Source organism: Haliotis asinina, chromosome 3, assembly GCF_037392515.1.
Source record: "Haliotis asinina isolate JCU_RB_2024 chromosome 3, JCU_Hal_asi_v2, whole genome shotgun sequence".
NCBI classification, from domain to species: Eukaryota; Metazoa; Mollusca; class Gastropoda; order Lepetellida; family Haliotidae; genus Haliotis; species Haliotis asinina.
The window spans coordinates 2728868-2873046 of record NC_090282.1 but is presented as its reverse complement, the minus strand read 5'-3'; the positions used below and the strand labels follow the sequence as shown (position 1 = coordinate 2873046).

Below are 144179 nucleotides of genomic sequence, written 5' to 3'. Positions count from 1 at the left end.
GTTATTAAGAAGCCTGGCACTTATCAGGAGCATCTGTGCGTTGGTTTGTTCTCATGCCACCCATCAGCTGTTTATATGAATTCAAAGAGTATTCACCGAAATACAAAATGTGGTTATGTTCAGAGAAATATGAGGTGTTAAAATAATTCTGAGGGAATATAGATAACACGATACAAATCAGAAGTATGCAACAGTGACAACCACAACGCATAACACGTATCGCACGTCCACAATAAGAAGTTTCGACTAACTGCTCAACCAGAAAATAGTGTGAATGTATAATTTACACTATGTGAAGCCATATACATATACACACCACACCACACCACACCACACCACACCACACCACACCACACCACACCACACCACACCACACCACACCACACCACACCACACCACACCACACCACACCACACCACAGGAAGAACTAGAAACCACAGGGTATATTCCTCAACAAACACAGCGTTAAAACACATCCCTACCAACCGCCAGGATACTCAGCACAACGATATATTCCACAACAAACACATACTTACAACACAGGCCTATAAAACACCAGGATGCTCAGCTCAACGATATATTCCACAACAAACACATACTTACAACACAGGCCTATAAAACACCAGGATGCTCAACACAACGATATATTCCACAACAAACACATACTTACAACACAGGCCTATAAAACACCAGGATACTCAACACAACGATATATTCCACAACAAACACATACTTACAACACAGGCCTATAAAACACCAGGATGCTCAGCACAAGGATATATTCCACAACAAACACATACTTACAACACAGGCCTATAAAACACCAGGATGCTCAACACACCGATATGTTCCACAACAAACACATACTTACAACACAGGCCTATAAAACACCAGGATACTCAGCACAAGGATATATTCCACAACAAACACATACTTACAACACAGGCCTATAAAACACCAGGATGCTCAACACAACGATATGTTCCACAACAAACACATACTTACAACACAGGCCTATAAAACACCAGGATGCTCAACACAACGATATATTCCACAACAAACACATACTTACAACACAGGCCTATAAAACACCAGGATGCTCAGCACAACGATATATTCCACAACAAACACATACTTACAACACAGGCCTATAAAACACCAGGATGCTCAACACAACGATATATTCCACAACAAACACATACTTACAACACAGGCCTATAAAACACCAGGATGCTCAGCACAACGATATATTCCACAACAAACACATACTTACAACACAGGCCTATAAAACACCAGGATGCTCAGCTCAACGATATATTCCACAACAAACACATACTTACAACACAGGCCTATAAAACACCAGGATGCTCAGCTCAACGATATATTCCACAACAAACACATACTTACAACACAGGCCTATAAAACACCAGGATGCTCAGCACAACGATATATACTCTTCAAAATAGAAACGTAAAACCCAAATATCAGTGAAAAGTGAAAATGTTATTTATGTAGATCAACGGAAAACAAAGATACATGAATTAAACATGGCGTTGTCCCGCTTGAAGAGCTGCCGTTGACGGCCAACAAGGTAAAGGACGCGCGGACTGAGAATCTGGGCGATGTATCGATTGGCCGTCAGATTGCCTTGGACAAGCACAAGTTCCGATCTGCGGGTGTATGGAATCGTTCCCCACACCATAACACTCCCCTCGCCGAATCTGTCCACCTGTCACATGCAGTAAGGAGGAAAACATTCATGACGTCATTTGTAGACACGGTCTCTACCATCACGTAGCCTAAGGATATAACGGGATTCATCGCTAAAACATATGCGCCTCCAGTTTGCCAGGTCCCATGGCAGCACCTAGTTACACCATCTCACTCGTCGACGTCGATGTAGTCGTGTCAAGGAGGGGGCAGCTTTTGGACGTTTGGCACGTATTCCTACTTCTCGGAGACGGTTCCTGATTGTCTGATCGGACACTCTTCGGGCTCCAAACTGTTCTTGTGATGTGTCCCGGGTGGTACGATGGTGGTCACGTAGGTGGGTTACCCGGATGTACCGATTTGGGGCAGGTGTGGTGACTCTAGCTCTTCCTGATCTCGGACGCTCTCTTGTCGAAATTGTTTGACGAAATCGATTTCACAATCGGCAGAGTTGATACGTCCCATTTTTCATTTTCTTTTATAGTCACATGTTTTACTCATGTTTTGCACGCGAGAAACAATCATTGTGCCTGATATTCGTGCTTCATGGCATTCACGCAAATCATGACAATCCTGATTGATAAAACCGTTCAAAATCATTTTTGGTTGTGTTTGGTCAAGCATGATATTCTGCAACACAGTGTTACAACACAGGTCTGCAAAACACCAGGTACTCAACACAACGATATATTCCACAAGTAACACATAGTTACAACTCGGGCCCGCAAAATAACAGGATACTTTAAAAAACCGAATATATTCCACATCAAACAGGTAGTTACAACTCAGGCCCACAAAATACTAAGATACTCAACACAACGATATATTCCACAACAAACACATAGTTACAACTCAGGCCCACAAAATACTAAGATACTCAACACAACGATATATTCCACAACAAACACATAGTTACAACTCAGGCCAACAAAATATCAGGATACTTTAAAAATCCGATATATTCCACATCAAACAGACAGTTACAACTCAGGCCCACAAAATACTAAGATACTCAACACAACGATATATTCCACAACAAACACAGTGTTACAACTCAGGCCTACAAAACACCAGGGTACTAAACACAACCACACATTCCACAACACACACAGTGTTACAACTCAGGCCTACAAAACACCAGGGTACTAAACACAACCACACATTCCACAACAAAGACAGTGTTACAACTCAGGCCTACAAAATATCAGGATACTCAACACAACGATATATTCCACAACAAACACAGTGTTACAACTCAGCCCTACAAAACACCAGAATGCTCAACACAAAGACTGATTCCTACAACATAAAACCACTCTTCACTCAACCGCGCATCAGAAAGCCATACGCAAATACGGAACACAAGTGTTTAGTGAGTCAGTCAGCACAAAGTGAGGCAACACAACGTGATATTCAACGGCAAACAGAATTTTATATTCCACAGCGTTGAATATCTGCATATCCAGCTGTGCAGTAGTGCAACGTCACACAGCACAAACAATACATTCTCCAACACAACACTGTACATAACTGTACCGCACAATGCAATACAACACTATACTCACCAACAAAGCACACTGGTATGGTATTTTCAGCAAGACGAAACCACTCTTTCTGGCAACTATTCAAAACCACGCTCTACTCCACACGGAAATACATCTCCAATTCCTCAACAGAGCCAGTCTCCACTCAACGGCACAACACTTATTCTACAGAGCTACACAACGCAATCACTACTCAACACAATAAAATCAAATACTCAACCGTATATTCAACAACACAATGCAACACAAAAATATGTTGTAATGCCTGACTATACATCCCACAGTACCCTACAGCTGCAGGCCCTCCCTCCCCTAACCTCGGCGAGCTGTGCTGCTGCCATCAGCTGCTTAGAGAATGATAGATTGGAGATTGGGACGGGGTACTTTGTAATACACGACAAGCGATTTACTTCCACAAATGACGGTAACGGCGCAACACAGGATCCGTTATAAACGCTATTAGATAACAGATATATCTTGACAAATCAGCATGAAAAAGAAACTAGATATTTCCTATAATCCTCTCAACAATACTCCCATCCTTGTTCGATGCCATTATCTGGTTGTACGGTAAACTCTAAGCTGACACGAGCATTGGCAATCTATTAAACGTCCGCATTTTCTGCATCAGCTGAGCATATACTGTTTCAGCATCCTTTTATTGAACAAAAAATACGACAGCGCCTTAACAAATTGCGATAACACACGAACCCAGTGTGTGGAGAATAATACTGACTAATAGCGTGTGAAACATTGTTCAGCAGCTAAAGCGCAGATCGAGTTCAATACACGGATATACCCTTTGCGCACTCTAGGTCATGCTGATCATATATGTGGAACCTAACGTATTAAGGTCAATCAGGCTTTACATGTGATACCCGGCTTGCCCCTGACGTCGGTCAAACGAAACTCTTGCGTATGATACCCGCCTGCCTGTGACACACTCCATATCATGTCAAGTTTTACATGTGATCCCCATCTGCCCTTGACACACTTCAGATCATGTCAAGTTTTACATGTGATCCTCATCTGCCCTTGACACACTTCAGATCATGTCAAGTTTTACATGTGATTCCCTTACAATACAGCTCAGATATGTGATACCGGTTCTTCAGGCACTGACGAACCAAGAAAAGCTTTAGACTGGGACATTTTAGCGTCAAGATCAATTCAAGCTTCACATGCGTTACACTGGCGTTTGTCATTTTAGGTCAGATGAGAGCTCAAGAGTGATGATTCCTGCCCTCAATGTGACATCGGTCATCTTACATCTGCAGGTAAAATTAGGCTTCATGTGTCGTACCATCTTCTCAGGACGCACTCAAAGTCAAATGACGCTTCGCGAAGCACTCAAGGCCATATGAAGGATCGGTCTTGTGTGTGACATGTGTGACATGTGTGACATGTGAACCCTCACAGCGTTTAAGGCATGTCAAACTCCGCTGATCGATGACATGTCTCATTTGTGAAGTTATACCTTTTTAAAGTCAAGGAATTGCTGAAAAAAGTGTTGATAAAGTTGTTGAGGTCGCAAGATAGCATGTGTCATGGTCATATCAACACCACGACCATGACTTCACATCAATCTTCACCATAGATCTAGAAAAAAGACGTTGCCTAACACGTCCGACAACGATTACGGAAGAAGTTTCGTCCTTCTAGTCTCACCCTTCCTACAGACAGGATTGTTCCTTTTGCTTTTCTAAAAGAACATTGATATGACGTATATAGTGTTTCAAAATGGTCAATGTCCAGTCCAATTAATACGTCACTGAGAAACGGTCTACAGAGCTACAGCTATCGGAAGTACGCTACATCGTTAGTATTAATGAAACCCAGGTTCTGTGACTCCTCCTCCCCTACCACGCTACCTCAACGGTGCGGATCACCATCATCGACATACTCCCCAAGATATCGGCCCTGATAATTGCGGTCGTATATTCCACACCACGCTCCAAACCCATCCATAAGAAAAACGTGTCACAATGATTGGACAATGCTCTGATTTTCAAGACCAATTGCTTGACCCTAAACAACTGATCCTGGGAGGTTGCCCCAAACGGTCATCTCTTGGACACTGGCCAGAGGCTTACTATCAAGATACTAATTACCAAAGCTCTCATCAGCAGTTACGAGGGTAGGTTACATTGACAGAAATCGACTTATTATAAACCCAAGCAGAGTAGCAATAGTGGAGAAGTTTTTCTCCCTCGCACAAAATTGATTTCAGATTGATTACAAACAAGGATTGTTAATGGCGGAGCACCATCATGGGGTCCTAGGGATGAGCAGATCGACAACTGTTGGAGGAACAGATGATCCCATACAATGGATATCATGGTTGGCTATATTGACGGGAAATATTCAGTTTGTGAGAGATGTGATTATCAATAATCACATGGCCACAAAACCACTTGAACTTAATAGAATATTGCATGTGAAAGGTCAAACAGCAAACCGCTTTCATTCACCTCGATGCCGATCAGCACACGAGATAAAGAATGAGAAGAGCTTGACGGTGTGGTTTTACTTAAAGTTTAATATTATAAGGTTAAGCGCCATCTCCATTTAACCAACGCATGCACACTATAATTAAACATCAGCTGAGGAAACCTAATCCACAGATGCCTTTTACAGGGAAGGCACCATGCAGTGCTGTAGTCACATGCTGACAACACCTGAAGCACCGGGAAGGGAACGTTTGAAACGAAAGATGATTGCAAGTACACAGGTGGGCAATATATTAGCTGTGTCACAATGGTATATAGTACACAGGTGGACAATATATTGACTGTGTGACAGTGGTATAAAGTACACAGGTGGACAATATATTGACTGTGTCACAGTGATATAAAGTACACAGGTGAGCAATATACTGACTGTGTCACAGTGATATAAAGTACACAGGTGAGCAATATATTGACTGTGTGACAGTGGTATAAAATACACAGGTGGACAATATATTGACTGTGTGACAGTAGTATAAAGTACACAGGTGGACAATATATTGTCTGTGTGACGGTAGTATAAAGTACGCAGGTGGACAATATATTGTCTGTGTGACGGTAGTATAAAGTACGCAGGTGGACAATATATTGACTGTGTCACAGTGGTATAAAGTACACAGGTGGACAATATATTGACTGTGTGACGGTGGTATAAAGTACACAGGTGGGTAATATATTGACTTTGTGACAGTGGTATAAAGTACACAGGTGGGCAATCTATTGACTGTGTGACAGTGGTATAAAGTACACAGGTGAACAATCTATTGACTGTGTGACAGTGGTATAAAGTACACAGGTGAGCAATATATTGACTGTGTGACAGTGGTATAAAGTACACAGGTGGACAATATATTGACTGTGTCACGGTGGTATAAAGTACACAGGTGGACAATATATTGACTGTGTCACGGTGGTATATAGTACACAGGTGGGCAATATATTGACTGTGTGACGGTTGTATAAAGTACACAGGTGGACAATCTATTGACTGTGTCACAGTGGTATAATGTACACAGGGGGACAGTATATTGATATATCGTATGAAGTACACAGGTTCATGTTCCTATATCTATTTGTTTGTGTATGCAATTACTATGTCTTAATGTGTGTTTTATCTGAAAAGAACTTTACAACATTAACAACAATCTGGTAGTTGTTATGTCTCAATAACAATACAGCATTATTGTAGTACATGACATACACGCAATGTTAATCGTGCACAGTATAACGCTAATGTAATGACTGAATGATGTGCCTGTGTACAGGTAGATACATGTATATCGATAATCTAACCTTAGTATGGTATTTTAGTGTATTGTGACAATTGCCACTATATCTGTGTCGGGTCGGTTGGTGTATATGGATTTGAATATACTGAGAGAAATAAATAGAGGGTCACAGGGAAATTCAAGCGTTCCTTTAATATTTTCCAGTTTTCATCACCGACTTTAAATGACGCTGTAGTGGTGAAGCATATATCAGCTTATACTATGTGTTATCAGGCGTGCACACATTACAAGTTTACTACCTCAGAAGCTCAAAGGCCATAACTCGCATCTGTGATCCCCACCATTATGTGTAACATATGCCGCACTACATTATGTCCATATAAATATGTATTGTTGTCACATGACACATGTAGTTTACTACTATTTCTCTTTTGCGCTGCAGAAAACATCTCTATTGTCTAACATCTAATCTATTTTCTTCGTCGGCTCATAGACGAATGTACTGCTGTATTTTTCTGCTTCCTACCGCAGTCGCTGTATCATTACAATGTTTTGCACGTTATTTAGTTTTTGTATCATGCTTTGCTTCGTACTTTGATATTACAGAGGTTCCTTTCTTTCTTGAATATTTCAAGACGTAAGGTGTAATACCTTTAGGCAAGACTGAAGATGAACTGAGAGAATGGATACTGCTGTGTTTGCTATTCAGGCAGCTTCTGCGAGTTCTCTGTGACATTGAACTCCACCCTACCACCCAGAGTTTGGCAGGTTTACTCAGTGTCAGACAATGTCCGTGGTTTTCTGTTTTCTCTGGTGATCTTAATGCTAGAGGCGAGACACATTCCGATATCTGACTTAACGAAGTTGACAGTTTATCAACTGATTTATCCTTCTCTGCGAATACTATTAAGCAGTCTCTCTTGAGGGTTCTGAGATGAGATGCTGCACGCAGTATTATGTCACTGCCATTCTTACCAGATGTGTCCATGTGTTCATTGCTCAAGCTCTCAAAGTTCACTTCTATACGCCACAAAGTGGGTTTACATGACAGAAAGTGGACCTACATGCCACAAAGTGGCTCTGTAGACCTGAGGACATGCTCAATGGGTTCATTACTCATGGTCAGAGAGACAGGTTGGTCTCTGTGCTCTGTTTACACGTGTGCGCTATGCGCATTAATTAGTGAAATGACTTGAAAACACGTTGGTTACGTTTCGTGACCTCAGTGGTTTAGCCACAACACTTTGTAGTTCGATAAATTTAGCGGAATTTCATATACTGCTGTTGCACTGAAGATGAAATGTTGAAGTTTGGTTGTTAAATTATTAGACAGTAAATGCGCATCATGCGTAACACCAAGGGGCTGCAAGCGTTGTTCGTGGGGGGATGTCTTAATGTCAGGTGACTGCCTATTCTCGTTACTAGAACAGTACTGAAGTTGCTGATTGCCCACTAACTGGAGGTCCTTTGTCCCTTGTCCCCTGACAAGATAGACGATTGGTTGCTGTGAGACGGATTCAGTACGAACTGGAACAGAGGAACTGGACACCCACACATATCCTGATGTGAGAAGTGAGTCTGTTGTTCTTTAAGCGAAAGGAACTGGACACCCACACATATCCAGGGGCGGGAGGTGAGTCTGTTGTTCTTTAAGCGAAAGGAACTGGACACCCACACATATCCAGGGGCGGGAGGTGAGTCTGTTGTTCTTTAAGCGAAAGGAACTGGACACCCACACATATCCAGGGGCGGGAGGCGAGTCTGCCTTTATTTGGATACCAATGGTGATGGTATGGACAACTTTGATACATACATTATCCAGATATCATCCACTCACTCACTCTCCACAGTGTCGCAACTGAAGCAAATACTGACAATGCCACTACCAAACCACGGAACCAAGAATACGTCCATAGATCAACATAACCTCCTCAAGACGTCGTGTTGCAGTCAAGCCAAAGTCAGAAGATGTTTATTGTACAAAGGACCTCCGGCGCGTACTCATTGCATTTATGCATATACATTATACATCGGGTGCAATAAGTAGTAATTAGTCATACAAACAGCAAATCATGATACAGGCACTAAATCGTGTAGTTAAGTGGTGAAATGCGATGGATCTACAAAACTTCTTATTATATACGATTTATTACAGAATAATTGATATGGCACGACAGCTATCTTATTGCATGCTGGTCAGTTGATGAAAGCTATGTTAGTAGATAATGGGGGTAGATTACATAGATAGTATTCAGCTGTATATTTCGTACGTATATTTCGTACGTAAATTTTCCATATCTAAATTACACAGAGGGCATGTTCTCTAGCACCGTTCAATAAAGAACATCTTCCTTCCTTTACCATTATGCTGATCAAACCTAACCTAAAACGTAAAAATCCATATGTTAATTTCTTTGATGTTAAAACGACAGATCAGATATTTCTCCGGCTGGAGTAGTGATTTGTATATTCTATGAGTCATACCGTGAAATATTATCTATTATGAATGCCATTCTTGATAAAACATATTACGACTACTTTCTCGAAATTGAGTTAAAAACAAACATGCATCACCAACTCACTGACATGGCCATACACAATCATAACCATGTGTATACAGCGATGCACGTGTGGTCAGTCTGACCATATATCTCATGACTGTGGAAAGGCCTTGCATCATCTTGACTTGAAATAACGATAGCTTTAGTGAAATATCAACACCAAAGACTGGGGACCTAGATATTGGGCATTTTATGGAAGTGAAACTGATCTTACAGAAAATCTGCCATTCAAACAACGATATACACGTGTGTCAACTGCAGTGTTCCAGCTGGTGAAGCAACTTTAACAATGTCTCCATGTGCTATCAGCTCTTAGGCTTCTGATTTTGTTATTGTCCTCAAGACAGCCAGCTCCTTGAGGAAGTGGATTATTGAGGAAAGTGAAGGATGCATAATTATGCTTTGTCAAGAATGGGAAATATTTCTGTCGTGTTGGGAGATTCAAAATCTTTACGGTCTTGCATATAAAGTAAGAATATCATAAGACTGGGAAAGATAAAGAGTTACCTTGTTGTAAGTGTCGTACTGTCTCAGGACCAAACTATCTCTATGGACACAACCGATGCTCATCCCGTAACGAATGTGTTGACCTGAGCAACGTTTGATGTCACGGGACACAGACTAGCCTCACTGAACAGATACTAACTGCCGGACCATGGTGGGGACTGTTCCGATGGGGAACATACCATTTGCAGGAACGAATGAAGACAATAATTAATGAATATTAAGGAATCGTTTGGGCCTTGGACTCTGTTTCGGTAAGTGGTCGAGACTGGATGCTGTCTGGCTTTGGCGTTTCATACCGACTAATAGAATAATCGGAATACTCATTGAAGTTGGTCTTAGGCAGGAATTCACCGACAATTCATCATAGTGCAGTTCTAGTGCTAAATAGATTCCGCTGAAATAGTATGTTAACATGTACACTTGGTAACATAAAAAGAACATTCAGAAAAATACAAATCTCTGTATTAAGGACATGACAATACAAACTGTGTCACGGTCTACACGAAAGGTAAAAGCCTCTGAAAGTTCCAGCATTCATTTTACCTTGCTTTGCTTTGTGTTACAGTCGTTGTACTTGCTGCATCAGCATTGACGAGTCGTCCACGTCATCACGTGAGATCCATCCAATGAACGGGCGGATGTCTGAATGAGGAAAGAATGCCAGAAGGACGTCTCAAGTATTCCTCCTCCATAGTTAAAATATAAATGTCACGGAACTATACACTTTCTTCAGCAATTCGTGTGCGTTTGTATGAAGAGTACAGATCATTAGTTATCAGCTGGATGTATCAACTCTCAATCACATATTACCATGGCAACAGAGTCTACAACAGTCGCGATGTCTTATTGCTTTAAGATTTGGTATTTAGATGTCCACAATAATCAATGACATCGACGCCCATCTGTTCCATTCACGACACCTAGTCGACATCTACATCACTTATGACTGCCATTCACTGTACTGATAAACCAAGTAATTTACTTTGGTAGACCTTCGATCTGTTGATAGGTAATAAACGGATATTAATTAAGCATTCCCTGTGTGATGGTTTACCTACATCCCTAGTGCCAACAGATATCAGTCATCTGTCAGTAAATTCTTGTCATCAACTACATGTCCAACAACAAAGGCTAAAACATACACAAAAAAATGGTTGATTTACAGAAACGAACTCGCCTGTTAAATTTTTCATTCACGTCCTAATTAAACCTGCTCAGAAGCTATATGATGATTCGGAGTTCAAAGCAAGCATTCTGTTATAACCCCCATGAATAATGGAGCACGGAGATTTGAAAAGGAAACGTATTGCTACAATAGACGAGAGACTGATGAGTACTTCCAGACCCCAGCGGGAAGTTCCAAAGGCTTTGTGTGAGGGTCGGTGTGTGCGTGTGCGTGTGCGTGTGCGTGTGCGTGTGCGTGTATGTGGAGTCTGATTATGTGTCTGTCGAGGGTTACTACATGTGAGTGGATTTGTATGTGTCTGCCGACTGTCCATGCGCGCGTGCGTGTGTGTGTGTGTGTGTTGAATGTCTGCACATGTTTGTTGGACTATAGAGTATCTGTCGAGTGTCTAGGTATATGTGTATGTATGCTAGTGATTGTCTGCCTTTGACATAAAACAATTCTAACACTCAGATATTATGTGACTGGGCTTGAGGGTTCTTGGCAGGTTCACAACAGTAGCTGGTAACCATGGTAACTGTACGCAACAGGACCACAAGACAACAGACAATTCATCCTTTCATATATGAAACTGCTGCTGTGTTGAGAAAATGTATTTAAAGGTCTGTTTATTATTCTAAAGATTCTGACAAATCTTGTAAATATACACAGCGATGAAATGACGTGTAATAATTTCTTTCCCCGGCTTGAATGCACAACAGTGCAAATTTTCAGATGAGAGGTATCATGAATCTCCACTCTGACGTCAGTTCACACAGGACAGAATGACGTCATATCTTTTCTTGAGGACCACGCAGCTGGATATTGGGGATCGCATTTCGCTGGACCAAGGCGTGGGATGAATAGTCTATTCATGCCGCTGTGTCAGATAACAGTCAAGGTGAATGTACAGCTCTGTGTAATCTAGTGACGGGCGTTGGTTCAAATCGTGACAAAACACCTATCGAGGCGATCTGTGTCTGCGGCTTTGGATCATCAGCTGTGATCCAATGCAAACCTCTAAAGTCTAATAAGTCATAAGTAGGAGATACTATGTCCTAATTAGGAGATATTAAGTCCTAAATAGGAGATACTATGTACTAATTAGGAGATACTAAGCTCTAATTAGTAGATATTAAGTCCTAATTAGGAGTCCTAATTCAGGCTGTGGCACTAGGACGTTTCCGTAAGAAATAGCTGAACCATCGATCATTATTTCTGGCACGCCATTTGTGTCTCCATTAACGTGACGGATGTGAAGTCCATTTCTGGTCTCCCTGTTACTGGATTATTGCTCAAAACGGCTTTAAACCATACTCACTCACTAACTCAATAAGGTCTGGGATGGGTTCCGTCAACTCTATAGCGCATACTCTTACCAACGGGCACATCTTTCTTAACTGGGATACCCATGCTGTGTGGGGCAATGCTTCTAGATGTCACAGCTGTATGTTCGGGAATGACAATCTGGGTGGTTTGGTGTACAGATGACATCAACACTTGGCATCAAACCGCACGCTGTCCATTGTCATGAGTGTTGTACATTGTGTAGAGGAATCTCTAATCGCTCCGAACCAGTAAACCCCCATCCCCCCATCCCTCACTCACACACAAAACACACAAACACACCCAGCCTATTATAGGAAACATACGGGTATTTAAGGGTCGGTTCACTGAAAGGATTAGGAATAGCATATCTGTGTCACTAACAGGTGTCCGTGTGAGGTCCCATCAGTGTAACACATAAACCGCCTTCCACGTATGAAGACAGAATACCAGAAAATCTTCTGCCCACTAGTCTCTTCTCTTTGTAATGGCATGGATCGCATCTATTCTCATTGGTCTGAATAGTCACGTGACATACATGTAGACTTTTACTGAAGATAATCGATATAGGTTTGAATGAACACCATCTGTTACTCCTGGCCTTCGTCTAAAACACAATATCTTTGTTCGACGTGTTACGCCATCCAAACACACTGATTAGGTTGGGTCTAACGTTTGCTTTTAATAGGTTCATGCTTAAACCAGTGTTTGTTGCATAACTACCTGGTGCTCTGTCGTCAACCAGTGGTCGAGAGTATGACGCTTCAAGAGAGATCAGTTTTGGCGACGTAATGTAGACCGTGTACAACTGCGTTCTGTTCAGGGCGTAAATTCGATCTGGCACACACTTAGAGTCAAACTTGTGGTTTATGTATATTGAGGGTACGATTTCACTCGAGATACAACAGATCGGTTTATTACCGCGAGATCGACCTCTGTCATGTTTGATGAAAACAGGAAAGCCTATACAGATTGTATAGTCGACTGCCTCATTAATACAACTGCCGTTAAGTGGTGCTATTACATGCCCTTGGCTGAGCTTACAATAGTAAATAGTGGAAAATGATGGTTTTAGACCTTATCGATGTCTCGTGACATCTGGTTATACATGTATTCATTGTTCCATTAGAGATGCAGTGTAATAGTTAATTTCTGCATAAACAGTCTGTATTCAATACATAGGCATAATTCACACAACGGGACATTCGCAACACATGCTCTGGAGTCGGAGTATATGTCCCAGCCGTAGCATAGTCCCAGATTTCCCTTTTTCCGCCGAATACACATACCCTCGACAGTACTTCATTTATTATCAGGCGACGACCGACGCTGTGCGAAACGAGTCGAATTGCCTTAAAATTGTATAGACAGTAGCTGACTCATACCCCGGCGTGACATCGTCATAAATCAGGAAGGAAGGATAGTTATGTGTTGTTAATGTTTACAACTTCGTCGATACTACCGAGGGTGGTAATCTGGGATCGAACATGATGATGGCATCGTTTCAACACAAACGCACTGGACCTCCTTGAATAGACTGTATCACCCTGATCCTACGCCCCAAGACCACTCTCATCCTACATCCACTGGACCACCCTGAACCTCCATCCACAGGGCCACAGTGATTCTCCATCCACAGGGCCACCTTCATCCTCCATCCACAGGGCCACCTTCATCCTCCATCCACAGGGCCACAGTGATCCTCCATCCACAGGGCCACCTTCATCCTACATCCACAGGGCCACAGTGATCCTCCATCCACAGGGCCACCTTCATCCTCCATCCACAGGGCCACCTTCATCCTCCATCCACAGGGCCAGAGTGATCCTCCATCCACAGGGCCAGAGTGATCCTCCATCCACAGGGCCACAGTGATTCTCCATCCACTGCACCATCCTGTATATGTGGGTTTGTGGATCTGTGGCGATGTGAGTGTGATTGTGAAGGTTTGAAGATGATGGTGTGTGTGGATGAGGATAAGAATGTGTAGCTGCGTGCTAGAGTGTGTACTAGTGTGTGTTTGTGTGTGAGGGAGCATGTGTGCGTGAGTATGTTGGAATAGAGAAGCGTGAACGTGTGAACTAGGGTGTGATAGTGTGGAGGTGTTAGTATGTGGGTGTGACAGTGTGAACGCGTGTTGGTGTGGAATTGTGAGGGTGTCGAGGTGTGAGGGTGTGGAGGTGTGAGTATGTGGGTGTGAAATTGTGAGGGTGTGGAAGGGTGAGTATGTGGGTGTGGAATTGTGAGGTGTGGAGGTGTTAGGGTGTGGATGTGTGAGTTAGTGGGTGTGGAAGGGTGAGTATGTGGGTGTGGAGGTGTGAGTATGTGGGTGTGTGTATGTGTGAGAATATGTGGGTGTGTGAGTATGTGGGTGTGGAGGTGTGAGTATGTGGGTGTGTGTATGTGTGAGAGTATGTGGGTGTGTGTATGTGTGAGAGTATGTGTGTGTGTATGTGTGAGAGTATGTGGGTGTGTGTATGTGTGAGAGTATGTGGGTGTGTGTATGTGTGAGAGTATGTGGGTGTGTGTATGTGTGAGAGTATGTGGGTGTGGAGGTGTGAGTATGTGGGTGTGTGTATGTGTGAGAGTATGTGGGTGTGTGATTAGGTGAGAGTATGTGTGTGTGTATGTGTGAGAGTATGTGGGTGTGTGTATGTGTGAGAGTATGTGGGTGTGGAGGTGTGAGTATGTGGGTGTGTGTATGTGTGAGAGTATGTGGGTGTGTGTATGTGTGAGAGTATGTGGGTGTGTGTATGTGTGAGAGTATGTGGGTGTGTGTATGTGTGAGAGTATGTAGGTGTGTGTATGTGTGAGAGTATGTGGGTGTGTGAGTATGTGGGTGTGGAAGGGTGAGTATGTGGGTGTGTGTATGTGTGAGAGTATGTGGGTGTGTGAGTATGTGGATGTATGGGTATGAAGGTGTGAAGACACTCACCATCCTGCGTAACTTCAGTCTTGTCTGGAGAAACATCGGGCTCATGCTGTTGCGATTGGCTACGCCTCCTACATCTACGTTAAAGAAAGGTATCGGTTGTCTTGCGACACAGTACCATTTCCTGAACACATTTCCCAACATCAGAGACATTTCCCACTACCTAGAGAGAGGTGGCGGTTTGGAGGGTCACTGCGTAGTAATCAACCACACTCGCGGGGGAAATATCTCAGTCGTTTACACATTTTACTGGAATAAGTGATCGTATGTAAGAAACGAAAATCATAGCGGAACTGAAAGGGTTACCGTAGCAACTAGATGAAATGTTGTGAATCCATGTTATAGCAAGTGGTGGTGCGTAAAGACATTAACACGTGAAGAGCCCGAAGTATCTGGCGCAGTGAGAGTGGCTGCTGAAGGTGTTGCCATTTGTTGAAAATTCCAACAATGGTGTCATATTTACCGGGTTACTTGCAACTAATAAACGATCTGACTGAACAGAATGTTGAAGACTTTTTTCCAGCATGGAGCCCGGTTGCTGTATCTAATGAAATGTGCATGCATGCCGGTCTTCTCCTCTGACTAATATATTGTCCGTGCTTGTACTGATTACCCTAAATGTCAGTTTTTTTCACATGCACGTCAAATACTGATAATCGTGTTTGGCCCACGATAGAAATGAAAACCCAGGCGAATTATCTGTTGTTTCCACTCAACATTTGTTAGTGATTCGATCAATTCATTGCAGAGTAGAAATCCTCTCCCTGACCAACTGTCACGCTGGGATATGATAACACAACTTACTGTATAACGGTCAGTGTCAGATTGTGAAGACCGACTTACCTTGTCATTGTCATTCTGCTTCCAACGGAATTATTAACATATATGTCATTAAAGACAATATGTCATGTTCTTGTTTAACGCAGAGGTCAATGGGTGCATTATAGGTCATGGGGTGGGTGGGTTATTTTTAACAGTCCAAAATGTATGTTTCATTTGTATTGAAAAAATATTTTAGAAATCGGAGACCTTGTCAGGGGTTCACTTGAATATATATTCCGGTCTATATTTTGCTAATTTCGCTGTACGCAGTCATATTTAACGAAAGAAAAAAAACCCAAACAGCATTCATGACAAAATGCCACGTCAAAAGTCGGATTCAATTCGAGTCAAGGACGTGAAGTCTGGCAGTGACCCATCTCTTATATCAATACCAACATTACGCTTTGAAATGATACGAAGTAGGTTAATAGTGAAGTGCATATATTAGGTTCATGCTGCACTCAGTGTTCAAGGCCACCGAGCCCAGTTGATCATATCAATAGATTGTGTGTGTGTGTGTGTGAATGTCTCTCTCTCACCGAGGTCATACAGCGTGACCATCGCTGAGCGCGGCGTAAGACTAAACTCATTCACACATTCTCTCTCTGTCTCTCTTTGTCTGCCTCTATCTCAACCTTCTGCCTACATGAGAATATTTTACTTTAACTATCTATTGATTTTAATGTACAAAGTGTCTCGTAGACCTATAGGCAGGATGGAACTTCTGCCACACTTATATATTTGTAAATATTTTAACTGATACACATGACACTGTGATAAAATACATTTCTTCTCTAAAACTGTCCAGTTAAATACATACTAGTGTTCAGGTTTACGTTTGCTTGATTTGCTTGGTGTTCTTGGTGTTCAGTTGATGGCTGCTTACTCTGTACACATGCATGTGTGAACTCTTAAAAACGATAAAGTGAACAAATTAAAGTACAAGTGTTCATATATTCTTTTCCATGTGTCTGTATGTATTGCACTGTGAATGTAATTCTGGAACTGAATAAATGAACACATGTGGCTTAATGTGTACCCTTATTCATTTCCATGAGTTATTAAAGAAAAGCCAACAAACACAATGCACCTGGCAAAAAAGGCCAAGCAAAATATTTTTCACTTCGATAAAGTCCACCAGACCTGGTGTTTTGTCGCTAAGGTCCAATAGGTTCATCATATGCATAATGTAGAAACTAAAACTGAGTGTTCGTTCTTTTAGTGTATATATATCCTAGGATGATTGAATTTCCATAAACTTTTAAGGTGGAGTTTTACATGTTTCGCAGGTGATAACAATTCTGGGGAATTCAATTTAACAATTCTAATGCTATATGTGATATTTTATTGTCCCCAGTTTGAAAACGGTGGAATGAATGATCCTTGATAAAATACCCGTTTCTCGTTTGTATCACATTGCCTTCGTACTCCCACAACTCCCCGATCTGTGTCCTCTGTGACACATGTGCCCTCCTTGTTTTCATGACACATTTCAGTACTTCAGGTTCTTCTCGGCAGGCTATGACTATACCAGTGTCTAAAATATTCAAATATGAGTCAGCCTATCTAATTGGGTGACGATCATTGTTCAGCTTATATTGTGTACTGTCCATATATAATTGCTCCATTGTAACGAAAAGAAGACCTAATCGATAAAATAATGATTTTAGCACTTTTTCTTTATTTCGCAGGAGTCATTGTGTCGTCCAGAGAAACTACCATTAATTATTTATTGAATATATTAATTCCTTACCGCTAATGAAATGATCAGTATTGGGCGGATGGGCCGAAATGACCAGTTTTGGAAAAGAAGATATCCTGTGGGGGTAATCACACCGACATCACTTATTGTCCGTGTTATATGTTTGATCCAGGTACTTTATGTCTGGGCGGCTCCCCTGCACCGGGCTGGACCATCTGTCGGTCTCTCTACACAGACGGTCTTGTGTTTGACTAAGAGATAGTGTCAACACACGGTTATGATAATCTGAATATCGCGTGGGGGAGGCAGAGAGGGGGGTGCGGCGAGGAGGGAGCGGCGATGGGGGAGCGGCGAGGGGGGTCGGGTGAGAGTGTGGAGGGTAATGTGTGCGGGGGTGGGTGGGATCGGGTCTAAACGATAATGTCAACACCCTGAAGGCAGTGGAAAGGGGCGGGGAAAGAAAGGGGTGGGGGGGGGAGCAGAAATGCGTTGGGTGTTTGAAATATAACGTATAACTTCAGGTTTGATAAAGTGATATTGCTATTGTGCTAATGTAAAGTATTTTTGTGTCAGCACATTATGTGATTTCATTATGAACGGTTCCCTACAACCGAAAATATTTTAACTAATCTTTAAACAAAGAGTGTTATATACCATCCGTCAAAATCTCTTGGAATGTTTGTTTTTGTTGCACAGAAAGCACATTCACTCCTTGTTGTCACTGGAGGAAATATAACAGTATATATATGTAGATATATACATACATGCGTACAATACAGCCAGCTGGTTCTTCGAATATAAAGGGTGAATTATCAATAAAACACGTGACATTGAACGAACTGTCAAATAGAAAATGTTTCCCCAAAAGTGTAATGACATTGATTTATATCAATCCCTTTCAATAACAAGTTCAATTATTCCTCAGACAGTTAGTCAGTTAGTTAGTCTGTCCTTGAATCCGTGGAAAGGAATAACAGTAACTTAAGACAAACCCGTAAGTCCAGATCAGATGGGGGGTCATCGCCTGTCAGTGGTATTGACACATTAACTATTTGGGTAAGACTAATTACATAGGGACCGTTGATTACCAATTTGGTATGCTTTAACCTTTAACTCATTTAATGCAGGTCCATTTGAATTATACATAACGGGCTGCGGAGAGGTCGGACGATCATTGATTAACAATTATGAGACGAGCATGAGTCTGGGATTAAGTAATAAACAAGACAAGGGAACCACAGTCTCCCCCTTTCTTCCCCGAGGATCCCACTTCAACGCATGAAAACATCTGAGGAGCTGATCTGTTGTTATACATGGAATATCCCCAAGAGAAATAAAATGTAGCATGGTTATAATGAAAATAATTCTATGGATTTATAAGAAAAACCCAAACAAACTAAACAACGCGAGGGTTTATAAACTTTCCTATTCCTGCCTTGTGGCCCAACGACTCCAGCCACTACTGCAGGTCATGGCGACATCTTAGACACAAACCACTTGACGGGCTATCACGGTGGACGTCACAATGACAATAGTCGTGCTCTTTATTCATTTAAGCACTAAGCCACCTGTTTCATACCCAATATCCGTGTAACTGAAAATGGAAGCAAGTTCTGAAAATACTCCCAATATTGAAAATATGGGGGACAAGGTGTTGAGGTGAGTCTTTGACGTCAGAGACGGGCTAAAGAGTAGTTTCGCAATTGGGTAAAACTAGTCAGGTTGATTTTTTTCTGTTTATATTTTCTGTACAGTATTGATGTGTCATCACTAAATTGTTCATGCATCTTCTGAAGAGCAAATGCATGACATGTTTTCTTTCGGTTCTTGTACAATCACATACGGTCCTGCCGCTACCTCGAATTGTTTTGTCACGTGACCATTGTGAGACCCATTAGCAACAACTGACCCAGCCCAGGGCTACCCGACATAGTCCTGGTCACCCCCAGGCTACCCGACAAAGCCCCGGTGATTCCCTGGGGACGGTGATGTATAGTGCTGACTGTCCCGTGTTTACAATGCTTACTCATACATGGTAGGCCGCCTGCGATGACGCGTCCCAGCGTGCATGCACGTGAGTTGGATACACGCTGCTCACAATGACTAAGCCTGTGTTAATTATATGCGAGTGTCAGACAAAGGACGTGGCGCACGCCGGTCGGGACAGGTAGAATGACAGTAGAACAAAGGCCACGGTCCAGTGAACACATGACTCACCCGGGGTGGGGAGTCTGGGTCGGTAGGGGGAGGTGTGTGTGTGTGGAGTTAGGGAGAGGGATGGGGGTAGTTAGAGGGAGGTGTGGGGTGTGAAGTTAGGGAGAGGGGTGTAGGGAGTAAGAATGAAGGGTGGGTTAACGAGTACGCCTGATGTGGAGTTCATGAGTTGCCGACGTCATGTTTGATCGTAGTGCTAAGAGCGGACACAATTTTTGGGAAAAAGTCCGCGCACGTATAACATGCTCCCAGCACGAGGGATGGAAGTAATTTCGGAATTATTCAGTTTTGGAAACATGTAATCAAATACGTTAACTATATGTTTTGACTTATTTGCTTGGTGGGAGTTGCGCAGGCAAATCATAGATACTAATTTCTGCTTTTATATACGAGTACAGCCTGCGCATTGCACGTGTATTTTGTGAATGGTTGTACAGACACAGTGTATGTCTTTGCTGTACGTGTATTTTGTGAATGGTTGTACAGACACAGTGTATGTCTTTGTTGTACGTGTATTTTGTGAATGGCTGTACAGACAAGTATACATAGTATACCAAGTGACTGTATTGGATGAAGGGTTGTGGATGACATTGAACTTTCAGCTGAGAAGAACAAGAATTTAGCGCTCTGTAATGGTCGGAGTAAAGCGCATCAGGTTTTGTCCCTGCATCTTCCCATTCACCTGTTTTTGTAGGGGCGGTGGGGTAGCCTTGTAGTTAAAGTGTTTGCTCGTCACACCGAACCGCCTGGTTCGATTCCCCTCGTGGATACAATGTGTTAAGCCCCCTGCCATGATACTGCTGGAATATAACCTCGAAACCACTGAGTTTATTATTTTCTACTCACATCGTATTTACACTGAGTTTATTATTTTCTACTCACATCGTATTTACACTGAGTTTAGTATTTTCTACTCACATCGTATTTACACTGACGCCGTGTCTCCTGGAGATGATATTTTGTGTTTGTATACAGTTCCAGGGTTATTTCAAGTGTTGTTTATCCGCTGTACTATGTTCTTATTTACACGTAGTCATGCCAAACACTGTGAGTATATTGCTACTGACCCGGTCCACTCTTGTAATGCATGTGTAGGGATGTGTATCAACGAGGTTTTCATTACAGAATCGATTTTCACTCTGTGCAAGTTGATTGGATTATGAAACGCTTGTGAGTGTGAACGTCGCCGCTTGTGGTACATATAACGTTACAGTGAACAATTGGATGATGGAAACCATCGCCCATCAACAATATTTAATACTGGAATCTCACAGAAACAGTGTGTACCGACATGGCTTGGTGTGAAATCAGCATGGATAGTTGAGTTGGTTTGAGTATAGAAATAAAAGCCGAGCCGAGCTGTACAATAGAATGCTTATTGACATGCCAAAAACATTGTTAGTCTCTAATCATTCGCGTATATGTAATTACACCTCTTTACATTTATGCCCCATTGGGTGGAATACACGTAACATTAGAACAGCTTTCATTTTGTTGTCATTTTGACAATTTACAAACTTCCTCAAATGGTATAGTGATGTGAATACTCTAGCAAACATCACGGCTGTTATCCGACGAGCGCACGAATCGTGCCAGCAGTCGTATGAGCTGCTGAAGCTGCACATGGAGCAGGACGTCGCTGTAGAAGTAAGGAAGCCTATGGGATTAAGGGACAGGTACAGCCGGCTATGGCTCTCGCTTCATCCTCCCATGATGTCATGAACATATACCATATCCCTCTTATTGCCCACCTCAGTACCATGTACCAGGTGTCACCCCCATCACCTGATGCTCCTCGTTCTCATAAGGGTAATATTTAATGCAATCCCGACTCATTTTCCAGTCAAATGAATTTGGAACTTTTCCCATTTAGGAAAAACTCCAACTCTTTTCGAACTTAAAAGAAAAAGCGTTATCCCGGACCAGCATGATTGACTTGATAAAAAAGCTGGTTTAAAATGCTACGGCTAATGCGATACTTCAAAGAAGCATTTATATACTTTATTTAATTGTATATTCTAGATCTCGCTTTCATGTTTTCCCCCAATCGACTCACATAGATGAACTCTAGGTTATCGTGCCATAAGAGGGTAGTGTGTTCCAAAGCAATCGTGTGTCTGTGGGTGATTAAAGTACAGTGTAGTACAACTTAAGGTTACCACAATAAAATGTACCCCTTAGAATCTGTTGCTTATTTGTTTTATTGATTGTTCACGAAAGAAATTTCTTCTACAGCCTCCAGTTCGCACTGAGACAGCTAGATATACTTTGATGGTATGTGTTAACGATAGTCCTCGAAGGGCTTGAAGAAAGAAAGCCCTTTTGTCATTAAGTGGCAAATCAGTCACAATCGCGGGAAGGTATATATTCAGGAGGTTAAATCATGTAAGGTCGGGTTTAACACAGAAATATTTCTCTAAACGTAAAGGAAATATTTCTCACTTAACCGCAGCAAAGTTCCATACGTCGAACGCTCGAGGTAAGCCAGATGAATGTTTTAGTCTCCACCAAGTGCGTGATCATTTACTTCATTTATATGCGTGGTTATTAATGACAGATTGCTCTCTGTTGGTTTATATTATTGCCAACAGTCTACACGTAGTACTCCTGAGAACGGAAAAACTCCAAGTAATGCGACACCATTTCCATTTTTCCTTATTTACGTAACGGGAATAAGTTGAAAGAGGCCGACTCTTCAGGGTGGCACCACACACAGCAGATGTTGCACGCCTCAGTGGATGTAACCTCATACAGACACGTCAAATGAAATTAGCATGAAGCTGAAGCTATACGGGATGTAATCCCTGGTAATGCTTTATATCTGGCTAGTGACACGCGCCATGATGGCGTAATGATTGCTTGGCAGCTTTAGCCAGAATAATTCCTTGTGTCAACGACGGTGTAATGAGCATATACCTAGAACGTGGATGTGTTGCTGTCGCTGAAGACCACTTCGTGATGTTGTAATGCAATACTACACTGATGATTGCAAAGATACACATTTACTGATGGAGGAGTGTCAAACCATCGTTCGTTTTCTTCTCATTATCGATAGCCTTCTTATCAGTATTGTTGATTCTTCTGCTATTTCTTTCTTTACCATGTCTTTTCCCGGTAACTGTTCACGGGTCCCAACTGCAATGGAAATGATAAAGTGAGCATGGATAAGAGTGATGAGAAAACAGTGGTCGACCCACCTTCACTGTGGGTACGTCAGCGTGTCTCAACTACGTGCTTAGGGTGGTGTGACCATTGTAACGGGTGGGAAATCAACCTGCAGCAATAGTGACGACACCCACAAGTCACGTCGTGTCGCCCTACGTCAACGGCTCCTTGTTCAATCATTGTCGTATCAGATTTTCCCTCGGAGAATATCGCATTGCCCTGAAAAGTTTATCATGACATACACTGTTTTGACATTCTGACAATAAAAAAATCGTAAATATTTCAACAGATTTTTACATGCCATGAGAAAGATTGATGACTTCATTCATTATCGATAAGGGATTTTCCATAACTACAGTGTCATATTGCACACAGGTCATGCTTTATTTAACAGATCTCCACGAAGACTAAAGTAAAGACACCGATATATATATATATATAGGCATTCCTTCGTATGTAAAAGAGACAGCGAAGGTATTCACAGGTCATTTCATACACGATAAGTGGAACATTTTAACTGTGGTCTTTAATCTCCAGGTGAACACAGCTCAAATTATTCATTATTAATATTCGATTCACTTAGTTCATTCTCGGAGATCTACAGAACCAGCCGGCAACTTCAGTAAGTTATTCGTGGTATGTCAACTGTGTAGAGCTAGGACAACACTCCTGTCAGCTGTTACGCTCAATCTGATCAGCCTACTTAGGTGGGGCTTACGATCACAAAGTAAACACTCTGAAACTTGTTGAGAAAACAATACGGCATTAGAAGTTGTATTGATCAGCTGTGTCGGTTGTACGGTTTGAAACGTATTGGAGGACTTGCATGTTGACCTTGAGGATCTAAATAGAGTACAAACGAGGTACGTGTATGTCTGTGGTAGCTGGTTAGGCTGATCAATATATTGCTGAACAATAAAAGACAAAAGCTCAAAGGAACTGAAGTATCTACAGAATGAAGAAGAAAACTTATATTATGGGATGCTCATAGGAAAAATGTTGTTGAGAAACACATCTAGTGATACTGGCAGGCATGCTTCATAACATGCTTACTGTTTAAGAACACTACTAAATCCCACACCATTTTTGAGAAAACTGTTAAATCCCGCAGTACTTTGGCTGGGGCAAAGTAATTCTTAAAGATGACAGCTAAATCCCTCAATGCTTTTGCTGGGGCAAGGTGACTGTTTAAGAATACTGCTAAATATCAAAGTTCTTTGACTGGGGTTAGGATATTGTTTAACCCATATCATACCACTACTAGATCTCATTGTCAGAACATTTCACATTTACAGGAGAGTCCCATAGTGACGTGACTAATGAAAACCCAAAATTTCTTAGTGATACCACGAACAGTTCCAGAGATACAGGTATAATATTGGCAAATCATCGTGAAAAATGAAACCAAACCATATTCTTGTAATACATGTTAGATTTGTCTTATTTTAGTGAACAATACCGCCTTTCACACATGAATCGATGATGCAGGAATGTTCCGTGAAAAGCTAGGTTATGCAATTTTTGTTAAAAAGTCACATGCATTACGATGATGAGGTGGTACATTACTTACAGTAGATTGGTGTTGATTGTTACCTCTACTAAAGCAAAATTTCAGCGACCAAAATCATGTGTTCCTAAATGTTAGTCCATCCCTGTCAAAGCTGAACTTGAACCAGGTCATCTGCTTCTAAAGGGGGATTTCAGTATCCATGTTGATTCTGTGTACGACTCCTTTGCTGAATCCTTCTGTGGTATCTTTCAGTTTCCTACAGCTCGTGTCCAACTCATCGATCAGGTCAGACCATATAACTAGTCATAGCCTGGGACACTTGTGATATTCTGGACGTTAGTGACAAACCGACATCTGATCATTCACTTGTTCATTGAAATGTCAAACTCAGTAAAACCTAAGCAAGTGCATCCACTCTCTGATTCTTACATAATTGGTGATAAGCCTGGCTTGTTAACACTTGCTTATCACGAATAGTGGATATGCATGTTTCTTTGTAGTCTAATTCCGTGTTCATTCGTTCTCACCGTGACCGGTATAACGATGACATCCGCAAGCAGAAACAGATATACCGTGCAGCTGAGAAAATGGCGTCGTTCATACTAGGAAATTCATCGCCAACTCTTCAAACTGCCAGGATTAAATTGTTGTCTAGCCAAGAGATTGGCAGATTCTTTCCACGCCAAGATATGGAATATAGAGCTTCCCATTAGATATATTCTGCAGTATCAGGTTTTCAGGGAGTAATTCTGTGGTACCTATTTTTCTGAACTCTCCTGTTAACCTATCCGGAAGAACTTTCAGCCCGGAAGCCATACCTACATGGCGGTTTACAGAAAGCTTTGATTCTCAGGCCATTATCCTATGTGTCCAGCAGCTCTTTGAGGAAAGCAGTGGCTCAAAAAGTTTTCAAACAGGCAGTCGTCTCCCCTCACATTAAAAATGCCAATTTAAATCCGGATGGGTTACAAAACTACCGGCCAGTATCTCTCATTTCATTGTCTTTCATTTAAAAATGTTTGGAGAAAATTAAGTGACGAAAGTGTGAAGAACGCCCTTCCATGAACATCCTGCTTGAACCCTTCTCGAGTTGTTACAACTACAAACATTACACAAACAACGTGCTTGTTCATGTCCATGACATTGTCAGCCGCCATCAAGACCCTACAGCACGTCATATAGGTTGATCGCATGGAGGAAATACTCGGTGTTACAGGAGAGACTCTTTCTTGGATCAAATCATGCCTGTCCACCAGAACTCGGGTTGTCAAGGTTGGGGATGTTTCCTCACTTCTGACAACAGTTGGCGTTCCGTAGGGTTCAGTCCAGGGACTCTTGTATTTCACCATATATATCCTTCTAAAAGATGATATAATCAGCAAACATGGTTTGATGTTTCACGTCTATGCTGACAAGAATCAGATCTGCATATCTGTAAATCCATCCGAATCCGCTACTGGAATGAGTCAAATTGAAGCGAGGGCGAGGTTAGATCCTGGGTGACTGGTAATGTTCTAAAATTAAATGGCAGTAAAACAGAATTTCTCCTACTTGTTTCTAAACAACAACTTTAGATATCTTGGAATCATATTGCAATCAAGCATGTCCCTTGAAAAACATGTCAAGAACTCCCTTTTCTTCCATATTCCTTCATCTCTGATCACAAAGTTACAGCGAATTCAGAATGCAGCAACAGGTGTTGTAACGCGTCGCGAACTGAGCATATAACACCTATCCTAAAGACCCTCCACTGGCTGCCATTGAATTTCAGGATTCAGTACAAGACACACACTTTTCCTAGTCCAAAACTGAGTCTACGATGAATCATTGTGTCACGTTCCTTGAGGCCTTGCCAGCATATACAAACCAACCTTTCCTCTCCGTCCTGTTGACCCTCTTCGTCTGTCAGTCCCAATCACGAAATCAACAATGGCTGACCGACCCTTCTTACGATCTGCCTCAGCTCCTCTACTGTGGAACAATCTACTTCTTCCTGTAAGGACTGTATCTGACAAACCTCATTTTAAGACTCTTAAAGACACACCTCTTCAAGCAAACCTTTAATGGAGGAGCTATTCTGAATGACGTTTTCTCGCGTACACACCGTCACTGATTCAAAGGCGAGGTCCGCATATGTATCATGTTTTTTTTCTGAATCTTGCTAGTCACATTGTCGCCAGGGGGACAGAAAATTCAGTAACATTGGATTCGTCAAAAAGGACAAGATATACCATTCGAAATAAAGAACTGAACAGAACATTCGTTGATTTTCTTCTTTACAACGCAATTTATGTGAATATTTTGATTTTACCGATGATCCTGCAAATGTATCCACGAGGGAACATTTAACTTCAATTATAAACTTTGACATTGATTCCTGTGCCATGCTGAAATATATTTTGTCATTTCATACTTGCATCATTTGTTTATATGGACATGTGAACGCAGTTTTAAAATATTGCAATTATATTTGCCAATTTTTTCAATAAAACATTTACGGTTGAAAACACGTTTTGGGGGCATTTGTGGACCTTCAGCAACTCTTTAAAAAATCAAACTATGATTTTGAATGTTATTACATTGGCAATTATCGTAAGATCAAAATGGCCCAAAACATTAATTTATATGGAAACGATGGCATGAAAAAGGTTAAGAAGTATTTAGAAAATGTAACTGGGGTGGGTCAGCCAGTACTTTGGTGGTGTGGCGTGGTGTGGTGTGGTTAGGAGTGACTGTGATTTCTGTGGCGTGGCGTGGCGTGGCGTGGCGTGGCGTGACGTGGCGTGGCGTGGCGTGGCGCAATGGTGCTATGTGATGATCTGGACTTTATATGGTGGAGGTATGAATACAGGACCAGTTCAGTGAAACCACACATTAAGCGTGGGGAGGCGGGGAAGCATGTACACTTCTACCCATAATCGGGCTATAAATGTTCCTGTTAATACAACGTTATGAGAAAGCAATGTAGGCCTTGGAAAACCTGCACAGTAGTAGGAATATTGATATATGGTAGTTCCTGGCAGGCTTTGTCACTATCAGTTTCCAAAGTTGAAAACTTTGTAGTGATAACGCCAGCGAAGCTGACGTAGAAACTATCACCATTCTTTGAATGACAATATGCTACTATGTAATCAACATCCTACTGGGAATATTCCTTTGTGGAACGCACTCTTTGTCGGATGATGACGTACGATAATCTACATATGAGTAGGTACGACCAGATGTGGCCCTATACAATACAAATGATGCTATCAGCAGCAACAGCCAGCATTGAAAATATGTTTGTTTAAAATCAACATTGTAATAGAATTATATGTTAATACACTAGCTTAAATTTAATATGACTCAGCTTCAATTTAATATCAAACTGAAGCCAGTGTAATATTAACGGGCTTGATTTGACAGAGACAGCACTTCCGTTACTGCGTACTCACCAACTGACTGAGTGAGTGAGTGAGTATGGTTTTACGCTACAGTCCAGCAATATCAAGGCTCGGGACGACACAGCAACTGAGATAAATGTTGCGGGTTCAGAGTTTGGTAACAAACAAGTCAATGATATGAATGAAAATGGCCACAATGTCGCTTTTCTGCTAAAGAACAAGTGTCATGTTTCAACCGTGGACTAGACGGTGATTTCCATTTTTCTGCTTGAAACAGCGAGAAGTCACCGAGTGCATACACTAATTAAAGTGATCACAGACCGTGAATCACGTCCGCATTAACCTGTTCACATTTGTCGTACACTGAACTGTATAAAATAAGTTAGAGACACTTCTTCATCAAATGTTCTAATAACTTGTTTTCTTGTCTTATATACTGAGTCAGAAAAAAACTTCATATTCTTTCTTCAGGGCACTATAAAAGAACAAGAGATGGTAAGATGGTTAAATTGTTATTATTTCATTGCTGAGATCTGTGGGATGTACTCGATACACTGCCAGTGCCACAATGAGTTCCATTAGGCCACACCGCCGTTCCAAAATATGGGTATGCGGAATGTCAAGTCACAAGAATAAAAATTCGAATGGAGATTGGCAGCCTGCAACCGATTTCGAATGGTCTGTGAGGACAGTCGACCTCTCAGCCCTGGTTCGTGTAGCCGGCAGAAATCTGTCACGTAGGTGACGTAGGACGATTTGGCGGTCTTCTGCTCGTGATGTCGGCTGCAGTATTCGTACGTTACAAATTGAAAGGTTACTTCACTGTTTATTATATACTCGTGTAAACGTGGGGTAGTAGCATAGTGCTACAGCTCCTCGAATTCGTTTCCCTGCTCCCATGACTCCCGTATAAAACATCCAAAATGCCCTGGTATGATATTCTATAGGTGTGGCTCGCTCCTCTTAGCGTATTATCTGGAGGCAACAAAACGCTTTCTATATTCTTAAGAAATTCCCACAAGAAGCAGTTGTGTAATCCCGACCATAATCATAGAATTTGCGATAATACTAAATGCGCCAGAACACCGCATCAAGCGCCACCGGTACCACTCGTCACAAATACACGCAAGGCAAGGCAGGTATGGAAAACTAGGAAAGACGAACATACAGTACAGGCAGAAATACTTTGAATTTTCGGTGAAATTCCTAGTCGACTGTGGCTCAGTCTAAATAATATGTACAGACCGGCAGCAGAAGGTGCTGTAATATTGCTTGACATGAAGGCGATGGTGACTACTGGACTCACTATGCCATATATATCGTGAAAGGGGCTTGGGCTCTCCCAGTCCTTATGCAGAGATCTAAATAAGAAACATATAAGGTCGTGTCACTTGGGTCCTTTACTTCAACTTCAGATGGGTAAATCAATGGAAGATATTGAGGTGATCAGGTCATCGGTATGTCATAAACCTGTGAAGATAGATATCTAACGGTCATCAATAAATGAAGGTTTTTCCTTATGTGAGATGGTAGTGTTCCAAGTTCGGAAAAACATGTAGGATGTTATTCTGATCCAAACATGTTTATATAGTTGTGGCGAAAAGAAGATGGTTTACCCCTGAGTTATCAGTTTTCAGATATGTATACGCATGGGACGGGAAGTGTTTTCTCCCCCATATAGTCATTTATATTCGAATCATAATTATGCTTGCTTGTGTGGCTAATTACTTTTGGCGAGTCATCAAATTCAGATATACACGTGTTAAGATCAAAGGTGAGCTCCATGTGCAAAACGTTTCAGTAAACCTAGAATCAGTTTCCTTGTACGGGGCCTCATCTGACAACTCTTAAAAAAGATAAGTTTATTGGTAGAGCTATGACACCTTTCATCCATTTCATTGACTTGCAGTCAGGACAAATCCGTACCTGTGGAGAGGAGAACTTTCATTAGCGTATTATATCTACCTACGCCTTCAGGTTTGTTCAAATATATTTTGAGCGTTAAGTTTTACTGTAAATGTTAATTCTGTTCCACAGTGAATTAGGAATGTTAATTATGTTTTACTGTGAATGTTAATTATGATGATTGTGATGTGTTGAACGTGCTTCCACTGTCTTATACATGGGCAATATATCTATATCCCCGGTCTGCGACTCAACACGACTGAGAAACACAACATCTGACAACACGGAACTGGCCCGGCTTCTGCAAACACTATAGAGAGAAAGCAAGAAAGCAGTCTGTGTAATTATCACCAACAAACGGAGCCACGTTAATAAGGAAGTGTGAGTATTCAGTTTTATGTATATGGCTTGTTGCTTGAAGTATTGTGCGTTTTCAAAAGGAAAATGATAATAGACTTGATTGAGTATACATGATTGTGTTATATTATTTACAATGGCTTCAGGCATCATCTGGCACGGTAATGGAACCATCAACAAGAAGGACTTTCAAGTGCTTCCAGACGACCACCGCTGACACCTTCTGCTAAAGGTATACGGCTTGCTCCGCGTCATTGACTGTATTATACGTATGTAACGTCTCACTCAGGTGAAACCAGTAACTCAAATAATTTATCTGCATGCAGTTATTGGTTCGGCTCATACAGGCAGGAGAGTGCGGTGAATAGATGAAGGGAACCGGTGCATTGTGTTTTGTGAGAAAATGAACTTCAAGGTGCAGCAAAAGAACACATGACTAACTACCCATTGCACGAATTATGCTAACAGCACAGTAAATGTAGCAAAGTATGACAAACCAAAGCATGAACATACTTACACAGACGCAGACAAACGTCGTGTACCGATTTGTTTCCGAGATGACGGCAGAGTAACAATATGTTGCCTGTAGACAGATTTGACCAGGACATCGTTATATTAATCTCTCTCTCTCTCTCTCCTCTCTCTCTCTCTCTCTCTCAGAACAGACAAGTTTTAATATATATACGATTTGCATGCTGGCAGCCTGCATCCTGTTGTTTTCCTTTCTTTTTTTTTATCTCGCATTACATACATACCATGAGCAAATTTCTTTTTGCATTAATGTCTTATGCGGGGATTATAAAGTGGTTATAGTCAAACCGAATCCCTGACTGACCACAATTTTTCTTTTCTTATGTCTTGTTTGAGTGAATCATGTACTCCTGCTCTTTACGTCGACCAAGCTTCGCGTGTTTTTGAAGAGCACCACCTTCAGAATAAACTTAACGTTGTTACTAGTGTTGAAGCCTTCAATTACGCCAGGTAAGTCAGTAAGAACAACATTCAGTTCAAATACACCACAATACTCCACACAACGGAGTGTGCAAAACCTGAGCAAATCAATCAACCTTGGACCTCTCGAACTTTATGGAAATGTGTATGTGTGATGTGACTTTCATGTAAATGACAGTGATCGTTTTGCGGTTGACAGGGATCAGATCAATATGGTAAAATATGGTGAATATCTGTAACATGATTTAATTCTGATAAGAAATTCTACTTCAGAAATCGTATGCATGTGTTCAAAAACCTCCAGCTTCCAATTAAAGCCACTGCTCAGAATGTTTGAATAATTAATAGAGGCGCACTATGCATCCTTGGGGTCGTTAGGTTCTGAATACGAACTGATGGCTAGTGATAAAACATGCCGTATAAAAAGAGGACATGAATATATATATATAATATAAAGTGAGTGAGTCAGTTGATTGGTGTGGTCAGTGAGTGGACCAGCTAGTGACCGGACGGGCGAGTATATGACTATATAGTCGTCACCGGATCAGATATCGGTCTCCTATGTTCCAAATAAAACTCAGGTCTCGGTGTGTCGAGCGAACGCTTTTACCACTAGCCCACCCCACCACCAAATGCTTCAGTGATAGGGCGAACAGTAAAACAACCCGATATGCGCGCGCACCTGTCCAACAGCATTCGGCCAGGATCTGAGAAATGTTGGCTGTAATCTGATTAGAAACAGCCGGACGTGCACAGTAGCATGAGTTTCTGTTCCAGCCATTCCACTGTAACTGTTACAGAGCATGTGTTCCTGTTGTGTTTATGTGATAATTTATCAAACTTCAAAGTCGCCTTTGCATCACAACAGAAACATAAAACCAGAAGACACAAAACCTCCAACCAATGAACGTTGAACATGGCGTTCTCATTGTCGACGCTGTTTCAGCATCATCTTGTCCGGGTGCTCATTAAAACATAATCTGAAACTATTTGCCGGCCTATTACCCAGGATGCACTAGATGTATGTAATGTGGCGATACAGCAACCTCATGGGACTGTTTAACCCAACACACTCAGACACAAGGTTGATCTGGGAGGTGAAGACTGTCCTGAAGATCCGACACGCGTGAAGAATACAAAATGTAAGACTGAGATATCACCTTCACCGAAACCTTAGCTACTTGAGTAATTTATACTTAACTAAAAAATTCAAATCCATAAATAATATTTGACAATATGATAACTTTCCAAAAGCATTGTGTATTCACCTACACTAGGGAAGGTCTGGTGTAAATGCTCACCTACCATCGACTTAGCTGCTGCAGCAGTGGTAGTGCCATGGCCTTGTATCCACATCTTCAAATAACCACCATCCACTCTCCTACATGTTCCGGCGGACGGGTGGGCGATACCCTGGGTATCTGCTAGAGGTGGAGATGAAGCAATGGGATCAGGACAGAGCTGTTCTTTGTATACAGAGATGACGGTACATTTCTCAAGCAGGTGTAACATTATCAAGCACCATTATTGATAAAAATACTAGAACCTGTACCGAAACAAACCCACAGTGTCAGCATTTTACACTTCATCTTGACCTTCGTATCAAAAGTGACGAGTGGCCTCCTAGACTCCTAAACTGTGGCGTTCAGTGTTTTATTGGCAGATGAAGGGCGTGCACTACTTGTCAGTGTAGAGAACAGATAAAGGTTATGCGCCTCTGCAGTTTCTTCAGGGCCACTTTGAGATTAATTATTTGTACTGACAAGGGATACCATAAAATGAGCAGTTAAGAGATGTGAAGTATTGACTTGAAAGGCAATATGGATCTTGTTTGTCTCTTCGCCAGACAACTTGAGGAGTTTTTCCACTTAGTAACTTGTTTTCACGGCCGTCGTCATCAGGTATCTGTAGATAGCACTCAGGCCGACATGGAAATAATTACCTTCATTTGTACTGGCTTGAAGAGTGGAAGATGACTCACACAGGGATGGGTACAGGTGACGGGAGTCTGGGTGTTTATTAAACAGATACTTACATAATACACTTATACCGAAGTAAGTTGTACTGGTAGGAGTACGGTATGAACCTTTCGAGGCCAGAGAAGTTTAAAATGTACGTATTGATAGCAATAACCAGAGTTAACCAGATAACTAATAACATTCAACTGGCAGACAAGAAACCTTTCATAGATAACATTTTTGTATATCCTTCCATCGTCCCCTACAGCGAATATCGGTTGGGAAGTCTAAAGGTTTAAATGCTTGTTCGTGGGTTGCACACTAGGATTCAATGGGTTCAATGAATGAGGCTAATTATTTGGCTCCTAATGTAATATTTGTTCCAGCGCCGTTGACAGCGACATAGAACAATAGTCATGTCTCAGTGTTCCCCAGCTTCTCAGCGGATATGGATCCAACACCACCTCGGACGTTACGGCGGGTCGCTGTTGCAGACAGTAATCAAGAAGGCTGTTGCGGAGCCTGGACTCGTTTGGATGTTGCAGGTGGTCAGTGTGCAGAGGGAGGACAACAGCACAAGTATAAACCATTCTTTAGGGAAACCTACGAGAATGTGTATGACATACTGATAACCCGACAATCATAGTCAAGGCGAATCTGGAATTTATACTCATGACTAGTAGGTTTCTGCCATATCTATGATACGTCCCAGAGAATTCACAACTACTCGACACCATCATTGTCCCTTACATAGAAAAGTCTCAGTGCGAACCCTGCAGCGCATGAATGGTAAAATCTTGATTGTGCCAAAGTCCTACTGAAACCACAGTAGATGCTCTACGATGTCGACCATGCAGCACAACATAGCCATTGAGCCGCAGGCTTTGAAGCAGCCCCTTTTGGAAGATACCTCTTAATGTTACCTGAGAGCACGCTTGTTTTAATTAGGACAAACAGGATATGTCCTCCGGGTGATTTGCGGTTCAGTGTATGGAGCAACGCTTTTAGTTGTCACGCGTACTAGTGATTCATGTGCAGTGATAATCCGGGCAGTTTGGTATACAGATGACATCAAAGTTGGAGATAATGACGAGAGTGGCATGGGAATCTCTCGTCACCACTTGCCATGTAATTTGTGTTTTACTCTGGTAATAATAATCTTCGGCACCAGATCGCTTATGGTACTCCTTCTGTGTGCAATCTTCTTTTCGCATTACAACTCTCAGACAGCTCTCTGTGATGTTGTTTATGTACAAAGTGTCATTTTTCCTCTAATTTTAGTGCGTGCACAGGTGAGTCAGTCATGTCACGGGTCCCGGATGTAAGAAGTCCTTTTGAATAAAATATACCTACAGATGAGGCCATTGATACATGCAGTTCATCCAAGTAGAATCCAATGACTGTGGAAATGATCAGAATCAAATATACCTCTGAATGAGATGAGATGTACGGTAGATGGGACAATTAAAAGATATTTTGTAGGTCATTCAGGACAGAATTTATGGTCACGTGGGGATGATTAGGCATCGGCAGACGATATGATCTATTTATATCCTGAGTATACTCAGCAGGAGGACAATGAAGGAAGTACGTGTTTCAAGAAACATATTGGGGACGGTATTCTAAAAAAGTCTAAAGTATTGTCTTAAGCTTTCAAAAATTAGCTTACCCAAGTCAACCTAATTTCGAATTCATAAAGTGACTTTGTCAAAAACATACCATAGTCGGAGGTTACGTCGATCAGAAACTGAAGTTAACAGCCGATGTGCATGCTGGGAAAATACCTGCAACTGACAACTTCCAGTGGAACCCTTCTTTAATGCAAGAAAATAAAAGGTGAGGTAAAGCGATGATTCCCCTCTGACGGCAATAAAGCGATCAAAATATAAAAAACTGCCACCACTAATTCAAAGAAAAGAAAACCGAAATGGAATAAAGAAGAATGTTTGCAGTTATTGGAACTTGTGAAGCAAAGGGGAACTTTGATAGAGGTACAATTCAGACAGCAGGCACGTATGGGAGTTCGGGGCAAGGCGCTGCTGGTCGCATGACCTTGGTGAAATTTGCCCAAAACGTACCCTTGACACGAGTTGCGTGACAGCGTGCTGGTATGTGCCAGAGTCGGATGCCTTTGCTACGTGTCAGTGTACAGGTATATGCCAGAGTCGGATGATTTTGCTACGTGTCAATGTACAGGTATATGCCAGAGTCGGATGATTTTGCTACATGTCAGTGTACAGGTATATGCCAGAGTCGGATGATTTTGCTACGTGTCAATGTACAGGTATATGCAAGTGTCGGATGATTTTGCTACATGTCAGTGTACAGGTATATGCCAGAGTCGGATGATTTTGCTACATGTCAGTGTACAGGTATATGCCAGAGTCGGATGCCTTTGCTACGTGTCAATGTACAGGTATATGCAAGTGTCGGATGATTTTGCTACATGTCAGTGTACAGGTATATGCCAGAGTCGGATGCCTTTGCTACGTGTCAATGTACAGGTATATGCCAGAGTCGGATGATTTTGCTACATGTCAGTGTACAGGTATATGCCAGAGTCGGATGATTTTGCTACATGTCAGTGTACAGGTATATGCCAGAGTCGGATGCCTTTGCTACGTGTCAATGTACAGGTATATGCAAGTGTCGGATGATTTTGCTACATGTCAGTGTACAGGTATATGCCAGAGTCGGATGCCTTTGCTACGTGTCAATGTACAGGTATATGCCAGAGTCGGATGATTTTGCTACATGTCAGTGTACAGGTATATGCCAGAGTCGGATGCCTTTGCTACGTGTCAATGTACAGGTATATGCAAGTGTCGGATGATTTTGCTACATGTCAGTGTACAGGTATATGCCAGAGTCGGATGATTTTGCTACATGTCAGTGTACAGGTATATGCCAGAGTCGGATGATTTTGCTACGTGTCAATGTACAGGTATATGCCAGAGTCGGATGATTTTGCTACATGTCAGTGTACAGGTATATGCCAGAGTCGGATGATTTTGCTACGTGTCAGTGTACAGGTATATGCAAGTGTCGGATGATTTTGCTACATGTCAGTGTACAGGTATATGCCAGAGTCGGATGATTTTGCTACATGTCAGTGTACAGGTATATGCCAGAGTCGGATGCCTTTGCTACGTGTCAATGTACAGGTATATGCAAGTGTCGGATGATTGTGCTACGTGTCAGTGTACAGGTATATGCCAGAGTCGGATGATTTTGCTACATGTCAGTGTACAGGTATATGCCAGAGTCGGATGCCTTTGCTACGTGTCAATGTACAGGTATATGCAAGTGTCGGATGATTTTGCTACATGTCAGTGTACAGGTATATGCCAGAGTCGGATGCCTTTGCTACGTGTCAGTGTACAGGTATATGCCAGAGTCGGATGATTTTGCTACATGTCAGTGTACAGGTATATGCTAGAGTCGGATGATTTTGCTACATGTCAGTGTACAGGTATATGCCAGAGTCGGATGCCTTTGCTACGTGTCAATGTACAGGTATATGCAAGTGTCGGATGATTTTGCTACATGTCAGTGTACAGGTATATGCCAGAGTCGGATGCATTTGCTACGTGTCAATGTACAGGTATATGCAAGTGTCGGATGCCTTTGCTACGTGTCAATGTACAGGTATATGCCAGAGTCGGATGCCTTTGCTACGTGTCAGTGTACAGGTATATGCCAGAGTCGGATGATTTTGCTACGTGTCAATGTACAGGTATATGCCAGAGTCGGATGCCTTTGCTACGTGTCAGTGTACAGGTATATGCCAGAGTCGGATGATTTTGCTACATGTCAGTGTACAGGTATATGCCAGAGTCGGATGATTTTGCTACGTGTCAGTGTACAGGTATATGCCAGAGTCGGATGCCTTTTGCTACATGTCAATGTACAGGTATATGCCAGAGTCGGATGATTTTGCTACATGTCAATGTACAGGTATATGCAAGTGTCGGATGATTTTGCTACGTGTCAGTGTACAGGTGTACACAATTGTCGGGCGATACACTTATAACCTCCTCGCGCTTGTCAGTGCTGGCGTCGCCAGCAGGAAGTATGAACAGATGAGGAGGTACATCACCCACCCGCCAGATCGTCACAGTTGTTCAATACTTCCAGGGATTGATGCCAACGTACATCGGTGCTCTATGGAGCTCTTCCTAATCTCCTCAAATCTGTAGATGTAGCGTTATGGTGTGTACGTGAGGTGTACTGTAAATGAATCTTATTAAACAATAGCAAACCTGAGTACAGAAAGAAGCGTTGTACCTCGACACCAGCTGCTGTCCTGTTTCTTTCACTCATTTGTTCTGAATGTGATTTACCTGTCCTTTTGGACATGCGCCCAGTAGTAAGAATTACGTTCAAGACCAGTTATCCAATTATACTATTGATCTGTAGGCATAACCTCAATCCAAGACAATGTGTACTGGCTTATGGGTTATGTATCATGCATGTCTATTTGTAAAAGTCTGATCTTGTGATCACAAGCAGCAGTGTAACGATGTAACGTCTCAGTATCAAACGATATGCCATATATTCCATCAGCTTTGGAAACAACAATATCTTGGAAACATTGACCTGGTGGTGCTTGTGTTTGATGGATCCTTCAACAAATAGTTTGCCTTGAAGTATTCTTGAATATCAGGCTCAGCTGGTATAGGTTTGTTTGTTTCAATTTGTCAACCGTCATTTATTGTTTTGAACCACGGTACTTCCTAAAGATCCGTCCTGCCATTTGTATATTCACCTCATCACCCACGTACCGGCCTGTCTCTTCTGGTTGAGTGTTTCATTCTGTAGGAGTTCAACACTACGGTCCTCCTACTGAATATGTGTAGGGAGCTGCAACACCACGGATGGTGACTGGGCTCAAAGTTCTTTTTAATATTTGCAAGGCGCAGACCTCCATCGGAATAATCTGCCCTTGATTTCCATAGCAACAAAACTTACTCTAAAAGTGCCAAATATACTGTTTGTTTCATGTAACATTTTACAATTGGCAGTATCTTTATAAATGGTTCCAAAAGTCCCAAATATTGTGAAAATGCTGTAGGTTTTGTAGCTTCGAATGGTTTCATAAGTTACGTTTTGGATTAATTAAGTGGCCTCAAATTAATCAATCTTTTATTTGGACGTGTCACTAGGGTCTCTGGTCCCGAGCGACCATACCACAAGTCACATTATTTTGGTTTTTTTTAGTTTGTTCCATAATGGGACATATCCTATCAATTTATCACAGAGGCCTAAGCCTCATAAAGTGTGTAGGACTGTATGATATTCTTGCACTGAAGTGCACTCTGTTGAAGCAAACAACACTGACCATGAAATTCATATTGTACTATTACCTTTATTATGGTATCAAAACTTTGTTGCAATACTTCCATTAAACTGTTCACATTAAGGTTCTATGCCACTTTACCTTTCTGTAACCACTGGCATATCCCCTACACAGTGGGGACGGGGAGCCTGAAAATACGGTGCTACAAGGATGTCGTACATAGAGAACTGTAATGAATTTATGATGTACGTACATGGGCAGAAACCTTCCATTCAGTATATCACAATATGTATTGCAACATCTCTTAGGTAATTGCAATATATCGCAATATGAGAACCAAGGCAATATCCAACCTTTGTAATGCAGCTGTGTCACTGGAGTGTATAAATTAATTATATTTTATTCATAGTAACTCCACACAAAACGATACTCACTGAACGTGTGTATCATGATCAGCTGTTGTGATTTTCGTCTGTCATTTCACGTAAAGCTGACACTTCTGAGTAATGTAAAGATAAACGTTTCATTTGTTCTGACTAACCAGTATCCTGTTTGGAACATCACATGCTTCCTGTCAAGCATACAAGTCACACAAGAGAGACAGCTAGCACGACGCACCGAGTCCTCCACGGGCCATCACAGCCGTAAACTGTCCAGCAAAACAAAATATACACTTGGAAATTTCATTTGACCAAAACATTACAAACGTAATCAAAATTTATTAGAGTGAAAACAGTCCCCGAGGCATATGTACGGTTCCCTATCAAATACATCACAATTTAATATCCTTGTCCTGCTTCACAACCACCATCATACAAAAGTGTATCTTTTCTTTTGTCCGACAGTTTCTCTTATCTGGCGCAATTGTAGCTTCCGGAATTTCCTGAAATCTTATTAACACAACCACATTCTTTTCCCCGAAGTATGAATCATGAGCATCGCCGCTTTTGTTTAGAAGCTTGAAAGGTGTGTGAAAGATACTACTTCGGTCAGGTTTTGTGAGAATATATCTTTGGTTGTCGTTCTTCCTGTCCTTACCAAGTAGAAATAACGCTCTCATAAAATAGGTGTCAGTCATTAGTGTGAGACATTGTCACAAGTATGACAGCACTTGACTTTCTCTGACTATGTGTCGATACAATCTGTATGCAGCAGGGCGTGAATTCATCGCACTGATGACATTCTTACCTTGTCAGCTTGTTGACGGGGATAACCTCTTTGGGTATGTGGACAAGGTGTCCGACTTCGGATCAGAAGATCCGTTGTTCGAATCCCAGCACAGGACTCGGAAATGTTGTGGCCGCCACATATATCTCGAAGTGTAATATGGTGGTGTCATATAGGAAGACATAACTGTTTTTGCCAGCCTGATTGGCTTATACCATAGTGGCGACAAGGTTCGGGGCCATGTTCTACTGTTTGTGCAAATGCAGTGACGTCATGTAGAAACAGGGCAAAGCTGACCTAGGTATTGCGGGCATTGTAACAGACTCAGGCAGCACAACACCGACTCTATTTGTTTCTATATCTGGGATGAGATGGGGGGACATATGCAACAGGATCAAAACCACTCAGTAACGCCAGCACGTGTGGACCAATCCAAGGGTGACATTTGAAACAACGTTTCCCATCATGTTTCCAATCAGCATTCTGAAGATTAAATTAACAGTAAACATTTTCCAAAGGTCAGCCTCATATCTGTTGGACAATTCAAGTATCATGTAACCATGTAGTGTTGGATATGAATATTATCGAAGATAAGTTTTCTAATCGCAACTTCTGATTCTGTTATTCACGTAATGCTATTTCAACTCACAAAATATTTTGCATTTATTTATTTTTAACTGCTTCATTGTTGTTTCATGCAACAACTTAGATACATTAGTCTCAAGGAGGGGGCGCAAAAATATGGTACAGATCTGAAAACTCCTGCTTGAGAAGTTCCAACGTTTGATTTAGACGATAAATTATGCGCTAACATCTGCTCGCTGCTAATATTAAATTTTGGGGAGAGTAAGTTTAGGTCACAGTTCAAATACAGTAGTCAGTAACTTGATTTCGGGAGAAGCCGAGGACAAATAAGTGCCATCTCTAATTTACGAGATTTCGGGCCACCCATGTTTAACGTCAAAGCTACTTCAAGACGTCTGGTCTCGGCATTTCTGGAAAAATGTCGTAAAGTTTGTGGAGCAAGTTTACGTCATTAGAAATATATTGCATATAATTAATAAAGCAGCAAAGCAAAGATGTTTGTTTTTGTTTCCATAAACCCAAAATGTGGGCCACTGCATCAAACGAACTACTGTGCCCTCGGCCCTGTCAGTGATTTCGCACTGTTATGGAAGAAGCATTTTTGTGTTAATAAAAAAGGAGACTGTAGCGTTATTATTCCTGGGGTATTTATTTACCTATAAGAATTGGCTTCCATCTGTTTTTGCGTTTATGAAGTTATAAGCGTAGAAACCGTTGTGCACACTCTGCGTAAATGTGTAGAGCGGGTTTTACGTCAGTACCGCCAAAACATATGGAAGTGAGTTCCTAAACGTCTTCGTGAGATTTAGAAGAAACCCTTGCACAGCTCTTTCTATTTTCCACTTGTTGTTCGCATACAGACTATATAGCACAATCTACTGAAGGGGAGTTTCAGATTTCACGTTTCTTTATGCAAGAAAAACTGCTTGCTTTTCTCCTCCTTCTGGAGCTGCTATTGTTTCCTTTCTCGCAAAATTGTTCATCGCGAAGTATATATCCACCGCTAATATACCTCCAAATAGAAATAAGCTTTTTGAAAACAACCCAAGAGAAATAAACAAATTAGGTTGGTATTGATTCGCGAGGAGATTTCTCGCTATGTCGCAGGTTATTTGATGAATTAAACGGGAGCGTGTTTCCCCAGCATCCAGGACTCGCCGATAGGTTACATTGCGGATTGGGTCACCACAAACATCATTGGAGAACAGTTGTCAATTTAGCCTCAAAAACAGTGAACAACTGGAAAAAGATCATAAGACACAAAAGCTACAAGTAGGCAGAGCTAATCTCAACATAGAAACATTTATCTAAGTTTGGAAATAATGAGCATCACAAAAGAATCTACATAAACTAAATTTCGTCTCATTTGACAAGATGGCATGATGTTTCATCCGACAACAAACTGGAATTATTTATTTGTCATCGCAAAATACGTGTATTCATAATTGTCCCAAATATCCAGGCAAACCAAATATTCCACAACTTGAAAAACACTCTTTGTCCTCTATATCGGCAGACATAGCTTGATATTCCTGCCTGAACTACGTTTTTTGTCCTGCCAATCCTTCCGGGTCTGACCCGGGCAGCGACAAGTAGCTTGTTAGCGATACACTGGTAGCTGCCGCTCTCCTGGACAGTGGGCGTGCTGGCTCCAAGGCTCCTCGTACTCAGGTATTTCAGTGGGTTCACCTTCTGAGGCTGGTCATGTTTGGCTATTGGCAGTGCTAAGACGGAAATTGTAAGAAAACGCAAGTTTTAACACTGGCAGCAAATTGTAAAACTCGACGTAAATTGTAACGAAAACATTAATTGTAATAACCATTGCTTGTTATTTTTTTTTTGTAATGTGCAAATTGTAATAAAATGACGTAAATGGTAATATTAATCGTACGCATGTATTTTTAAGGCGGTTAGAAATTATGGATTTGGTTGAAATTTGGTTCGAAAGTGTCATGGCGACATTTGGCGACATTAATTATGATTAAGTGGCACAGTTTTGCATAACAGTAGCAGCTAGTTGCTCTGGGAGGATATGCGGACACCAGCTGGACTGGGAAACCTTCAGATTGACAAATACTTCTGGAAAATATAATAACTGTCGCATCAAGGGTGCTCTTTACTAAATGATAAAATATATATTCGTCCTGATTTATAATCGATATAAAATGTATGTCCACCCGTGTAATCTCCACCTGCGTTCTGTACCATGTTTTTGGCGAATTTCCGTTGAGTAGTTGATACGTAAACTTACAGTGGGGGTGGGGTGTGTGGATTCTGACGGCACTGGTTGTCTATTAACCTTGGTACTCCCCAGCATATTATCACATGTAAAATACTAAATCATAATCAAAACTGCACAATATAAAATGGGACAATAGATCGCCGGTACATTACATGGTCAGGTCTGTTCAATATCTTGGATTGACGTGGATTAAATGCAAGCTTTTTTTTTTTTAATAAAATCTTTTGTTCGTTAATATTGCGCACTATGTCTTCAGTCACAGGGTCTAGGGTAAGCTATATATGTAATGTCATTGACCTGGGTTCCTTATTTTATTTATCAAAGGTTGTTGGAATCATGTGTATTTAGGTCTATCATTCTGGTGCTGACCGACTTTCAGATAGGCTTCCCACAATCCTTGTGACATTATAACTAGGGTATACTGTACCGTGATGTACCTTCCAAATCAGCAAACATTTTCTAGAGGGGGCAACCCTCCCCCCCCCCCCCCCCCCCCCCCTTCTCTTGTCTTCTCTCTCTTATTACTCTGGGCCAAGTTTGTAGCGTGTTCCACGGCTGGGTTACCTCGGCTGCTGAACATAGACTGAAGTTAAATTCACCAAATGTTGAGAGGTAATCCAAGGCTGTTTAATATAATTTAGTGATTCTGTAGGTATGTTTACGATACATTTCATGTTGACCTAGCCAGTGGTTAGGTCAACCAAATGAACAGTGGTGTTTCCAAGAAGTCGTCTTCAGACACCATAAAGGACGCGTAGACTGTACCTCTATTCCAAACTGTTGTGCCGATCCATTACGGTTCAACCTCATGAGCAACAAGAAAGGCGACACAGACATTGCCCAAATTTTATGTCTCTAATGTCTGACTTTTACGGTTACATAAACTTGCACACATTTTTATAAGCTAGGATAATGTTTAAATTAAGTAGTTTTTTTCTATTCGCCGTCCTCGATGATTAACTAGGAGTGAATGAGTGAGTTAATATTTAAAGTCACATCGGCAGTATTTCACCAATATCTTGACTAAGAAAGTTGTACATTTATAAATGAATACTAAAACAAATTTAGAGGAAATACTTAAGTATCTGCAAAGGATAGAGAAGCAATTAGATTACCACAGAAATAAATTTAAAACTAGTAATTAGATATAAAATATTTTAAGTATAAACGACAATACAATATAACAACAAGCTGTGGGTCGCCAAAAGCTGAAGGTCGATCACGGGACCAGGGAAATGTACAGTACGCAGTAGTACAATGCGCAACAAATTGTCAACACGATTATTGTTTGTGGTAGTTGGATTAACGAGACATGAGTGTACAGTTGCTTCCTTCATGGATCCTAGCTGGATCTACATTCCTTCAGATGTTGGCAATTTGGGTCAGTCTTGGCATAGTTGATAGTGAAGTCCATTTCATGGTGTCCGTGATATTGCTGGAATACTACTGAAAGCGGCGTAAAACTAAACTCACTCTTTTATTTACACAAATGTGGTTGATTTACTACTATCTTTTTATTGCCATTGGCGTTCACGTTCTGCTCCAAACAGCGACGCCTCTGCATGTAAGGGCTGTAGTGGGATGTAGCATGCACTGTAATAGAACAATAACCCTTTTCAAAGCGAAATGACTGTGTGAAGCTGTGCATTGATTTCTCGCCATTATAAACTGGTGCTACGTATATATGTAGACCAAAGGAAGGCGACCCGTCAACTATGTCTGTAAATGAATGTCTACATTTCAAGGTCCGAAAACAAAAACCTCATTGCTGTTGTGTTGTCCATGTCTCCACTTTCATCAAAGTACTAACCAACAGTACACATGTCGTGATACATACACCACGAAAGGCAATTATAGTCCAGTCACTTGGCCACCACTAGTGCCTGTCACTGCTGCTAGTACGTACAAAGAATTGCATCGATCGTTTCAGTTGAATGTAATGTAAAAAGTAATCCTGTTAACAAACCACATATATGGGTCTCGTGGTTCTCTGAATAATGTGTTTTAACATGCTCCCTTGTACGCCATCACACCAGCAACCCCATCACACTATGTACCATACTCCCAAAAATGACGCGTTCTTGTGAACTTGCCAAACAGGATGTTAAAATCCTCACAAAACTGTATTTCTGACCTTGGTCTGTTGCAATATTTATAGTCAGACATTTCCCCTGTCTGAGAGAAAATTCCATTTCATGGTAGAGTTGCAGAGAGACTTTAGTAAGCCGCGGCAGCCCTGTATTGCAGATTGGGTCACTTAGGCATGCCACATGCTCACTGGTTCGAATCCCTGGAGTATGTTTGTATATCTGTAAGCACAATACACTCAGATTAACATTCTTTACTGTTCAAAAGTCAGTTCTTTGTCGCTGGAACCATATTACTCATAACCGTGTTCTTCTATAACTGCGCAAGTCACAGACAATTAAAGAGTGTCGACGGCAAGGTAAACGCGAACAGATAACGTCAATGTCGGTGAAGTTGTATTGCGCTAGCGTCATCTCCACTGATGGTATCATGGAAGAGAATCTAACAACAGGTCAGTGACTACCTCTGAGAAAAGCCATTCACACACTCAGAACAGGCAATTACACACTCAGAACAGGCATTCACACACTCAGAACAGGCATTCACACACTCAGAACAGGCATTCACAGAGAGCACAGGTACTTTTATACGGAATAATAGGCATGAGAATAACCCCTGCTACTTAAATCTTATGACAGTGTGACCTCATTTGTCACTGAACGGACTTCGTCAGAACCGAGGTGTGTTTGCGAAAGTCTAAAAATGGATAGTACCCTCATTAGCATAATCTGACCATTTCATGTGAGTGCGCGGGTTCCTCGCCGGCTAAAACGTAATATCATCCATATGAGGATGCTCGGATGTAACAATGACCTTTAGCATACTTCTTATTTGTGGAATCCCTATTCTGATGCGTGACTCGTGCTTCATCAAATCATGTGAAGAATTAAACAACAGCAATAAAGCACGGCTAATAATTGTACCCTGAGTTCGTGCCTGAAGTATTACCGATGTGCCTATGAATCTTAACTCACTCACTCACTCACGGAGTTCGTGACAACTGTTCACCCGTGACGTCAGAGAGTGACCAGATGACCAATATGCACACGTGACATTGCTGCTGATAATGTGTGATCGCTGCTGATAATGTGTGATCGCTGCTGATAATGTGTGATCGCTGCTGATAATGTATGGTCGCTGCTGATAATGTAAGATCGCTACTGATAATGTATGATCGCTGCTGATAATGTGTGATCGCTGCTGATAATGTAAGATCGCTGCTGATAATGTATGATCGCTGCTGATAATGTATGATCGCTGCTGATAATGTAAGATCGCTGCTGATAATGTATGATCGCTGCTGATAATGTGTGATCGCTACTGATAATGTATGATCGCTGCTGATAATGTGTGATCGCTGCTGATAATGTAAGATCGCTACTGATAATGTATGATCGCTGCTGATAATGTATGATCGCTGCTGATAATGTAAGATCGCTGCTGATAATGTGTGATCGCTGCTGATAATGTAAGATCGCTGTTGATAATGTGTGATCGCTGCTGATAATGTAAGATCGCTGCTGATAATGTGTGATCGCTGCTGATAATGTGTGATCGCTGCTGATAATGTATGATCGCTGTTGATAATGTGTGATCGCTGCTGATAATGTGTGATCGCTGCTGATAATGTGTGATCGCTGCTGATAATGTATGATCGCTGCTGATAATGTATGATCGCTGCTGATCGTATCCGAATTGCGTAAATCGACGTTGATGCTGTTGATCACTGGATTGTTTGGTCCAGACCCGATTATTTACAGACCGCCGCAACATATCTGGAATATTGCTGAGTGCAGTGTAAAACTAAACATTTCACCCACACCACTGATGATCACTGGACATGGTCCAGTACCTGGACCTCGACCAACAATGGCGGGAATCCATTTTTGAATCAGATTCGTGTACGTCACAATCACATGACGCAGCACTGTGCGTCATCTGTCATGAACCTAATATCACTGTTCAAATTGTGTTTGCCTTAAACTTCAGACTAAGGAAACGTCAGCACAATCCCCATTATGCAATAAATAAAATCTTCTACAAACGTGCTATACGACCCCTATGCAGTGGGGCTTCCTAACTCATGCAGTAAAGCTCAAAACAGTCCAAAGTAAAGTCCAAAATTTGGCTTACTTTAAAACTGAAAGTGGAACATGGAATGACGTCATCAGGCAGTGTAGAGGCAGACTTTCTCCTACTCGTCATATGTTTCCTTGACAGATACGTCACAAGAGCAGTCTGGCCGTTCTCGTTCAGAGGCTTGGGTGCCTCCTACATCGTTGTCTTTGTGTCTCTTATCTTTTACCTTTAATTTTACTTTTGCTTGTTACATCGTGAGCGATCGATTTAAATTGAGGGATGCATTACACTTTAGGCTATCATCCAAGATGACATACCTTAGTCAACATGCACCTGAATATACAGTGAGAACACAGATCCTATAACAACTCAGTCCAAGTAACCTTCGCCTCAGAAATCTCCGTCATACACCACTACTGAGTCTAACAAAACCTTATGGCAGGTCGCCCCAGAACTTTCCGTCATACACCACTACTGAGTCTAACAAAACCTTATGGCAGGTCGCCCCAGAACTTTCCGTCATACACCACTACTGAGTCTAACAAAACCTTATGGCAGGTCGTCCCAGAACTTTCCGTCATACACCACTACTGAGTCTAACAAAACCTTATGGCAGGTCGCCTCAGAACTTTCCGTCATACACCACTACTGAGTCTAACAAAACCTTATGGCAGGTCGCCCCAGAACTTTCCGTCATACACCACTACTGAGTCTAACAAAACCTTATGGCAGGTCGCCCCAGGTAACCTTTGAGACTGACCAATCAGAACACAGCTTACCAAATCGCGAAAGTAGACATTCGCACATACCTTTTGAAATTTTTATCTCGAAAAGGTTCGTACTCGAACGATTTTGAATGCTGTTTCGCGCATGTTCGCTTCCGGGTGATGCACACGGCTTATGTTACAGCCATGACAACGGTGAGTAAAAACAGTCGTTGAAAATAGTGTTTCTTGCAATATTCAAGGATGTCACCCTGTGGAAATATTAGCTGATGGTAACCATGTCAACAGAAAACCAAAAGCGTATATACTGCAGGTAATATAACTATGTTATATGCGGAATTTTGTTTGTGGAGAAATCTGTGTCAGTGACCTGAATATTTTATAAGTCCCCCCGATCCCCAAATAGTAGCCGTTGTCTGACTGAATAAATCTCTTTAACCGTCTCGCGTTCGATTGGACGGTCATAGGTTGCTTAAGGGTTGCCTGACGCGACTTTCTACTAGTGTTTGTTAGACTCAGTGGTGGAGTGTAACGAATAACACTGAGACTAAGTTTACTTAGTTTACTCAGTTTACTGTAATAACTCTACTAGAAATGATAGCTGTTTTGCTGGAATCATGATTACACAATGCCATTCCCCTACATAGCCTCTACCCATTGTGCTCCGCTCACAAACCATTGCTTCTCTTGAAGTGTTCATTTGGCGACGAACAACTCTGACTGGTCAAATGTAACATATGCTATATTTGGCATTACGCTTTCGCCGTACTAGTATTTTTTTTAGTTGAATCCCATGTGGGATTCGAACCCACTCCCTCAGAGTCGGGTACCTAATTGCCAGCACACAAAGTCAGCCGCCGCGACTCAGTTCAAAAAAGTACTAGAATGTCTACTTTGTTAAGAAAGTGTAATCCCAGATCCTTAGGTTACGCGTTTGATTTTGACCATTCACGATCCTTATAGCTGACTCTGGCAAATAAGCGTCATTAGAAACTAGTTTTTATCCAATAAGTTTGCTTCTTACAGGAAACCTCTTGGTAAGGTTGATGGTCAAGAGCTTTCGAGCGATAGCCGTTTCAAACGAATCGGCTCACACGTTATTTGTGCGGAGCTTCGAAAACGGAGGTATTTGCCCCTGTTGTATCCCGTTACCGAGAGGAAGGCCATTGATACTGGGGAAAAGACGACCATAGATATTATTTGAGAAATCTTTTAATAATAATTTTCCGATTACGCGAAAATGAAAATATTTAATTGAAAGGGGAAGGGAAATCTGGCGAGATCACATCGTGTCTCTCCGCTGGGGATAAAACGACATGTTACAAATGAATGTCCCTACTCCAATAGTCGCCCATTTCTTGAAAGAGCTTGTGCAAACAACAAAACAATACCAATCGGGCCCACTATTAACAGTACCTGTGTACAGCTTGCATGGCATTACAAAACAACAGGAAGCAATCACTGTATGTGAAGTTTCCTGGTTTACAGGAAACATATATATGTTTCACTGAAACCATGTTTACACAACTCACAAACCCTAACCTCTCTTAAAGTGTTCATTTGGCGACGAACCAGAAAGCGATCCATGACACTTACCAAGGCATGCTATGATATTGCGTATAGTACGATAGTGCGTCAAATTCTGGCCTTGCTATAATAGATTACATGTAGGGTGTATGTGTTTATGTGTCCATTGGAGCGTGCATGTGTATGTGTCCATGTGTCCATTGGTACGTGCATATGAATGTGTCCATGTGTCCATTGGTACGTGCATGTGTATGTGTCCATGTGTCCATTGGTACGTGCATATGAATGTGTCCATGTGTCCATTGGTACGTGCATATGTATGTGTCCATGTGTCCATTGGTAAGTGCATAGCCTATAGCCATTGTGTTATTCTACAGACAACATATCCACTGTGTTCCTCTATATAACCGGGGATAATCTACAACCTTATACCCATTGCGTTCCTTTACATAGCCTATACCCATTGCGTTCCTTTACATAGCCTATACCCATTGCGTTCCTTTACATAGCCTATACCCATTGCGTTCCTTTACATAGCCTATACCCATTGCGTTCCTTTACATAGCCTATACCCATTGCGTTCCTTTACATAGCCTATACCCATTGCGTTCCTTTACATAGCCTATACCCATTGCGTTCCTTTACATAGCCTATACCCATTGCGTTCCTTTACATAGCCTATACCCATTGCGTTCCTTTACATAGCCTATACCCATTGCGTTCTTATACATGGCATATACCGACTGTGTACCCCTACATAGCCCATACCCTTCGTGTTATTCTGCATAGAACATATCCACTGTGAGCCTCTATATCACCTGCAACCACTGTGTTCCCGCATATACCCCATACCCATTGTGTTCCTATGTGTTACTATATGCTATAGATGACGACTAACTGATGGACGGTAGATGCCTCCCCTCCATACGATCCAGGTCGAGGATCCTTTGTCCACACAACACAAACAATCAGTTGACACAGTTAGTTAGCTGTCAGTGCATCCCGACAAGACGCTTGCGAGTATAATTAGAGCTATGCTTGTATTTCTGTACGTGTAGCTGTATTTCTGTACGTGTAGCTGTAGCACTATGTATCATATGATTTCGGATCTTTCCGTAGTATGTCCCTCCAGCTTCAGTTTCGGCTAACGCCGCAATTTGTGTTTCCGTTATCTTCGGATATTATCTTGATCAATTTCGTAAATTTCCAATGGAGGACTGACATTAATTACAACATCTTTTGTTGGTTAATTACTGTGGCAATAGATGTTCAGTGTGAGATAAATGTATATGAAGTGTTGTGGGTAGAACCACAACATCACGACCTACCCGTTCTGCATATACATGTCTCAAATTATTCTGATTATATAGTAATGAGAGTCGCCGTACAGGGATGAATCATTGTCACGCGTGGAACATACTTTCTTCAAAAAAATATTTATCAATATATCGATATCCTTTTGAGTAATTGCCTTTTATCCCTACATGGTAACTGATTATCTTGAATGGCATGGGGATTAATCTGGACCTAGATACGGGACAGCCTTTGTTATCGCCATAGCTGGATCGTACAACTGTCTTAGTCATAATGACCGAACGACAACCTGCCAAACAAAGACACGCAAAATGTATTGCCAGTGATGTTTTCTAGGTACGTTTAGCTAATTTCAACATCTGACCCTCACTCTCTTTTCATCAGATACTAATTACATATTTCAACACAGCTCGTGGGTCAGAATATTTTATTGACAGATGTTAATTTCATAGTAATGTTGTTTTCTTCCAACAAAGCACTAGGTGTATTGACCGGTTGTGTATAATGAAGCGACGCGACGGCATCGCTACCATGTTGGCTTTAAAGTGTTCAACTCCATTTTAGGACATTTCAGCTAAATTGATTCATTTATGAAAATTAACTTACTTTGAAAGTTTGGGGATTTCTCCTGACGTTGGGCTTAGAGCGGTTGTTTCCCATTCATCTTGCGGGACAATGACAGCGAATTGCGAATGCTGCTTTCTGATTGGTCAGAGGCGTGTCAATTTCATCTGACTCATCAATAACACAGCCACGTGCTTGAGCTCGGCAGAACGGCTCAGAGAGAGAGAGTGTATTCGCTACGGGCGCCGTGCAAAGTCGGCGCTACAACAGGGATCGTGAGCGAAAGCTGGGATTTGAGATATGCGCCGGATTATCGTCCCCGCATTGTGTCAGCGCGGACAAACTGACCAGTCAACCTGGGACTAAACTTACGAGAGGCGATAAATACCTTGTTAGAGTCGCCGACAACGCTGTGTACATGGCTTGCTGAAAAAGAGAAGTATTGTCCCTACACCCCTTTCACAGGAGTAGACTCGCCTGCCCGACGGTTGGAGCGATTATACTTCGCCGCATGTGGTACAATCCCATTCGAGTTTTTCGCCGATGCGAGGAATACTGTTTTAGCGAGCGTGGAACTAACTGTAAGCCAGTATCGCACCGTTAACTGACTGGGCCCAGGGCTGGGAACACAGATTCAAAGGAAAAAAGGTGGAATATTTCATTTTATCTGTTTGACGAGATTTCGGTCTGTGGCGAGCTTGGATGTTCTCCAGCAGTTCCCGATATGTAACCGACGTTGTGTCATTCTATGGAGCGCTTGGAAAGCGACGTTTTAACCAAAATGCTGGAACTAAGCTGGGAGAGATTCCTGGCTTATTGAGAAGGCAATAAGCTCTACCGGAGCAATCAATAGTCACAGCGCTCTCTACCACCGGATTAACATAGTCCCAGTAATTGGAAGTTTTAATATACCAGTGCCATTTCTAGGAACATGTTGGAGGAACTAAGGCTGTTGTTTCATCTCTTCTTGCTTGTGGTCGTCACAGGTAGGTATTGCATGTTTTAGGGGACTGCCACTGGTGCATGTGCGGTGGGAGATTGTTAGACACACTTCATCCTGGGTGAGTTGTATACACTCCTGGGAACACAGACATATATGTATAGATACATAACACTTGCCAACTATTGTGTCGCCTCTCTTCTGGGGATATCAAATTGTTGCTTTTTTGGTATGAAACATACATCCATAAACGCTGACGGATCGCATGTAGTATGTCGCGACGTAGGAATGTGTAAATATCAACGAAAACATCACGCGAGGGCTGTCACTAAAGTGAAGGTAAAAAACCCACCTACCTTGAGTTGTGACAGGCATGCAGATACCGGAACCGATGTGATAGTGCCTGACAAACATTACTAGCACCATCTGTATCAGCGGGTGCATATTATCACATACTTTACCACGTCCCAACACCCCTCTACTTCCTCTACAGTTAGCACCGTCAGGGCCGTACTAAATACGTATAATACTATCTGGATATCGGACCTGGAGTAGACACAGATGACATCGGTGGATTGGCTATGTATACCACCCTCACGGATGCAAGCTGCCTTTTGGAAGTTGGGTTGGCCTGTGACAGTGGGTATAACGGGTGGGATTAGGTGCGTAGTTGAATCTCACGGGGCTCGGTAGTTCTGTTGGTTAGAACTTTGTAGAGAACGGGTGGAATGGTTGCGTTTATTTGCGAGGTGGATGTCAGGTGGATTTGTTATGTAGTTCAGTACTGTTGAGAACGGGTGGATTGGTTGCGTTTATTTGCGAGGTGGATGTCAGGTGGATTTGTTATGTAGTTCAGTACTGTTGAGAACGGGTGGATTGGTTGCGTTTGATAGTAGCGTGGATAACAGGTACATTGGTTGTGCATGTTAGTACTGAGGAGAACATCGGCATATTGGTTGCGTTCGTTTGTAAGGTGGATAACTGATCTATTCGTCATGTACGTTAGTAAGGTGTAACACGGGTAGACTGGGAATGCACCGTGGACGGGTAGATTCGTTACGTTCAGTGCAGTAATTGTGGATGGGTTGTGTTCGATGTGTTACGTCGGCTGGTACTATGCAGTACGGGATGTGTTGGTCATGTAGTTCAGTACTTCAGTAAACGGCTACGTTGGGTAGCGGGTAGATTAGTTACGTCGGGTAGTAGCGGAGGACAGGTGAAATGTGGGTGTGTGGACACAGAAAGGGACAAAACAGACAGCCGACTACCATGTGCTCCAGATACACAGGATCGGTCGTTTTTTTTCTCTGATATTGTCTGCCAGGTTATTTTCCAGTTATCTTTAAAGGTGCGCAATACATGAATATGAGAAAACAGATCGTTTTACTTATACACGTTTGCAGATACATTTAAACCAGATGTAGCTATACATTCGTTGTATTACTAGAAAACATTTTCACTCAATGTAGATATTTATTGCAGCGAGTTTTTTGCGTGTATGATTCAGGTTAATGGGGGAACTTCAGTAATGACGTAATGTTTTCACACTGGGTAATTGATGGAATGACTTTAGATGTTAAGATAAGGAGAAAATATGAAGTATTTTAATTATTATTTTTACTTTAACTAGATGCATCTGTATTTTAGTCATGTCTAAAATATCGGTTGCTCTAAGTAGTAAATTCCTTATGGCGAACGCCGTGGGTACCCCCCCGTACACACAACAAGCCACGCTCGTGTGTTAAACTCCGCACACTGTATATCCACTCTCCATCTCTTAAGATACGTGGCAGCTTGTTGTCTGCATCTGGGGATGACAAATAAATTGATTTAACCCGACTCACGGTGGGACAATTTACAGGATCCAACACCAAGGCAATAAACATCACTCGTGTTACGAGACATATTCGTGCGATGGTTTGTATATAATATACACGATCGTGAGCTCTGGATCAGCACGGAACAGCCGAGACGGAATGCAGTCCCAAGTAAAAGCACAATTGTATTATTTACCGATCAATTGTGAAGCAATGCTGAATGCATCAGAAGTCAGGGCATGAAATATACATTTATACAACCATGTAGATTTCGGTAATTGACAGATTTATTTTCAATCGATAACAGATAAAAGCTTTTCCACACAGAGAATTCATGACAATTGACAGTCGTGTTACGATTCCATGCTGTCCGCCATAAAACCGTTAAAACTAGAGATAAAAAGGCAAAGGTTGCGTTTATAACGTTTAACTTCTTGCTACGGGTTTACGACATGTAAAGGCTGTGTGCCAACAATCTTGTTAATTGTTTGAATTCTGGAGGTGTTGATCTCCACATTCGGCGATCTTGAGTAATGGCAGGGTTTTGTGTCTGAGTGCCAGCTAACAATATTCGGAGACAGATGATCCCCGTGTCCCCACTCCCAACGTCAGCAGTGTCTGTTTCCAGCAATCATACCTACCCGTCTCAGCATCGGAGATTGGCCCTAAACTTAATTTTCAGACCAGCGGTGTATTTTACGCACTCGCCCTAATCAAAGTTTGGTCACCAGTTGTGATTCTATTAGGCTGTCGCCGCTGTTTAATCAGATGTCTCAAGTTGGCAGGGGGCGTCCACCGCGGACTTTTTCACAATCATTGAACGCGGTCACTGGTATACATACTCAGCTTCTGGAATTTATCATCAAACATAACATAATAAATACACACCCCTATGGTGGTTTAACCCTAAAACACACGCGCACATATGCATGCACGCCGCACGCTCTCTCTCGCGCGCGTGTTGTTGTTTATTCGCCTCCACGATTTAACGTCAGGTTGACTATTATTTTTATGATAGATGGAGCACATTTATTTCAGGTTGATATAGAATGTGATGTATGGGTCGGGCGACGAACATTTGGGGAAGAAGTAGTGGGGAGGGGAAAGAGAGGGAGACACTTCAACTTAAACCCTACCCCTAATCCTTCCACAAACACCACCATTCTTCCAAATGTTCATTCTTTGAAGAAGTGGTTCCGACATCTGAACCACTGCTCATTACTGGATTAGAAGTGGCCAGATCATTTGAGGTATGATTGATGTTCTGTTTACAGGATTCATTTGGACTTTATCGTTGTTTAAGCTTTATTAGTTTTATTTTCACGTGCGTTATTAAAAGTGGATATATACGATCAATAGATAGTCCAACCTTCTAAAAGAGCAAACTTATGGATTACGTGTGAGGTAATTGGTGTTTGGAGATGATTTAGGCAGCACAATCGCCGGTTTTAAATCAAATTGAATAGTTTTTAATTAAGTTGAGGTCTGCTGTGTATTGATTGTAGCGAGGAGGTTTCTCAGTTGAGGGAATCTAATTATACGAAGGAAAGAACAAATACCGAACTACATACGAGCATCTAAGTATGGTTTACGACTCGCATGTATCACGAACATTTAAATCAGCACGGAATGTATTTTCCCCAGTAATGTTTTCAAGGAGCAGTAAATGTATCCATCTACAGCTGGTGTGTAAAACTGAAATTTTATTATAGTGTATTGTTTGTTTCGAAAAGGTGTTCTGGACCGATTGAAGTTTGCCAAGATGACTCGACTACAAGTGTCTCGTTCATAGCCCGCGTGAAGGGCGGCGGGTATCCGCACAACAGCTGTCCCGAATTTGCGATCCTCGATAACGTTAACCCGAGATATGGTTACTGTTCCGGAAATCTATGTAATAGGTTAAGGACGCAAGGGTTTTACAGCGTGTAGTGAACATGCCCGTGTTACCACGAATCGCTCTACCCAGACCGACTGTGTATCGTGCAAACTGGTCGTCCCCGCCAGCCTTCAACAATTGAATCAACTTGAACGGTTGTAAATACATAAATCAGTTACATTTGAAAGGTCAATTAAACGTTGCAGAGCGTTGCATCAAAAAGGACCTGATGTTATATTATGTCATATGTTATTATTATTCATTAACAGCTGAACTCAGCATTCACATACCACAGGTGTTATTCACTTTTAGCTTATTGTTTTCAATTAATTAGGATAACTTGGTTGAAGTTCATCTTCTTTATTGTTTGTTGACATGAGTACGTCCATACTGCACAATGCAGGCATTCATGCGAGTGTTTTGTTCCAACATCGTCCCATCATGGAGTACCTGCGACAGACAGCTGTATATATACGACACACTTTTGAAAATGCATCCACTTGAGTTGAGAAATTCAGCCATCCCACTTGCCATCCAGGAAAGCTTATTGGCATATTCGAAGCCCATGTTTGACATATTTCATGGCAGTAAACCTTTTTTTGAAAAATTCAATTTCGTTGAAAAATAATTTAAACAGCTAAGTTGTTCACACTTGACTAATTGTATGTGTGGTATAGTCATCAGACACTAGCGTCTTCTGTTCACGAGGTGAAGAATTTAGACCGCCTGGGAAATATAGAATAGGCTGTTGTTTTATCAACGTTTTTTCTGTGAGCTGAAGTGAAAGATGGTGAGATGGTTGTATGTTTGGTGATGTACAGGAGGGTTGTCACTGATGGTTGTATGTTTGGTGATGTAAAGGAGGGTTGTGACTGATGGTTGTATGTTTGGTGATGTGCAGAAGGGTTGTCAGTGATGAGTTATACAAGATGATGGTCCCATGACGGAACGGTATTGTTGCGGCGTTGAGCCACAGATGAAGAGAGCAGACTTTAAGCAGCATCGTCTTGGAGTCGATAGTTTGTTTCACAGTTCTTGAATTATATCACTTTCAGTTTCGCTCAGCCATTTCCTAAATATTTGTGTCAAATCCTACACACTCACACACCGACTCACATGCGGTTTATGTGTGATGTTAAGTTTTCGTTGACTCTTGTGACACGGATGTGAACCGCTCGTCCATGTCCCTGTACCCTCTACGCGGTTATGCTTTTTAAGCAAACAGTCTGTTGCAGATAGTTTTACACATGGAAGAGCCTCAAGCCAGGTATATCAGGCCAAGTACGTCTTGGGTTAACAACGTTACGCCATCATCACCATCATCGATCGCTGCAAGGTCGACAATAATTGGATACTTGCGAAAATACTAATTTAACCCTTCTGCCTTTAACATCATCAGGCGTGGCCTGGCCGTCTTGCCTTGCACTATCGTGTTCCTAACGTGGCGAAGTAAATCACTTTGTGTTGACTCAGGCTTTAGGTGCCACGAGCATATCACATTTGCTCTTACGTCGAGTTTAATTGAGCTATTTCATGCATAAATCAAACAGTTTGACTGTTATTGATTTCTTGGCCTGGGATTAAGAGCTTTAGTTTGAAATAAAAAAACTATTTCTCACCATACGTCAAATCCAACTTTATGTACTAAGTGACAACGTGTTTTAGTTTTGCTGTTACCCCTCCCGATACACAGCGGTCATTTGGCCTTGTTTCTGTATTGCGTGCAGGCGAATTTGTGGTCTTGAGAGCTAGTACTGTGTTTAAATTTGTTTGGTAATGACATCGTTTAAAAGCACTCCTAAAACTTTCCTTGCCTGCAGATTTCTAAAACTGACACACCTGCCACGTGATAGGTAATAATAAGGGAATTTTACAAGTCTCATGAACATGTCAGTGTCACCACATAGCGTGTCGTTACAGATCACGTGTAAACACAAAGCATTGTTACACAAACTGTTTACGATCTTATCTGTGTCAAGTGCAAACATATTGTATAGGTTAACGGTGTCAAGTGTCTACACATTGGGTGGGTTATCAGTGCCATGGGTGTACACAGTGGATGGGTTACCAGTGTCAAGGCTGTATAGAGTGGGTGGGTTACCAGTGTCAAGGGTGTACACATTGGGTGGGTTACCAGTGTCAAGGCTCTACACATTGGGTGGGTTACCAGTGTCATGAGTGTACACTGTGGGTGGGTTAACAGTGTCAAGGCTGTGTACAGTGGGTGGGTTACCGCTGTCCAGGGTGAACACAATGAGTGGGTTACCAGTGTCAAGGCTGTACACACGTTGGATGGGTTACCAGAGTCAAGGCTGTACACGTTGGTTAGGTTGACTGGATTGGAGGTAGTAAAAATACCTGTTCAGTTTAGGATACACTTAAAATGTATATCATGTTAATGATGTATACGGATATACATCCCTGTGCCCAAGTATGTTAATATGAAGAAGAATGTTAAGTGACGTGTTAGTGGCGAGTATAAGGCACAAATCGTATCAGCCAGTTAACAGCCTTAATCGTCTTATCGCATATCTTTCAGTACTTTATGTTCTCTTGACAATGTAGCGAGTTGTGTAATCGCTTGGTATATTACGTAATCAAATCTATATTATAATATTATGCTATTGGCACGTAATTATTTACACGTTCACTAATCTCCGTTCACACAGTTAGACATAACAACACACACGGGAGGGTTTGCGTGGGGGAGGGGTGGGGGGAAGAAGAATTTCGGGGTAGAGTTACTTAATCCCGAGCAACCCCTAGCCGCCGTTCGCCCAATCTGGTTATAACTGTAGGCTTGCCAGCGTAATCACACCCTGTGAAGCTCATGTAAGTCTAGAATATGTGGCAAGTCTGCATTACTGGCTATAACTGTAGGCTTGCCAGCGTAATCACACCCAAAGAAGCTCATGTAAATCTAGAATATGTGGCAAGTCTGCATTACTGAATACATTCCCTGGCTCCTTTGTATTACATCTGATAGATATAATTTAGGAAACTGTCCTTCCTGCATTCTCTTCCCACAGAGGTCACTCGTGTCATATCTTCCTACGTAACCTCTGTTCTAGTACGGCTATATTTCCAGGTCATCAAGAAATCCCCTTGCGGCAAACAATCGCAACAGGAATTATCTCCCTTGTTACAATCCAATCAGAACACGCGTTAAATAGACTTAGCTCCAATATGGCGGCACCCATGGAGTTGGTTCATCAACGTGCGAAGGAAAGATTCGGTATTTGATGTTTAGCTGAACATCAGAAACTGGCAATAGAGACTGTAGGGATCAATTGTCGGTATGTGTTTGTAGAAACAAAAACTGGTAGTGGCAACGTTTCCCGATGGATTCGGAAATTACCGATATCTTGCGAATGATCACTCTTGAAACAACGTCTCTGATTGCACAACTAAATCTGAACGCCTCCAATCGCGAGTCTTCAACACTCGCACCACGTAAGGGCCGTATTAGAACAGAGGTTACGTAGGAAGATATGACAGGAGTAACCCCTGTAGGAAGAGAATGTCGTTTTTGCAGAATTTATTTTTTCAGAATATGGTTGTTAGGCTCGTGTCCGACTCTTTACTGGACTAGTTTACATGCAGCGAAACGACTTCATACCGCTGGTTTGTTGCAGATCACTTCATGAAACAATAAACATCGACTCGCTCCCATATGACACCTTCATGCACGATAAAACCTGCAACAAACACATGTTGACGACAGTCTAGTGACCACCGATCGCGACAGCCAACAGCTGAATAATACTGGTGATTCGTTAATGAGACGACACATGCAGTGACGGTCACATGTGCAGCTCACTAACTCATGTTTCGAACAGCGGTGAACATCGTTATGCGTATCAGTGGCGACACACGATCTCACTAATGAATATCAATGCAGCTGAATACAACTATGGTGTTGTGCATCCTGTTACAGCGTCGTTAATATTTCCATAATGTCACTCTCTGACTTTTTAACATTTTTACAATGGAATTCAAATGTCATTAAAACATTCTTGCTGTACTCGATATTTCTGCATGCGTGCAGTACCATTGTGAATCATTTAGTTACATCGCATCATTGCGCTAAAAAATCTAACATTGTACGATGATTGCAACGGGTTGATAGTATTCGTGAGTTGCTGTTGCCATGGTGGCCATACATGTGACGTGCGTGATGTAGCCGAGAGCAGTCTAAGTAAACTAAGTTTCTTAGTGTATTTCGTTACACTCGTTACACAAAACGTAGTAGAAGGTCGCGTCAGGTAACCTCTGAGCGATCAATGACCGTCCAATCAAACCCGAGATGTAACCAATCAGAAAACGGCTACTATTTATGAATGGCGGGGACTTTCAAAATATTCAGGTCACTGACACAGATTTCTCCACAAACAAAAATCCGCAGTTATTTTACTTGCAGTATATACGCTTTTGGGTTTCTGTTGACATGGTTACCATTAGCTAATAGTTCCGCAAGATAACATCCTTGAATATTGTCAAAACACTATTTTCAGCGACTGTTTACTTGCCGTTGTCATGGTTGTAACGTACGCCGTGTGCATCACCCGGACGCGAGCGTACGCTAAATAGCATTCGGAATCGTTCGGGTACGAATCTTTTCGAGATAATAAGTTCAAAAGGTATGTGCAAATGTCCACTTTCGCGATTTGGTAAGCTGCGAGATTGGTCGATCTGAAAGGTTACCTGACGCGACCTCCTATAAGGTTTTGTTAGACTCAGTAGTGGAGTGTAACGAAAAGTACTGAGGCTAAGTTTACTTAGACTGTAGCCGAGAGATGGGGGAATGACAGGTCGCTGAACAACGTACATCTGGTTACTGGCGCATTACACAGGTGGAATAATGAATACATTCTACACATTCATCATTGTTAATTCACATTTGATTTGTAATAATCGGGCTTAGGGTTGTTATTAATGGGTGTTATTAATGATTTTGCTTCAGAGGTTTTATACCAGGTCTGAAGATCGAAAATACTTTCGATTTTACTTTAATTACAAACTGTTGACACTCTTTTCACACGTTCGTAACCTGTTTCAACACGTAACTCATGGCTGGATATTATTATCTCTTCATCTTCATCACATGAAATCTTCAATAAACAATCCAATGCATATTAGAAGTGGAATCAGAAAATGTATTACGCAGGCGTGTCGAGAAATGAACAGCAAGGGGTATCGACCAAATTCACCAAGTCCCCTGCAAATGTTTATTCGCGCTGCATTCAATTTTCTAACCAAGACAATATTGTACCAAAGTATTTGTGTCCACTGTGTCCCACCTAATGAAGGGAGCATTAAGACAGGGTAAAAAACCCTACCTAATGCTAACCATGATGAGAGTGACATGGACATAATCAGGCCAGTAGTAGATTGTAGCCCAGTAGCTGGCAATGAACATATCGTATCTGGGCTGCCCTTTAAACAACACACACGACACGGAGGCCGACTGAGGCCCATCAAAAGAGTCGAGAAATGAATGTACTACGCAAGCTTTTGTTCATTTCCACTCCGTAATTGGGCAGCCAAAAGGAAAGTCTGAATAATATTTTCGGCCAGTTCAGCGGTTTTGTGGTGGCAATTTCCTCTCATGTGTATTTCCTTCGTTATCTTGGCTACTTACAAAGACAGGGTATTAATATCTCTGGCAGATATTAACGGGATATGAGATTGATACTCGAATTATTCACACATCGACAGTCCTATTGACCAGACTCAACATCAATTTCGTCAGTTTACGGTCAGATGTCAACGGGGACTTTACAAAGGCATTTGTCGTCTCAAGCATCACATCACTTGCAACCAAGCCCGGCCGTGTGGAGAGACAATCTACTGTTACAACTAGTGGTGCACCGCGGTCTTCTAACAGTACACATCAGTCCTTGTTATCAACTAGACCTCCAGGCACGGACTATTGGTTCCGACTAATATCTTGCCATAACACCCAGCCAGCCTGAAGAGACAGTTTCATCACCAATGTTCACGTACTGTCACGTGATCTGATGGAGAAAATTCCAACTGGTTCATGTACAATTTTCAGTGGATGACTACAATGGTTGGTAGCGAAATATACCAGCATAATATCACTTGAGATATACGGATTCATCGTTTAGGTATAATATTTTAAATGTGAAATATAGTTTCTACTTGTTTGAAATCGATTTCGCAAGGAGCTGTTCGACCTATCCACTATAGTGCACGTTGCTCATTTCAGTTATTTCGAGGGTACAGTCAGGTTTGAAAAGCAATAATTCTATAAGGGAACTGTGTACTAGAATTGGGTGTAATAGGAGGACACTCGTGGTAGGGTTGGTAGACTAACGTCTAATGTCTGGAATATTTAACAGATTTGGATGGGCTGTACTGGATAATTTATTTGTGTCAGGGTTTGTGTTTTGGTTTGATGTTTGATCCGACTACAATGCTCCAACTACGGGTTGTAAATATTGCGGTCTGGATCAGACAATACTGTGACTTCACCTCATCGACAAGGCGATCAGGGAATGTACAGACATGTATCAACCAGATCATCGACTCCGACCACCTGATCTGTACGACAGACAGGCTGCAGAAGTAGAAATTCTAACCCACATGGTACATGTGGCGAGGGGCAGTGTCTGTGAAATATAGCCATTGAAAATAGGAAGTATACTGGGCTGTTCATGCGTAACAGAACAGGTCAGGTTCGATCACCATTTTGCAGTTGATTATAGTGTTGTTATTTATGGCGTTTCTGCACTATCCACTGACCACCAACCCCTATCACTTTGGCGAACACTCAGTTACTTGAAAGGTGCAAACAGACCCACCTTTCTGACTCAGCCAATCGCCGTGACACCCATTTCTCTCTAGCGACCAATGAGACGTATCCTGTCAAACCTCGTTACCCTTCGGACCACCCGTCTCATTAATGATCAATCAGTTGCCCAAATCCGCCAATCGCTGGGAAACCTCTCACAATATGGCGCACCCCTGGAACACCCTGGAACACCATCGCCTCACCCCCGAAGACCCAATGCAATCAGTCCATTAATGTTCACCTGAAAAATAGACTCACTTGTGATCTGATCGCTCTGAAGTCACTAGCCTACTGCCTTCTGTGACGTATTAAGCGCCGACCTTAGTTTCATGTGTTATTCATCAGTTGGTTGTTGCAATTATCTGGAAGTGTTACCACGCCGGTGACGGCATGTGTGAAAAGTGTATGTAGTTCACCGTGCACGTCGACGTTCAACGTCTCAACCAGTATCACACATCAACAGCTGGTCCCCTTTATGTCCTATGCAAATTGCTCCTTGGTTAATTACAGAATGGTGAAGCAATTACATACAAGTGTAGCCGACATCAAATAAGAAGTATGTTGGGATATTTACTTGTTGCTGTATGTTGTCCACTGTGTTTCAGATAATGCATTACTGGTAGGTAACTTGCAGTAATCAAAATAATCTTCAAAAGGTTATGTATCACTTCGTGAGCCCCGTAGTCAACGAACTATTATAAGCTGTCCACTGGTGACGAGGGTGGCATGGGTTGGTGTACTCTCGATGTTTGTATATGTTCCCTTTACTCCGAAACATCCAGAGTACCTCAACCCATTGGCCCCGAGGGACCTATATACATATTACCGAATCCTCAATGTTAATTTTTAACTGTTTGAAGCATTGGCGTAGGAACGTACACTTCAGTCAACCTGTGTGAATCAAACGATTTGAGTCTTGCATCTTGCTCTTTTTCCCGCGGGTAATGTCTTAAAGACGCCGTGGTGTAATTCCCCTTCTTAACATTCACAGGGACTACATCTGAACGTTGTATCAGATAAATGCGCGGCAAACTTTTTGGTAGCCATCGATTTTGCAGACGACACAGGAAAAACAGGTTTAGAGTTATCTCCCTGCCATCGATCTGCATTCGCTAAACATCGGTAATTTCCGTGCGTCAGGCGTTATTCAATGTTATTCGAGATAAAGAAGTACTACCACGAAGTACCGAATGAGCTGCACTGGGCATCGGGATACATTTCAACTCGCTTGTAAGTGTTGTACATTGACAAGAATAATAGGAGAGCGCTTAGATAATCAGAATGCGACATTTATGTATGGGGCAATTGTACTGGATAGTGATCATAGTGACATTCTTCTCCTCCTGGCGTAGATGCACGTGCACGGCGAATATGATGGAGAGGGCAGTTGGGTATGTTGAATCGATTTGTCAAAACACAATGCTTTTCAAATATAATTTTCATAACCCATGGAACCAGGGTATTTTGGAAGGATAGTGCCTTTGTGTGGTCGGCTTTCTTGGAAATACACTCGAATGTGAAAATTATATTTTAAAAACATTAACATGCAGGAGAGACTACGCGATAAACATTGAAATAATTTTTTCTGAATCAAGAACTTTCACTATGGCCTTAACAGTTCATTGACACATCAACGTTATACCATTATCCGCCGCCTATCACAGCCGAAATACTTACAGCGAGATATCTTTAATATATCTATACATCTACGTTCATTTGAATAATATCTTTGCAATAAACAAATGCAGATGTCTTATTATGAAATATGGATTAACTTGGCCAGCTGTTCTGCCAAACAGTTTTAATCCAGATAATCGTAATGAGATAACCTACATAATCAAGCATGGAGCTTGTTGTTTTAAGCTGACTAATGAGACATCTACCTAGTGGGTGGACACCTGTTGCCCAGCACCGTGGGAGACGCTGTTACCGGCTGGATTATGGCTGGTCATTTATTGTGGTGTTGTCGCGTGCAGAACATGGATGGGCTGCGTTCTTTGCTTGACATTGGTACCTGTGTGATAAGCATTTTGAGATTGTCACTGGGAACCCCGACACAAAACTACTCGGTACAGCCGCCAGACACATCTGTAACTAGTCAAAACCCCATTAACCTTCTGCAACTAGTCTGATGTCTCAGCTCCTACTATCAGAGATACTTGTTGACATGCACTCTCATACAGCGCTTTGTAGAGCGACGCCGGCCTCTGAAGGTCGAAACAACGTCTCATTTCGCGTTATCACGGTTAAGAGAAGTGGTATTACTTTCAGCGAGCAAGTACACAGATAACACAAAATACCTTCGTTGCAGCTTGTCCACCTGCACTAACACGATATTTATGATCAGCACTGGGGTCTATCAATTTGTCATGGAAGGTGTTCGAGAAGATATGTGACTGACGAACCCATACAAGCGCAGTGACTTTCTGCAAACCGACGTAAACACTCTAGCACTGGCACGTGCGAGATCTGTCCCGGGGTATTCTACTGACGGTGACGTGACGTGTACGCTGAATTTTACTGAAATATGACGGCGTGACGTATACACTATTCTACTGACGGCGGCGTGACCTGAACACTGTATTCTACTTACGGCGGCGTGACATGTTCACTGTATTCTGCTGACGGCGGCGTGACGTGTACACTATTCTACTGACGGTGGCTTGACGTGTACACTGTATTCCGCTGGCGGCGGTGTGACGTCAATGCAATGTTCTATATGTTCTTGCGACACTCTGACGCTGTTTGCATCCTATATGACTAGCGACGGTTGTTTCTGACTCGGGAAGATCAGAGGCTTCAGGAGATAGTATAATTACATCCTTTGATAAACGACAAACATAATTGACGAATGTGCACATTGCGCAAAAAATCCAATTAAAGTAGAACTAAGTGCTTTTTTGTGATGTTTGCAGCGCTTGTCTTTGACCGCGAATATAGACAGGAGGTTGGAGCTGGTGCTCATTAATTATTGAGATGAGTTGTAGTCATCGGTTAATAGGCTCATGTCTCTTGTTGTGGGGTTGCCAAGCTGCTCGCAAGCGTTACTTAGTTTAACATTATGTTTTCAGGTCTTCATAGTTGATGATACTGATGTTTGATTTGAAAATAATGATCACACGGAAACTACTTGGATGTATAGACGACAGTGTTTCTGCTCTATCACGGTTTAATGAACTCATAGCATTATATTTGTCTGGTCGACAATAATACGTAGTGAAGATGTTGAACCTGCGGATCCTGCCACGACTAAGATACTCAACCCCAGGTGCCATACATCACCGATTCATTCGTGCTATGGTCGACAACGTTGATTACCGTTTCATAATATGAAATATGTCAGATGACAATGACCACCAGAGACCGGTGATGGTGATGATGATGTTGTTTGTGGCAGATGGAAAGACGACTGCTAGAATGCGGTAAGAGATTTGGGTTTATGTTGATCAATATGAAGAGGGATCATTGCAGTCCTGCCGCTGAAGACCCGTAAACCCATTTCCACAAATTCATCAGGTATGTTATTCCAGGCACGGACTGGCTATAGACGGGCATACTCAATAGAAACTTAATTCAATCACTCTCAACCAAGCTTGACAAAGACAAGGTGAAGCCAAGTGAAATTCACCCCAAAGTTCAAAGCTTAGTCTGTCTGTGCCAAAGGCATGAGTCTAATCACTTGAGATATCCATATGTACCAGGGAGATGGGTGCATGTTAGCACACGTGTGAGGTTCGCATCTCCAGCGTAGCCATTATGCAGGGCTCTACCTTGTAATCACTCCATCAAGGTTCGATCCAGGAATTAACTGGTAGTTATCGCCTCGTTACGGACGTTCAGACGGTTAAACAGATGCATGTGATCAACGCCAGATTGGGAGAATACGCACAGATTATCTTAATAATGTTTTAATGAGTAGGGGGTCGTGAACTGGAGACTATAGACTGTTTGACTGTAGTTATTTACTTGTGTTCAGTGTTATTTTGGTAGATCAAATACGCGATTACCGCGATTCGTGACATTGGTGTAATTTGTCTCGCCCTTGTACGGCCCTGCCGTGGCCGATGATGGAGCAGCTGTGTGGCCCACTTTCTTGCCACTCTTTGACGATGAAACACGGACTATTACCCAAGTGTTGTAGGTATGGGCCTATGTTGAGTTGTATCATAATGCAAGACGCATGGGTTGCTGGTGTGTCTTCTTGTAACTGCACGTTCTAAAGCCAGAAGTCACAGAACTAACGGAGCATTACAGACGAGAAAGCGTCATTATCATAGCAATGTTCATCTGCAAGTAAGAAGCTATTCCTGCAAGTCATCAAGTCTCCAGAAAGAGTGGCACCAAGAATGTGAATATTTTCTTGCGACGGAATTACGATCAATATGGGCTGACAGACGATTGAATAACTATAACAACGAGTGTAACCCAGATTCAAGAATATCTTCTTTTGTCTACCAGTTATGTTAATTACAGAAAAACAAGAACAAACAAATAAGCAAACAAACACCCCCCCCCCCCAAAAAAAAAAAAAAAAGCCCCCAGCCTGTCAAGCTCAATAATGGCTTCGCCCGATGTTCTAAGAGACACCAGGTGGCAGTATGTTAAAAAATGTATAGATTCTGATTGAATAGTGATGGCTACTTTGTCGATATTTTTGGTATCGAACCCATGGCATGAAGCGCAGCTGTTTGCCTCATGTCTATCTGCTCAACTTGCCTACATGTCATCTATGCACCACATTACAGTTGTGCCAAGGGTGCAATATAATGAGTTACTACCAACTTTGAAATACGCATGCAACCCTTCTGTGGAATGATTATTGATCCTTGTTCTGATTTTCAAACAGCATATGAATATTTGGGATGGCAGCCATAACAAACGTTTTAAACAATTTGAATGTATTTCGATGTTCTGCTAAAATGGGAATTGTGAGGAGGTGTAAGTACTTGTTATCCCTGAAGATAGCAGATAGTTTGGGGCGACGTACATGGCAAACTTAACATTTCGCTGAATATTATTTTCTATAAACAATTCCCAATGTTCATATTTACATAATGCCATGTTTCAAGGTTTTGCCGAAATATGACTATGTTCTGTTTGCTCAAGAGACTGAGACGCGGGTATTTTGAAGTGAGTGTGGCGAGGGGGCGTGGGCGGGGAATGTGTGTGTACGTGGGGGAGAGGGGAGGTGAGGGAGGCAGGAAGAGGCTGTTCACAGATTCATTGCTGATGGGTGATGACATTTGTGTGGAGGCTGAAGTCGGCAGGGTGTCAACAATTCAACCCCTCTAAATGTCGGGCGTCGTTTGGCCGACCGTATCCAGTCTATTTGCAGATAATGACAGCAGATATAACTGGCAATTAACAGCTGAGTCGAGTTCAATAATGATTTATTCAGAAAATACCTTGATGCAGTTTTGGGTGTCCATAGTAAATTCGGTTTGATGGCTTTGAAACGAGGAGAAGCTGTGTTGGTGAGAATTGTAGATATGGCTTTTAAGGCCCCTTTAGGACTTATCAGTGCTGGCAGACATTGTCGCGGCCATGCTGCAGCCGCCATTAACGTCATTGCAGCCGTCACCAACGCACACAACAAACCCCCTAAAGTTATGGGTGTAGTTCAGCATGGTGATCATCTCGATGTGTGAGCAGACATTACACATTACAACGGCCTGCACATTCAGGACATCGATGAGAAGTAGTATCTATCGTACAAATTCTGGAAAACCTACAAGCCCTTCTGCAAATTCCTGAACAGACACCCAGAAAACACGCTGGTGGCAAGAGTTGACACCTAGTAGAGACTTCTACAAGGTGTTGTGCCGACTGATGTTCCTCTACCACGTTAATAACATTCGAGTTTTAGATGTTCTAGTTACAACTCCAGTTCACCCGACACTATCCTTCAGTTAAGCCAACTGTTAAAGTTGAAAGTACGTCACATGATATGGTAACTATAGTAATGTAAATGTCAAACAAAGAAGCTAAAACTGCTAGGACCTAATAATAATGACCGTATCATAGCAGTATCCAGGATTGCATCCTCATTGCGAAAAAACACCAAACCGGACGAACTCGACTCTATAATAATCAGTATTTTGTAGAATGAATTTAACCGCTGCATTTTTCAAATACATATTTAGTGATGATATTTAAATAAAATAAATTTTTCAGCCTAGCGGTATGTGGCTTAGAGGGAAGAACCATGTGTGGCGCGCGTCTCCGTGTATACGGCAATGGTCGATCGATGTTGAATTGATGTAATAGATAGCCATCACTCGATATCTATCAAAGACTTTGTTACGTAGCAACGTTAGTGTCGAACCTACCAGGTGGAGCAGGGAGGTTTAACACGAATCAATCAACATTGGTAGAGTATTATGGTGAACATTCTGTGTAAGAATATGAATTCGATAGCTATGGCTTATCTAGCAATGATGCTGAATCAACAAAAGTGACAAATAAATCCTGTAAAATCAGTATTCAGTTATCAAGTATCATATAGTATTACAGAGACATACTGGCATCAGAAGAAGATCTGACGTCGGGGCACACAACGTTACGCCATCTGCTGACGTTGATGGATGCATGTGTCCCAGATGATCTTTAGATCTGCGGTATGTAATGGGCTGTTTCTGGTTCTTGCATGTAGATGCGGGTGCGGAGGTACGATAACTATGACGCAGTGGCTGACAGAGAGCTGGATGCTGCTTGGTGAGGTTGATGTATTGCTCAGAATGTTGCGCACTTCCTCGTTGACCGGTCACGTGGAACGACATCGCGCTGCACATTTAGCACGTTGCACTTCATTCTGCAAACGGTTTGGATTTAATCTCATTCAAACATTAGTGATTTCTTTTAAGTGCTTTTGTTTTTGATTACGTTACGACATGTTTTCCCTTTTAGAGTAGGTGGTATTCACCTATAAATACAGCAGCTATTTTGGCGTATTGAACGCTCACTTAGAACGAACAAATCACTAACCACTGGGAAATGTATGAAAACATGAAACGTTCATGGCGTGACCGTCTCTATTTCCCCTCCACAACCGGACACATTCGTCCCCTCCCAGGGTCCGTCACGAGTAACACAAATGAATTTTCAATTTTTTATTTGCTGCGAAGCGTATAAGATTTTGCAGACGCCTTTGCGCTCTTGGTACAGACACTTAACTTACATCCCAATCGTTTTTATCGAAGACTTTCGAAATCCATTTGCCTTTTGACGGTTTCCGGCGTCAGAAAATTATTGATAGGTCTTGTACAAGATGCATGGTTATACATCCCCAGTGGGGTATAGTACAGAGATGGCCATAGGGTTTGAGATATCTAACACGCCCTTCTGTTCAATGGTATACTTATCTATATGACTAAATCATAAACGTTTACTCAATATCTCTTTTACTTCTACAACAACTAGACTGTAGTGTATCTGTGAGTGAACTGCCTCAGTGGAGAGAATGGATTGGTAGACAATGAGGTGTCAAAGTCAGCTGGCAACTGTCGTTCATTGTGGCCTCCGTGAGAACTGTAGGAACAAGGTCATCGTGTCTCACTAATGGCATACTGAGATATTTCAATTTTCAAATTGTTTTGGTATCATTTGTTAATATCATATTTCACCTATTTAATCCATATAACTGATTTTTTTCAAGTTTAGTCAATTTAGCACTGTAAATGGATTTGTCAAGGGATTCCCACAAACCGATAGGTGTCCCAGGGGCGGCAATAAATGTGCTTTACCTCGCTGCATTGAATCCAGTATTGAAATACCCTTGAATTAAAATAAATAGAATATTGAAAAAAAATTCCACATTTTGCATGCATTAATTCAACATTTCCCACCGGTCTCTTTACGTCAAAGAAGTCTTAGATAAATCCGTGCATGATTATGTTACCGATGGTAGTCTGCGATACCAGTGAGTCTTCCATTTCCAAGCTTTACGTCATCATAATAAGTCGCTCCACGCTGTCACACAAAGAGGGCCAGACAGAGTGTAAACATGTTGTATTCGACCCTGATCCGTGTACAGGCCAACACACTCATTAACGGACCTATTACGTGCCAACCCATGTTGGTGATTTGAAGAGCGCTTCAAGCGGAACTAATTTCTCATGCAAGATAACTTTGTCGATGGCAATTGAGTCGTACCCAAACGATGATGAAGAGATGTCCGAAGGGATTAACTGGTATTCTCATGCTTGTTTCCACCATTCCTAGTGGCATTAGCGGTCAGTTGTCTACCAAAGCTGTATCAACCAGTGGTCAAGGAATGTTTAGGCTGACAGCTGCATTGGGCAGGGCTGCCATATGGTTGTTCCACGCGGTACGGTGTTCGCGTAGCTTTGGGGTACTGAGGGCGATAGACGCACACAGTGACGGCAACGCCTCGGTCTTAAAGGAATTGTCTTGTAAGACAACGTGGCACACTCTCTCACATTGTGTTGACATAAACAGCTCCCCACGTCCACTGAACACAAAGAAATTCAACACATCAATGTACATTCCCACTTACAGCTTCTGTGAAACAATCACGCTGTGCCATGCTACATATCTATAAAGAGAAACGATCAGATGTCAAGTGGCAAGACTTTCTGTTGCTGCGGGGAATGCGTGTGGATATGACGAGGTGTTTTTCCCTGACAGTTGAAGTGGAATTTGTCGTTGTGCCGGAGGAATGTTTCTGAAATGGGGCGCTTATGTGATGAACAGAGCTGATTACGACAACCATACAGGCCAACTTGGTGTTAGTTACGAGGTATTTGTGTATAACAGACAATGTATTTAGATTGTCACGTCTTGTTAAGTAACGGGCCTGGTTATTCGGACAGAAGCGACTGCTAGCGGACCGGTAATGAATGGATGGTAATTATCTCGTTGTACAGGAATGATAATGTTTAGATAACAAGACTCACGACATCCGTCATTCGTATAACAGTAGGCTGTGTTGTTAAAACTGTCCAGACCTTTGTCGGTTTGAAAAACCTCTGAAATTTCTTTCAACGTATTTTGTAAAGCTCAAAACCGAAATGTGGTTTCCGATCAGGTTTACATATAAGTGGAAACGGTTACAGTTCCTCCCGTTCCCGCATCCCAAGTAACATTTATGTATTGACACATACTAGAAGTATTATCAAACCTAACACAATACTTACTAGAGGACTCACAAATAACCAAAAGCCACCAATTTCAGAACAATAAATAGGGTTGAACCACTTAGTATTGCCTCTGTTTATCTTCGGAAGAAAGAATATGGGGGAACGAAAGGAACTCTTTCAGTGGAACCTATTTATTATGTAGGTAAAATGCATAGAATAGTCAACGTCTCAAATCCACATTCGACACTCACACAACAGTGCCATCATTTGCTTGGTAAAGCAGATGTTATAGTTACGCACGAAGCCTTGTATGGACTGTTGAATTCTTTATATATCGACTTAGCCCCTCGATCGCGTTTCGTTAATGCAGAAACTGAAGGTCTTCCCGTAGGATTAAAGCTATACATTCACGAACGTGTCCCGTAGGAATTCAGATTGGAGATTCATGAAAGAGAAAAAGACCAAATAAGCCTGACGGCTTTCTTCTTCTGCGTTTCATCTTCAGATTTAGACATGTTTAAGAATGTATGAGAAGCAGAAACGGCGATTCATACCTGTCGTGTTCCTGGTCGAAACATTGATATTCTTCTTGCGCCATAATTAAGCAGGGAAGATCGTCGTCAATGTGTTTTCAATGAATGGTCCAACTGAATTCATCTTTATTAGGTAATGTTGGTAGTTTTAGCGGAATGTGTGGCAGGCATCCTGGTTGTCTGGTCGCCTCCAGTTCCTGAGAGGGCTTCTCTTTAGTGATGCCAATCATGCAGAAATGCGTGTAAGGTATATTATTATCATACGTTTATGTAGCTGAGACCTCCTTGGAATTCCATAATTAGCACAAGACGGAAGGAATATCTCAGATGAACTGAAGATAAAATAAGTGCACTACATTGGTAGCCCGATTCGGCGAAGAGTGATAACAACTTGAAATGCGGAGGGAATGAATGCTTTCTTTTTATATCTTTGATGTATTTTAAGCGTATGAGGTCAGATTATTTTCTTTTTACCACTTGAAGCAGAAGAGGAGTCATCACCGCCATTCTGCAAGATAGGTGAATGTTTGCAGTCCTACCGAGGGTACGTGGTGAAGAAGATCAACAGTAATGATAAAGTAAAGCAGCCGTCAGTGGTGACGTGTATGTGGCACGGTAACTAACGGTATTGGCATCGTGCGGCATTTTGCAAAGTACTTCTGGGTCGCAGCCATTTAAGCTATATTATGGGATAAAATATCTTTCATACAATGAAATGTTACATATCAATTCGAGAGTCGACAGTTACATCGGTTAATGGTATCATGATATGATGTTCGAAAACGCTAGACATCCAGGTTGTTGTCGGGAGGTGACGCTCCCTCAAGTGTAGAAGGACTCATGTATACACCAGTTATGGTTTGGATCAACAAGGGACCAACGTCAAGCTGGCTTTGTTGACAATCATTTCACAGAATATATTTTCGTACTGTTTCAAACAACAGTGATTAGTTTACATGCCACCACCCGTGTGAAGGAGGTAAACTGAAATATAATTCGACCCTCTGACGCACTTGTGCAACATCACCCTTCTCACTAATAGTTGTTAGAGTGGTCAAGTCGAACATGTAGAACTACCAGTACACAAAGGGCTAACTATTGCAGTTTAATCCGCCTCAAGGTAACACATCTGAAGAAATACTGAAACATACATGTACATGTGTTTGGATTATACAGACACACGTTGAAGCACTTTGTTTATATTTCTAAACACTGGACATTATGCCATATAGATATATTTACTATGTACGTATATGTACATTTGCAAAAGCTTTGATAGTGGTAAGACTCACAGCGAAAACTAAAATGTAAGCGAGACTTAACTTGTCAATCCGTGGGACTCAGAGGGTAGTGTAACTTTGCTGTAAGAGAGTCTATTTCTCACACGGACAACGGGACTGCCGTTCAGGATTTTGTGGGCATTTAGTTGACTATAACAGTCAGCTGGTAGTCTGTCTCAGGCAGTTAGACTCCAATAGGTAGTCTGAAGCGAAACGTGAGATGACGGAACTGTCTAGTCCTTCCCGGATAGAAGCAATTTGCTGACATCATCTCCCCTCTAGCACCTTATCACACAATACCGGCCAGTCCAAGGCGATCCGTCTGAACCCGATGATGGCTGAACACCAACACCAGCTACCAGATGGCACTGCATGCAAGACATGCGAGACACACAAGAATGTTCTCTCGAGATACGTAGCCGTTTTGGGGGTCTTGACGTTACAACGGTTCGTGACCGAATTGGAGTAGGCAGATATCTCAGTCATGGTTAGTTCATTGATGGTTACTGTCACAACATTTACTTTCAAAACGCGATGTACTAAGGCATGAATTGAAATCACTTCCGTGTTTATGAGAAATCTATGCTGAACTCGGAGCCTGTTTTACAATTCAATCTATTTCATGAACATGGATGACTATCAAATAGTGATACTACCAGGTATTCGTCAAGAGGGAAGGGTATTCTGCTATCCTGCCACCAATACAAGCACTGGCAAGTGCATTGTTTCACAGAAAAAACGGCTATATCTCTATCGGGGTACAAGTTAGACAATATAGGACAGTATCATTAATCACTTTGTAACCAGTTCAGTATGGGAAAGCACATGATGTAAGCTGTTTGAGAAAACTCCAAGATTGGTGAGAATGGTCATGGAGGTTACTGTATATGTTAACAGTTATATTACCACGCACGGAGTAATTTGGTTGTAGATCCCACGACAGCCGGTGTGGTAGGGTAGATGTCACACCATTACCCCTTTCCATTATAGGTGGTGCATGGAATGTGGACAGCCTACATGGTATGTAATGGTTTCATGTTGTCTCATCTCAAATACGTGGTACATTGATGACAAAATGTGATCTTTTCTGACCGCAGACTCTCTTCATATATACTTATATAGGAAATCTATATCTCCTCTGACAGCGCTACACTGAAGAATTGTGTACAGCTATTGGGTGTTACGTCACAAACCTCCGCTTCAGATGGGGTGCTGGAACCATTATCTAGAGGTCCCATCTTATCAACCACCGTGCCCTTTAGTAGGAAATCAATGTTTTAACAGGTTTTGCTATATCTGATGTGCCAAGGATTTCTCTTAAAATCACTGACGTTATGCAAGCACCCGAGTGATGCAGACGGCCTTATCGCCTCACCTGTTGGTGCTTGTCTTGTGTATCTGCTACTGCGCTAATTTTATAGCACAAGTTTGACGGTTGAGTGTATTTTGAAATATAGCCGGACCTTTTACACGATGAACGTTATGATATTCCGACACTATGTTGCTTACACTAAATACCAGCGAGTTGATCTTCCATCGTGTGAAATGCACACACAGGAAATGATATCTAGCCTGAGTACAGACAGCATACAGAACAAATGTATCGAACAAGGCCTGCCTGACTTTGAGGAAAAGCCAGAAGAGATGTAGGTGCTAGTATTGGGCGGGGTTAAGTATCAACTGCTTCAGTTCAAAGAGCAACTACTCGTGGGTTTGGGAACCAAATTGTATCCAAATGTGGACAATGGTCTGTCAGTTCGACATGTTTTCGCTGATCTCACTACCGTAGTAAACGTTCACGAACTATATTCCCGTTTGCTTTTCTCCCTCGTTAAGCCAACGCTTTTTGAATGAAACCCAAATTCTATTCCAGGGTGTTTTAACTCCACACCCCGAGTCCCTATTCGTGTTGGGGCCGTTCACACATTCAGTGCCTCTAATGATTTGGCCAACAGGGGCGATGGTACGTTCACACAGGTTCACTCTCAAGTTCAGACACTTTCCATCTTGATGACCTCTGAAGTGCGCCATTAATGATGAAATAGTCAGCATCAAATAGCATACTCGAGAAACACTTAGGGGTTAAGAGGTGGCATGTCGCCCTCAATGAAGTGCAATTTGTCTTGTGATCGTGAACACCAAACAATATCCATCTTAGAATCGATACGCATGTACCCAGCAATCCTGTCAGGGCAACATGGTTCAGTCCGATATCGTGATAACCAGCATGTCAGATTAGATTGTGAAGATAACGTGAGTGTGAAGTATTTTTTCCCGAGGTGCTATTAATCCTGATTCATTCCAGATTGTCCGTCAATCCCCTGCTGTTACATGGCCTGTCCTAGTGTGTCAGAGAGAGTCAAGGCATGTGCACGTTAATGTCAATTTGAAATGAATCTAGCTTGCCAGGATTACTTAAGATGATGGATCACACATGCAAACTGTAATTGACCACAACTCGTACTACATCTAATGAAATGAACATTCACCTACCAGGGGGTGTTTTTGACGTTTCCATTTTTATCTGATTTTTCACTACTGCATATGAATTAACGTTGACCCATGACCGTAGACAGAAGAAGCTTTTCCAGTTGTGATCATGGGGCCTGAATACTTAACCTTGTATCGGGTATCTCAACGAATTCAATTACAATTGCATCCCAAACATCAACGATATCGTGTACCTCGGTAATGTATGTAAATGTCCTGTTCTCTGCAGCGCTAGACTTCAGTGGCAGCCATTCTAGACATTAAACTAACGGCGGTAACTCGAGACTTTACCAAACCTCTACGGTCCCAATATTCACAATTGTGTTTGAACGAACATACATCAGTGATATCACCGATGCTAATGCTAAGAATGTCGCTGAAGACTAGAGTATGCATGGCTGCATCAGCTATGTTGAGAAGGGTTTTGCATAAACAAACAGTCTGTGAGTTATGAAAAACTGAATCATTGGCTGTGATATACAAACTTAGCTGTATTGAAAAACTATTTCCGATTTCAGAATCGGTTTCATAAAATAGTTGAATCATATATATAAATTGTGTTTCTTCATCATTTTTCTGTTCGTCTATCTCTTGACTGGTCGTGTGGCGCCAGGCAAAAGTACATGTGTGTGTGTGCAATATTTGTGAATAGTTTCAGCTAGCGTGAGGGCAGGCTGACCCTTTTAATGAACACACCGGTGCCTTCACTGCGTTTCTGGGATTTATTCATATGAATTTTCACAACTAATTTCCCCATTTTCTCCAACGGAACTTCATGACTAAATATTGTTTTGTACTCACGTGCTCCATTTTAGAAATAGCATTCACGATTTAATAGTTTTTGGTCAACTCTGAAAAATATTCGCGTCATAAACTTGTGTTATTGTTCTGATAAAAACCAAAACATCTACATTACACGATCCACTGACTGTGATGTTTTCTCTACCGTGCCATGAAGTATCTGGTGGTATCGACTAACACGAGACATGTTTGATAACAAATAAATACTAGTATAGAAAAACGTTTCTCATCTAAAAAAGAAAACATGCTATTTTGACATCTGGTACTTGGTATTATCGTCTGATTCTGGATGGATAACGCAACTATATCCTGCGTCTTATCAAGCAGTTCTAGTAAATTGTGTGTTCATGTATTTCATCAGATATAGGTCAATATAATGGACTGATGTTTTGAAACGATTAGTGAGTCACACAGTTTGGTTTTACCAAGGGTTTTTATCAGATATTATTCCACCAGTACTTAGGTCTCTGCTGGACATTAGCACCAATCAAGTTTACCATGCTGTTGTACAAGCTGAGAGGATCCTTGCTCTCCCAAACAGGCAAGATGCTAGAGTACATTGAGGATACATTTCGAAACCAAAATGCGTCAACTTTGGAGTTATGGAAGATGTTTTGGTATTTGGAATGTTCAAGTTATACATATCGCTCAAACGTAGCACGTCTAATTTATAAATATTCATTGCTTACAGTTTACATATACCATTGTTTACATATGCCAACTAACTGTCAGGGCGGGTAAAGATGACGGAGTATTCGATGATGTCAATTAAACTACGCTTAACATGCTAAAGGGAGAAATATCACAACAAGCCATTGCATTCTGGTCATTAAGTACATGCACGCTAACACGGCAGTTTGGTTAACACGAACTTGCAGATATTGTAATATATGTAATGTGTAGACACAACATGGCCCGGATGAAGTCAGTGATTTCATCACGCTGTTTGTACTCCTTGACAGATTTGTATGTATATTTAAAGTTGGGCTTCGTTATTATCCAGGGAAGAATCAAATTATTGATTCTCTTTTTTATTTGTTGTGGAGACCATTGCTTAATGTAACAGCTAACACAGTTCGAATAACACATACACTATTCCCGGTGTGGTTTTCTGGCTGTCTCGAACTCGTCACAGAGGCGGGAAGATGTAAGGGTATGTGAAGAAAACATTGAGTTTGTCAGTTAGCATACACTCAGAAACCGATAACTGATAGATAAATATTACATCCGTGATTCTTGTTGAGAGAAGCATGTTTGGACAAACACTATATATAACATCTCAAGTTTCTCAAGTTCATATTTTCATTATTATATGCGACGAATTAGAATCGCAAGAACGAATCCAGTTCTGGATGGGCTTTTGTAGTCTCGATGTTTAAACAAAACATGGTACTTCATAGTTCCCTTGTTGCCGCTCAGACATGAGTCTTATACTGGGGACAACGTAGAAAACACGTGTCGAGCCCATTTTAAACATTCTAGACTGTAGGCAGAGACGTTCACACAACAATACCAAACTCTTAAGTTATTGTCCGCCGTTGTTGAAATAGCAACGGGATAGTTGTCTCAGTATTAACTGAATCGCAGAACCTGAGCGATCTAAAGTAGGCGCAGTCGTGTATCGTGTGTGTGTTCTTTACTGATGATTCCATCAGTCGTTCCTGAGAACTTTACCGTCCATATTCAGGTTAGCTTTTCGAGAGGCATATAGAAGTTGATATTCGGGTATAAGAAAAAATATCATGGAAGCCAACTTCTTCTTTATTGCTTACCCAACGTTTCTATTCTATTTCTTGCATCTTTGTTACCCGGCTTTCTTCTGGAAGTGTGTGTCCACTACATCAAGCTAGCCCCCCAGAAATCACCGATCAGCCGACCACCTGCTCTTAACTGTACAAGAATATAAAGGGAAATCTTTCAGTGCTCATCCTCTTGTCATGCAGCTGCTTGATTATGGAACTCACTCCCATGTAACATCAAGACTGCACCTGTGTGTGAATGTGAGTAACAACATACCTCTTCCGAGGCTACTACAAACTGTCACTATACTGTTGGCTGTCGACTGTATACATGTATATATGCCATTATGCGCGGTGAATGTTGTGGAACTGGCGCTTTATAAATATCCTCATTACTATTAACGTGAAATGAAATGAAAAAGCGAGACAAGAGATGATATTACCTTCTCATCAATGAATAGTGCCATCGTTACTCTGAGTAATGATACAATTATATCATATAATTAAGTAAAATATTGATATCTAATAGATTTTGGATGGAGTCAGGTCATCTATAAACAATGTTAAATGTCAGTGATTGGATTCTTGATGACAGATAGCAATAGGTATATAGAGATATCTGCAATTATGTTTACTATATAATGAATGATCATTTTACCAATACCTACAACTAGATTAAATATGTTTTGTATACAGGTCATGCTATTATTAAAACAACCATACGCTCATACAAGCTCACAAGCCACACTCTTCCTTAAACGCATAGTCGATTATGCCATACTCGCGTATACTCGCTATGTTCAGCATGACGCTCATAGGTGTCTTGTTCCTATGCAACACTTAATGGGTGTATGTCTGATCATACTGATGATGTGATACTGCCGGGTGATTGTCCGTGTTTGGAAGTGGCTTTGGAACAGTCTTATCGGACTGAAGGTACCAATCTTGACGTAATATAGATGTGTGTTGTATAATTATGTCACAGCTATTTGCCTACGGATCTACACATTAAAGGAACACATACGTGCATGAAGGGAGGTAAATCTGGTTTTAGATGACTGGTTCTGGGCAACGTATTTCCTCCAGTCCTGATTTATCTGCTTTGTCACTACAACAGTGAGGTTAGTCAAGACACACTGGACAGATGCGGAGCTCGGCTGAATAAAGGAGTTAATCTCATTTACTGTCAATCCGTAGTTTCAAATCTGGACGAGGTGGAATCTTTTATCGACCAGACTGCACCAAATATAAAAAAAAGAAATTATTTTTCTGGAAGGACTCGGATTATAGGCGATATGATAATTGTTGCAGGGCCCAAGGGAGGGACTCCCGCCTAGTTTGGTAGCGACTGGCCTGGGGGAAGGTCGGTAGACTTCCGCGGGGCCGGGGGAGACCGGTGGTATAATTGTGTTAACTCCTTGCTTACAGGTATCGATACCGGAGCTGTGGAAGTAGCAGTGCCAAGACACTTTCATGATTTTCATTATTTCCTGTAGTGAATTCATGCTAGACTGCTTTCTGTAAGTTATTTAATTAACAGCTGGACAGGGAAGGTCTGTCTGGCATAGTTGTGGGAAATCATACAATATTGATTATTATGAAACTTAGAAGAGTTAGGTGAAGTCGTCTGTCTAACAAGAACATGACAGTACTGGTGAGAGACAGCTCTCTGCAGGTCCTACATAGGGTCAATTAAGGTTTGAAATTCATAATCACTGAAAGTAGACACAGTTGGATGGATGTTTTGAGGATGAAAATCACAAGTTGCACATGCACTGTGCATGACAGACAGCCGAGTGGACAGAGTTTATGGAGCTGATCCTCTACAGTGAGACGCCAGAGCCTGGTGTTGATTGGACAGACCTGTCTGAAAACCCTACTGTGATTACCTTGCATCCCTATATTGATAGGTCTGATGTGGCTCGGCCCAACATCTCACCTCCTCCATCAGCTGGGGAGCGGTTACTGGTGACGTACAGGGCCTTTGGGTGCTTACGATAAATTGGGAGAATTAACAGTCAGAGAGAGATCAAGACAGGCTATCGCCGTAAAAGAACAGAGAATACTCACCCTTACAGTTTCCGACTATATCGGGTTACAGAGGTGAAAGCTTCACCACTGTCTCAGCGCTAAGATGTCGTAAGTGCCATATATACTGTAACATTAACTTACGACTATCTTAACGCTAAGAGAGCTTCGAAATCCAGGCCCTGATTTGCAAATATGTCTGTCGATAATCTATTTGGAAAAACATCCGCCTCCAAACAATCTTCTGCCATGTGCTTCCATGTTTTGTATTCAGGTGACTTGCTTTTCCATCTTTTATGGTGAGTGAAGTTTCCACAAACACTTAGCTGGTATCAGGACACGAACACAAACACACACACAACGCACTCACACACATACACACGCACACACACGCACGCACGCACGCACGCACACACTTATGATACAGTCGTAATGGTTGCGTGTTCTCTTGTAGAATAGATGTCCTTTTATAAGAGTTCTGTCTCTTATATTTGATGAGCAGTGCAAATACCTTATGGACAATGCTTTCCTTTGATATCGATTTCCATGTAATGACCGACTCTTTACGTCCTGAATTCTGTTTTCATCTTCATCCATTGTGAAATTGATTTGTGCTCCATCCTATCATCCATCTTTTAGTTTACCGTCGAGACTTTAAGTTAAGTACAACAAAAGCATCCTTAATCTAGCTCGGTCCTGCTTCTCTGCGGGTTCACAGAAGGCCAGCGCCACTTTGAAGTGGCTGTATGCTACCTAATCAGATGTCTTATATTTACGTACCAATGGTTTTCCTAAGATACATCAATTTGTCAGTGAGCATCGTGTTCCTATAGAAACTGTAATATGTTCAGGACGGTATATATTTCCGATACCGATTCTGTTACGTCAGTGGACGTCGTATTATAATAACAGGTGCGAGAAGGCATGCGCCATGAGATGTTAGATGCGTGTGTGGTGCACATGAACCTTCACTGCGTTACCTGGGTAATAATGTGTAGGGTTTCATGGTATTAACATGGTAATCTTGTCGCCGTAACAAATCAGTTAATTTGGCACTCCTTTTTTTCCCAACGTTGTTTACATTGTCATACAATATCTGGTGTCAACGAGTCTGGTGTGTCCCACCAAGTAGTTGGCAGTGATTGTAGGAAGGGAATTATGATTTCTAGCTGACTTCAGGTTTTGCAGCCTTGTGGTATAGCTCATCTGCCGTCTATACTTGTGTAGGATACTGTCGTTAGCCATTACATAACGTGCATCGGTAGAAACACCCTCTGTCTGTACAAAGCCATTTCCTTTGTAAAAAGAATATTTTATTTCTTGTGGCTTTTTATCCCCCCGGCATGTAATGCGGGGGATGTAGTTGACGTCTTGTCTGTCCGTCCGTCCGTCCGTCCGTTCGTAATCATTTTGTTTCCGGAGCATAACTCAGAAACCGTTCAATATTTTTAGACCAAATTTGATAGATATAATGATCTCAAACTATAGTTGTGCCTTTTGCTGTTTACAGAGGTTTATATTTTTTTTGTTTTTCCGTGGAACATTTTGGTGTTAGTCTAATGGTGGGGCGGGCTTCGTTTCCGGAGAAGAACTCACAAGCCGTTCAATACTTTTCTGCAGAACTTGGTAGATATGTCAGGCACACCCCAAGGTGGTGCCTTTTGGTATTTACAGGTTTTTGTGATTTATTATTTTCTCAGTTTCCATGAAAATGTTTCGGATTTGGTCTCAAAATGAAGGGATATGCTTCGTTTCCGGAGCATAACTCAAAAACCGTTCAATATTTTTCTGCAAAACTTGGTAGATATACCAATCAGAAGCTGCAATGGTGCCTTTTGCTACTTACAGGTTTTTGTGATTTCTTAGTTTCTCGGAATCCATGGAAGCGTTTTGTACTTAGTCTCAAAAGTGTAAGGTGTGTTTTGTTTCCGGAACAGAACTCAAACACTTCTTAATATCTGTCAGTGTTACTTGGTAGATATGTGTGGCAGACCCCTAAGTGATGCCTTTTGCTATTTATATGTTTTTCTGATTTATCATTTTCTTAGTTTCTATGGAAACGGTTCGGACTTCGTCTCAAAATGAAGGAATATGCTTCGTTTCCGGAGCATAACTCAAAAACCGTTCAATATTTTTCTGCAGAAGTGGGTAGATTTATCAATCGGAACCCAAAGTGGTGCCTTTTGCTACTTACAGGCTTTGTGAGTTCTTAGTTTCTCGGTTTCCATGGAAGTGTCTTGTACTTAGTCTCAAAAGTGAGAGGTGTGTTTTGTTTCCGGAGCAGAACTCAAAAACTTCTTAATATCTGTCAGTGTTCCTTGGTAGATATGTGTGGCAGACGCCTAAGTGATGCCTTTTGCTATTTACATGTTTTTCTGATTTATTGGTTTCTCCGTTTCTATGGACACGCTTCGGACTTAGTCTCAAGATGGAGAGACGTGCTTCGTTTCCGGAGCAGAACTTAAAAACCATTCAATATTTTTCTGCAGAACTTGGTAGATATATCAACTAAAGTGGTGCCTTTTGCTACTTACAGGTTTTTGTGATTTCTTAGTTTCTCGGTTTCCATGGAAATGATTCAGACTTTGTCTCAAAGGTGAGAGGTGTGTTTGGGTTCCGGAGCAGAACTCAAAAACTTCTTAATATCTGTCAGTGTTCCTTGGTAGATATGTGTGGCAGACCCCTAAGTGATGCCTTTTGCTACTTAAAGGTTTTTCTGATTTATTATTTTCTCAGTTTCCATGAAAATGTTTCGGACTTCGTCTCAAAAGTGAGAGGTGTGTTTGGGTTCCGGAGCAGAACTCAAAAACTTCTTAATATCTGTCAGTGTTACTTGGTAGATATGTGTGGCAGACCCCTAAGTGATGCCTTTTGCTACTTACAGGTTTTTATGATTTCTTAGTTTCTCGGTTTCCATGGAAATGATTCAGACTTTGTCTCAAAGGTGAGAGGTGTGTTTGGGTTCCGGAGCAGAACTCAAAAACTTCTTAATATCTGTCAGTGTTACTTGGTAGATATGTGTGGCAGACCCCTAAGTGATGCCTTTTGCTACTTAAAGGTTTTTCTGATTTATTATTTTCTCAGTTTCCATGAAAATGTTTCGGACTTCGTCTCAAAAGTGAGAGGTGTGTTTGGGTTCCGGAGCAGAACTCAAAAACTTCTTAATATCTGTCAGTGTTACTTGGTAGATATGTGTGGCAGACCCTAAGTGATGCCTTTTGCTATTTATATGTTTTTCTGATTTATTATTTTCTCGGTTCCATGAACACGTTGCTGACTTCGTTTCCGGAGCACAACTCGAAAATCTTTTCATATCTTTCAAAAGATCTTGGCAGATATACGAGACAGATCTTGAACTGGTGACTTTTTCTGATTACAGATATATGGAATTAATATTTTTCATGAATTGCATGGAAACAATTCAGACTTGGTCTAAAAACACAATAAGTAACTGTCGGATGATTTGTCTTTGGGGGCCGGGTGGATGTGTCATCTTCTGATGACTCTTGTTCAGTCTCCAGAAAACTCCGTCCGTCTGTCCCCTTATGCCATGCCATTGTGACAATGTCTTTGTATGAGACTGTCTGTTACTGCTGATGGCGGAATACAGAGTGGGTAATGACCTGTCGTGTGCTGACTAAGGGTGACTCCATCAAATGGCACTTCCTTGTGTAGCTGTAGCCACTTGTAAATACCACTTTCAGCGCGTTTTGTGTATAGATTAAAATGTATTTATTGTGCGACCCGCCTTGTTTCTCCAGTAGACCAGTGTTCAGTTGTATACAGGTGGGACCTACCTTGTTTCTCACAGGGATCAGTGTTCAGTTGTGTTCAGGTAGAACCTACCTTGTTTCTCCACTAGGTCAGTGTTTAGTTGTATACAGGTGGGACCTACCTTGTTTCTCACAAGGATCAGTGTTCAGTTGTATACAGGTAGAACCTACCTTGTTTCTCCACTAAGCCGGTGTTCAGCTGGGGATCTAGACCCATATCGACAGTCATAGATACGGGTCCCATTTACCACCTGTGCTGGCCGATTGATCTCATCCAGCAGTATCTGGGGCAACGTTAGATGACTGCTGACCTTCTGTGACCTGTGCCGGACATTCACAGCTGTCCTCAACCATTGTCTGAATGCAGCCAGCGGGTAGAGACATCGTCAGTGATGATCTTACAGCTACTATTAAGAAGATACGTAAACTGATCTATCATCTTGTCTTAGATCGTCAGCAAAAGCCTAATATAAATCAGTACATGAACGTCAGTGCTCCCTTGATGTTTGCTCATACGGCATGAGAAAAATGTCATTGTCTAAATAATTGGAAGGGAAAGCATTACTAATGTCGGTGTGAGAGTAATGCAACTAGTGACATGTCTTGTCATGTACAGAGTGAATCTTCAGCTTCCGCGTCCAACATAACACAAAGAGAAGCGTTGATCGAGGTTATTAGAGGTTATGTCTAATCTTACTATACAGTATGAAGGGGTCGACCACCTGGGATGAACAGTAAAACTGCACAAAATGTGCATGTCACATATATGGGATCGATTACTGGAATGGGATCGATTACTGGAATACCATAATGTCCAGTTGATGATTATTGACTCGGTTCCTCAAGATGGTATATGTCTTCCTCCATCCCTTCTGGATTCCTGCCTGCTGCCCTGATATATCTGATATACTGGCTAACTTGCCTGGGAACCTATCTCCTCCACAAGTCTTGATAGATCTGATATACGGGTAACCTGACTTGGAAGCTATCTCCTCCACAAGCCTTGATAGATTTGATATACGGGTAACCTGGCTTGGAAGCTATCTCCTCCACAAGCCTTGATAGATCTGATATACGGGTAACCGGGCTTCGAAGCTATCTCCTCCACAAGTCTTGATAGATCTGATATACGGGTAACCTGGCTTGGAAGCTATCTCCTCCAATAGCCTTGATGTATCTGATATACTGGTTAACTTGGCTGGGAAGAGACTGCGACGTGTGATATGTGTTGTGGTGATGATGCACATCGCCTTTATTGCCCCGTTGTTGTCTGGGGATGGGAAGGGTGGCCCGAGACTGTAGAAGATGTTCATATCGCTATCGGCAGTTGGTTAACGGCTGCCGAGATATGATAATGTAATTATTGTTTGTTTACTTAAGAATCACAGTGATCAAACTGCGTTAGTCGGGTGACTCGAAAAGAGTGGGCTGGTGCCAAGTACACAACCATGTGCTAATTAGTTTCAAAATAGCTTCAATATAGCAGAAAACCACACGGACCTGTGCTTCTTTCTTACATAATTGAAGCCGGGATTTGGAAAAGTCATTATTCTTATATTTCGTGAATGTATACCGACATATCCACAGCGAGTCCCGGCGGGAATATCCAATGCTGGTGGCACCGCGGAATGGATGTGTATGTAGATCTACCGTCTGAAGCACGCATAAGCAAGGATAGAGTTACCAACATGGTAGTCAGTCTTGTTCATTGCACTGACTTCTAAATAACGTTTGTTGAAGAGCTTCTTTCTGGCATCTAAATGCACCAGCATCACCGCGGTCTACTGAGCATCAGTTCGTGCAACCACTTCTCAGTACTTCTGCTGCAATTCTTTCTGGGATTCCGTAGAAACATCCGTGCTATCAGCTTGGGTTTTCAAGTGATGGGAACTGCAACATATTGCACAGAAGCCTCCTTAGGCATAATCCGAACCTCCCAGTCATAAGTTGCATTTAATGTGGACACAAATCATTACTGATTGGATAAAAGTCACAGTTGTTTGACATGATCAGTTTCATTAGTTGTGTGGAGAATATTCCCCGGCCCCGCGCTACCCACGTGGTAACATAACAAGCCACATCACGGCAGAGGTCATGAACATAAATCTTAGAGAAAACAGATAAAGTCATCGCACTGGTAATGATTTAATCTAAAATAATGTTTACATTTGCCATTAGGAGACTTATAGTCTTAACAACGCCGGACTTTAAGGGAACTGGGAAACAATCTGATTTTGTCGTTGGGGATTGAATATTGCCAAAATGATGCAAGTTATCGCCTCCAGCAAAGTCTTTTGCAATGGTTAGTGGTTTAGAGAAAAACGAAGCCGAGCCTTTTTTTGTGATATTCAGCGTGCGCTTCTCTGTTTCTATTCTAAAAATCAATATAATGTTGTTGCCAGGCCACGTTTTTATACAGATTGTCGCCATTACTTGCAATGTAATTGTTTTATATGTTGACGCATAGCGATAGCGTAATAAACATTACAGCGTCTTATGACTATTGAGACGCATGTTTAAATTGATTTGTATTTGAATAGCGTGTAAGTTCGTGTTTCGTATGTGATTGGGTATTGAATAGGTGCAAGTTAACACCAGGACACCCACGATAACTGGAGGTGAGTAGAAATTTTTTGGGATGACTTGAGATACTTAAACTCCTTCATCATTATTCTTCCTTTAGGACTTCTACTGTAGGTGCTCTGACGTGAACTGCGCTGTCAGTATATTTCACCACTGTAGGTGCTCTGACGTGAACTGCGCTGTCAGTATATTTCACCACTGTAGGTGCTCTGACGTGAACTGCGCTGTCAGTATATTTCACCACTGTAGGTGCTCTGACGTGAACTGCGCTGTCAGTATATTCACTACTGTAGGTGCTCTGACGTGAACTGCGCTGTCAGTATATTCACTACTGTAGGTGCTCTGACGTGAACTGCGCTGTCAGTATCTTCACTACTGTAGGTGCTCTGACGTGAACTGCGCTGTCAGTATATTCACTACTGTAGGTGCTCTGACGTGAACTGCGCTGTCAGTATATTCACTACTGTAGGTGCTCTGACGTGAACTGCGCTGTCAGTATATTCACTACTGTAGGTGCTCTGACGTGAACTGCGCTGTCAGTATATTCACTACTGTAGGTGCTCTGACGTGAACTGCGCTGTCAGTATATTCACTACTGTAGGTGCTCTGACGTGAACTGCGCTGTCAGTATATTCACTACTGTAGGTGCTCTTTGATCTACATAGTCGCACATCTTTACGCACATGTTAAAAGAGAGAGTGAGTGAGTGAATGGATCATGTACCACTCCAATATCAGAGCGGGTGAGTGAGTTTAGTTTTACACCGCACTCACTAATGTTGCAGCTGTAATATGGCGGTCTGTAAATAATCGAATCTTGCAATCCAGACAATCCAGTGATCAACAGCACGAGTGTCGATCTGCACAAATGGGAACCGATGACATGTGTCAACCAGCCGATCCTGTTAGTTACCTCTGACGACAAGTATGGGTTACTGCAGATCAGTATTCTAATTGGGACTTTGACGGGTCCCAGTGTCAGAGTAATGGGTACCAAATACGTGTTTCTCACCTTGTACACGCGTGGGCAATCGAATCCACCATGTTACTGAGGCATGGATCATTCTGTATCAGTCTTTTGAGCCGATTCCAGGGCTGGTGTGGGCACTGACAGATAGCCATACACATAAAATGGTTACAGGAAGCTAGAAACAAAGGACAGCAAAGGAACTGACAACTGTAGAGAGAGAATTCCTTAACAGATGCATTGACCACCCGTTAACAAAGATTGGTTATTGGTGTCCGTCGTCTGTCGGGCCATGGGAAACAGCATCTCAATTACTGTAAATATCTCTGACATATAAGACGTGTCAATTATGATCCATTTCAATCCAATGTCCACAACGTTTCTAAAAGCCGCGAGGCAAGTGTCCGGAACTGAATCGAACGTGTACAATAGGGGGCATTTACTTTAGCAGACAGCGGAACCGATTTCATCACGTGATCTACCGCAAGTGAACTCTGTAATCGTCGTAATTAGTTTGGTTTAGCGATATTTACGGTAGATTTGCTGTCAGCTTGCAGGAGGATTGTCGATATTTCAAATGAGAACGATTGGTTTCAGCCGTTCCGCCCCTGTCCTTGAGATGTCACCCAGGCACAAAGGCATCTGCTACCGACAGACGCAGTTAACCGGTCTCACTGTCGGTCATACATCCGCGCTTCAGCGCCACCTGTAGCATAATGACTACCCCAAACATAACAGACGTAATGACAATAGCATGTGTAACAGATCCACTTATCATTCCCAGCAGATGGAACTCTCAACAACAGGCAAGGAATCTTTAGAGCTCATAATAGAAAGATGTATTTTAAGGCAGTAGTTTGTCACTCTAACCGATGTAACACGAGCAAATGCATCTTTATTAGAATGATATGCAAGTATGTGTGCTGATGTATCAGGTTTTAATGCACAGATGCCATCATGGAATGACATATCGAGCAACTGGTTGTCAGGGTAGGTAAGAAGGTGTGGAGGAAGGTGCTGTCATTTGGTTCAGATGCTGGTCCTCGTGTTTGGTAGGAAACTAAAATGTGCTATATTTTGGGGTATGTGGTGGTTCCCATGTTTGGTAGGAAACTAACATGTGCTATTCATTTGTGCTAGATGGTGTAGGTCTGATGAGCATGGTGGACATGGTACTAGGAGGTGCTACATTTCGGTCTATGGTACTAGGAGGTGCTTACATTTCGGTCTATGGTACTAGGAGGTGCTACATTTCGGTCTATGGTACTAGGAGGTGCTACATTTCGGTCTATGGTACTAGGAGGTGCTGCATTTCGGTCTATGGTACTAGGAGGTGCTACATTTCGGTCTATGGTACTAGGAGGTGCTTACATTTCGGACTATGGTACTAGGAGGTGCTACATTTCGGTCTATGGTACTAGGAGGTGCTACATTTCTCTCTATGGTACTAGGAGGTGCTACATTTCGGTCTATGGTACTAGGAGGTGCTACATTTCGGTCTATGGTACTAGGAGGTGCTACATTTCGGTCTATGGTACTAGGAGGTGCTACATTTCGGTCTATGGTACTAGGAGGTGCTTACATTTCGGTCTATGGTACTAGGAGGTGCTACATTTCGGTCTATGGTACTAGGAGGTGCTTACATTTCGGTCTATGGTACTAGGAGGTGCTTACATTTCGGTCTATGGTACTAGGAGGTGCTACATTTCTGTCTATGGCACTAGGAGGTGCTACATTTCGGTCTATGGTACTAGGAGGTGCTACATTTCGGTCTATGGTACTAGGAGGTGCTACATTTCGGTCTATGGTACTGGGAGGTGCTTACATTTCGGTCTATGGTACTAGGAGGTGCTACATTTCGGTCTATGGTACTAGGAGGTGCTACATTTCGGTCTATGGTACTAGGAGGTGCTACATTTCGGTCTATAGTACTAGGAGGTGCTACATTTCGGTCTATGGTACTAGGCGGTGCTACATTTCGGTCTATGGTACTAGGAGGTGCTACATTTCGGTCTATGGTACTAGGAGGTGCTACATTTCGGTCTATGGTACTAGGAGGTGCTTACATTTCGGTCTATGGTACTAGGAGGTGCTACATTTCGGTCTATGGTACTAGGAGGTGCTACATTTCGGTCTATGGTACTAGGAGGTGCTACATTTCGGTCTATGATGCAACAGTGTGTAATATTGGAGTCCGGTGTGGGACATACAGTTGTGGATTCGTGGTATGATAAATGCAATACTTCTCCGTGCCTGTGTAAATCATCACTGTTGTCTCTCAGCTAGGTAACGAGGGTGTCCATGGGCATGGAGCACAACAAGGCACCGACCACACCTGCAGGTGGCCACTCCAACAGTTTCTCTAACCACGACTTGCTCATCTAGAATCCCCGGGACTGTCACTGACGTGACTATTTATTCTACATCACGCCATACGATACATTTTAATGAGATTTCACCGAACTAATTAGTCGACGATGCGTGTTTGGGGTTGGCAATCAGGATTTATAAGAATTATAAGATGGCGTGAAGGTTTAGGAATTACTTGTTTAGAACAGTTCGATCTGAGAAAACGAATTAATTGTTGTAACTGCAAGTGTTTATCTTAGAAATGTTTATCTGTAGTATATGGTGGAAACAGCGTATAGACCCAGGTGTGCCGGTCAGGTATCTCGAACGGAGCTCTCGATCTGTCTTGGTGTGTTGGGCATCTCGGGCGGAGCTGCCTGTCTGGGCGTGCTCAGCATCTCGGACGGAGCTTTCGATCTGTCTTGATGTGTTGGGCACGTCCTTCGAGATAGTTTGTTGAATCTTATATGACATCCCTGAAAGGCAATGACGAAAGACATGACATGCTATTTGATTGTGGTTTCTAGTTTACGTGTTGAAGCATAGATATGTGACGCTGAAAAAGAAAGCAAATCTGTCTCTTTGTAATAACATGCTTTAATTTTGGCATTAGCATTTTAGCGCAATGACCCATCCTGTCTGCGTTCCATGCACCGAGTTAATATTATCGGTCATAATACAGCCTGATTACGCGAAGTAAATTGATGCGGATGAGTTGTGCCACCAATGCCATGATAATGCCACATGATGTTAAAGTCCCATACAGCGCATTGTAGTCTTCACATACATAATTATTCAGTTCCACAGCAAACACTGTTTCTTGTCCACTCACTCAATATTAAAAGAAGTGGGAGCCGGAGATGGGTTTGGCTGCCACAAAGCAATTTGGCTCAGATCTGAAAGCTGCACAAATGACAACCAAGGAAATTGTTTAGGTGTAACTGTTTCTAGAAGCACAACGAGCCTGTCAAGTTTAGACAGAAACTGGGAATATGTCTTTTGTCTTCAGGTGAAACATTTGCATCTTACTGGAATGGGATATCTGTCTGCCCATTGTTCTTTTTCCTGTACATACCAAACGCCGATACTGTTCTCGAGAAAAAGTGATAGTGCTGATATATCAATGATGGAGAACAGATCTACCCGGGACAATGTTCATATAAATTGACAATACGATATTGACTGGAGATCTCCGTATAACTACCGAGAAGGTTATATATTGTAATAGTGATTCCGACTGACAGGTTGGTTGCAGGATACGTGGCTAAACGTCATCGACAGGGCCACTCAGCGAGAAACACACTGAAATTGCTTCATAAAAGATGCAAGTGACTGGATTAGCGGAGCGGGAAATGAATTCAGCTATGTAATTGATGTAGGGTTTTGTTCTATGTACTGGACTTACAAAGGGCGTGTAGGGTTCAATGGCAAAGTCCAATAAAAGCAACCGAAGTTAGAGAGAAAAATCTGTCGAAGTAAAATGTCACTTGAATGGAACTATATGAACTCAGTAGGTATATTATAAATTCTGAAGAAACTTTCATGGATCCAACTTTAAAGTGCACATCTTACGAGATACATCAGGAACATTGTATGAATCGTCTTTAGCACACACACGACACGAGGTGTCATATCTTGCCCTCAGTGTTTCACTGAAGATGTGCGTGACCACAGATGTCGTGTTGTCTAAAGGGTAGCTTGAAAAGTGTTTTTTATTGCATGTGAACGGGTTTGACGAATGATCTCTCATTGTAAGTGGGCCAGGGTGACGTGTGATATCTCATTGTAAGTGGGCCAGGGTGACGTGTGATATCTCATTGTACTTAGACTTGGATGACTTATAATGTGTTATTGTAAGTGGACCTAGTTGACTAGTGGTGTCTCATTGTGTGGGTCTAGGTGACTAGTGGTGTCTCATTGTGTGGGTCTAGGTGACTAGTGGTGTCTCATTGTGTGGGTCTAGGTGACTAGTGGTGTCTCATTGTGTGGGTCAAGGTGACTAGTGGTGTCTCATTGTGTGGGTCTAGGTGACTAGTTTTGTTTCATTGTACGCGGAGTAAGGTGACTAGCGGTATCTCATTTTACGTGGACTTGAGTGACTTACGGTGTCTCTTTGTGTTTGTTTACGTGACTAGTGGTGTCTCATTGTAAGTGGACTTGGGTGACTAGTGGTGTCTCATTGTACGTCGACTAAGGTGACTTGTGGTGTCTCCTTGTACATTGACTAGCTTTGTCTTGTAGCGTGTGTACATGTGTTCAACGGCAGTGTCAAGTTTAGTGTAGAGCTATGTAACTGGCGTCGACACATTGTCAAGGCGATAGGATGATGTTTTGGGATTACAAGATTGCCGTTCATTATTAATAGAACTGGCAAAAGAAACCACAGCAGACCAGTTTTAAGTATTAATGGGTTCTTCTTATCACTTGTGATTAGACTGACAGGTAGCAGTAGCCAGGTGTTCTCTCCTAAAACATTGACTAATTGAACAAATTTACCTCCTGTGGTCCGGGGTTTTAAATAGACATAGATCCCTGTTTACTGTTTAAAAACATGTTCCGAGCCTTTCACTCGAAGGGATGATAGGCCCTGTAACTTTCTTTTCCATCCATACACAAAAACACTGACAGAAATCACGCAAAATGTTTTCATGGGAATCTGACTCGAAGAGATCTTGTTTGAAAATTGTACTTTCCGTCAGAATTCCGATTTGATGAGTTTCAACATAGCTGTCGACAACTTCAGCAACGCCGGCATGCTCTCTGTCCCTGGTTTGAAGGAAGGTTAACAAACGTGAAACCGCTGTCTTCACGTTGGCCGTAAGAAATCTGCGGGCTCTTTTTGCCTCACTGAAATCTACGTTGGAAAGGGCGTCCACGACTCTGTGAGAAACCCCTATGAAGACTTTGTGTTTAGAAAGGCTTACTGATATTTCTTTTTCTGTTGACTTTTTTCTTTGTGTTCAGTGCCTTAGAACTCGTGTGATTAAAGCATTTGAGCAGTAAAGTTCCCCAAATGGTATTTTCGGCAAATCCAACTCGTTAACTTTTTGTTGATACTGCGGTAGTATGCAGACTGTCAGCGCCTGGAAGCTGGACTTAAATGGAATCGTATTTCACCACTTTTGAATCGGATTGGGAGTTAAATGTGTTGAGCTTATGTACAATTTCTTGTCAATCGACCTCGTATAGCCTGCTGGGTTCTGATGTGGCTGATACACATGTAGCTTTGTAACACGCATACGTGAACATGCTTCTGGCTGGAAATATCTATCAGAAAATGTAAGCTTTATTCCACATGTCACTTCCAGTTTGGAAGTTACATTTTTTATCAGTGGCTTTGGATAATATAAACAGTTCTCTATTAGCACCTTCCATATCACAAAATGTCCATCTAGTTCCGCCTTACCGTCTCGTAGGTACCAACAATTTCGGTTGGAGTGTTACCGTATAGTTTTTGATTGGTTTGTAGCATTCTCCGATGATATATAGGGATACAGCCCTCCCCTACTTCATTCTCCCTCTGTACACTAACGGGTGAGTCCCTTACATCTGTGAACAGGGATCTTTTGACGGCAAACCCGATGGGGAATAGATTCCCATCACTGTTCAGGAACATTGTATGAAATACGAAAAGGGCAGTTGCGTTATCAAACACTGGACACACGTGACGTCAGTGTTTGTCCTAAGATGAACCCTGTGAGATGCCGATACGAGGAATACTCACCACAGAACTCCGGGTCTCACTGGGGTTGTATTAGAAGATCGACTACATTGATTTATCATCCCATCATTGTAGCGTGAAAACAGCTGTTGTGTTGATATATTTGGACTAATGACTAAAATCTATCACTGACTGGTCATTGAAGAATCAGGAGTCCAATTTCAAGAGGTCATTTGTTGTGGTGGTCGTTTCGTGATGAAGCCAAGCAGCTGTCGATTAATGGATAGCAACAAGAAGAAACAAGCACACTCTATGTACAGATTGTCATCACGGTACACCGCGGATCTAGAAAAAGCCGTTACTTTGTCTATCGAATCATATCGTTTGAAAGTAACTGGCTAATTTAAACAATGGTGTCTTCTCTCCAATAGTGAAGGGTTTGAAAGAGTTTTTAGTTGAAGTAAGAATCACAAGGGATACTGTTATATAGTGTTAGGGACACGGCCGCTACATCAGTAATACAGCAGGATACGAGCGTTTTAATGAAAACGTGCCACCTTCTGTGTTTTTATGACTCATTCGTTTCTGGCCCACGTACATCAGTAACGAGTAAATAGTTGTAGGACGATATATCCAATAGTGATGATAACATGCACATATTCACCACATCCGCCCTCAAAGCATGTTTAAATGGCTACATTATCACACAGGTCAACAGATCAATGCGCGCTCCTTCTTCATTGCCAGCTCCTTGGGGAATACAACTTCAACTGAACCAGTGTTAACGGCAGGCTGTCCTGCTTCCTCATGTACAGTTATGTATGCACACAGGACAAATCGAATGCTATAACAAATTGGCAGTCCTTGTTTTGTCACAAGGTAACTGATGCACGGTGTTGAAGCACTGTTAGGGTGTGACGTAGGCTGGTAGTATGTGAATAATGCTGACATTTGGATATATGTAATAACACTCCTGTTGGAAGCCTGAATGCCGGTAGTACTTGGGTCGGTCTTAGAGGTAATTATCATGAACATCTTCTCTGAAATGGCTAGTATACACCACAGGCGGAATGCCCCGTGATGCCCCAAGCTTCGTTAGGTTGAACATCTTCTCGGCTTCCTGCCTTCGCCCCTGTGGATTTATAGAGATGAAGACGAACATCTCGGATTGTTTCTGAAGCTATTTCCGTTCGTTTCATATCATATTTTCAAAAGACTTTGACATTTGTTATACAAAATTATCATCTCAGGGAAATGAAGTGCTGAGCTCGGGACATTACGGCCTGACCTATCGCGTTGGGCTTGCTAAAGTGCACGAGCTAAAAAGGTATATCTGCACATTCCAGTAACTTTGCAAACCCATTCAACTAAAAGATAAGGTGGCACTTTCACTGAGCCCCCTTAGTGACTCTAGGGAGACCTGGCCTGGAAAACATCACGTATTACCCGGAACAAGCAGAGGAGAAGCCGAAGGAGCCCTCACGTCATGACACTGAGGTTGAACGTGCTTGTCGAACATATAAAGACACGATTTACTCTGGGAAGGAGAGTTCGGCAGATGTCAGGTAGCCACTGAACTGTTGTACATCACTGAGTTAAACTATGTCCCATGACGGACGTCAGATGATACATGGCCCAAAGATCCCAGGTTTGCCACTGTGTCGCCCTTGACTGGTGTAATGTATGGACGTCAGATGATACATGGCCCAAAGATCCCAGGTTTGCCACTGTGTCGCCCTTGACTGGTGTAATGTGTGGACGTCAGATGATACATGGCCCAAAGCTCCCAGGCTTGTCATAGTGTCGCCCTTGACTGGTGTAATGTGTGGACGTCAGATGATACATGGCCCAAAGATCCCAGGTTTGTCTCTGTGTCGCCCTTGACTGGTATAATGCGTGGAAGTCAGATGATACCTGACCCAAAGATCCTAGTTTTGTCACTGTGTCGCCCTTCACTGGTGTTGTGAGTGGACGTCAGATGATACATGGCCCAGAGATCCCGGGTTTGTCATAGTGTCGCCCTTCACTGGTGTAATGTGTGGACGTCAGATGATACATGGCCCAAAGATCCAAGGTTTGTCTCTGTGTCGCCCTTGCCTGGTGTAATGTGTGGACGTCACACGGCATATGGCCTAAATATCACCTGGTTCCTGCTGATGTTGCTGTTCATTGATACATGGACTCTTAAATACCCTTTCCACTGAAATACAGCATCGTCAACACAGTGTCAACTCAACATAGATAATTTAAGCGAGTGCGTGATCATACCATATCACTTATCCATACAGTCGTAATGGACGAGGGAGGCAGGGCATTTATTTGGGGATGGTCACGTTTGGCATTGTAAGTGGTCAGCTGTAGTACTCTCTCAGACAAAGAGGAGACAGCAGCCGAGTGCATTAGTCACTTTTGTCAGATTGTCTCTAGATGTTATTATCTCAGTATTAATACTGTTGAGGCTATACAGTAAACATTGAAGATATTCGTGATCTGAATGTGAATCACGGAGTAATGCTATTACAAAAAGGAACAGAATGTGTCTCCGACACGAAACATGTCATCAAGAGTAGCATGGTATTTATGAATCGTTCAGAAAGTTCACGATTGTACAATGAATTTATACATGTAAATATTGAATATGGGAAGTCGTATGATGAACAGATTCCACACCTGTGTCTTTGCTAGGAGCAAGCGGTTGGTCACTGTCCGTCCCTTCTCCGTCCTAGGTCTGGCGTAACTTGACTAAAGCTTGTCTAAACAAGCTATCTTCAGTCGGACGTTGCCACGGACTCGGAGCGGATGTGAGTTAGTCCATACATTATAAGATTGATGCAGTCAATATCTCTCACTTCAGATCACTCCACGCGAAGGTTCACAAACATTTACATAGGCCCAGGTCAGCCTCACAGGGTAAGGAACCATAGGATGAGAAAGCCGCAATGTTTACAATTTTCGTGTACATAGTATAGTCGTATAATCTGATTTACAGTTCGTGTCTCTTCTACCATCCTTCCATATAGAGTCTAGGCTCTTTATTGATAACGCATTTTGTTGGCGAGCTTTGTCGAGAGCATCGAAATAATCCTGCCAAGGTTGTAAGACTCGCAGATGGTCCTCCTGGCATCTCATGAGGTGCTGTACCTGGAGATCTCAGTCATCTTGTAATCAACAAACTACCTTTTCAGAGCGTTTTGAAACTGTTTTGATTGACGAGATCAATGGCGCTATTCTTCTTCTAGACTCTATTTTGTGGTAACCAAGGTTCCAGAATACAGTGCATCCTATACAAATCGTCGTATGAGGAGAAAAGTACCCAGGCGTAAGTGCACTTTCCACAGTCCGAACAATTCAAACGGCCTTGATACTGTATTTCTACTTGAAACGTTTGTTTGAGATTTGGTGTTTATTATAGGCCCGATAAGCCTTTGAAATTTGTCTGAAGCACTTTTTATCATCTTTTCTAAGAAGAGGTTTTTGTTTTACATAGAATATTTATTATACGAATGTTTTCTGTATCAACATTATGGAACAACGATTCGTCTTTGAAAGCGCTGGGCAAAGACTTACCAATTTGTCTGTACTACCCATCAACATATGCCTCTGGATATGATTGTCTGGCGTGGTGTCATTCAGAGGTCCTTGCACTTCTCAGATGGCAGGTGAAAACTAAAGGTCTTACCTGATTAGGAGACGCCGTGTTGGTTTCGGGCTCTGTCTGTAGTCTGTATATGATGTCAAAGCCACTCACAGCTTATAATGTATTATCAGATCTGAATATGGGCTGTGAAGCACGTCCCTGTGGATACACCTGCAGCATCACTTTGTTTGGTAAAAGATAACCCGTTACCCAGGGCATTGCATCAGTGGGTTCCTGACTGGTGTCTGTATACAGAGTTGATTATGCCAGTACATACACTAAGGTAGCTGCACTCCATACAAAGCGAAACAAGTGAACAGACCACGCAAATATCTTGTTGTGTATAAAGTATGTAAACTACTTTAACTTTTCCGAGTTCGTTGGCGTATGGGCCTTGAAAGAATGAACGTTAATCTTGTTGATTCGTGTCAGGTGCCTCACGGAAGATGAAGTCAGGGTGTCCACTGGGTACTGAAGTAAATCCATTCATTGCTGGAGCATGTTTCTGAGTTGCTAAACACCTGTACAAAACGACCTGATATTCTGTTGTCCCGATCTCATGCTGTATTTTGTAACTGAAATACCTCTTCTACGATATACTACAGATACCACGAACCCTGAGTTCGTTATAACCGCAGATGGCTGTGCATGTTCAGTTTCTACTTTCAGTATTTAACCTTCAAACATAGTGACCTAAATCAGTTCTCCGTACAAACCCTATCTTCATACGTGTCGGTAAAACAGACTGGTGAATACTACGTCAAACGAAGGTATCCACGTTAATCTACCATGTACTGCCATCCCCCACCCCCCTTCTCCTCAATAATGCTTTTGAGTTTGTAAAGTAATATATCTGCGGCTTGACATTTTGAATTGTTTTTGCTAATTTCAGATCTCCAATTTCGAGTTGCCTCGATGTGTTTCAGTTTTCTAATGTGGATGTTGTTTAATTTTATCTTGCCTGTTTTTCAGAGTGAAATCTGATAAATGTCAAAATTTTGAAAGTTCCTTCAAAAATATCATATTCCGTATTAAGCGTATCTCAGTGACGAGCTCTTTATTCATTTACTCTTAAATTCCCACATCATGAGAGTGAGAGTTGATGACGTGTTCTGTGTGAGAAGCATGTATTTTACCAGTGATTTTAAACAGCAGACAAACACAGCTAATTTGGGTTTTACGCTGACACTTTCAATGACAGACACACGTTGCCTGTTTTCTGTTTACCAAATATATTATGCAAATGTTTGCCCACTTTTCGTAATTGAAAAAATGCAGACACATTTTGCCTGTCATTTTGCCCGACGGTTTTTCACGCAATGGCTCTTGTAAATATGTATGCTCTGCTGTACATTCGCAATGGGATCTCAAACACTGATATGTAATTGCTTCTGTGTGGATTTATGATTTAATATTGGGAGTTGCGGCTTTGTAACTCTACCTGATATAACGCTATAGCCCTTTATCCGTATCGTGTGGCGGGGACACTCTAGGCCCCGTTCTTCTGCCATATATTGCAGGATGAGGAAGCTGGTGCTGGGTACAGTTCCCGTGTCGTATGTTGGGCTCCTGATAAGTCATGTGCATCATCTAAACAACGTACATCTTCACTCGCATTCTCACTCAAGGTTGGGCTGTACTGAGGCGAATTAATGACGACTTTGTAAATGCTAACAACACAAACTGGCACAATACATCGATAGATAATGATAGCCATTTCAGAAATAGTGCAAATCGACAATAAGGATGAAATCTCCACTATAATTACACGTTTGTGACAATTCCACACACTAATAAACCTATTAGTAAGACATTATGTATCCTCGTGTGGTGTAATAATATGTGTTAATGATCATGACTGGATGTTAAGTGAACATGACACTTTGTCTTTAAGGAATCCAATCCTTATGGCTCGTTACACTTTGTCTTTAAGGAATCGACTCCTTGTGGCTCTTTACACTTTGTCTTTAAGGAATCGACTCCTTGTGGCTTGTTACACTTTGTCTTTAAGGAATCGACTCTTTGTGGCTTGTTCCACTTTGTCTTTAAGGAATCGAGTCCTTGTGGCTTGTTCCACTTTGTCTTTAAGGAATCGACTCCTTGTGGCTTAATACACTTTGTCTTTAAGGAATCGACTCCTTGTCGCTCGTACCACTTTGTCTTTAAGGAATCGACTCCCTATGGCTTAATACACTTTATCTATAAGGAATCGACTCCTTGTGGCTTGTTACACTTTCTCTTTAAGGAATCGACTCCTTGTGGTTCCTTACGCTTTGTCTTTAAGGACTCGACTCCTTGTGGCTTGTTACCATTTGTCCTTAAGGAATCGAGTCCTTGTGGCTCGATACACTTTGTCTTTAAGGAATCCAATCCTTGTGGCTCGTTCCACTTTGTCTTTAAGGAATCGACTCCTTGCTGCTCGTTACACTTTGTCTTTAAGGAATCGACTCCTTGTGGTTCCTTTTCACTTTGTCTTTAAGGAATAGACTCCTTGTGGCTCGTTACACTTTGTCTTTAAGGAATCGACTCCTTGTGGCTTAATACACTTTGTCTTTAAGGAATCGACTCCTTGTCGCTCGTTCCACTTTGTCTTTAAGGCATCGACTCCTTATGGCTTAATACACTTTGTCTTTAAGGACTCGACTCCTTGTGGCTTGTTACACTTTGTCTTTAAGGAATCGACTCCTTGTGGCTCGTTCCACTTTGTCTTTAAGGAATCGACTCCTTGTGGTTCCTTACACTTTGTCTTTAAGGAATCGACTCCTTGTGGCTTGTTACACTTTGTCATTAAGGAATCGACTCCTTGCGGCTCGTTACACTTTGTCTTTAAGGAATCGACTCCTTATGGCTCGTTCCACTTTGTCTTTAAGGAATCGACTCCTTGTGGCTCGTTACAATTCTTCAACACTGTTAAGAATTCTTGGGGTTGGGTGAATATTGTCAGTCTTTCCTGATGCTATTTGGTTCACCGACGTGGGCGTATATGTATACAGTATGGCCATATTCCTTACTTTCCGCGTCATTGGTTTCTCGAGATTCTACTTGACCAGTGCTGAAGGCAAATGCAAATTGTAATTATTTCAGTGAGCGCAGGTTCAATGATAGAACTCCGAGTTGTATTGTACTTATGCCGAATCAGTGAGAGAACTCCGAGTTGTATTGTATAGTGGCAAGTTCACTGAGACAATTCCGCGTTGCATTATACGCGGGCTCTTCCAGTCAGAGCGACAATATCTGTCTCATGTTGGCAGGTAATACATGTTCGATAGTATTGACATTGACATAGTTTGCAGTGAGACATAGCATAACACGCAGCCCGTCGACGTGGCGCATCCAACATATGAGGTCAGGTAGGGCGTGACGTCATAACCTCTTCTTGCGTACAAGTATATGTTTACAGTATGCTGCAATGTTTAGTTAATTTTTTTCAGCATCGGTGTTTTGTAATTTTACGTGTTTCGACGCATGTCAAGGAGGCCAGCTTATTGGTAGTGTTGCCGTTGATTTTGCACGTGAAGTTATTTGGGGATCAAAATATTTTTCTTTCTGCGAGTTCGTACAGTGCCTTTCAATGTTAGCTTCAGCGCTCGAAAAGTGTTGTCACGAAGATCCTGCTACGCAGTAAATGAAAGTTGTATCTGGGGAGATGAGAGGTCCACAAAGCTTGTTGTTTTTGTCTTGTAAAAGTCATGCAACAGGTGATAAGAGCAGGGCTTAATTACGTGTGGAGTAACAATTCCATCGTTAGGTAGAATTGAGGAGCTATGTGCGGATATACAGCACGATATCTGTGCGACTATAGTGTATTGATACTATTCCCCAGACATGATGAAGGAGAGAGTGGGAGATATCTGTGGCGATTTATACATCACACACAACACTCAAGTATTTATTCCCTTTTGACGTAAAATGTTAACTCACTCACTAGATTCACCATAGTTTCTTATCCCACTTCATGCGTGGCGTCATTTCTTACATTTGTTTTCCTGTGTTCCACGTATTTTCCCCATGGAATATTGCTGAGTGCGGCGTTATACATCCATTCACTTCAATGTCCGTGGTTTCGTTAACACGGTAACGTCACGAGTTGTAGGTTTTGCGATTTCTTATTTGTATGACATATCTGATATGACATATCAGTGTTGTCCGATGTGTTTTCAGAACCTGACAGATAGTGATTTAAGTCATCTGTATACTCGTGGCCCGGATGTACCGAGATCCACCTGACGGTCTGGTAGTTCCTGGACCCATCAGTTCCACTCGGGCTCTGTGGCCGCGACGTGTTATTTACTCTTACTCGGTACCATATACCACTACTATTTGTATAAAAAGTGCCGTTTGTGTCAACGACTGGCAAACATAAGAAATGAATTGGGCTGTATTTAATCGAGCCAACTGAAGATGTACATACCAGACCTGTTTTCCCACGTTTTCAATGATCTTTCCCACGATCGATTTTGTTGTGAAGAATTGTTTCAGCCTTTTGGCGGAGTATGCAGGATATGTCAATATTGAACCTCCTTCACCCTTCCTACGTCAAGTCACCCACGTTTATATATTCTGAATTAAAACATAAGACGCGAGTGGAAACTGGCGAACCCTTATTTAGTTACGTAGTCGGTAAGAGGAACATTACAATTTGATAAAGGGTGAAAGCCCTAGGTGAAATGTAGGCAGTACGATACCGATCCGTCCAGTGCCTGTGTTGTCACGTGGAAATCAAGGGTCTACTTTTAGGGATTACTGTTCATTGCGTTCAGAAATCTTGTGGAATCTTTCCTGCTGAAACTAGGTTTCAACAATAGTCACCCGTCAGTTCTGCCGACGGTAAATTGTATTGATAACTCTCTTCGAAGCTATTAGTCACCACAAATCTATTACTCACCAAGAGGTTGAATTGCCTTTTACAAGTCCATTACTCCATCCCGCCCATGACTCGGCAACTCGTTTAATACAGTAAGTCCTTTAATTTCCAGCAAGTGGAAGTTCTACCAACATCTTTGATAACTCGCCGAGACTCGTCACCCAGCACATTACTGGCCAGAAAGTACTGGTCATTCAGTACTCGCCATTCAGTCAATAATTCGCTCCTTACTCCAGCACCAATAGGTTCAGTAGCCTTCGGAAGGCCCGTTACTCGCCGAAACGTACATTGCACGCCACTGAGTCTCCTACTCGCCATTAAGATTATTAACCCCTAATACGGCCATTACTCGCCATCCAGACCGTTACCCGATAAAGTGTAACGCTTTTCACGCAGTCTCTTACTTGCAAATCAACTCCATTGCTCACCAACGCGTGGTCAGCTTCGCCTATATGTGATACGGGAATTAAGAAACTTGGAAGACCATGGTCAAAGGGTTCACTCTCACTTAGCTAGACCAAAAACGTCTAGTTAAAACAACATTGCACTATGGCTAGGTGAGAGATGCGATCCAGGTAAATAGCGTTAGCCACTGAAGTCTGAGCCTTTGTTTAAGGGCTATAGTCAATATCTACAATGTGGCATGACTGAAGATGTATGCAAGTGTGCGCGCGTTTGTTTGTAATATTAAAATTGGGTTTCTGTTTGTTTCTGAAATATTGTTCAGAAACTGGATCGCTAAGCAAGCAAGAAGTTCATGTTAATGCCTATCCAGATAAGATGACATGTAAGCGACTTGCATTTCATAAACATGACTGCAAACGTACACGGTAGCATAAATAACAAGAAAGATATAATGTACAAGAATATAAACACCATTACTGTAAACATAATTTTAGTTCTGCAAAGAGCCAGGTGAAACGTAAGACTGTTTAAATCTTCTGGAAGTGGCTTGCGGACTATGGCTCATCTGTACTATGCGTTATCAAAACACTCCCCATATTCAGACAAATCTCACTCTGGCTATGTGAGAGACCCGTTTTGACAGAATCTGGCTAAGTGAGAGGACACCGGTAAAAGGTTTGACCTCCCAAGTATGGGTGAAGCATAAATTTGGTTCACTTAAACAGCAAACAAAACAAACACTGCTGTTTTATAAACGCTAAAACTTTACAGGCAACTGACTGGTGTGATGTTTTCTATAAAAAAGTGCAAAGTATTTACTTTTCTAAAGTTACCACCTCTTCAACACTCACAACCATGAAGATACCAGTATAGTCGGGGCGAAATAGATGTTCTCGTTAATGGGCCAAGTTTAACTGGCAACTTGCAACAGCTCAAGTTATATTTTCCATGTCTATTTAATGATGTTTGTGAGGCAGATACGTATGTGAATCTGCACTATTTCAGAGTGCCGCCTCAAGGGTTCCTTGGCTGTAAATCAATACATGGAGTATCTACATTCTCGATATGATGACGACCCCACGTCTTGTTCTGTGCAAGGGTTTTTCCATTCTCGAATCGTGTTTAACTTGTAATGCAGTGGAAATAAGTAATTATGGTGTGCTGGTGATTATAGAAATCTAATCAATCGATTTAGGACTGATCAGAACATTTCTCCCCTTTCCTTTTGAAGTGAGTCAGCCAATGTTCTGTGGGGTCCGTTTTGAAAGGCAGTTATCCGTGGTGTGAAGCACGTCCGAGGCCTATCATCACTGATCAAAGTAGGGTTATGCATTACCTACAATAAATGAGCCTAGAGGTCTGCTTTCAACGATGGAGAAATTGGTCGTTCATTTTGAAAGGATTGCTTGTTGCTTAACGTCTGCATCTGACTCTTGAGATGGTTGTTATCGAGATGGGAAGGTTTCATGTCCGTTATCGGCAATCTTGCCAGCTTTAAATTTAGGCTTTTGAAAACGTTTATTGGGGAACTTTAAACTGGACAATTCAACATCAGCATTAACAGCGTTTTCAGTTATTCTAAGCTTCTTTTCAAGGAAACGACGTTTCAGCAACGCGGATCCAACAGACAACAGAGCGAAACGTTGCGACGTGGCTAACCAAGTATGTCCCCCTCGCAAGGCTGCATTATGGGTGACGGAATATTACCCCCGATATTTTGTTTGTACAGTCCAACTATTTGACAAGGGGTCTTCTTCCTGGACAAAACAATGCAGTAACGGCTTCAGCTTCTTTCGAGGGGGATACAGTGACATGTATCAACCACATCAGTTCAATCCCGTTACATGGGTTGCTGAAGGTCAGTTCTAACCCGGATGTAGAAGTATGATAGGTGGTCTCTGAAGTCGCCGTGTTCGCGGCATGTTTCAGAATGTTGACATGTTGACACCAACCCTGTCACACAGGAAAACAGAAGAGAGACGCGTGTTATGTTTTGGCCATGTTCATCCACTGAGAAGTGTAATATCCACGTCAACAAATGATGGTGACTCTGTAGGTGGGTCCTTGACCAGCAGACGTCGCTACCCGATGAAACATCTCATGACCTGCACCCACCGTACAAGTGCTGGGCTTCCAAGGTCCGTATTTATGTATACACGTTACGTACACTTACAACAACGTACGACAGATGGTAACGTAAAATGGACTATTTGTTTGGCGTTCAACGAGTCATCACGTCATGACGAACATCGAATCACAACAACATGACGATCACCACAGCATTACAACTTAAAAAAACATCAAAACGTCACATAATTTTAACATAATAATTTTACTGTTGACGGACCCGGTTCCAATAACTCAACTGCGTCTCTCAACCAACATGGTCGCGGGCCGATGAGAGTGATCCTCCGAGAAGTGTTTATTATTGCATGTTTTAAAAGACTCAGACGAGCAATAATTATTAATAAGAATTTGAAAGCACATTTTTGTCTTAAATGTTAACTTTTGGCTGAGGGCAAATATTGAATAGCCTTTTAACTCAAGTTTGTGGCGCTGAATGGTGGAGCCTGGCAGTTACAACAACAAACAAACGAGAAGTCGATCGCCTGTTTCTTTAGCAGCAGTCGACTGGGCGACATGGGAGGAAATATTTTGGCTTTGCAGTGTTGAGACAGTAAGCTCCAGGCATTCTGTCTTCCATCTCGCAATGCTGAGATGATGTATGGTTATTTAATGAGAACACTCAACTCCTGTGGGAATCTCCTCCTTGAGGTACAGAAATCAATCTATTATTATACAGAGTAAACACTGGGGTAGACTGACGTAACATGTAATTTCGGACTTGGAAGCATGGGAGGAACATGGCCACTTTCAACTTCATGGCTTCAGTGTCTGATGTGTGACACGAGAATCTGGCTCGGGATGATCACATGTTGGTGTGTTCAGATGGCCATTAACCAAATGATATTATGGCGCTCTAAAGTGACTTTGTATGGCTTCGGCAGCCGGTCAGGCAAATTGCGCCTTGCTGTCAGTGGTATGGTGCCAAAATTCCCCCTTCCGGTGCGTTGGCCGTTCACTTCCGTCTTCTGCCTGGAGTCGATATTTTTCCTTAAGTCAGCGTGTATAGTGACTGCTCAGCGTGGTAATTAGTACGAGCCCTCTAATTCCGAGCGTTTAAGATTAACCTACATCCTTGGGGAAAGCCTCTCACATGGAGACAGTCTTTCGAAAGAAAATGTTCAGTATTTTAAATAAGACCACCTCAATGCAAAATTCACGCCTGCAGGCCACCTCGTTAAGTCGTCGTGATGTACATGTGATGCTGTCAAGCTGCACCGTCGTCGGTGATGACAGTGGGGGAGTCAATCGATCACAACCAAACGTGCAACCTGTGCGTTTGGTATATTGTAATTTATGTCTTGATTTCGCCTATACATCACTGTAGTATTAACTGACATTCGGCTGTAGTATTTTATATCATATTCACTGATACATGACTATAATATTAAGTATTGATTACACAATGCCATTTAGAAAGTGATCAAATGCATTATATGTCATATTTGGGATTTCACTTTCTTAGTAAAGTACAAATTCTTGTACTTTTCGGGTTGAGTCCCATCCGGGATTCGAACCCGCACTCCTAGGGTCAGGCACCTAATCGCCAGCACACAAAGTCAGCCGCCTAGCCCGCTCAGCCACCGCGACTGTGGAAGTGAAATCCTAAATTTGACATATGTTGCATAATAAGTATTGATCACTGATGCATCAGTGTAGTTGTATGTAATATTACTAATAAATTTGTATGATTGTGGTATTCGCCTATGCATGACTGTAGAATTCGCTGACATATGAATATAGTATTATGTAGTATTCGCTGAGATATGACTGTAATTTAATGTAGTATTCACTTATATTCACACTGAAGAGGTCTAGGGGTACTTGCCAGTTACCAATTCTCTGATTCGACTGAACATGAAACTATTGCCACTTTATACCTCCCAATCTCGTTCACCTGTGAAAATTGTAATCATTCGTATGAGAAGTATTCACTGAACCAGGTGCTGAGTGATGTTTGCAGGTTTAAGGAACAACCCACCTCAGTCCTTAAACACATTCATCTGATTCACTCTACTGAAGCAGTAGGTTGTCATTTCTCTCACCCCTTCTGCATCATGTCATGTCATTTACGTCATTCCATTTATCCTCACTTATTCGCCCTTTCTCCACTTATCGTATCCACTCAATCACTCCATTACAGATGAAATATCGCTAACATCGTAGTTAAATGTCGATCACGCACTGACTATTTTACAATCAGATCTGGATTTGTTAACTTTTCCTTGTCTCTCTTCCAGCCTATGACGGACCCCTTGTCCACACGCAGACGTGGCAAGCGAAACCCCCTGCGTTCGCTCCCACCCCCGACAACTACACATACGAGGCAGGCAAGCTGGCGCTACTTAAGTGTGAGGTACACAACCTGGGCAAGAAGAAGGTAAGTGCACTGTAACAGCGTGGAATGGCCGGTATCTTGCATGTCTGCAAGATGTGCAGCACCTGGAGTGCAGATAGATGGAGCAACATGCTGATAAGCTGCAGTGAATCTGACAAGCACTATATGCGATCGAGCAGATTATTGGCGGATTATCGTTGAATGGCTTTACTGTGGTAGATTATGAGTCAGTCCCGTATTACAGTACCTCAGTTTGGAGAATCACAGGAGTAAGAGTGTTGAGAAAGTATTTCAGGTAACTCTATCATATACTTCAGGGGGCAGGCTATCTCTTGAGCAAGGTATCTTGAGAGAAGATGGTCTCTTCAGTTGTGGTGTCTCTGGAATAGGTTTTCTCCCAGCAGTATGTCCTCTTCTTGTAGTGTGTCATCTCTGAAGTAGGTCATCTCTCTGAAGTAGGTCATCTCTCTGAAGTAGGTCATCTCTCTGAAGTAGGTCATCTCTCTGAAGTAGGTCATCTCTGGAATAGGTCATCTCTAGAATAGGTCATCTCTGAAGTAGGTCATCTCTCTGAAGTAGGTCATCTCTCTGAAGTAGGTCATCTCTGGAATAGGTCATCTCTAGAATAGGTCATCTCTGAAGTAGGTCATCTCTCTGAAGTAGGTCATCTCTAGAATAGGTCATCTCTGGAATAGGTCATCTCTAGAATAGGTCATCTCTGAAGTAGGGCATCTCTAGAATAGGTCATCTCTGAAGTAGGTCATCTCTCTGAAGAAGGTCATCTCTGGAATAGGTCATCTCTCTGAAGTAGGTCATCTCTGGAATATGTCATCTTTCTATTAATATCAAACATAATAGAGAATGGTAAAAATAACTAGATTATCACAGATAGATATTTAAAACTAGTAATTTAATCTAAAACAATTTAACTAAAGAGGACAACACATTATAAAAGCGAGCTATAAGCCATCAACTGAAGGTGGATCGCCATTCCAGGGTCCATGATACTTACAATACCTTTGCTATGTGCATGGACCCTTCAGCCGCTGGAGATTGTACGAAAGTTTAGCCAAATTTTAAAAGAACAGATATACCACGTTTAAAATCGGGTAAGCAAAATTTTAACTGTGAATGTTTTGGGACTTAAGTACCCTCTCAGGAGGACAATAATTTTTCGATACTTTAACCCCCTTTAAGGATCAACTTTCTGAAGTAGGTCATCTCTGAAATAGATAATCTCTCTGAAGTAGGTTATCTCTGGAATAAATAATCTCTCTGAAGTGGATCATCTCTGGAATAGGTCATCTCTCTGAAGTAGGTCATGTCTGTAATATGTCATCTCCCTGAAGTAGATCATCTCTGGAATAGGTCATCTCTCTGGAGTAGATCATCTCTGGAATAGTCATCCCTCTGGAGTAGGTCATCTCTGGAATAGGTCATCTCTCTGGAGTAGATCATCTCTGGAATAGGTCATCTCTCTGAAGTAGATTGCCACGGAAGGAGATGATCTCCGACACTGTTCACTGCTCCATAAAACAAACCCTGCAGGGAGTCCGTGTAACCAGCTGAAATGCGACTCGGTGGCTCGATGGTCAGACAGTCGGCTGATGGAAGGTCATCAAACGCCATCAGAGTGGATTTGTGGATCGGGATATCACTCTGATCACTCTCTCGTAATCCTAAACAATTACATTGCGTATAGGAGACAAACTAGCAGCATTTCACAGTCATGAAAGCAACATTATATGAGGTAGATGTTGAATGTATGTTTTGTACCTTATTGACTGAAATGGTTTCCTTGTTAATAGGTGAACTCATTATTTTCTGAGAGGAACATAACCTTGTGTATTCTCAGAATACGCTCTGAAAAGGAGTGGAAAGAAATTGTTACCCATAAAACGTGTCGTTTGTATTCGTGTTCGTCCAAATGTTGTGTGTTTATGTGCTAAAATATTAGCGTCTTTCTCTAGCGGTATAAATGTGAAATTTGTCTGATGAATGGTGCGACCTGGTAGGATATTCATTGTCTTCAAGAATGGCGCACAAAGAATGCAGTCTTTGAAGAAAAATTATTGGTACTGAAACACTATTTTGATAGAACCAGAGCAAAAGTCAGCAAGCCACATTGCATCTTCTTCGTCCGGACTGCCCATGAAGAATCACACATTGAAAAGTTCATACCACATATGTTCAGACAAGGAGCTGCAAGTACATTAGTGGGCCCAGTGGACTGCTTCCTCCCAAGTGTTTAGAGCGACGAAGTAAAATATAAGCAATGCTATTAATTCCTGTAATGGATAAAACTGCTCGTTAAGTGAGGAAGGATATACCCCACTGGCATAGTTCGACTCAATTAGAGTTGTAGTACCATCTTAATTTGTGTTACTAGGTTACTGAAAGAAGCTCCCTCCAGCAATATACCCCCCAGATACCCACAGGCGCTTGGATACTGTTCGCTCTCAGATCCGATTAATCGTCGCTCAGTCACAGCTGTTTTCCCAATGTTTTTCGTTGGTTTGATTAGCTGAATCTTTCTCTTAGGCTAAATATTGATCCATTGAATTCATACTTTATTCAGCTTTACATCTGTTTTGAATAGAGCATGTTGAATCAACCAACTAATGATTTAGGTCAGGGTGTTAACGCTGAGCCCATTTTATCTCGTTACGCTTGGGTGTAAAAAGATATTGAACAGTTGTTGAAAACTTGGTAGCATATTTCATGAAAGTGTCCCAAAGGAATACATCATTTACTGTTACGATCTGTACAGTGGCAACTTCTAATGAGTTGGTAATGGTGAGTATGCTTTGTGCATCATTCAAACACTTGTAAACGGGAGATCGGAACTCGACAAAGCCACTCGAGTGACGCGAACATACCCCTGTCACGTCTGACATGCATACCCTGGGCTAATGAGGATGATATGATCTCCAGTGTGTCAGCACACACCCGTGCTCATGAGGTTCAAACGCTGACCTATATCAGACTTCACTCATCTGTATGGCTGACACACTCGTGAAGTCCGCGTTAGTCTGCACCCAACGCTTGCTTTGAGACTAACCGGATAACCTCACTGACTTTCTTGTACAGGTCGCCGTGTCCCAAATGTTATGTTCGTTGCTCACTATATATTCTTCCTGATTATTCGGTCCAGCCTCGAGTATTTACAAAACACCATCAAATAGCTGGAATACTGACGGCTGTGCGGTAAACTCATATGAGGATAATCCCAACTCCGTCACCACCCGATCGTCCAATCACCTCATGACTCGTTGTTGTTGTATAACGGAGGCTGTTTTACAGGATACAATAACCACAGCATACTGTCGTACAGGATGCAATAGCCACAGCATACTGTTTTACAGGATACAATAGCCACAGCTTACTGTTTTACAGGGTACAATAGCCACAGCATACTGTTTTACATGATACAACAGCCACAGCATACTGTTTTACATGACACAACAGCCACAGCATACTGTTTTACATGATACAATAGCCACAGCATACTGTTTTACAGGATACAATAGCCACAGCATACTGTTTTACAGGATACAATAGCCACAGCATACTGTTTTATATGATACAATAGCCACAGCATACTGTTTTACATGATACAATAGCCACAGCATACTGTTTTACATGATACAATAGCCACAGCATACTGTTTTACAGGATACAATAGCCACAGCATACTGTTGTATATGATACAATAGCCACAGCATACTGTTTTACATGATACAATAGCCACAGCATACTGTTTTACAGGATACAATAGCCACAGCACACTGTTTTATATGATACAACAGCCACAGCATACTGTTTTACATGATACAATAGCCACAGCATACTTTTTTACAGGATACAATAGCCACAGCATACTGTTTTACAAGATACAATAGCCACAGCATACTGTTTTAAGGATACAATAGCCACAGCATACTGTTGTACAGGGTACAACAGCCACAGCATGCTGTTGTAAGGATACAATAGCCACAGCACACTGTTTTACAGGATACAATAGCCACAGCATACTGTTTTACAGGATACAATAGCCACAGCACACTGTTTTATATGATACAACAGCCACAGCATACTGTTTTACATGATACAATAGCCACAGCATACTTTTTTACAGGATACAATAGCCACAGCATACTGTTTTACATGATACAATAGCCACAGCATACTGTTTTACAGGATACAACAGCCACAGCATACTGTTTTACATGATTCAATAGCCACAGCATACTGTTTTAAGGATACAATGGCCACAGCATATTGTTTTACATGATACAATAGCCACAGCATACTGTTTTACATGATACAATAACCACAGCATACTGTTTTACAGGATACAATAGCCACAGCATACTGTTGTACATGATACAATAGCCACAGCATACTGTTTTACATGATACAATAGCCACAGCATACTGTTTTACATGATACAACAGCCACAGCATACTGTTGTATATGATACAATAGCCACAGCATACTGTTTTACATGATACAATAACCACAGCATACTGTTTTACAGGATACAATAGCCACAGCATACTGTTTTACATGATACAACAGTCACAGCATTCTGTTGTACAGGCTATCAGAGCAAGCGCATATCGTTTACAGGATCCAATAGCTACAGCATACTGTTGTACAGGATACAATAACTTTACCAACTGTACCTGTGTATGGTATTGATGCAGACCTCGTGACCACTTCCCGATATATAAATACACTGTTGGCATCTCACACGGCGACAGACTTAGGTCACTCTGTCCCCTGCAATCACAGACGCTAGATTTTCTATCTGTTCTGAATGAAAAGTTAAACATGCGTCTGAGACATCGTCCAACTTGTAATTGGATTTATCTGTGACATCTATAAACCTAGAGAAGAGGAAAGAACCAATATCATTGAGACGGGGCCTACGTCGTTAAAGTCTCTTTCCGTACAGCGGTTGCGATTAGCTCTGACAAAATGTCTGTAGTCAGACGTGGGACCTTAGTTCAAAGGTATGGAGACGTCTCGCAAAGGTTGATATCAACGTCTTAATTGTGTTTAAACTGACCACATTCAGGGCTAAACCCAATGATGAGAGAGAAGACCAAATTGACCAACTCCGACCGAACAAATCTGGACAATCTTGTGACTGAAGCTAGCCTCTTATCACGATAGGGTTGGTTCCTGTGGGAGGGAAGGGCAGGGCAGGGGATTTGTCTCAGTACCCCAATAATTAAGACATAAAGTTTCAGTCACGACAAATGAAGACATTCTACGTAAGATGTTCGCCTGTGGCATCTATGGACCTGAGATCGTAATCTCATCTATCAAGAAGGATGCAAATCGATTGACATTTAATTTTATTTAGCGCCAACTTAGAGTGGAAAGCTGAAAAGATCAAAAAGCTTTTTAAGAGGGTCACATGACCACTGAAGACATCTAAAGTATGAACACTTTCCTATGATCCCTTCTGATTTGAAAATTCTCGTATATTAAAAATCAATCTCTCTTAACCCTACTTGGATTTGCTGTAAAAGTTTTAGTATCTAATAAACGTTTGGTTCTCCCAGTCACTCGATGACGGCTGTAGTTCAGCGAACGAAGGCTCACGTGTCTTATCCCACTTTTGACCGACCCCTGGAAGCTGGTGCAAGTCAAACATTTGATGATGATCTCACGTCAGTGTTGGTCACAGTCACTGAATCACACTGTGGTCAAGCTGACCATAAAACGCGTTTGAGTAGGCATAATATTTATCAGACACTAATCATTCATTAGAGATATATCATGTTTAAAGGGACACTGATATTGACTCATGACAACAACAGAAGTGAATAATAGTGCATATTCGTATCCCCATACTTACAAAACAACAACACAAGAATGAAAGGTAAAATTCAAGAGAAAATGACAACAAACGTTGCTTCGTACTCCGTGATCGACTGAGTTCTTTTGCGTAAAACTACTTTCCATCTTTGCAAGGCATGTCAGGACAAGCGTTTAAACACTGCTACCGTTTCTCAGTCGATTAAAATACAGATGTTCTATGATCCATGACACAACGTTTACTCACAGGCTCACAATGCGAACTTCAGATGAATTCTGATTAGTATCATTACTATAATTACGATGCTTATTATAGGCTAAATAGGCCCATATGTGAATATGTGAAGAAAGATATAAACAACAAAGTGGTTTTAATGTGCATATTCGTCCTAGGTTAAGGTGGACAGGGTCCCCAACAAATCCATAGGTATAAAGTATTGGTTTGAGTTCTATTCCTGTAAACGAATAGACTTTATTGGTGAGGTATATTGATGCCCGCCTGGGATTGAAACAATAGACTGACAAGTCCATATAGTGTGGAAAGATAGTTGTTAAGCTTTACAGTATATAATGTATTCCCTTTCACCGAGAAACTTTGCCACAGCATGACAGTGCCCATAAGCAGGAAACGTTAGTACTGAAATAGTTTGATCAATTCCAGTAACACAAGTCTGTAGTACTAACAAAGCCTTGCACCAAGCCATCATCAGCCCGACCTAGGCCGACTGCCTCCTCACGCCCCACGTATTGCGCAAGCACACTCATTGTACTGGTTCCCTCATTGATCCCCACTTAACATACCGAGCCACCTGTATACGTATGTATCTCCGTTAACTGACTAGTCAGTGTTTGGTCACTCCTTCTCTTTCATGTGACAGCTGTAGTCATAAAAGTTGCAGTCTGACTGACACTGCTGGCGTGTATGTACGTCGTTAATCCTGCCAGGGTGGTACGGAAGGTGGCTGCTTATGCCGTAGTCTTCTTATCACCAGCAACCATCATGTGCAGATAACATTGTTTGGGTACAAGACTCGGCAGGCTGTTGTTGCACACATACATTTTACACCTACCTTTAGATATTCTTTTAATGCGGAGAGGAGGACGCTAGATAATGATCGTGACTCACGAATACAGTCAGCTGTACATAAAACGAATTCGGATGTAGGGGATTATTTGATGTGAAGAAATCAATGATGATTCCCGCCGCGAAAACAGACGTCAATGTTTGTGTCAATGGGCGAATTACCTTCTGATTTGACGGTATTTATGGTGTTATATGTACATACGAGTAAGTGTCCTCGCAGAAACAGACATTACACAATATCAAGTATAATTCACTTTGCCTACAGCTTAAACGCAACAGCCACATCTGTACTTGTATTGGGGGTTAAACAAGAGAATAACAAATGCACTTACAGTGAAACAGGTTTGAGGTAATATATATTTTATTGCATATAATACAAGGACATTGTCCTTTTCCATTTCTGTCGGTGGCAAAAGGTTCATTAGAGTTAAATAATATGTTTTTATCAAAACTGACATCATATATCGTACGATTTAAGAAACAAGAAAGAAACCAGTCAACCAACTCTACTTCTGCTGTGAATCGGTAATGCCGGAATTCGAAGCACAAACATTTCAGAAACATCAAACGTTTTGTCTTAGAGTCGCTGGTCTTGGTTTGTTCTGCTTGTGTCTCCAAAGACATCTTCTTGACAGATGTTGATGCGAAGAAAGTACAGCCGTCGTCCACGTCCCGTCCAGGCCTTGTCATTGACAGTGAGGTTCAGCGTGACAGACATAATGTTCCTCCCGCTGGAGTTGTTGAAAATAGAAGTTACCATCAAAGACGATTTTTCTCCTTATACGGGCATTGAAAACATCGCTTTGAAACGGAATCCCGAGCATAGAAGAACCATCAGTGACTTGGCAAACCCCAGAACCGATTACCATGTTCACGTCTCATCGGACGCGTTATTGAACTGTGAATACCTAAACATTTTAAGGAGAGAATGCAATTAATCTTCCTCGGTGGTCGACTAACAGACTGGTTTTCGTGTAGGGACGAGTGAGATCGATTAGCTTAATGACATCTTTAGCTCATTAGCGCGGAGCGGTGACAGGGGAGGTCTGATGTTGTGTTTAGAGGCATGAACTGGGATTTCCTACTTTGTGAGTTATCCCCCTTTGATGAATGACCGCCTTTACGTATTCTGTCTTATTTGTTTTGATTAGTGAACCTCACTTTGAAGGTGATGGAAACACCTTTCATAAGATTGCATATCAAAAGCAAAGCACAATCGATCGTCTTGAAGTTCATCCTCTCTTACGACTTTGGTTCATTTATGAATGAAGAATGTGAAAATGATACCTATATGTTTCCCCGATTGAGCGTTTCCTGTCAAATTGTCAAAACAATTTGTGCCTTAACAAGAACTCTTTCATGCATTTTCGAAAGTTTTAGTAGATTTAATTGTCTTGTAAAACCCACATATGGCGCTCGATATCTGTGCATCATAAAATCTAATGTTGTGTTATGCGTTAAAGGCATATCTATCATTTCTACCTGAATATAAACCGGGAAGCTTTATGAAAAGGCGCCTCTCTCTGCTACCTGAAGAGTGTGATATATGAAAGGGGATGATGACCAGAGAGTAACCGATCCTGTGATCTCCGCTCTTACTAAGCGCCATTATGGATGCCACATCGTGCCGCGTCCCACACAGACCTCGCGTGCCGTTACCCGGACTGAGGTAATTGTGAGGGATGTTGTGGAACTCCGGATAGTGTATTGGGAAAATAACAACATCAATACGACATCAGAACGACCACAGAAACGTCACACATATCTCAGTAAGTGAGGCGAGTTGATCCCTGCGTGTCCTCTGTCAACTGAGATCACTGCTCACTGTATGTCCCCTATCGTGAGAGAGATCACTGCTCTCTGTGCGTCTCCTATCGAGAGAGATCACTGCTCTCGGTGTGACTTCCATCGAGAAAGATAATTGCTAAAAGGCAAATTTTTCTTGCTATTTATTCTTCATAATCAGGTAGAATTTGACTATTTTCAATTTGATCTTTCTTACAACATTTTAAGAAAATAATAAGAAGGAGTTCCGGTGACATGAGAATGAGCTGGGTCATTCCGTAATCAAGGGACTAATGCAACAAATTTCCTGAACCCGAGGAAGTCCGGTCATTTCTTTCTGGTGACGTGTGAAGCATTGTGGTCATCCTCCCACTACCTAGTGAAACAAGTCCTGTCCGTGTCAGCAGCCTCACTCAGTGACAAGGGTTGGATAGGGAAATTAGGGTGTCATCCAGGGCCTTCTTGGTCTATTAGTCCAAAAGTGGCGGGGATTGGGAGGGGAGATTACATTTATAGCACAGTGAGGCTGCTTCATGTCATAGGCTTAAGGTAAGAAGAAATATCTTCGCGTAACGGTGACTGTTCCATCTGCGGAAACGTCCTAATGGAAAACTGGTGTGCGTCATTTCGAACGCCAGTTACGCTTGTTATTTCAAAATCTATACACGGAATTAAGGAACTTGCTTAATGAAGAATCATGTGACAAGGGGTCCTGTAATGAAGGATTCCGTAATGGAGGATCAAATAGTAAAGGATCTCATAATAGTGAGGATGTTATAATGTTGAATCTGACAATGCAGGATAGTAAGTAATGAAAGATCATAAAATGAAAAATGCATAATGGTCTATTATGAGAGGTCCAATGATGAGGCATCCTATGACAACGGATCTTTTTACGCTTCAGTGCCTTTTGTTTCGTACAAACAACAGAGGATAAAACCTGACACTTTAGCACATTCAAATTAAGCAATGTGGTCTGGTACAAATTGTCGTCAGAGAGGTGTTGTTGAGTTGCACAGAGACACACACTTGACAATATTGTTTCTTATCACTGTATATTCCAGTATATTCTGATTTGGTGTACATGTATTCTCACTCAAGAAAACTCTTAGAACATTCAGTAATATGATTGGTCCCTAAACGAGTAATGTCTTAAGTATCTGAGAAATGACAGAGTAGTGATCCTAGCACACGTCATCTCCCTCTCGACGTCATGATTTTACGGGGTCCACACGCAATTCCTATGGGTTGGTTCTCCGAGGCCCACTAGAACCTCCTGTATAGATCATCAAGAAACCTAAACACCCCCCCCCCCCCCGTATGTCCTCTGAGATCCACGGAGACCTGGTACATAGATGCTTCGAGATCTTCAAGGACCTCCTGTACAGATCCGTTGGGACCCACTCGCAGCTCCTTCAAAGGTCCTCTGAGGCCCACAAGGACCTTGAGCAAAGAGGCCCTGAGGTGTACATGCAGAGATCCCCAAACACTCAAAAGCACCTCCTGTATACACCATCAGAGTACCTTCTATCATGTGCTTTTTAATCCTTTGAGGTCCACAAGCATTTCTTATTCCTGTTTATTGAAACCACATGACTCCTCCGATACCTGAGATGTTGTTTGATGTGATCTGAACAACATGAATTGTCACATCTTCCAATGCTACGTCACAATGCAGTGTCGAGTTCCTCAAGTAGACGAGTAAGTGTATGCATTTCCCGTAATTTGTCGTGACTGAAACATTTGGGTGTCAAAACCCTAGCCTGTTTCTAAGTAATAAATGCTCCTGATGCACAGATCACATTCATGTGTATTTTGTTGGAGCATTTGCAGTTGTGATGTTGTTTTTGTCTAGAATTGCGTTAAGACTGATGAATCGGAAGCTTGAAATATGGGAGTTTCGACTTTCGAGTATAAATTAGGTGTATAATCCCTGATTGCAAGCCACTGAGAAATGACACTTTCAATTTTGTATCGCTGGTATTTTTCACGCCTGGGTAATTAGTTACAAGGTAATGCAGGGGGGCCAACGTATAGTACTACATTTTTGGGTTTTACGGCGTATTTATAATAATTTCGTGGAATAAAGTCTATTTTGTTGAATTCTCCACCTGGAATGGATCTTAACATGTGGCGGCAAAGACAAGTGCTTGTTGCAGATATTGCACGAATGTCCAACCATGTGATTATTCTGCTGGGTAAAGGTATTTATCTAACCTTCAAAAACAGTATTTCTTCGGCAAGATATATCGATAAAACAATGAAACACTGATGCGAAATTGAGACATAGTTGTTACCTTCCTTCAAGGCATGACCATATCGTGCAGCCTGGGTTTAACGTGCAGTCCTTCAGGTCTTGTATTTAGTGGATATATGTGCCATATCGATATCATTCTGTATCAATATCAGATTCAGTTGGCAGCACATGTACTCGGCGGATGAACGTTGGAAAGGTCGTGTGACTAGAGACACATATCCGGAGTACATTGAATTGTTTGTAACTGTATCATGTACAGCAGCTATAGAGATGCTGGTCCACTTCTCCCAGTTGCCTGTTCTTCTCGCCTGTTTTGTAAATGTGACAGCAGGACATATACAAAACGATAAGTGGTACTTTCCGTCAGATCTAAACGCCAGTTTGGGTAAAAGATGTCGAGCTGTCATTGTTTGCAGCGGTATAAGCAGCTTTTTTTATGTTAAACACATCTTTCCACAGAGATCACCTTCTGGTTCCTCTACACTATATTAGAATCACATGCTCCATGAGCAGGCACGGTATGGAAACAACTGAAAGGACAAAGACCATACTTATATATGTGTTAAGATATATTTAAGCAGGTGACATTTTGTGCGAAACTGGGGTTGATGTGTCCCACTTCCTGTGCTGGGAAAATACGACGGACGTATTGCCCAGAAATTCTCTTTTATTGTAGTTTAAATGCCTGACTACACATGCGTACATGGAATGGCTGTTGAAAGCCTGGATGATTTTTTTAAAAAGTATAAGCTTATTATATATGTCTATGGAAAAACATTTGGTGTTGTGTGACCTTCTCCCAGCAGTAAGAAGCAATGACACTGTCCTTCACCCACGGTCTCGATGACCGTGACATTTTATACTGTATGATAATTAATCAGTGGTTCTGTGGATATCGGCTCCTGGTTTCAGTGACCAAACTAGCAAACCTAGTGCCCTAGATAACCATGATAGCGTTTCCAAGTCTACTATTTTGTTTTTAGATTTGTCTGTGCCAAAGCTTCCGCTAGGGAGTTTCATATGCCTTAAACGACTAGAACCTGCCTAACTTATCTCATGAAGCTCACTGATTCCGGACATAACAGGAAAGGGCTTTTGCGTCACAACTGACAACGCGCTAACAGATCCAGCGATTGGTTGATTTGTCTGTGGTGCTGGTGTCGAGTGTTGTGTTTGTAAAAATATAGTCATTAACTTCCAGCTTCTTGTGCGGAAAGCCCAAAGGATGGAACTGACACTAGGTGGACGCATATCACCTTATATTGATTTGATGTTTCATAAATTAACGTGAAAAAGTAGTGTATTTTGATGACGTGAGTTTCAAATTTGAGAAATAATCGTCTTCATGGAAAACCTGAAAATCAGCGCAGCAAAGAGACCCTGGTGTTTTCACGTAATGAATTAAACATATAACGTGTGAAACAAATTGAATATTGTTTAAAAGTTTGTGAATATTCCAGTCTGGAATGTCACTGTGCACAGATGTCGGTGTTATGAGGACGGCATACTGGTTGGGGAAACTGTTAGCTTCATTACCATAATGGTTTTCTGTGGAGTGAGGAACCGACGTCGATACTGTGGAGGCTTGTGGAAGTTTGTGGAGGTCTAAACGCAAATACCGGTGTGCACTGAGCAAACCGCTTATACAGCCAAAAGCTTGATATGCCAAGTGTCAGGGAAACAAACCACCAACAACAATGTAAAAGTGAACTCATACAAGTAGATCTGTCACTCTCATCGCTTTACAGGCTGTTTCTGTAACCATTTGCACACGCACGGACACACACGCACGCGAACACACATACATGCACACGCACGGACACACACGCACATGTACACACATACACGCACACGAATCCTGACAACGTGACAAAATCACTGACACTTTTCAGCACCTTAACTTGTTCTAGTGGTATTTATCTGTTCAACACTATAATGCAATACTATTATTCAATACAAACATTGACTATTTTCAGACATATGGCGATAAGATGATCTAGTATCTTAAATTGGCATGTTATACATTAAATTAGTAAATCATATTCATTAAATATAACAAATGAAGCCCAGATGTTTCTGAGTTACAGTAAAAGTGGCCATCCTGACTTACCACACATTCTAGACTTTCATGCATTGGGTATGTTTATTTCAGCGTCTGTATGACAGACAAGCTTCAAGGATGTCTAGACGAAGCAATGACATTTCTCCTGTTCAGTTCTCCGAATGTTTGTTCACGTTTATTGACATCGTTGCGGGTGTTTCTATGTAGGGATGATGAGACTGGTAACGGATGGGTTGTTTGAGATGTCCGGCGGGGTCAGGTGTATGGCCAGTCGGACGATTACGACCCCGTGAGCAAATTGATATTATTAATTATTCGATATCTGAAATGAACGTTAGTTAGGTATGCGTGTGTGTTATGCAAAAGTGGCGACTATCAACCGATTTCTTTAAAACCTGCTTCACCCATCAACCTCACGTTGGGTTTGAAACTTCTTTTTCCTCAATGCAGATATGATTACACGAATCAGTTCCTGCCGAGAATGTCAGATAACGCGGTTTTCATAACACCATTTTTCGGTTAGACGTACTACTGTCATGTTCAAGCTCATGGCTTTGTTTGACGATAATACTGCCTGAGCATACAGAAGTATCATTTCGTGTTGATAGTATCAGAAGGATAGGCACGGTTATACCGTCGCCGATTTTTGCTCGCTGGTGCAGAAATAAATAAAAGTCTTCTCACACACTAATTGTCAGTGAAATCAGGGATGTACTTGCTGTGTTGGTGTCGCAGCTATAGATTGCCCGTTCCTTCCTTCCCTGGCGACGGTCCGCTATTGCTGGACGCTGTGACACTACTGCCATACTGCTCTGGCTCTGTACGTCACATAATTTATGTCACGGTGGCATGACCACTTATTGCACTAGCTATTCGACGAAGGCTCTTCCCAAATGTCAGGACAGCACTATTTGGAAAGACTAAAATTAATTCAACCTCGTTATCTATGAAGCGAATATAATGTCGACAAACAGGAAATGGACGTAAAAACGACAGCAGATTTTTATCTGGGAAATTGATGAGACCAAGTGTAGTTAACTGGATGATCGGAATACCACGCGAGTGTCGTAATGTGCCCGCGTTATTTCCAAGCAAAGGTCATGTTTGGCCGACTTACGCGTGTACAGGTCCGTACTATATAGGTGGTACTGGCAACTTTCTGAGGTGTATAACTTTGTCTTATCATACCTGATATAAAAGGTCTTTAAGAACAAGTGAGCGTTTTCAAGCTGTGTGTTTTGGGAAGTATGAGTGTTTTATCAGTGACATTTAGGCTCGTATTTCAAAACTGATGATCCTTGCATTGATATTTATGTAATGCGATAGAGTTCGAGTTGTTTGTTTCGGCACAACTGTATTTACTGTTGACCATCAGACATTTCGCTGAGGATGCTTGCCTCACCTTTACCCTACATTGATCCCTGCTGTTCGACATGTCTTGTCGTGGTAACAATGCACCAACATTCTGTCTGAACAAATTTCATTATGGCCGTGTGATTTAATTTCATAAGCGCTGGCCCCAATCCGAAGGACGTTGAAGGTTTCACGTTGAAAGAAAGTTGGAATGAGATGGTAAGCGTGGTTTTGGAGATCCTTTCATCCGCTAGCCCGATATGATGCACAGAACCATGGCTTTATAGAGCGTCGTAACATGGCGGCAGTACATTTGCATATGAAAGGATTGAAGTGACACATAGAGATTCTTATTACATGCTTATTTCTTTGTTCTTGTAGTTTGTATGCCGATCATCCCCATACTTAGCACCGACTGTCCCCGGGGAATGGTCGACAATTCCTCCTTCGTGATGTAACTGTTGAAAAGGTCGCAGATTGTGGCGAAAAATCGAATTTGTTCATCGGGGGGTTACTAACGTAAGAAAATTTACACCACGCCGTATTGATTGCTTCGAGGGTGAAATGTCGCCCCCTGACGTGTATTTCTTCTCTCTTGCTGGTTCAAATTGAGCAGACTAATTTTGAATTACCATGTTGCGCTCTGGTCTTAGTCCTTGCTGCCAACGTCATAATTATTTTCCTGTGCCGTACACCCTTTTGAGGGGATAACTTGTCATTATCTTTCCCCACGACTGATCACTGGGTACTCAGCTGTCGATCTTACAGGGAAGGAGATCATTTTCATTAGCTTTGGCACTATTCTGATAGGAAAATATGTCATAAAGTCAACAAGGTAAAAGGACGCAGCTTTGATTATAGATGGCGTGCAGTGTATTCAATTTTATGTCAATAACAGTAGGGATGATGTTTCACTTGAGGAAACTAACATGCTTTATCGTATTAATAAAGTGATGCAGTTTGGGTTCTAAACCGGATTTCCTTCTCAAGAAGGCTTAAAGAACTTTTGAAGTTGCGAGGTGTAAAATTGGCTTGCCATTGCGTTAGAGGAAGAGGAATGCCCCGTAGTTAAGCTAATCGTATCACTCGTTGCTGCGGGTACCGTCTTTGTGGAGAATTATTTTGCCATTTTAGTGCATCGTAACCGCACGCAACATATCCATGCGATTCCCAGACAGAAATAAGGTAGCAGGTGTGAGACAATTAGATATAGACCCAGATACATCGGCGATAAGATGTTGGGAGAGAGTCGCCCATACTTGGTCTTCCCCGTCAGCGCCTCATCAGGAGAAACTCTCCATGACGTCAAGCCGCTGTGTATGAAATTAATTTAGTTAATGCTATACAATGCCAAACTAGTGGAACTAGAAAAAAAACCCTCTCCCATAAGGTGCCCCAGCTTATTTCTTTGTAATAAGGAATCATTTGATTTGTCTGCTTGTGTTCCGTTGGGAAGTGAAACTTAATTGTGAAGACTGAAAGTAATCAATATGCTCTGCCAGATAATCACTCGGATCCATCGTCATCAGCTGAAACACACTTCCCAAATATTAACCGCATGGCTGTGCAATTGGCACGAGGAGTTATTTACTAAACTGTGAAACTTCTTCCCAATTTCTCAACTCAAGGTGTGTGGAAGAAGAAATGTTTATTTCACAGAAGCGCCCTTGAATTTTCTATAAATTCTATTACAACAAATTTGATTTTTACAAATCCTAGAATCAGTTAGTCCGAAGCAAAGAAAGGCTACGCTCATTGTGTGATCTGAAACTCCGTGGTGTGGTGTGATGTGGTGTGGTGTGATGTGGTGTGGTGTGGTGTGGTGTGGTGTGGTGTGTGGTGTGGTGAGGTCATACGTGGCACGCACGTGATTTGGCCATCGTGAACTACAAACAGCCCTAGAGACATGTACAGATGTATGCATTTCACATTGGTTCTGTTAGATTATGAGATACTGGTCACGGATTAAGTCTGATACTCGTTATCATTGTGACCCTTGACAGATTTAACATTGAGGAACATGTCCGGCTTGTCTGTAAATTTCCAGTTTTGAGTAACACATACCGTTATGAAATATTGTTAAAACTTTACTCAATTTTCCCATGTTACTACACGATGGCAATGTGTTCTTAATGATTGATTAATTTATCGCTCTCAAAGTAAAATTTGGTTATGGCAGCAGGTGCTTGCTTTCGAAACACTGCGAGAGTCCTAGTGAAAAGACAGCAGGTATTCCACAGGGTTATCCATTGTTCCATGACTGAGTATTCAATATGACATATATTATCTGTTTACTATCAACTAAGCCACTTCATTACTCGAAACAAATCCCTTTCTCTTCTCGGTGTGTCGTGTGCTGCACACACAAGGAAATATGTTTTTGTGGTCACATCTTGTACGTGATGTAGCCTAGGTATACTTGAGGTCGATCACAGATAAGCACATTGATCTTTCAAGAAGCAAATCAAGTATCGATAATCGAGACCTCTCTATCAATAATAATCACGTCCTATTGACATGTCATGGCGTGTTTGGTTTCACCATCCATCGCTTCCACTCAACCGTATTTTATAATGCCTGAGGCAAATAATTTTTCTGGAGTACATTCTGGATTACTTTTGGATTAATTTAAGTACTCTCTTGAATGCAACTGAAAATTAGTGCAGAGTTTCCAAAGGTCTGTCATTTAGCTCCAGTGATATTTTCCTTGTTAACAGATTGGGTGCCGGCGACAGTACTACTTAACGGTCTTGTTTACAGGTAACATGGCGCCGAGCTTCATCACCCAACCCTCTTACTATCGGCACCATGGCGTTTGTAGAAGACGAACGGATCACCGTTGAACATCCGCCATCCACCGGGGAATGGAACCTCATGATCAAGCGAGTGCAGATCGAAGATGCTGGGGTGTACGAATGTCAGATTGCTTCTAAGGCGCGCCACCTCCGTAAACACGTGCTGCTGGTTGTGAAAGGTAGGACTGGATGTTGGTGACTTACTGCGTTGTGATTCTAGTTTTGTAACTGCTATGTAACTTTGGGTTACTGTTTCAAATACACTAACGTGGCGTAAATGGTGGAGCAGATGTACAGTTTCACTTTTTGTTTTTAGTTATTTAGCATGTTTGATTTATGCGCAGAGCTAATAATACCCGACTGAGATGTCTTTTAGTTGTCCTTCATCTCATTCATTGAGTTCAGAAAGTAATCGGAAGTAGCATCTGTCTCTTGTGTCTATCACTGATTGCATGGGCGGAAACAGAACCCAGTTCATTGCTGAGGCAATTCCATATGTGAATTGATGTAACGGTCACGAAATCCTAATTGTTCATGTCTTCAACACAATCATTGTGTTCAATTGTAAGTATTTTTCTACGAAGTCCAAGACAACCTGGCCACCAGGTGAAGTTCCATGCCGCATGCTAGTTGGAACAGGGCGACAATGATGGCATGTTTGTCCTCTCATGAACATTGTACCGTAGCTCTAGTAACGTTGGAAAATCTTTGTTCTTTTCAGAACCAAAAATACCGGACACTAAACATAGTGAGTATATGAAATCTATTCGTCTCTACCCTAATCTTGGAAATTCTTTTTTAAGCTATGGAACTTCAAGAACTTACTGGGCAATATACCTCGACCCAAATTCTGTATTCTGCAAGTTCATCCAGCACCTCCTGGTTACTAACGGCTTGTGTTAGGAAATGTTGAATGGGGTAGTTTTGGTTTGCAAATGAAACGATGTTTGGTTTGGATTAGGAGTGCACTGCTTTGATGCTTTGAACCTTATGTATGTCGATTTTCGCATTCATTTCATCCTGGCGAACTGCAGATGCAATTACACCGCAGACTACTGGTGCTGGACGCGGGAAGTCCCCCATGTTGCGCTGGTCAGATATGTCGACATGTTTCAGATAATACTTTGTAATGATATCCGTGGAGAACAGTGTTTTCCCCTGCAGGAACCGCATGTTAAGGATCGTTGATGTACTGTGACTCTCTCTGTTTGTGTCATACGTTCTACACCCTTTGCTTTTATGACTGATCCAGGGTTAAACATCCCTCATAACATGGACAGTGATAATGAATGGTGGTCTCTAAATGTAGGTAGCAGGGAATCGGGTTGCTCCTCATTCTTGCACGTCTAAAGCCTGGCAGCCTGTCGTCACTACTAATATTCATTTACACCTAATGTATTTCATTCGGCCAGAAAATATGGTGTAGGGTCGATACAACAAATTCATTATGTGGAATGCGCATGCACTTACGTAGTGCCTTCTTTTCAACAAAGAACAGATTTCAGGTAGTATAGTAGCCTATGTGCATGACGTATGATGTGCAGTGACTTGATGGATTTGTGAAAGTTTGGAATTACAATGGGTTTTCACGACAGCTATATAGAAACAAATGACCGATGGGGAAGAGTAGGGGAGGTGGCATTGCAAGGGTTAGGTAGTGAGTGACCTGGCACTGCCCACACAGATCACAATGGTGTCATAATTAGAGGGATATGACGCCAGGTGTAGCTGGAATGAGAGTAGATAACCATAGAGAGTCATAACCATACATCTCATGGCCTTAACGTTTTTTCAGTGCATCGTGTCTCGGCAACAGGGATTAAAGATGATCTTTATGGTAAACCAATTTTGTTCTGCATTTTGAATAGTTTTGTAAATAGCTGGAGTTGTTCTTTTCATTTTATTTCTGTACATTTCGCCTTCTTCGTGAACCCACGTCTGTGTCCGCCAGACAACGTCCAAGGAAAACCAGTCGCATAGTCAGCTTCACATGTCCGCTTCACATAACGCAATGTGACACGTTTCACACGAGCATGTATTCACACATGCCTGACAACCCCAGGCATAAATCCGCGTAAGGCAATGTAATGACCACTCCAGTTCTTTGCGAGTGAGAGATGGTGTCAGTAGCTACCCCGGATTTCCGGCAATGTCAGGAGCTGTTCAAAACGGTCAAAAAGTAACAGGATGAGGTTCAATTACGAATTAATGTAGCTCTCTTATCGAGTGGTCAGTTCATGCACAGAACACCGTTGTTACCAGTTTGATCCGGTTCAGGTGATGTACACGATACTCTCACATCAGATGATCCATTAAACAGGAACATATGTGAGCGACTCGTCGTAATTCTCTAGCAACTGTTTTTACCCTCTCTCGGCACCACAGAGACTAAATACATAGCTGCACGCACATAGCATATTGTGTTGTGTTTTTACTGTTGACAGATACAAGCCAGACTGTGATGCACTCCGTATTCCCTCCATGACTAATACGTTTGGCTGTTTGTGTAACGTACACTTTCGCAACTGTATGACTGTGCAATGTTGGTCCAGTTAGTGCTTCGTGGTCTTTGAAAACGCTGGTGCGCATGCGCTGGTTTGATTGTCATGACATTGTGATGTGAATATTCTTAAATATGTGGCAAGACTTCTTTCCGATATGTGGTTTGCCAACTGCTCACTCTCAGCACTTTGCACTCTGCACTTGCGCTGTGATTTTACTTCTGGAGTAACACTTCCCTCCGGTGTGATACTAACGTTTCAACCCCTTGTCGGAATGCTACCTGTTATACGTTGAAGCACGACACCAAGTACGGCAGACCGTGGCCCGGATAAAGACAACACGCTCTTCATCATGACACCGAGAAAAACAGCACACTGTATAATTACTTCAGAGCTTTCAGTTAAAAGAAACAGATTCACGGGGTTCTGTACGTAGCAAATAACATGACAACTAACATTTGGATATGATGGTGATGAATATATTGACTTGCCGTTTCTGTCTGTATGTGTACGACCTACCTTTAGGGCTGCTGTTCACAATACCCTACACAACTCGCATACCACCTAGTACATGCTCGCAATGTGAGCGAACAACCCCACGATATACAGGAAATAAGGAGTAAGTGGAGTTGTAGCATCAGGCGCCTTCATGGCTCACCTCTACTAGGTCCGCGACTGCAGAATATATTTAACACTGTTTTAATTGCTTCAAAGCCCCCCTGCCCCATCTACCTCCCCCCACCCCCCAACACTCACTCACACACACACACACACACACACACACACACACACACACACACACACACACAAAGAAATAAAAACAAGATGTACAACAACAAAAAATGATGAAAGGAAATACCAGCCAGCTATATTTCCGCATATGATATCAGGACTGCTAGGAATAGAAGTTCCCTGCGTAATAACAGATTTCACAGATTGTTTATGTGTATTTTGACTGAGCTTGGATTAATCTATATAACTATATAACTGTATTAAATATCGAATCTCGCTTACATTGTGAAGTGTTCGTTCAGACGGCGTGAAATCTGGACAAATGCATGCTTTCTTATCGTTGCGTTGAAACCAGATTTAAATTGTTGTGAATGGCACATGAAACATGGTTTCAATCAATAACGCCATTTACCTTTTGCAGTGTTCACTGTTCCCGTTTTTTAGGATCTTTGTGCTAGCCAGAGTTAAATGTACGTTTTTTCCTAACAAATGTAATTAGTTGTAATTAGTTCGTAAGTTAACTGATGGGGATCCAAATTAGAATACAAACGGGCAATTAGGATCAGCAAGACATTCTGATGGATTTGGGGATGAGGAACAAGAACAGGTTGCACGTGGAAACTTGGCTAATGAAGTATTTTGTCTGGTCGGGCTGGTGATGAACCTTTAGGAAAATTGTTAGGGAGCATCTACAAGACCCAGTTCTCCCTTATGAACGCGAGAGAAGTATACTGTTCAGTTCTGTTGAAGTGGCAATGCTTGGTCATGCAACTGATGAGTGTGTGTTTGGAGGGACACGGAGATGTAATGAACCCCGGCATGTTAGCGTTGTTCCCGTGTTGGATGGCACTCTGTATTGTACAGATTTGCAGTCTCCGGCCTGTAGTTCAATGACCCGTCTTGTCGTATCAACTGTTGCACTGACCGTACCTTCCAATTTGTTCTTGCTTCATCGCATTTAATGGTAGCCAATACAAATCTGAGGGGCGATTTCAGCCACACATATTGTTATGACTCTATGTGTACCTCCAGGAAACGCTTCAACTCAATGTGTGATTCCAGAAGACGCTGTACCGACATCTGTATCACTAGGAGACACTACAACAGAATGCGTGTCGCCGGATGATGCTGGAACGACATGTGTATCACTAGGAGACACTGTAACGCAATGCGTATCGCCAGAAGACACCGTACCGACATGAGTATCGGTAGAAGACGCCATGAATATCGCCTATAGATGCTATAACGATATATAAAGCCGACGTGTTTCAAACATCCACTGGTGTTATACAGGGCTGTATACTAAACCAGATAAGCCATTCATATTTTTCGTAAATGAACTTGCAACAGAAAATTGAATAGTGTAAACATTGTATCTTTATATCACAAGATATTGAAGATTTGACGTTGGTATTATACCCCAACGATATAGTATGTATTTGCTAATATTGTCAATTTATAGAGGAAGCTTAATGTTTTCATAAACCTTTTGGCTCTAAGTTGGGTTTTCAGATAAATCTACGGAACTGTGATGTTGTAGTCTTGAGGGATGGAGGTATTTAAAGTAGTTTTGAGAAATGGGACTAGTGTGTCTCCTACTACAGGCACTTGGGTATCAGTTTTTCACCCAGGCTTATTTCCCCTCAGGCTAGACATGTGAAAGTCTATCTGCACAAGCAACAAAGGCTTGTATTTTTGTGTATAAGCTATTCAATAGAAATAATTTACTTTCTTTTTCTACCGTTTGTGAAACTTTTGATAATATAATTGCCCCGATTCTTTTATATGGCCCAGGAATGTGGGGTTACAGTATCATTCTTGTACTGACAAAGTTCAGACTTCATGCTTGAAATATTTTCTGCTTATTGGTAGATATGCCTTAAATATTGCTATTTTAAGGGAACGGGTCGGCAGTTTGTAGGTTTCTGTAGGTTTGTTCAAAGCCAGAAACGAGCTGTTAAATACTAGATACAATTGCTTCGTATGATTTATGAATACATTTTTAGAATTGTAGAAGTGTTGTTGACGCTAGAATATTTATGCACATGCTTAGTGAAAGATTACAAGATGTTAGTGCACAAGACTTAACCTTCAACGATATGTACAGCTTTAGAAGATAAATCTTTAAGACGCATTTGTTGTAAAATGAGAACGTATTTACACAATTTTAAAGTTAATATGTTACGAAAGAAAAAAAGTATATATTCAAAAGAGCAATTGTAATTACTGCAGTAATGATCGCATTCAGACCAGAGATCATGTTTTCTTTATACGTGAAAACAAATTACTTACGTTTGCATTATATGACACAACTCACAAATGTGTTCCATGGCGAGTTAAGTTTGTCAAATATGCTCAGTTGCAAAAATGAAACTGTTATCAAAATCACTTCTATTTATATACAATAATTGTTTCTGTCAAGAAACTCGTGACTGAAATGTTAGTCTTAATTTCATTGTAACATATGGCACATGGCCTACATTACTGAATAAAGTCTGTCTGTTAGTCTATAACGACATGATCACCTGGAGACGCCATTAAGCCATATATATCACCTGGAGACGACATTGGGTAATGTGTGTTACCTGGAGACGCCATTACACCATGTGTGTCACCTGGAGACGCCATTACACCATGTGTATCACCTGGGGATGCTATTACGCTATGTATCACGTATAGACGCCACAGCGTAATGTGTATCAACTGGGGACGCCACCATGCCATGTGTACCACTTGGGGACGCCACAAATCGCAGGTGTTGCGTGGACTCATGTACATATCATGGACATACTCGGCACATGTTTGGTATGTGAGACCTGTCTGAGTATGCAGGAATCGGTCTTGTGATAAACGCCTTGATGTTCTTAAGGCTGATCAGATGTTATCCTTTGTACTACAATTAGTTCGGAAGTCCATCTATTACACTCCCTTCTCAGTTGTTCTTTGTATAAAAAAACCCCAAGACAACCAAAAGGATTAAGCTCCGCCGGAGGCTATTAGAAGGCTATTTCCTGCGTCAAATCGAGTCACTTACTCGTAATTAATTTACCTGTGGAACAGACACGACCATTAGTTAGGATATTTAACGCTGGTTTATTATTGGAGAAGGAGCCACTATCGGGTAGTTAATTTCGCAGACAGTCTACGCTGATACTGAGCTGCGTAATAATATAATGCCTGGTTGTGCGAACTTCTGAGCTGTACCTCTCCATTATGTCTATCCTGCACACACTGAAGCTGCAGCTGTGAATCAAAGACTAGACTTCCACATTCCTAGGCATACTGTATGTTAGTCCATGCTTGTCAGCTGAGATGTACACCTTTAACCTTAGCAAATGTTTTTGTTGATTGCTATTCTTAAGGCACATGTGCACTTATGACAGGATGCTGGGGTTACCGGATGGTAAACATGTAAACATAATAATGGTCACAGTTTCTGCTCAGTTGCTACACTACCTTTATTCATATGCGACTCAATCTAACAATTTTGAGTCCACGGATCTAAGTCAGTTTTACTTTTTAACTTCAAAATACATTTCATAAAGTCCACTTCATGCACAGTGTGTTATTTAAATTTAAACCTTTAACCAGGATAATGCTTTGTCGTCTTGCTTTCATTCGTCAGTCGTCAAATTATGTATATGTGAATAGTCTGTGTATCAGCTGTATTCCCTGACAGAGAGACACATAGGCTAAGCTGTATTTACCTTGTAACCCACTGAATTCTCTACTAACGAGAACCACGTGCGTGTCTTTAGTACCCGACAGTACAAGCCTTTTCGACTACCACGTCTCTTTAGTCCCCGACATTATCCCCCATCTTTGAGAAGTATATTTAGGTAGTACCCGGCTGTATTGCCCATCTTGGACAAGTATATCTATGAAGTAGCCGACATTATTTCCATCGTGGATAAGTATATTTAGGTAATACCCGACAGTATTTCCCATCTTGGAGAAGTATATGTATGTAGTACGCGATCGTATTCCGCATCTTGAAGGACTATATCTGTCTAATAACAGTCAGTATTCCCCATCTGAGAGAAACTTATTTCTCTAGTAACCAACTTATACCCCCATGAACTCAGTATGAACATCATAGCTATAGTATATAATATGATACTGTATTTCTGTTGCATGTTTCAACCCGATGCCTTGATAATTTGCCACAACACATAGCATTTCGTTCCCACCAAGAACTGTTTTTCTTTGATATCCTTGGGTATCCCCGATCACTATCACACTCCACTATCACATTTGCCATATGCCGATAGCCTTTACCCTTCATTGCGTGACTGTTCGTGCCATTGTCCAAGGCATGTTCCTTTATGGCAGTGTTGTATCAATTCTAATGACGGGTGACATACGACGCCACTTCACGGTGTGTAGGCCATTGTCCAAGGCGTGTTCCTCTATAGCAGTGCAGTATCTGTTCTTGTGACGGGTGACATACGAGGCCACCTCATGGAGCGTACGTCCATACATGTGCCTGGTGAACAACTGCATGCTTGCTTCAGCTTACAGTGTTCGGAATGAGAGCAACGTATTAAATGCATGGTGTTTTAACATTTCAGTGTGGTCCGTGTTACAGTGAATGTGTGAGATGTGTGTATTATGTGATTTTAATATTATGACAAAAACTCATTAGTTACTTGAAATTGTACAATGTATGATAAACACTCTCTCAAATAATGCGATTTGGTAAACTGACTCCACTGACGGTTCCTGAAAGATGTTTATAGTACACTTCCATGTTGTAGGGAATAAAAAAAGATAGAAAATGTATGATTTCTTTGTCATGTTGAAGTCTCTCGTTTTGTATTTAAATGTTAATGTAAATTTTCAGATATCCAGATAACTGGCCAGGAGTTTGTGGAACAAGGGAAAAAGATCTATCTGATCTGCAATGCCACAGGGAAAGAACACTCTCCCGATGACTTGGACTGGTTCAAGAACGGAAACAAGCTAACCACAGAATTTGTCCGGAAGATCTATATACGGAAATTTGTTTCTTTGACAACGAAAACTATTGTTAGCATCCTGGAAATAAAGAATGCTAAACTGAGTGACGCTGGAATGTATGTGTGTCGGACGTCGGACCTGCAGATCACCAGTAGGAGAATCAACGTCTTGAAAAGTAAGTATATGGGCCCTTCTATTGCAATCTTCACCCTCACGTTCACCGACACTTCACTAGCGGCCGGCACTTTCCTGGGTGGCTCTGAAATGTTGGAATCTATTAGTCCATAAATCTAATTGCACTTTTTGAAGAGTGAAACATAATTTGAAATGAATAATATTATAAAAAGTGGAACTGTTATATACCAGACAGTTGATTTAACAGAGGCTGGAGAAACTGTAGCATGTTTTTACATGCGTTGAAACTCACGGCGACTGTTGTGTACACTTCAGGAAAGTTCCATCTGTTACTGTATGTTCATGTTGGGTGCGCTTTGCGTTTGCGAATTGCTTTTAGTCAAATGATGAAATGCTACATCTACAAATAGTGGCCACTCTTTGGCTATACTTACTGACAGGTGCATACACGACACCATTAGTCCATGATACACATCTGTCATAGCTCCCAGGGAACGTACTAGAGCATATTTGATAGCTGGATTGTTGCAATGTTTTGTTAATAATTTCCAGGGGAAAAAAACCATCGAATCGTACACGCACGATTGACAATTTATATGTATCCGTCTGTCTTTCTTTGTTATAAAAGCCCAAGCAGTTCTCGTTTATTGTTCATAACGCAACATTCTATCACTACAGCTATCCTTGCACACAGTATGTTCTTTCACACTCCCATTAATCGAACTGATATCCGTCACAAAATAGTTTTTAGTCGAGTAACTTGGATCCACAAGCAAATCTTCCCCGAATCCCCCGCCTGTCTTCATCACTGTCTGAGATCCATTCATCATTCACTCTCCCTCTGTAGCATCATACTGGGGCTATGCACGACAATTGGTTGATTGTATGCTGCAGTTACATAGCAGCGCCACTCTCACAGACACTACCATCGGATGACCCTGACACACGAGGCATGGCTGTTCTCAGAATAACCACTAGATGTGGGAATACATCCATATTGCATAGTTTTCATGGAACAATACACGGCTGCCAACATATTCCTAAATGCAACACAGTATGATATTTTGAGGCGTTTTACCCTGTGCTGCCTATAAGATTGAAAGTAAGAAATTTGCATGTATCATTACAGGGAATGGGACGTCTTCCTGTAAAATGTAACTGTAGACTCTGCCAAGCCCGGAAGGGCTTCCTGATATTGCCCAGCGGCGCTTCTTGATTGTTTTCATTAAGTGTTCTGTTCTTTTTGTGTTTCAGCCCATAAAGACAACGTGAAAAGAGGTTAGAGTTATTATCTTGACTTTTTACTGATTTCACTCCTGCCTTGCTTCCAGTTTGCAGATCTCGTCCATTAAGGTGTTGTTGTGGTGCAGAATAAATGTATAAATTCTCAATGCGAAGTACCGGTAAAAAACCTACTTGAATATCTTTTGCATACTATGTACGGTTATATGAGTAAAATGTAAAATGTTAAACAATAGTTGTAATTGCAGTTGTTAAACACTGTTGTGACGTAGTGCTCAGCTCTTCAGAATGCATGAGTCATAGTCATATCTTTGCACATAACCAGCAACCTTTCTTGTTTTCCAGGAACTCCCAAAGACCATTCAGATTCAAATTCGGGGAGGACATTGTTTGGCAGCTGTTCTACGAGCTTAGTGTTAACATTAATATCATTATTGACAATAAGATACAGACTTGAAGTGATGGTGTTGAGATGATTTGGGAGACTTCTACCGTGTTGTAAGTAAGCCGAGTTATTATTACATTTATCGTCATAGCACATGTACATTCCGTTCGTATCCGACCCTTGCAAGGTGCATACTTCTCTCTTTGTGGTAAACACAAGTCAGTGCATTTCGACTATTAGAACCCATCTAACGGGAAAGGAATGGATGCAATATCACGAAATCGTATCAAGAATCAACATTAATGGACACTGTCGATAGACAAAGAGGAATTCTGTCGAGGTTCGTCGATTGTGGTTGTGATGGTGTTGCTGATGGGGCTGGGGAGAATGGGTGAAACTGCCACGCCACTGCGGGACAACATCCCGTACAGGACGACATCAACAACAGTGAAACGACGCACAGGGATACCACCACGTCGTTTGTGTCCAGTCGTATTTATAACGTTACATGGGATGTATACTGTGTAACAAAAGACGTGTTTTAAGACGAAAGACGTTTATACATAATGTATTACTTGAGGTGGAGAGTCTGCCTGTAATACAAGAAGGTGATATGCGGGTGAGATGCAGTGATTGGTCGTTGATTGTAATTCTATATTTGTACACAGTGAGGACTATGCTTGTGATGTACGTATTGCTACTGTTTCCTAAAGAGGAACCAGGGTGACAGTATATCACCGGAGAGAGACATCTGTAATGATATGTCTGTCTGATCAGAGGAGCTGATCATGACTGCGTCACATCCGTGTTAAACAAGTATTTTCACATACAAGAACGGCGCATGACCTCACCCTTTTCGGAAATAATGCAACCTGCAAGGGCACATATCTGAAGGGGTTTACACGACAATAGACGGATGACCCAGTGTCCAGTGTTTAAGTCTACTGACCATCGACCTCTATTACTGGACAGGAGTCATGTTCACCGGACCATCGGTCTCCATTACTGGACAGAAATCATGTTCCTGTTGGTACCAGGCATATGAGAACAAAGGAACTCACACGTGTGTTATGTTTCAGTTCAATTGAAAGTTTCTAAAAGTTTCCTGTTTGAAACAAGTAACCTGACAAGTTGACATATTTCTTTAGGTTGCAGATTGTCCATCTACCTACTGATGTTAATTTTGTGAATGTTTTCAAATGTGCACGACTGAATAACGAGCTGAGAGTCAACTGTTAGCCAGTGTGTCAAGGGTAACATGTACATATATACTCCTTAATATCTTGTAACACGGAGGGTACTTCAGGGGAGGCCGATCACATCTGTAACGGGACAATATATCCTGAGTTTATGCAGTCTCATTCAAATAATTTAGGAGATATTTGGAGTTGTGTGGGTTATTTCGTCTCAATGAAAGGCCTCTTGGCGTTTTTAACAAAATGTCAAAGCGTTCAGAAGTAGTTCAGAGATATCCATGTGTACACTACAGAAATCCCACTAATGCTGGTCAAGTCAGGATGCTGCTGAAGAATTGCAGGACATGTGCAGGATCCGGTGCCGCTGTGTTGACTATTAGAAGATATATATTTCATACCTCATAAACGTATCTTTATACTTCGTGGAAAAACGTGTAGCCATAGCAGCCGATACATTTGAAGTATATGCATCCGATGTTATTTATCTATCTATCTATCTATATATATAGTCGATGATCGTTTGCACATATTATCATTTTATAACCATACGTTATGCCTCGTCCCCGGCGTTGTTCCTGACAGTAGCCGGTCGTCGGTTGTGTCTCAGATGAAACTTATTCGTAAATATACTTTTGTAAGCACATGCTTCGAGTCTGTTGACGTCGCGGTTTGTGTGGGGAGGGCATCGGAATGGAAATCACTTTTGTCGTTTCCCCCATGAGTTTTCGCACTATTGGTGAGCGTCTGGTGTACCTCATACACTGTCGATCATTCAACGTAGTGGGCGAAGTGAACGCCGCGTGACGTCATTACCTTATTTCCACATCAGTAGACGCCGCCTTGGTTTAGTACATTCCGCGCGGCATTCTGCACTGGCAAAAAACCAAAGATTTATGGGATGAATATTTTAACAGAGAACAGAACTGCTTACCGCGATTAGGGGTATCTGCTGATGTTAAGACTTAAGTCTTCTATTTTGTTTTTGATGTTCGGGCGTTAAAGTACTCATGGTCAGTAATAGTATACTCTGAAGGCAAATACGTTTCCACGAGGTGAATCTATTACTAAGGCCTGTCTCTGAAACGCGAGTAAAATGTGCTTAGCGATCGGGGATATGAACGCTCAGAGGCGACTAGTGTAGATTTGAATACAACTTAAGCGGTTATATTCCGGAGCGTCTGGTCATTGTTGTGACGTAAATAAACCAACACGTTTCTCGAGTGACTTTTCCTGTTTAAGCAATAAACTCCTGATATCTGTTTTATATCCACATGTACACAGACAACTCAGCCGGCAATACGTGCCCATAATCTAGTCATTTCCCGCATTAACCTCTCTGATCTCTTCCTAACATGTATACTGTGATGTTACACTAGCCTTATATCCAAGAACGGGTGACACAATGTAATCTATCTATCTATATATATATATGTTTGAAAATCTGTTCGATAGTTGTTTCTGTTCCTACAGCTGTATAACAAGGTGTATGTGGCAAGACACCGAGTGTTTCGAGGCAAGACACCGGGTGTTCCAATATCTATGTACTATCCCGTTAATATAAGGCACATGATGTACCAAATTCTCATCACCAACCTTCCAAATGTTTGTTTCGATGTTTATCAGCTAAATGTTTTGTACTTTCATATACAGCTTTCTAAGTGAAATGATGAACACATTTCGCATTGTTGTGATGTGTGTTGAGAACAAAAGCTTGTATTTCATGGGTCCGAATGGGGGACGGGATCGTTGCTGTCGGTGTAACATGCCGTCGTTAGCTGCTACAAATGATTAATACTACATCCATCTGTTGGTTAGAATCATTTACGCACAAGCGACATCCAACACTTGCGCCTCCTCACACTGCACAACCTGCAGTAACCCAATGTGTATGCCGGGCCTGTTCATTGCTTCGATCAATGTGTATAAAGAATCTGTATGTTTTTCATTTCTTAATTGTTATGTTTACATAGTTTTATATTTATTTTCACATTTGTTTTAAAGATGAAAAAGAATATTTAAACATGAACGTTCCTTAGTCGTAGCTGATTGAAATAGGAAAATGTACATAGATATCACCAGTAGTATAGTGTAGTTCAACTGTCCTAGTAGTCCAATTACACTAGCATTGTTTGCACATTTGAGGAGCTCTATCCGTTATGTTTACGGTACATTTCGTTACTTCGCACTGACTTGGTAGAATGTGATCATTTTCTTGTTCTGAGAATCTTGTGTTGATTCCTGATAGTGAGATTTACGACAAGTCCATGTCTGTCAATCATTTCTACAGATCATTGTGTAAATATCCTCAATCATTCTTCACTCACAACAGAGATTACCAATAAAGTTTTTTGAATGAACAACCTATCTGTTGTGTCCAGATACCGTTATCAAATATGGTGTCTGTATTTGACACCATGACCTATTTTTATGCTGATGGCCACGAGTATGTCATCTGACCACACGTGCTCGATCATTTCTCAATCTCAGTCTCTGTGTTCATGAGAGTGAGTGAGTGTGTTTAGTTTTACGCCGCTTTCAGCAATATTCCAGCAAAATCACTGCGTTGGACACTAGAAATGGGGCTTGATTAATATGATAACTCTACCTGACAGAAGTGATTGTGACACATGTCAAGACTCAAGTTAAATGAAGGTGTTGCACGTATGTAGGACATAATGTTAGAACTGAAGTTCATGTTATCAGCATGATTCAAGTACACTTGGCGAATCAGGAGGAACTCGCCAATGAAATGACAGTTTTGCATCCGAAGGATGGAATTGTCCATTTTGCGATTGTTTTCGTTGCCTCTTTTTTGTCATAGTGTTCATGAGATAACTGCCCGGACCACAACCCCTTCTGCCAATCTGGGTGATGCTGGAGGCTTCACGTGCCACCAGGCGGCGCATATCAGTCGTCGTTGTGAACGTCATTGACGTCTTTCGGCAATACCACTTACTCTGCGTAAGAGGTGATAGTTGAGCATGGAAGGGAGCACCATATGACGATATTTGACTGTCAGGTCCGTAGCCTATAATTTAACAGCCTCATGCAAGTTTGAAGGCACTTATTCTATGTAAGGCCTCGCTAGATTTCATGCACCATGGTTTGTGTGGGAAACCCCGAGTGGTGTCCATCGGTGTGTGTGGCTTCTGTTACGCAGTCGGCTTCGCTGAGTAGCTTCTTTGAGTGGCATTTTAGAAATTGGGAAGATCATTGTAGAACAAACATTATGGATAACAACTTCTTCTGTTGGCGAGAGCAGCGTTTCGATACAGATTCGTGTACCAACTGAAGAAGTTGTTATCCATAAAGTTCGTTCTATGTGACTTAGCAGAAACTTGGAAAGTATAGGCCACGCAAACCGATTTTTTTGGTCCGCTTCAGCGCGCAAATAGCCCACTGGAGCCCGTTTGATGGAGATGCTGCATAGCCAGTTCAAACACAAATAATACATGAATTAAAGTAAATAACAACTGTACAATAACTTTAAAAACAAGGTTGACAGGAAGAATGTCCCAAAGTGATTAATCGGACTCTCCTGAATGTAGCCATGGCCTAGTCAACACATACGTGGGTGTGTGGCGCTGGTGCGCGTGCTGCACGTGTAGACCATCTCACGTGTTCTATTGTGACGATCTTAAACATAAGCGCTCTTTCATGGAGTGTTTGTTAAGTGTATGTGAATCACAGTAATTCTTTTCTGTAGTTTATTGTTTTCTGTAGACTCTCAAGATGAAACTAAACTGTTACCCGGGAATCAGGCCGTAAAGGAGCAAAGGGCGAAACCATCAAACAATGAAGAAATGTGAGATACTTCACAACTGTATTCTAAATTAACCAAATCAATACATAAATACATACACATCACGATAAAGGCACCGATACAACAACATGAAATAGTAAGTGAATTGACATCGGTATCTTCCCAGGTACAGGTACAATATAATATAGAGTGGCAGTGCACATCCAAAGGTAAGGTGATACAAGAGCAGTAATTATTGCCATAAAGTCGATGCTTGTAATATTCATCCCTCAGCAATAGTTATTAGGTATTGGCAGAATATAAAGGGGTATAGAGTGATCACACAAAATGTTGGTCTTTTTCTACTTTGAGATGTTATGTGAGATCAGAGGTATAGCGTTCACGCCACTTATGCACATAAGAACAACATGCTAGAAAATTATATTCTTTGTCTCATAGATAACAATACGTACACCCGTACACGCGCATTCCAGTCTGGATAAAAACGTGTGCTGATTTTGTTGAGGTAAATATATACGTCTGACCAAACAGATCCTGATGAGCATGAAGGGAAGTGATGTTGGAACTATTGGGAAAGGCATCAGGTAAACAGTCAAGTAATAAGAAAGGCCAGATTTATGGATGTCCATTAGACGACCTTTCTGAGCGTATGCTTGCCCCTTCATCAGATGAAGCAAGCACCTGCATCTGATGAAGGAGCAAGCATACACTCAGAAACGTCGTGTTATTCACAATAAAGAAATTGACATCTATAAATCTGGCTTTTCTAATGCTTTCCACTTCTAAATTCGTTTCAAAGATTTAGTCAAGTAAAGGAAAGAAATATAATCACGATAGCTCATGTCCCGATGTCCGTTGACAAATAATAGATTTTTTCTAATTTGCAATTACGTATGCTGTGCCGAGATTCTGTACATGGTGAACCTGAAGTCAAAGAAACATATTCACGAAAACAAACCTATTCCCATGGCACTTGTTTAAACAGAGAACGTATTTACCGGTTGGCAAACAATACAGGTGTCACAAATAATTAATGTATTTCTTTTTATCAAATATTATTTTCAAAATTATTCTATTTTTACGTCGAATGATTTGCACTAAATATTTTCCACATTTGCAATATATATGGTCATCCCTTTTCAACCCTCACTTTGATGTCGAATAGAAATTCAAAATACATCATACTTTCAAATACACTTCGTGGTCAATCTGTTGGACATCACGGTTGTGTCATCCACATACTCAAGTTTCACGAATGGCGCATTTCGAGACATCATCGATCACTCCTATTTTAGGAGGGTAACTTTAGTAGCCCTGGTAACTCTGGTAACACTGGTAACCCTGGTAACTATGCTAACTATGGCCCGTTCTGGCTGCACAACGAAAGCCTTATGACACTATATTTATTTCCAAACACTGACGTCAGCTGCGGTAGAGGAAACATAGATGTGATGTAAGTGTATTCTTCTTTTTTATCAACAAAGCACCACCCAGCTAAAATAACCAACAACAATCCATTATACTTAAAGCGAAACAAATTGTAACGACACCAAGTGTTTGCCAAAGGAGACAAATACGAAAATGTACGCAATGAATATATCATATCAACTACTGACAATGTTTTTACGGTAATAACATTTCTAGAAAAAAGACGCCTAGCTGTTAAAGATTCTCCACACTTCAAGTGTGTATGTGTAAAGATGAATGTATAGGAACATGGAAGAAGAATGAGTAGTTTTGGTTGCTGTGGAAACGAAGCCATGATTCTGAATTATCCGAAAACAGGAAACGTGCATAACCATCTTTACATGTACACGTGACTAACACCAACTGGAGTCTCTTCATCTTCAACACGTCTTATTAACATTCTCCACACACTCAGAAATGAACTAACATTATTAGGATATTATCGACTCATTTGATATTTAGGAGTAGTTAGTCTTGAAGACTTTGATTTTCCGTTGGATAAGGACGATAATGTTGCTTCTCGTGTTTAAGGGAACAGACTTACCAGTTTGTGTATAGAGAGTGGGCGACGGTTGGCCTGCCTGAAGATGAGAATATTAGTTTTACAGGAGAGAGCTATTAGTCACCACTGGCTACCCCTTCACTTGTAATTCCACCCTGGAGGGACCGGTGTTCCATCGGTATCATATTAATGTCAGCTTGATCAAGTTACGCCTTGTATGTGTATTACGAAACTCAATTAGCAAAACAGAGTAATGCAACGGATCGAAAAATTAATTTGTGATTTTAGAAAAAGTCTTTAACTGTTCGCATCGAGCATATGAGAAATCCATCTCCTTGGCGCCGATGTTACATCAAGGGATTTGAGTCACGTTCATCCCTCTGCCCAGTTTTAATGAGACGAATAGTAACCACAGTGTGTTTGATATGTCTGAATTACAGTATGGATAAGTAGCTCCCTTATACCTCTGAGAGACGCTCAGTGTACTCATGCGATATATAGAACATTTAGAAGAATTGTATGGAAATAGCAACAGTTTGTGATCATTTTAACATCATGATATGCACATATGTGATACTAAGATAGGCGTTAATATGTGGGTATTCATGTGTGGAAAATAGACCCTCAGCATTTTAGAGTTATACTTCCCTTCGTGTCAGCGGATTCATGTTTAACTGAATAAAGTCTATATGTCTCAGTTGAAATAAGGTTGTTTGAGGGCAAATGAAGTCAACGTGTCTCACCGTTGAACAAAGGTTGTTTGATCGCATCCATGTGTGACCAAATGAAGTGAAGGAGTCTTGAACTTAGGCTGTTTGAGTGGGTTTGTGTTTGACCAAATGAAGTGAAAGTATCTCTAAACCATGGGGACCTACAGTGCCTTTGCTACCTACATGGACATTGTCATGGAAATGTTAACCACAATTAAAATACCAGAATACTACGTCTAAAGGTCGTGGTAAGTTTAAATTTACTTCAAACGACTTACATACACTCTCAGGGGGACAATAATGTTACAATACCTCAACCCCATTTGAGGGTACGGCCACTAAAAATCTCAGTTATTACCCTAAACTACCAATAATTAAATATTTGATGAATTACATTTACCAAATCTAATTTTTTTAAAAACGCAATAATTAAACTGACATTATTAAAAGAACCTTCATAGTTCGTGACTTAGAATGCTTATCCCTTGTGATGGAATGTTCAGCACAATCAAGCAAACCTGCTCGGCCGTGATTCTTTCATCGCAAAGGATACAGAACGGAGGATCCTCACCTTTCAATAGGTATTCATGTGTATATCTTGTATAACCAATACGACATCGTCGCATGATCTGGACGAACAACCCAAAGAGGTATAACCATTGTAAAGTTTTATAGCATGCAGTTTATTTATGCCCTCTTGGGCGTCCTGTTCAAATGTTGTCTAGACATTTCACACAAAGAATTTTAAGCATATACCAACAATATCTGTCTTGACAGCGAACTGTGGTGTTTATATTGTACCCATGAGGGGAATCGAACCCTGGCATTTCACGTGTCGAGCGATATAGTTTCCCACGGGACCACCCTTCCACTTGCAAGAGTATGCCTGGAAGGCTGAGGAATAGATTTCTTGATTGAATAAATGTCTCAGCATTAATGCGTCATTTACAGTATTTGCATTATTCTGAAAGATACTTTGTGCAAAACAAAAATGACGACACTGTTAAACCTTGTAGGAGCGTGGCAAAAGACATTTGTCTGTAAAAGACATTGGTGTGAAAAATGGATGTATGCGTTACAAACAGTATCGTCTTATGATCAGAAACACCTGCATTCTCTAGAAGTACATAACATGTTATCAGTGTATACCGTTGCTTGTAAAGGTGATCGTGTGATCGAGTGGTGTTGTAAATACGATACATCCTTGTTTGAATACTTTGAAACTAAGAAATAATTACAACATGCGATCTCCTCCTTTATAACGACCATTTCCTACTTCAAGCAACCGACTCCATTGATGTGTTCACGAGACGTCGCAAATCATAAGAAGTATCATAAGTGGGTCGAACAAACAAATAGTCAGCTAAGTTGTGGGATATTTACATACAGACACATGAACACAGGGAAACAGTAGGTGCGTAGGAACATTGATGCTTGTTACTGACGGCAACAGAATGCCCCGATATCAGTAAACCATATACATCACTGCAAGTCTGAATAATATGGTATTGTTGAAAAAACAGCTGTCAAACAGAGGTAGGATTTAACTGGCAGCTGACAATGGTCGGAGTAAACAAAAAGCTAACAAAAAGAGGTCGGCGTCAACCAGCAGCTGAAAGACAGAGGTAGGAGTCAAGCAGCAGCGGACAGAGAGCAGGAGATCAACCAGCAGTTGTTACAAAGAGGTGGGAGTCAAGCAGCAGCTGACAGAGAGGTGAGAGTCAACCAGCAGCTCCTACACAGAGGCGAAAGTCAACCAGCTGCTGTTACACAAAGGCGGGAGTCAGGCAGCAGCTGACAGAGAGGTGGAGATCAACCAGCAGCTGTTACACAGGTGGTGGAAGTCAACCAGTAGGTGACAGAGATGTACCATTCAACCAGCAGCTGACGCACAGAGGTGGGAGTCAGCTAGCAGCTGACAGAGCTAATATTGAACCAACAGCTGTTACTCAGAGCTGGAGTCAACCCGCAGGTGACAGACAGAGATGTACCATTCAACCAGCAGCTGGCACACAGAGGTACCATTCCACTGCATGCTGATGAAAGCAGGTGTATCTGTCAACATGTACGTATACGTTTAGGCGAAATATTATCCAAGTTGCCTTTTAGTAGATTTAGGGGGGGGGACCGTTTATAAAGCGAAACTGGTTGTTACATTTGGAATGAAACCTCAAAACGAATTGTACTTCTACCATGAGCAGTAGGTGGTTCATAAAAGTCAGACAAATCCATCATCCAGCATCGGCTATCTCCCAAAAGTAT

General features: G+C 41.7%; 1 protein-coding gene across 2 annotated transcripts; it reads left to right on the top strand.

The window, feature by feature from the left end:
• The first annotated feature begins 51246 nt into the window (after positions 1 to 51246).
• On the top strand, positions 51247 to 137829 carry LOC137277303 (zwei Ig domain protein zig-8-like). 2 transcript variants are annotated; one of them, XM_067808962.1, is made up of 8 exons: positions 51261 to 52024; positions 107060 to 107199; positions 124291 to 124504; positions 125047 to 125073; positions 126121 to 126162; positions 132402 to 132692; positions 133907 to 133930; positions 134240 to 137829. In XM_067808962.1, the coding sequence occupies exons 1-8, from the start codon at positions 51970 to 51972 to the stop codon at positions 134368 to 134370; spliced, it is 924 nt and encodes a 307-aa protein (XP_067665063.1). In that variant the 5' UTR covers positions 51261 to 51969; the 3' UTR covers positions 134371 to 137829. The 2 variants fall into 2 exon arrangements, with proteins under 2 accessions (XP_067665064.1, XP_067665063.1); XM_067808963.1 differs by lacking the exon at positions 126121 to 126162 and having other exon boundaries at positions 51247 to 52024.
• The last annotated feature ends 6350 nt before the right edge of the window (positions 137830 to 144179 follow it).

Coding starts and splice junctions, on each gene's coding strand:
- LOC137277303 (XM_067808962.1), top strand. CDS start 51,970: ATGTTGGAGGAACTAAGGCTGTTGTTTCATCTCTTCTTGCTTGTGGTC. Junction 126,163..132,401: donor GATTAAAGATGATCTTTATG/GTAAACCAATTT, acceptor GTAAATTTTCAG/ATATCCAGATAACTGGCCAG. Junction 132,693..133,906: donor GAGAATCAACGTCTTGAAAA/GTAAGTATATGG, acceptor TTTGTGTTTCAG/CCCATAAAGACAACGTGAAA.